Genomic DNA, 144179 nt, shown 5'->3' on the forward strand with positions numbered 1-144179 from the left:
CTCAGCAGAGGATGATTTAAAGATGTGTGTGAGATGGAGTGCTACGATTGGTCAGAAAATGTGATGAATGTTAACTTTTTATAAAGAAGGACAACACATTTAGTCTTTTCATTTAAATATATAAATATTAAGTTGATTAAAAATCAAAGCTAACACTATGCCAGCTTCTAGCTTTGCTTGACAGGTGTAGAAAAAAACCTGATGACAGACACGAACCCAGAAAACTTAAAAGTCAACCAAACATCCAAACTTTGAGCCCAAAACAGCTGTAAACCTGTGTGGTTATTATAGTAAACACTGCAGTCTTTTCTCTGTATGTGTTACTTTATAAATATGTAGCCTGGGAAATGGTTAGCCACACAGGACACAATTGCTGGGGTTCTTAATGTGCAGTTTTATTGTCAATGACAATAAAATAAACAAAAAAAAAATGTCCTTTGACCTTTACTTTTGTCAAACGGCGGCCATATGGACTTGTACTGAACATCGACAGCACGAGAGGTAACGTGGCGAAGTAACAGAATAACCGATTGAACAAAAATGCGCCAATACAATACCAGGAATAAAGGAAATGAAATGAAATACAAAACACAAAAATATGGCAGTGGCCTCTGTCTGTGCAGAACAAAATACAAAGAGCTAAGTCACACAAGGCTCCTTTAGAAAATGTGGAAGTGTTACATACATTTTTATAACCACTTACATTCCACAGAAATCTCAGCTCACTTGGAATACTGGAGCACACAGACGATCTCGCAACTTCTTCCTTGCATGGAGAAAATGGCCGCTCCACGCTGCACATACAGGTCCTTTGCATCATACATTCCCGAAATACATCATCTTGTTAAAATACAGACGTTTTACCACTGCACTACAATTATACCAATATGTTTCAATGAGTTACGTGCATATTTAACAATTCCTTACCAACAATTTAACTCCTTCACAACACTCCCGTTACACATCCACAACAAAACAGTAAACAGGAAGTCCCAAGATGCATTTCTTGTTAAGTCTTTTTTTTTTTGGAAAACTGCAGTTAACCCTTAAGCACTGCCACCCCCCAGTGACCACAATATGCAACTACACCAACCTATAAAATTAACAGCTTCAAGTACACACAACATGCAGATAACAAAAGAAATAGCACAAGCAATAACATTAAATTACTCAATAACATTCTGGTCTTACCATACATGGAAACAAAGAAACAACATTTTAAGACCCCTTTTTGAACCTTAAATGGAAAATATTATTATTAATTTACCACTCGGCTACAAATAGATTTACTGTGAGCAACACGAATGTTAACAGATGGAGATCTTTGCTGAAGCACACTGATCACTACATTCACAGATTGCTGTCTTTAACAGTCTCATCATTTTTCTTTCCTTTGTTCTGTGAGACTTTCTCCAAAATAATGTGTTGATAGCAGTTATTGACGGTCTGATATAATAAGTAGCTTTGTTTTAATTGTGCACGGCTTGTCTGTGTTACTGTTTCACAGCATTATCAAGATGTGGCGATCACCAAATTGGCCAGCAGGTGTCGATGTGGAGATGGTGTCAGATTGTTTTGAAGCCTCGCTGAAGGAATTAAGATTACAAAATATTGTGATATTAAGTACAAAGTTTATTCATTATAACTCCATATATTTTGCTGAAGTGTTTGAAATTCCTGGGTGTTGACTGCCAAATATCACAGGCTACGTCCACACGTACATGGGTATTTTTGAAAACACAGATTTTTCTATGCGTTTGGGCCTTTCGTCCACACTAAACTGCGTTTTGGGTCACTGAAAAAGGAGATTTTTAAAAAGTCCTGCCAGAGTGGAGATTTTCAAAAACTCAGTTTTAGTGTTTAGGTGTGGACGAGAAAAACTGAGAAAACGCAACGTTAAAGGTGTGCACCTTTTTTTGACATCTGTTAGGTTAAGGCTGTGTGCAGGCAGGAGTGGTGGTAAGGAGGACCCAAAGTGCAGACGCTCGGAGGCAAAAGTGTATTTCAAAAAACTCAGCTTTAATGCTGGATGGCAAAAAGTAACAAAAACCGCGAAAATACAAAATAAACTTACATGAAACAGGCAGACGGAACACACAGCAAAATGAACGGTAGATCACGACACGGACACAGAGAAACACAGGGCTTAAATACACAGAGGGAGCAATCAGGGAATGGGCAACAGGAGGGAAACACAGCTGGGGCAAATCAGGCCTAACGAGACAAGGAAGCAAAACCAGATATATTAACATAAGACATGGACCTTCAAAATAAAACAGGAAACATAACACAGACTGAACTTACAGACACAGACTCACAGGCAGGCACTACAACAGAGGGGACAGAGACATGGGACCAGGGCAGACACAGACACTGACTGGACACGGGGATATAGCAACTAAGGATACACAGAAACGCGAACTAGACAAGGGGATACAGCTGACAGGGGAGACAGAGCAACTAGAGAAGACAGAGACATAAACCATAAGACAGAACTCAAAGAAACCAAAGACTAGAAATTATAAATAATATAATAAACCCAAAAACCCTGGGTCAACGACCCAGGCATCCTAACAATATCACGCTGTGCGCCATGTTATTGTTTCGGGAAGATGAATTTGTACAATGGCGGACTTGGACAAAAGTTACTGATAATTTTACTTTCTGAAGTTTTAACAGGCTTACATATACACACAGTTACTGTCCCTCCATTTGAAAAGACAGTTGTCACACTGAACTTTGGACGTGGCTTCTAAACTCTACACAGACGCTCTCACAACCTAAATCCCGACGCCAACCACGTCGTCGGATTTTGTCTCACTGGCTCTCGCCCAAATACTGTCTTTAGTTATTAACATTTTCAAAGAAGAAGCCACTTGAAAACAAAAGTAGCTGCCTTTCAAAAAAGAAACAAACTTCTCAGAAGGAGGATAAAAGAAGGTTTTGTGAGGGCACAAGGACGGCCTCTTACACTTAAGTGCTGTTTTGAACAGAAAAAAAACAAAACATATTTTCAACGTTTTAACAGAGCATAATGAAAATAAATTTAAATGATAAATAAAACATACAGATGCGGCCCAAACAGCCTCCAACATAAGTTATTTATTGCTCAGCATAAGTAATGATGCAGATTGTTTCAAATATCATCCTGCTCGTGCTCATGTGAAGGAAAACTGCCCTGTTTCCTGCAAAGGTAAGGTTGGGCTAGGTGTGCTGCTTGGCCGCTCAGTTATGGTAGTGTTGGGTGGAAATGTGCCAGGTACAGCGTGTACACCACATGTGCCCATCATGGTATGCTGGCAGGTTGAAAGGCTGTGGTGGTGGATGACTCGTCTTAGCATTAAAAATCCATCTGCAATTGAACTTGTAAGTCTATCAAGAGTGACTGATAATTTACTGTAATGTTCAGAAGCCTCTCAGATGTCTCCATTATATCCTGAATTCTTTTCTTCATCTGTGTGTCCACCTCTGAACTGGTGGACAGTTACAAGTATTTGGGGGTTGTTCTTGATAAGACTCTGTCTTTTGGGCCACATCTTGCTGCTACAGTGAAAAAGGTTCAACAAAGACTGTACTTTTTAAGGAGGTTGAGAGGTTTTAATGTTTCATCTGAAGTGATGACTCTTTTTTATAAAAGTTTCATTGAATCTGTTTTAACTTTCTGTATCATTGCTTGGTTACAGTAATATGTCCCTGAATAATAAGACCAGACTTAACAACCTGGTTAAAGTGGCTGGTAAGATTTCAGGGAGGTCTCAGGTCCAGCTTGTGGACTTTTATAACAGGGAGGTGCTGAGGAAGGCGACCTCTGTCCTGTTGTGTTCAGATCATCCTCTCTTTAATGATTTTCAACTGCTTCCATCAGGTCGTCGTTATAAAGTGCCTGCAGTGAAGACAAATAGACATTAGATTAGAATCTAGAAGACTAGATTGTCTTAGTGCTAGTGCTATTATCATAGTTAATAACACTAAACCATAAGTGTTGTTGCCATTGCACATTGTACTTTTTTTGATGGAAAATCTAGGTTGTTTTCTCAGGCTTATATTATATTATATTATATTATATTATATTATGTTATTTTGGTGTGTGTATGTGATGTGTTGGTTGTCTGTTTGTTTGTTTGTACCGACATACTGCAAATCAATTTCCCGTTATGGACAATAAAGTTATCATTGACCATACCATTGACCATTGTCTGAGTCTTGTCCTGTGGAGGTGGCTCAGCAGACTCAGCAGTCCATCTGCATCTAAAGGACAAAGGTCACTGTGATGCCAATGTTCACATTTTGGACAGAGAGGACAGATGGTTTGAAAGAGGAGTGAAAGAAGCCGTCTATGTCACTATGAGCGACGATCTTTGAACAGAGGCGGTGGTTTACGACACCAACTGTCTGCCATCTAAAATAGAGATGGACCGATCCGATATTACGTATCGGTATCGGTCTGATACTGACGTAAATTACTGGATCGGATATCGGAGAGAAATAAAAAATGTAATCCGATCCATTAAATATCAAAAAAGCACCTCACAAAACTTGCGACGTCTTAACTCGCCTCATAACCGTAGCACATCGGAGCAGTGTGCTCATGTGATAGAGCGGCTGTGTGTATTTGTAGCCTCCCTACCAATCCAGCATTTCATCTCGGAGGAAGTTATCCCACAGAGAAGTAAAGCAAGTGTGTAAGTTTATCTCTGAATGTTTGTAAAGCGTACCCACGTTAAGCTTAACAACCGATATATGGAGCGACTGCCTCTCCCTCTCCTGTTGCTACTTCAATCGTGAAACTGCTTAATGATCAGCTGATCGGCTTTTCTGTCGGGAGTCCGTCTCTCTTGTTTGTTTTTGGCCCACTTTGCACCAGAAAGAGGAAACCAGCGGCTGAACAACAGCAGCACGTTTAACCTTGATAAGCTGTTGTTAGAATTTATTTAATATTACTTTCTAGACCAGGATCATTTTCTACGTAGCTGACAGCTGGTAACTGTGCAGGGGCGGATCTAGCACAGTTTAGCCAGGGGGGCCGATAGGGCATTAACAGGAAAAGGGGGGCACAAAGACATACTTTTCTTTCTTATTCTCATTTAAAATGTCTAGCTTTTAATAAATAATTATCTGAATCTTACACCCAAAGTTTTAATCTGATATAAAATGTATAGAAGTCCATTACTGTATATAGTAACTGTTAAGTCTAATATACCCTAGTAAGCTATAGTACTTTTTCCTTTGGGAAGGTACCATCTGTGCAGTCTGCAATTCTGTTGAAGAAAGATGTTGAATCTATTTAATTATTCTTGAAAAATAATTTATTTCTGTGCATTTTTTTTTCACACTGCATCAAATTAAAGTTGATTACGTCGATTACGTCGGGGGGTGGTTCCCTATTTTTTTTTGCTGGGAGTTTGCAACCCTATTAGTTAGGTTGCTTAATATTTCTGCTAAGTACTCTTTAAAATACCAGAATAGGAAGGATGGAGCAGGTTTAAGTTTATTAGATTGATCAGTATTGCTGAACTATGAAATATTTTGGGTGCAGTGTATTTTCTACATACAGGTATAACAGAATAGCTTTAGTGTTGTTGTTTATTTAAACTTGAGTATGAACTTATACAAAATTCAGCAAAATATTATAAAACAGTTTTATTGATTAAAAAACACACTATATCGGATTCATATCGGTATCGGCAGATATCCAAATTTATGATATCGGTATCGGTATCGGACATAAAAAAGTGGTATCGTGCCATCTCTAATCTATAATCCAGTTTTGAGTTCCCTTCCCAGACGCCTTAACGCCCACTCACATCCTGGGCCATCTGACCTCAGGAAATCGCATGATAAGGTGGGGCCAGGTTTCACAGTGAGCTCACCCGAAACCCTGGCTGATTGGGACCCACACCTGCTTTCAAACCTTGGCTCAGGTGATTAGAGGATCATCAGGGGGTCCTTTTGTCCCTCTTTGGGGTGATACTCCCACTGGGTTTAAATCGGGGACTCTCTGCCATTTGACCTTAGAACTGAAGAAGCTTCTCACATGAGAGGTGAAACATCTTCAAGCAACTTAAAGAAGTCCAGACGCTTTTCTTTCCAAGCTCCTTAGACTACAGAACAAATGACTCTGACCTGTCATATAACATATAACTTATACAAAACATGCCTCAGAAATACCCGTGAGACAGAATACGTACTATTAGACACTTGCATGGAGAAACCTTATGAATACCAGCGCTCACGCTCACGTGTGCATGCAGTTACTTACAGACTCACACTATCTTGGGTGGCTGCTGCCTCTAAACATATCAAGCATTATCGATTTTGTGTACTGCTTAAAAAGATTCAGCATTTATTATTTACTGTTACCTATGCATATGTTGGATGTTGCTCTAATTTTGCTACGGTGTTGTTTTCTTTTTGTTTGTTCTTTTTGTTTTTCTTTCCTTCAGCAGGTGATGAAGCAGATTTTCATTGTCTTTTCTCTCCATCTCTTTTTTCCTTTTCCTTTCCCTCTCCTTCTGTTAACTTTCTTCCGAACTTTGCTTCTTGTTTTCTTTCCCGTCCCCGAGTCCAGTCTGGTCTGATTACAATAATTTAGAATAAAAATAACTAATAAAGATCAAATAAACTATGACAATCAAGTGGACCAGTATAGCAAAAGGCCCACCTGGGAAAGTAAATCTGTTGGGCATTTTTCTTGGCCTTCAGACAATAATTCTCAAAAAAAAGTATTGATCATTTTGTGTTAACGTGAACCCAGATGCAGACACAATGTGAAGCACTCTCTTGAATGTCACAAACTTTATTTGCAAACAGGAAATACTTGGTCTGTGGCAAACAGGTAATCAACAATGAGACAGACTTGGGGAACGAGGGAGTTGCAGGGCGAAGGCGCTGTGACACTGTAACCCTCTACAAAATGCCATGTTTAGATAAGTTAGTGAAACAAACTGATCAGCCGTCTTATCCTGTGTTGTGATACAAAATACATCCTCTTTAATCCACAAGGGTGTAACCATTGTTATCCTTGCATCTGTGCATTGTCAGTCATTTCATTTTTTAAAATCCGGAAAACTCTTCCAAGATTGTTTTTTTTTTTCCTTTTGACCAGATGCAACTGGTTCCCTGTGCCAACAACGTGTGGTGCTGTGGTAAAGAATAGAGAAGGCACACAGATTGAGCTGCTGTTATCTTCACAGGAAGGTTTGTTCTTCACAATAGTGTCTTTGAACAGCTTTAGGAATCATGACATTCAATGCAAAGGAATGACCTTCTGCTTCAGTCCCATTTACAATACATGGCCACAGTTTCCTTTGCTAGAGTCTATATAAATCTCTCAGCACAACTCTGACAAAACATGCTGCTTGAGTCCATTGAAAATATTACAACTACAATATCTAACATCAAACTTTATCATATATAAAAATATAGCATTCTTTATAAAGACAGACACACAAAACACACTTGTGCTCCCTGTACTTCCTTTTTAAATACATTTATAAAGCATATTAAATTAATCTGTTTTTAATCATGTTAATACTTGTTACAGGACTAAATTATTGATGTGACGTGTTTCTAATGTACTGACAATGTAACTTCTTTTTTTATGGTTTCACTTCTTACAAAAATAATGGTTTTGATATAAAACACAGTCTCTCATATGGTTTAGGTTAACTGCCACACACACACACACACACACACACTATTCCACAACGTAGCTTGCCATCACCAGTGTGTGAATGTGTGTGTGAATGGGTGAATGACTGGATATGTAAAGCGCTTTGGGGTCCTTAGGGACCAGAAAGGCGCTATATGAATACAGGCCATTTACCATTTACCATTAGCCACTAAGCTAGCATTAGCATCATTTCACCTGCAGCTTTAACTCACAATTTACACACAATTCTCATAACAACCCACTTCCTTTATCAAGTTGTGCGAATTACCAAATAAACAACATTTTTCTATTTGTGAGGGCTGCAGTGAACATTTAGTTTAATGGATATTTACTAACCTGTGGTAAAGAATAGAAAAGACACGAACGTTAAGCTAGAGTTAGCTTCACAACAGAAAGGTTTGTTCTTCCTCTGTGCCCCAAAACACTGCTCGATACCACCAGTGCGCTGTGTGCCCTCTAGTGTTCGCATGTGTAATAGCATTACCTCAAACTGCCACAATTCAACAAGAACGTTTAAATGACAGGTTAACAAATACAAACATAACGAAAAATTTCTTGAAGGTGACTGTTTTTCTCTGATTATTTTCAATATTATATTTTGAGAGATAGCTATTTTAAACTCTTTACATGTTCATCTGGCAAAACAAAACTGATTTTCTTATAACTAAAATAGATCGAGAAGTACGCTTTCATTAACTCTATACAAAGCATTTTGTTGAGGGTACAGCAGCCGTGGTAGTTTATCTTGAAAAAACAGCTGTAATCTCCATATATTTCAACTTTTTCCTGGAAAAAAACATTGAACTGTAACCTCAAAATAAGTAGTTTTATCTTAAGTAGTCTCTAAAACCTTGTAAAAACAACCCAAAACAAACCACACCCTCGCTCTTCTCACATCCAGAATATTTCTTTAGTGTCTCCCTTCACAGATCTGTCTGTGCTGAGCTCCAGAGTTTCCAGAGAGAACAGCGGGCAGAAGGACAGGCAGGTAGGAGCAGAGTTATGACTGAATCCAAAGAGACGGTTGTAGGAGGAGAATGCAAACTTTGTAGTGATGTTAGTTTAGAAGAGTTGATCAGCCGTCTTGTCCTGTTTTGTGATACAAAATACAAAATCCTCTTTAATCCAGAAGGATGTAGCCATGGTTATCCTTGCATCTTTGCATTGTCATTTCATTTTGTACAATCCGGCTAATTCTTCCAAGTTTGCGTGATTTTCTTTTTTCCTTCTGACCAGTTGCAGCTTTTTACACCATACTTTCAGGGTCCTTGTACTTATCACCAAGCAGTGTCTATGTGCTGCAAGAAAAGAAAATTCCTTATAAATAAAACCGATCGTGAAGTACGCTTTCATTAACTCGTCAATAAAGGGCATTTTGTACAAACTGAGTTACAAATTAACAAGGTTAGGTAGGTCAAAGTTTTTACTGCATACAGTAAATCAAACATAACACACCCTGGAACTGATAAAACAAGCATTTTATGACTCGTTGGTGCCTCCCTTCACAGATGTGTCTGTATCAGGATGGGTCTAAACAACATGGTGTAAATGCAGTTGCTGGTGAGCCTCATTTCCTGTAGGAGGTGAACAAGAGCAGAGATCTGTTTCCCTTCAGAGCACAGAGGTTGTTTCTGTTCAGAGGAAGTGAAACTGTCTGACAGTCACTGAGAGACGGTGAAACGGCACAGCACATGAATCAAATGGACCAAACAAAATTCTGCTGTTCAGTCTGTTTGGATCTACTGAAGGATCCGGTGACTATTCCCTGTGGACACAGCTACTGCATGAACTGTATTAAAAGCTTCTGGGATGAAGAGGAAAAGAAGAAAATCTACAGCTGCCCTCAGTGCAGACAGACTTTCACAGCGAGGCCTGTCCTGGTGAAAAACATCATAGTAGCAGATTTAGTGGAGGAGCTGAAGAAGACTGGACTCCAAGCTGCTCCTGCTGATCACTGCTATGCTGGACCTGAAGATGTGGCCTGTGATGTCTGCACTGGAAGAAAAATGAAAGCCTTCAAGTCCTGTTTAGTGTGTCTGGCATCTTACTGTGAGAAACACCTTCAGACTCATAATATTGTTGCAGCTTCTTTAAAGAAACACAAGCTAGTAGATCCCTCCAAGAAGCTCCAGGAGAACATCTGCTCTCGTCATGATGAGGTGATGAAGATGTTCTGCCGTACTGATCAGCAGAGTATCTGTTATCTCTGCTCTGTGGATGAACATAAAGGCCACGACACAGTCTCAGCTGCAGCAGAAAGGACTGAGAGGCAGAGAGAGCTGGAGGTGAGTCGACAAAACATCCAGCAGAGAATCCAGGACAGAGAGAAAGATGTGAAGCTGCTTCAACAGGAGGTGGAGGCCATCAATCAGTCTGCTGATCAAACAGTGGAGCACAGTGAGAAGATCTTCACTGAGCTGATCCATCTCATCCAGAAAAGAAGCTCTGATGTGAAGCAGCAGATCAGATCCCAGCAGGAAACTGAAGTGAGTCGAGTCAAAGAGCTTGAGGAGAAGCTGGAGCAGGAGATCACTGAGCTGAAGAGGAAAGATGCTGAGCTGAAGCAGCTCTCACACACAGAGGATCACATCCAGTTTCTACACAACTACCCCTCACTGTCAGCACTCAGTGAGTCTACAGACTCATCCAGCATCAATATCCGTCCTCTGAGCTACTTTGAGGATGTGACAGCAGCTGTGTCAGAGGTCAGAGATAAACTACAGGACATTCTGAGAGAGGAATGGACAAACATCTCACTGACAGTCACTGAAGTGGATGTTTTACTGTCAGATCCACCAGAGCCAAAGACCAGAGCTGGATTCTTAAAATATTCACGTGAAATCACACTGGATCCAAACACAGCAAACAAACATGTGTTATTATCAGAGAGGAACAGTAAGGGAAGAGTAAAATTATGGAAAAAACATGAGTTTTATTTTGATCATCCAGACAGATTCACTGATTGGTTTCAGGTCCTGAGTAGAGAGAGTCTGACTAGACGTTGTTACTGGGAGGTGGAGTGGAGAGTGGGAGGAGTTTATGTAGCAGTCGCATACAAGAGTATAGGAAGAGAAGGACAAGAATGTGAATTTGGACGTAATGACAAATCTTGGGCATTAGAGTGTTACAACAACAGTTATACATTTTGGTACAACAACATTGAAACTCCTGTCTCAGGTCCTCGTTCCTCCAGAGTAGGAGTGTACCTGGATCACAGAGCAGGTATTTTGTCCTTCTACAGCGTCTCTGAAACCATGACTCTCCTCCACAGAGTCCAGACCACATTCACTCAGCCGCTCTATGCTGGACTTTGGCTTCCCTTTTATAGAGTCCCTGCTGAGTTGATTAAAGTGAAATAGACTGAAGTCTTTCATATTGTGGGTTTAAATCTGTATTTTATTTTCATTTTATTTTCTCTCCATCATTTCTGCACAGAGATCAGCTGTCAGTCAAACATTATGGGTGGTACCTCCACATCTTCTAGTTGTTCTCTTGATGTTTCTGAGTTTTTAAAGGAGATCTTTCCTGTGACTGTTTATGGAGGCTATCACTGCTCATCATCATTTTGATTTACTAAAATATTTCTCCACATGAAAATGTAAACTTCTCTATCCTCTAAATGTTTCTGGAATATTTGTATTGAAAAATGTCGACATTTCTCTTTATGAGTATGTCAGACCATGTGTGTGTGTTTGTGTTTGTTTTTGTCAAAATCATCAAACAAATGAGGAAAAACTGTGATTTTAATGAATGAATTCATATATTGTGTTGATGTTTTATTGTGTGAATAAACTGGAAGGTTTGACTATAAATCAAATTTTGAACAAAGTCTTTTCTTCTGTCTTCATTCCAGGATCTCACTCAAATCTGATGCAGAAAATATGAAACTAATCTGAGAGAATAACTGAAGCAGTTTTCCTCCTGAAGCATCACAAAGTTCAGAGTTCATGTTTAGAGCAGAAGATTCAGCAGTCGCTCTGTGACCTTTCACCTTTCTTCACTAAAACAGCTTCATTACAGAGAAACAAGTCACATTTTCTTGATGTTCTTAAGTCCTTTAAAATGTTTTTAATGGTCCTTGAATGCAGCATCAGTGTCGCAGGTTTAAAAGGTCACTTTCTGTTGTGTTCAAAGATTTCCTTCAGATATGGTCTTTAATCAGTAAAGCCAGTGATACAGCAGTGTCATTAGCTGTGTTATTGGCACCAGGCTGTGTTTATGTATGTATTTAATTCTGTCTGAGGATGTCTTCAGCATGAAATGATCATTTGCTCAGCTGCTGTGTCTCATCTCTTATCAGACATTGGTTGTAACAGTTATGACAACTGTTCCTGCATATATGTCCCTCCTCAGTGTGAAGAAGACTGGACTCCAAGCTGCTCCTGCTGATCACTGCATGTTCCTCCTGTGTCTAAAATCTATTTCCATTATGAATCAGGAAACTGTTTGCACCAATCATAAAGGCAATAAAATACGTCACACACTAAGAAATAACAAAAAGGAATTGTGGATTTCAAGGAGATTTTTCCCTCGTTTTTTGAAATCACAAGAATACAAACTAATGCAAGACTGTCATGTTTTCATAAGTTTGTAGAGACACTGTTCTGTTGTATTCTAGGACATCAGTCACTTTTTAAATGCATTCTACTCCTCCTCTTCATCATCATCATCATCAGCACCCATGACCTCCTTTTAGTGAGATGTTTAATGGGAAAGGAAATAAAACCATTGTTCCAGACCTGCAGCTAAGATACTCGAGTATCTTCAAATATGAAGCTGAGTATTACTTCCATACTTTCCTCCACTGCTGATGACCTTGTTACCTGCTGCTCCCTGTTAATGATCAGCCTCAGTTCTGATAGTAAACTGTTGGCTCTCGTTCTGTCAGGTTGTTGCTCAGTGACGTCTTGTTTTCATTTTCCTTCTTCTTCAAATGTGTCTTCCTTTAACTCTTTGCTTTTGTTTCTGCTTCAAACACCAAATGATACACGTGCTGCACCTCTGATGGTTTGTCAGAGAGCAGAACAATTTACATTACAGAGAATATTTTACAGTTGGACAGAAACTTTCACTTTTTCCTTCTAAAGTGTGCTCACTGGTTTTTCCAGCTGCTGTGAGATGTTTATGCCTGACCGTAAAGATGGAAATAAACACAGATGGAAACACTGAGTCAGAGTGTTGCTGCTGGTTAGTCAGTATATTAACAGAACATGGTTCATAAAACTGCTCCTACAACTGTTTTTGAATCATTTTTAAAGGCACTTTATTGTTCTGTTTTTGTGTTTTGGCATTTCTGTGCTAATTTCTTGTTTTAACTCTAATTTAAACTGATTTTTCCTATTTTAATACCTAAATAAATAATCATTTATTTTTTGTGCATTTGTCTAAATTCTGGGAAAAGAAAGAAGTTTGTATTTGTTTAAGATACAATGAAATCATATTTTGACATATTGGAAGATGCTGAAAAAATACTACAGGTATAAATGGAAACTACAGTTTATTTCTGTTATTTCCTGTGATAGTGTTTGTACACTCGCTCATGATAACTGTTCATTCAGCTGCTGTTTTTGTCTGCTGGACATCTTTAGCTTTCAGTAAGGATGCATTCATAGATCATCACATCTTTTTGAACCACATTTCTTATGAGACTCAGAGTTTACATTTTGGAAATGTGGTGAGACCTGGGGTAGAAAGAGACTGAAGCCAGCTTCAACCTCGGCAGTTTTGTGTGTGTCTGAAGCAGAAAGATAAGAACTGTGTGGCCAACTCATCACACACATAATCCTGAATCAGAAAAACAGCATCAAGTGTTGTAATTGTTAAACACAGAAGTGTGATTTATATGTGGTTTTACTGATGGTTAACACAGTCGCACAAACACCTGAAACTGATCAAAATATAAAACAACATATTAAACATAAATATGTGCCAGTTACCAGAACTTATATGTGGTTTCACTGAGGTTTAATTATGCTCAGTTTATCAATACTCACTCATACAAAAGTTTATGTTTTATTGATTATTTGGCTTTAGGTTTTCCAGTTTTCCAGCTGCTGCTGTTTAATGTTTGCCTGAGAAAAGAAATTTCAGTTAGTGTGGGAAGTTTGGTTAAGCTGGTGGAAAACAATACTGTTACACTGACCTTTTGGATAAGATTGTCTTACCTGTGGTTTCTCTGATGTGCACGACAAATCAGTCTCCAGGCAGCTTGAGTGCCCATTTAAAGGTTCCTGGTGGTACCAAGTGATTGAAGAGAGGATTGAAAAGCCATATTAGTTTATTGTAGATTGTAGTCAGTTGGCAGCTTGTAATGAAAAACGGTTCATTACTCGAAGCTTTCATCACAGTCCTCTTTGGTGACATCTGGTGGACAAATATATGAAGAGCAGCTTGAGTCTGCAGCTTATAATGAACTGCTTCATTATGATTGCCCACTCTGCAGAGCTGACAGCTTGTGTTTGATGTCATGTGACAGTTCTGTGTGATATCAGGCTGATATGTTGCTTTGAACATGAATTTATGTTATCATCAATCAATCATGTGGTCAGAAGAATCTGTGCTTACCTTGCAGGAATGTTTTAAATTTACAGATTGGGAAGTTTTTATTCAGTCTTGATGCTTTGGTGGATGTTAGCTCATATGCAGTTTTTTGTAAAGACATGATTATACCCCTTAAGCGTGCTAAAGTGTACCCTAACAATAAGCCATGGGTCACCAAATGCATCAAATCCTGTTTAAGGAAAGAGAGACAGGCTTTTAAAGAGGGGGCTGTTACTGACTTTCAGGCAGTCACCAAAGACTTGAAAATCGAGCTCTTGAAAGCAAAACAGATCTACAAAAACCTTCTTGAAAGCAAATTTGCTGCAAAACATTTTGGGTCTGCCTGGACTTGTATGAAAACCATATCAGGGTTTCAAAATCCCCAGAGCAGCAGTCAGATCACTTTAGATGGTTTTTATGCTTCATGCTTGTTTTAGTTCTTCTGAACTGAAACAGAAACTGAAAGATACTCAACACTTCATCACTGAACTCAGCGATGTCCAAAAGGCCTTTCATACAGTTAATGTGAACTAGAGCCAGGGCCCTGATAACATTAGTGGCCGCCTAATTAAATCTTGTACTAAAGAACTCAGTCCTAAATTTCAGGTTATTTTTAATAAATCCTTTCAAATACAAAATGTGCCCTCGCTTTGGAAGGAAGCTGTCGTCGTTCATGTCCCTAAATCTAGTCGTCCAAACGTCCTGAATGACTTCAGGCCTGTTGCCTCACCTGAGTTGTCATGAAAGTCTTTGAAAAAATAATCAGAAATGTGATTATGGAAGAGATTGAATATCAGCTGGATCCAATGCAATTTGCGTACAGGCCCAACAGAGGAGTGCAGGACGCGCTTTTGACTCTACTAAATCTGATTCTTAAACATGTAGAGAGTAAAGGGACTTTTGCAAGACTTCTTTTCATTGATTTTTCTTCTGCTTTTAATACAATACAGCCACAGATTTTAATTAAAAGACTTTTAGAACAGTTTGAAATCAGGAAAAACCTGGTTTGCTGGATTTTAGATCTTTTAACTGACAGGTCACACAGAGTGAGAATAAACGGGGTTCTGTCTGACCCAGTGTTCTCCTCCACAGCTTCTCCTCCAGGGTGTCTCTTATCGCCCTTATTATTCAATCTCTTTACAAACACGTGTCAGAGCAGATAAACAGGGCCATCATTAAATTTACAGATGACTCTGTTATTGTCAGCTTACTGAAAGAGGGTGAAACTCACCACGGTCCAATCATTGATGACTTTGTTCAGTGGTGGGAGGAGTCTTATCTCCAATTGAACATATCTAAAACAAAAGATATGGTTATTGATTTTAGGAAACAACAAAATGGGCTCAGAGTCACTTTAATTAAAGGTCAGAAAATAGAGCAAGTGCAATCATATAAATATCTTGGGACCATAATCAATGAAAAACTGAACTTTTATTGCAAATCGGTCTGTAAAAAGGGTCACCAGTGCCTTTACTGCCTCAGGAAACTTGCTCATTTCCACATTGACCGAAAGATTTTAACTTTGTTTTATTGTTCTTTTATTGAGTCTGTTTTATCTTTTTGTTTGGTGGCATGGTTCAGTCAGACCTCTGTCACAGAGAAACATTCACTGAATCAGTTAGTGAGATGGTCCAGTCGTCTGATAGATGAGTCACAGGCCTGTTTAGACTCCCTGTACTCTAAACAGGTACCACAGATGGCTTAATTAATCCTTAAAAATGGTTCCCATCCTCTACGGGTGGATTTAGCTTCTTTCTTCAGGACGGAGGTTTCTAGTTCCAAGATGCAGGACAAAGCATTATAAAAACAGCTTTGTCCCTGCTGCTGTCACTGAACTCAATAACAATTGTTTTTGATTCATTTTGTTTAATTACTAAATATGTGTTTTGTCAGCTTTCATTAGGTGTGTGTTTGTGAAGGGAGGCCAAATGCTATCATCTTTCTGTAAAGCAAATTTACCTACGGGTATAAATAAACTTAACTTAAAGCTTATAGGAGGTTGTGAGGTCACTGCCTCCACCTGATTATGTAATTAACCAGCAGACAGGTACGTTTATATATAATATACTATAAGTTATATCATTATAATTATGTGTATATCATATTTCTCATCTACATTTTAGACCTGGGAGCAGAATTGCTGATGAACTGGTTTTTATTTAGGAACAGGCAGAGCGTCCTCTCTTCCTGGCTCCATGTCTATAATTATGTCAAACACTGATTCACTCTCACAAAATCACCAAAACACAGCACAAATCCCACCAATGGTTCAATTCCATATAAATCATTGAATCAGGTACTGAAGCAGTGACGTGCTGAATGAAGCTTCAGACGTCATTGATCACGTGACTCTGTTCAGTCAAACCAAGCCTCAGCACAGTGTTTCTGAAGCAGTGTGTTGATTTTTTTGACACACGTGCCGGAGCTTCAGCTTCAAACGGGCCGTCACCATCAGAGTTACTGGAACCATGTCCCACTACTGGGCTACTCTGTTGTATTCTGTTAAGTTTCTGAATGTGAATTTTCTGTGTTAAGAATAAGAAAGAAAATGTAATGAAGTGATTTTAAAGTTTGTGTTAAATCTTGTAAATCAGAGAGAAAGAGAGAGAGAGATGAGGTGTGGGTGGACATCAGATGATCAAATGTCAACAACCTGATTGGCCCAAGTGTGAAGATGTGACGTCCAGTGAGGGAAGGGGTGAGAAAGGGTGAGCAGGTATAAAAGTGAGGTGAAGAAGAGATTCGGGGTTCTTCCCTTTTGTCCTCTGTGAGATGAGCAGTTCAGAAGTTTGGATCTAAGAGGTTCACAGTTAAAATTCCAGCAGAGACACTAAAAGGAGAACCACAGTCCAACCTGTGAATGTTTTTAACCCTTTGTGAAACAACAAAGGCATAAATATGATCATATAAATATTATCTACTGGGTCAGACTCACAGGATCAGGGATTAGAACTCCTTTTATCAGAGAGATGAAATCTACTTCCTGTACAGGGTTTTTTTGTGGGCCCACCGATCGACAGAAACTAGAGTCAATAAAAAAACTGGACATTGGCTCAATGTGTGTGTGGCACAGGGAAACAAGGACTGAGCGCTGTGTAGTCCCACATAAAGTCAGACACCTGGTCACCCGAGGTGGACCATGGCATGGTCTATATGGAGGATACAGACACTGCTGAAAACATGACTCTGTCTGGTTTAGATGATAAAATGTCTTTACTTTAGGAGGCTGTGGCTCAGAGTACATTCACATAATGCCTTTGAATAAATGTTAAAAGCTTGTTTTTCTCCTGCTTTGATTTCTTTGTCCAGGTAGAAATTCTGCTTTTTGCCTCTAAAATCTGAAACAGTTTGAAACAAAGTTTGGCGCTCTAATCCTCTCTGTGTTTGTCCTTTGGTCAGATGGTGATATTGAATGAAATATTCCAGTATTCAGTAGCTCAGCAGCTTTGTAACATGTGGTTTTGCTCACTGTTCAAACCTCAGATGTTTGTGTAAACAAGTGTGGAGGACACAAACTCACGGGGGGAGGAAGGACATTTACTGTTGATGTGTCTGACATTTAGTCTCCATGAGTTCTCATAAGACTGAAGAACTCTGTGATCTCTAACATGCAGCTGTATGTTTTGAAATGATGTGTCTCATTCTCTGGACTTTACTAGACAACGAGTGAAGAACATATAACGAATATCATCTTTAAAGTGATGAATAATAACTCTGCCTCTGTGTCTTCATAAAAAGATCGTACTTCTGAAAGGTCAGAGGGCAGCATCTACTCTGGGTTTACACAGTTTTGCAGGTTTAGCTCTTCTGAAGTTCAGCACCTGCTTTTTCAACCAATCAGAAGCCAGTATTGTAGAGAGTTCACATTTAATTTCATGCAATTGAATAATTTTGAATGTTTAGGTGAATATTTCTATTTAGAGTATTTTCTCGATCAGTGTCTTCAGTCCTGACCCGGAGTGCGTACATTTAAAAATAAAGTGATATAACTTCTTTTATATTACTGTGAACTTCTTGTACAGTTTGACAGCTGATTGTTGTCGTGTTTGTCGTCATATGAAGATCGTTTCCTAAAGAGGACTGAACAGTCATTTAACCTCTGGCTCCATCCATGAATCTGATATTTGCTGTATAATCTGTGCTGTTAATAGTGTAATGGAACATATAATTTGTACATATAATTTCATATGTAATTATGATGATCTTTACCCATTAAGATTTTAAATCAAACGATAAACAAAGGCCAAGAAAACTGAGTTAAACTCCTGAGTCTACTATATATTTGCACCATGAATGAATGAATTGTTTGCACCAGTAATAAACAATCAAATATATCAAATTATCATCAATTATTTAAGTAAAAAGAACCATCGCACCAAACAAAACAACAATTCAACAGACAGTTCTATAAAACTGTGGATGATTCAAAGTGCTGCTATAACTGCACAACAAAACTGCAGTGAGAAAAGCTTTGGATGTTCAGTTTAGTTATAATGACAGTTAAACAACTAAAATACTCGGTTAAGTAGTGTTGGGATTTAGAGATTCTTTTATTGCTGCCATATACTCTGCCTTATGATAAATGCATTAATAACATGTTCTACAGTATTATTTTATCAGTAATATTGTTTACAGGGTTCATATTGCATTGAATATGTTTGTCATCACATTCATTTTATTCACAGGTTGAGTTCATTCTATACACAATGCATAACTGTGCTTGTTTAGAGTTGATGTTCTATCCAAGAGGGTTTTAAGCTTCACTGGTGAGAGTGTCCAGGTGATACATGTTGAGGGAAGATGAGAACATAGCAGGTTAATTGCATGCATGCTTACAATACACATAAATCTAGTAGCAGGCCTGAGCGAAGGCCCAAGTGTCTTCTGCTTCTTATTTGAGACCTGCGCCAATTCAGTCTACTTAGTGATTGAGGACGAGGGTCCATTATTAGCCCTTAGAGGCCCTGAAGCTTGAAGTTATTACCTTAAAAGGAAGGTGTTATCAAAAAGAGAAGTTATATGTCTGTTCATAGTTATTAGAGATGTACAAGATGTACCCTTGTCTGTAAACAATGACTGGACATAATGTATTTTTGACCTGTATTGACGTGTATGTGGGGGTGTCATCCTCTATGCTATAAAACCAGAACTCAGTGTATTTTGGTCAGAGCAAATAAGCCATATGCTGACGGTTGTTCTCCGTTGTCAATAAACTCATCGTTTGATTGTACTTTTCTGGGCCTCCGTCGTTTGTTGTCTGGTCTACAGTTGATCGATCTCGCTTCATTTGGTGGAGGATGCGGGCAACTGACGATCAGCAGAAAGAAGTACAGGTGTTTGTTGTCGGCGGAGGTCGAGCCCGGATTAGGTAATCGAACGGCAGAGGTCACGGTGACAGCTCGACTACTGGGCCCACATAATAAAAAGGTAAGGCACAAACCTCTTAAACAGAAATTGTGCTGTAGTGGATTATAAATTCTAAAACAGGTAGTCGAGTGGTCATCCGTTGATCTCTGTTTTGAGTTTTGTTTGCAGCGAAAGTGAAACTTAAGAGTAGTGTTGCATTCATGGTCGCCTTGGAAAAAGCAGTACTGAGCGAAAAGTAACTAGAAACGTTGTTTTTAAGGAAATAAGAGAGATTAAAAGAGATTAAAAGTGTCTAAAGTCAAGGAGTTGGAGAACTCCCTCCCTGGGAAAGACGTTTCCTAGGATTATACTAGGGGAGGGGCCCCGCTGAGAGTTGTGGCCTCAGATATAGCCCTGGTGATCGCAGAGGATCATTGTTAGGGAGACACTTAATTGTGAGAAAAAGAGTAAAATACCGGACGCAAGAGTCCGAGGAAATTGATATATGATTTAAGAGAAACTCAGGCCAGCCGTAAGCTTGAGGTTTTGCAGTAAAGCCAGCCGAGCAGTAAAGTGAAACTAAGGTCTGTTAAAGACGAGCAGCGGTGTGTATATCCGGGTTGTAGGGACCCACTCATACAGCTGGAAACCGTGACGTAAGAAACTGTCTGAAATGATTTAAGTGCCAGCCGGCTGCAGGCTGTGTGTGAGAGAGGCTGTAAAAGTCTCTTTTTCCGTTCTTTTTGCTGGGGAAAAGTGCGCAGTTAAAATTTGGGTGCGGTCACTTCCCCTTTTAATTTTAACAAAGAATAGATACATTGATTAAATGAGGGGTAGATAAAAAGGCATGCTCATTGTGCCGGTGTTTCATTATAGGTGCTTGGAAATAGACAGTGAGAGGCCCACGGGGATCCCATTAAGGCTGCTGAAGCATTTTCCTGTTTTGTGAGCGTGCCTTTGGTGATTTTGAAATACAGTATCACTGGACAGGGTGATTCTAATATAAGAGTTATTTTAATCCAACCAGAAACAGAGTAAGAATAAAGCTGTGAGCCTCCTCCTGAGTGGAGAGAATTTGCAGAATTTTTGAGTATCTCTTGTTAAAGAAAAGGGAAAAGAGATTCTGTGTACGGCAGACCGTGAAGTTTCTAGATTAAATCAGAGAGAACTAATGTGGCCGAAGGTTGGATCTGATATGAGGTGAACAGAGGACCGGTCTAAAAAGATTAAAAGGTACGCACAAACCTGTTCAATAAGCAAATTTGTGCAAATTGACTGAATTCTAAATTATCTGTTCGCTGAGTAGATGATCTTAACTACTAAATTGGCGCAGTAGGGGTAAAACTGAATTCTCGAGAATAAAGTAAAACGTCGAAGTAATGAATGAGTAACTTGGAAGTAATGAGAAGCTTTGAAGCAAGGATAATGAAACTTTGAGAAACAGACAGTACTGAGTTAAAAGGTTATATGGTATTTCATGGTAAAAAAAAAGAAAAAGAGACCAATGCATGTTTAAGAATAAGAAGAATATAAGAGTTATTGGTCAGTTTATGGTTTAATAAGTGTCAAACTCACGGGATTGGAGAATCCTGTACTTCTTTGAGACTTCAAAGAGGAGCTCCAGCGTGGGCATATGTCAGGTGGTGTTGCTGAGAGTTGTGGGCTCGGTGAATAGCTAATGATCAAGAGGATCATTTTGGGAGACGCTCATTTGCAAGTAAAAGGATTAAGTTCGGACGAGGAAGTCCGACAGAAACACCTGGTGCTGTCAGGATGTTTAAGTGACACAGAAGTTCAGAAAATCGAGTCAGAAATGGTTTTGTGGCTCTTGGTAAACTGATTTTGAAGGAAAATCAGTGTTTATTGTGCTGAAGTAACAGATCCGGCGTGGTCTGAGGAAAAGAAATAAATCGGTTAATGGCTGATATATTTATATGAATTTTGGTGGATCTGCTGAGGTCCAGAAAATAATCAATGCGGACTGTGTTGGTTCGAACGTTGATAAATGATCCAGGAAGAATTGCCCTGGGTCTGTGTCTCTGTGTGTGTGTTGTTCAGTGACAACATGCACAGTTTAAAATTGGGCGCTGTTCCTTCCTCTTTTTGGTTTCAAAACACAAAGGCTGTTGGATGAAGAATTACTGTGTGAGGAACGGCTTCACTTTTGATTAGGGAAATAATATGCTTAGTTTTGGGTTTATGAAGATCTCGTAACAATCTGGGGGAGATGCCGGGGTACAAAGAGTGAGCTCGGACGAAGGGGTCCGAGAAAAGAACACCGTGAGTTGAGCAAGGTGTTTAACTGACTCAGGATTTCAGAGAATCGAGTCAGCTGTGATCTTGAGTTTTAAGGGTAAGTTGATTTTAAAGGAAAATCAATGTTTACCATGTTGAAGTAATTCTGATGATATTACTAGATGTGTTGTGATACAAGTAAAGAATAAGTTGTGTTAAGGTGAACACACGATTGTGTTGAGATGTATGGATCGGCTGCGGTCCATCTGATAAGTGAATGCTGGGTAAACTGAGACAATAAACTGTTTTTAAATCTTCACTGGCTGTAGTGAGATACAGGTGCTGAAGATTACTGGACCCGGCGAGGTCCATATGATGAAGTTCTTGGGGAGATAAATGACAGAAACAGTTTCTGAATTTTGAGGAGAATTCTGAAGCACTGAGGTTGAATTTTCTCTGTGCTTGGTGCGCTGTGTGGACTTATATCAGAGTTATAAGTCCAAAGGTTATGACCTGGAGGTCATTCATGGTGTTTAAAGAAGAACAGGAATTAGAAAAGGATATTTAATGTCATATTTTGTGTAAATTGAGGAAAACTCACCACATGTGTTCACCTTTTTTCATTTAAAAGGACACAGACATTAACACACACACACAGTTCTTGGGTGTGAGTTACTTCCTCTTTTAATTTTAAACTGCAACACGTGTTCATTGAACTAGAATTTCAGCAGTGGATGAGACAGGATTTAGGTTAGGGCTAGTTAAAGATAAAGATGACTTTTATTAGTCCCACAGGTGGGAAATTTGTTTTGTTAAAGCAAAAGTGCAAAGTTATGCAGCAGAAATTAGAAAACACTGGAATGCAATAAAATAAAGTAGAATAGAATAAAATAGAATAAAATAGAATACCAATACTATATACAGCTGAGTAAGAAAATACAAAATACAACTTTGTCAAAGAAAGAATTGCACATATAGCAGCCTTATTGCACGTATGAGGGTTCTGGTAAAGTACTAGTTCTGGTAAAAGTAAAAACTTAGGTTTAAAGTTTTATGCCCTGGAGGCTAAGAGTCGTGTGTAGAGAAGAACATGACTTAGAAACGGACATTAAAGGTCACATTTCGTCTAAGATGGGGAGAATTGTCCCATATGTGTTTATTTCTCTTCTTTTTAAGAGGACAGACGCACTGAGTGTTGTCTACTTGCTCTTTCTGATTCTAAGCAAGCATGTTTGATGAAATACTCTTAGGAAAGCGTATTTTGAGTGCTTCTAAGTGTGTGAATGTTGTGAGTACTTGATTTGAATGATTCTGTGTGATTTGTACAAAATAATAAATAAGTAATAATAACTCATAGGAGAGGGCGTGAATAGAGGAGGCCTGAGAGAGTGTGTGTGCGTCAAACAGGAAGTCTGATTATAGCTGGGGAGAGACGTTGCAGCATGAAAACAGAGGAATTAGAGACTGAATGTCTTAAGAAAAAGTAATAAAATATATTAATTACATGTTTTAGAAAAAGAAAGACTGAGAAAATAAATACATGAACTAACAATTACATTAATGAATAGAAAACACACATACACAAATTGTTACAGGTGAAATGTTGGGAATAATCAAGAAGTGAGATAGCATAATATACTGATGAAATGAAGAAAGCAGCTTACACTCCTTTGATTTCCAGAGTCAGTGTGTCCCCTCCCCTCATAGCACCCGTGCCCACTTGGCCCCCGTATCAGGCGAAGCATGGAAGGCTGGACAGCCCATGACGGGTAAGATCCCACCTCGAAACCCTGGGACAACCTAAGGCAAGGCGCAGTCACGATTGCTTGAACCTAGGTCCCTAAGTGAGCTTGGACTCACTGGAGGAGACGGGACTTCAAGGGTAAAGCCGCTGGGGCAGAGGGGGAAATGTCATTAACAATGACGAGTGATGAGCCAAAGAGGGGAGACACTCACTGTCTTTCAGGGTGAATTGTTCCCTGAACCTGAAAATCAAGCTCTAACTTCTGGCTGAGGACAAGGAATGTTGTTATTTAAGGAGGGAGATCAAATTTGGGAAAGAGAAAAACTGACTGTTTAAGTGGAACCTTGTGAGGGAGTCTGAAAAAACCACGAAAAGAAACATATACACAATCACACACACAAATAGAAAATGCGTTAACCTTTGAATACAAAAGAGCTCATGAAGATCAGATAGCAGGTTTAGCGTAGGAGTCTGTTTATCATGTTGTCCAACTCGCTTAGTGCGTAGTAAGTTTTCAGAAGAGAAAATTTAGAATTTAGTGTTGATGGTGTGCAAGTTGTGTGGTGTTTAACGAGATTTTCTGTGTATTGAGCAGGTGAGGTGATGTTAGTTGACCTGAGAGTATCAGGACCCTGAAGAACTTGTGGCAAAATGTTCTGTGTTTAAGATTGTTGAGGTTGTTGTTGTAGTGATGGGTTACTTCTATCGGTTAGATTTGTTTCGTTTTCTTATTTTAATGGAGGGAGTTTTATCAAACATGCACATGTCTAAGGGGGTCCATCATTTTTGTAACAGTGCACTTAGAAAAACCTGTCAGGTGATTTTGTTTTGTGTTTGGATGAGCCAATAATCAGCTCTCTTTTTCTCATTTTTGTTCTAAGCAGGCCTGCAAAAGAGTGAATAACAGCGCTGACAAAAAAGTCTCGGGAGAACAAACATAAAGGTGACCTTTTCCAGATTACAATGGGCGGAGGAAAGAGCTACCTGTGGGGATCTGATCAGATTGTGAGTCCCTGTCTAAAAGGATTGCAGCGAGCCAATCCAGTCCAAAAGCATAAAGAACTAGTTTCCGAGAAAAACTTAAAAGAAAATGAATGAATTGATTTTGCTGAGAGTGGAGAATCTGATTATTTGTGCGCAATTTTCCACTATTTGCAAGACCTGATGTTAATGCATGTGAGTGAATGTGTGTAAATGGATGGTGACTGGACGGACGAGGCAGACCATAGGTTGGACCGACTGGACACTGAGATAAAGACTGGACTAAGGTTAGACACATGACTGATAACTGTTCTGTTTTAAGTTTCCTTTCTTATAACACAGGTTGGATCATAAGTGGGGAAAAACTGAGTATGAAATGTGAAGTTCTGGTTAACACACAGGTTTTTGTTTCTAGGAAGTTCCAAGGATGCAGGCTGTGGATGGAGCCAAGAAAAGATCTGACATAATGATTAATTTGATTTCATTCCTTAAACACAGGTTTGAAGGGCCGGAGCATGAATACCTAATATGATTTGGCTAACCTTTTTCTTTTAATCTCCTAAGCTTGAGTGAAGGATTTTGAGTTTGTTTGTAACACATAAGATGTGTCACAAAAAAGGGGGAGTTACAGGATTTAAGGTTTAATTTGAAATGGGTTTTAGGATTACTTGATGACGTTTGGGGTTTTTGATAATTTAGATATGGTAAAATTGAGGCAGAAATTGTTATTTTCATGTTCTTTTTGATCTGTTTTTATGCTCAGAAGGTGATGGTTTATATCTTACCCTGGGCGTGTTTAATAAAACTAAAAGTGTTGCTCACACACATGAAGGGCATGGAGATTAAGTAAAGTTAATATAAAGGACAGAGCCCAGAACATGATATGGTGAAACAACTTTGAATGATTAAAGGAACCTTAGATGAACACAGTAGATTAGTGAGGTGTAGCAGAGAGAGGCTTTTTGTTTTCTATCCTTTACAGGAGAAGATTTCAGGACCACAGCGACCACAGGGGGGGCGAGAATCCTCGAAGCCTGGGATCGAACGGAACCAACCAGAGAAAGGAGAAAAACAGAGCACAGAGACACCTAGTTGTCTATATTTTGCAGGGCACTCCGGACCACTTGTCTGAACACGGAGGCCAGTCCAGCCCAGCACTTCCTGAGACTGTACTTGCCAAAACGGGATCGGTAAAAAAGACAAAAGCGCGAGGTGTCAGGTAAAGGTGATGAGTGTCTCAGCATGAATAATGGCATAGAGTTGAATTATGTTAAAGGGTCTACCAGCTCATTCACATTTGATTTGTGTGACATCATTAAGTGTACAGGAGCTAGTAGTAGCTGGAGAGCGTATGATGTACGGGTCTGCAATGACCCCATGATATGCTTAGGGCAAATTTAGTTGATGCAAAGTCTAAGCCGCTCGCAGAAAGCTTAATCACCATTCTGACTGATCAGATGGTAACTTCGAGAACAGTAGCTCAAAAGGAACAGGAACCAAAAGAGAGATTACTTCTGACAACAGATTACTCTAGACTGAAGCCTAAGGATTTGATTGAGCAGTGCCACCGGTTTCAAGGACAGTAACCTCTGGCTTGATTGGGTGGCTCAAAATGCTAGAGAACAACATGTATCTGACTGTGTTGCCTGTGCTTCAGCTAGGCCACGTTTGTTTATAGAGCCCGCACCGTTGCATTAGAGGATGAGTGGGGCTATGATTGTATGTTACAGTTAACTAGAAGTGCAGTGACTACTGGCAACTGTACTTTGTTGTCCAGACTTTTCCCTGCCGTTTCAAAGCAGACAGCAGTGGGATCATTTATGCCAAAACAAGATAACTACACATGTTTTAAGTTTTCTACAGATAATGAAAAGTACAAGGTGGGAGAGATCGACCCAACTTGGTGTGCTGTCACACTCACGGGACGAACCACCAACAATGTAAGCGACCCCAGCATGATAATTGGAACATGGGCAAAAAGTGGGCTCTATTATTACTGTGGGGAAAATACTCGTGTTCCTATGGGAAGCGTAGGGACATGTGCGATTGGGAGCTCCGCTCATGCTTATTGGGAACCAGGTAAAGGCTATTCCACAACACAACACACGTACCTTAGCCGCCAGAGGTAAGAGACATATTTTGGCCAAAAGAGGGACCCAGGGTACACATGCATATGACCCTAGGTTAAACTCTCCGACCTGGATAGATTCTATTGGAGTGCCCAGGAGAGTTCCAGATGAGTACAAGCTGGTAAATCTGATAGTGGTAGAATTTGAAAGTATATTTCTTTGGGTGACACCTAACAAGAATGTTGATCGCATTAACTATGTTCATTGCAATCTGCTGAGACTCTCTAACCTAACCAGGGACGCCATGATGGGGTTCGCAGAACAATTGGGTCCGAGTTTGCTGATGGGAAATCGAATGGCCCTTAACATGAGAAGGGAGGCGTGTGCGCCATATTCGGAGACATGTGCTGCACTTTTATCCCTAATAATACTGCCCCAGATGGCTCAGTAACCCGAGCTCTGGAGGGCTTGAAAACTTTGTCTAAAACTATGCATGAACACTCAGGTATCGAAAATCTGCTGGCGTCCTGGATGACATCTGTGTTTGGACAATGGAAAGGTGTGGCTATGTCAGTGATGTTTTCTTTGACTGTACTTTTGGGAATACTGGTCATCGCTAGTTGTTGTATCATTCCTTGTGTCAGAGGATTGTTGGTAAAAGTAATGGCGAGGGTTCCTAACCCTGGCTGGGTTGAGGGCATCTACCAGATGAACTTAGAACCCATAGAGTGGGCCAGGGAGTGATACAACACGAAGTGTGGTGACATTCCTTGTTGGAATGTCAAAAGAGGGAATGTTGGGATTTAGAGATTCTTTTATTGCTGCCATATACTCTGCCTTATGATAAATGCATTAATAACATGTTCTACAGTATTATTTTATCAGTAATATTGTTTACAGGGTTCATATTGCATTGAATATGTTTGTCATCACATTCATTCTATTCACAGGTTTAGTTCATTCTATACACAATGCATAACTGTGCTTGTTTAGAGTTGATGTTCTATCCAAGAGGGTTTTAAGCTTCACTGGTGAGAGTGTCCAGGTGATACATGTTGAGGGAAGATGAGAACATAGCAGGTTAATTGCATGCATGTTTACAATACACATAAATCTAGTAGCAGGCCTGAGCGAAGGCCCAAGTGTCTTCTGCTTCTTATTTGAGACCTGCGCCAATTCAGTCTACTTAGTGATTGAGGACGAGGGTCCATTATTAGCCCTTAGAGGCCCTGAAGCTTGAAGTTATTACCTTAAAAGGAAGGTGTTATCAAAAAGAGAAGTTATATGTCTGTTCATAGTTATTAGAGATGTATTGACGTGTATGTGGGGGTGTGATCCTCTATGCTATAAAACCAGAACTCAGTGTATTTTTGTCAGAGCAAATAAGCCATATGCTGATGATTGTTCTCCGTTGTCAATAAACTCATCGTTTGATTGTACTTTTCTGGGCCTCCGTTGTTTGTTGTCTGGTCTACAGTTGATCGATCTCGCTTCACAGGCAAAACAGAAACTGTTAAACTGTCTGAGAGAGTTGACCACCAAAAGTGACAGACAGATTTGCCAACTTCAAGGTTAAAATAAAAGAAAAAAATCTGCAGAGCCATAGTAGCATCTGCAGTAAAGTATACACTGTACCACAGGCAAAGTTGCCTCCATTTTTGTAATTTTTTATCAATATTTTGTACATTTGTACATTTCAAAGACTCTGTTTTTGGAGTGTATTTTTATATATCTGTATTATATTATACATACACATTAAAAGTGAACCTCTGTCCAAAAAATGCACTCAGTTTACTTCTCATTTACTGTGAGCATCATTTCCCCCAGTATTTACGGTTAGGATATGTTTTTTTTTCATTCCAATTCATTCTTCATTTGCAGCCTTTAAATAACCTTTATCTGATTTGATGGTTTTGTTACATACTTTAAAAAAGCATTTGCTTTTCTTTCACAAATGTGGGGATTAAATTGTGTTAAAATGTACAAAACAGTGATGTCATGTTTTGTGACGAGGACCCAGGCACAGAGGGACTTGTTGAATTTAAGAATCTTATGATTTAATAAAGAAATTTGCAGACTTGCACAAAGATGGTAAAATTATGATGACTAATAACAGAGATGAAGACAACAGACGATGAGGACAGGGAGGAACAGGGGTTTAAATGCACCAAGGAGACACTCAGAGGGAACTCAGGACAACTGCAGACATTTAGGGATGCAGGGACTGACAGAGACAGGGAAGAAGTCTCATCGTGACGAGCAAAGTTTATGTTGCCTGGCTGGGCAGCTCTCTGGGTGCTCAGCCCCCCCAAAGCTCTGATCCTAGAATCGCCCCTGGTCTCAGGAATGGAGAACTGATTGTAGTAGGTGGAGAACCGTGCTGCAGTGGAAGAATTTAACAAATGAAATGTCTTAGCAGGGACATGCCCCCTGAATTCATTTCTAGATAAAGAGATGTCAAACAGAACCGGCATATGATCAGAGAAAACAGGATCAGAGACTTTCAGATTAAAAACAGGCAATGAGTGCGCTACAACCAGATCGAGAGTGTGGCCACACTGTTGCGTGGGTGCAGACACACATCGAACTAAATTAAAAGAATCAGTAAGATTCAAAAAGTCTTAAACCATGAGCTTATCTGGACAGCACACATGAATATTAAAATCCCCAAAAATAAGGAGTCATATTTTATCGTGACTTCAGTTAGAAATGCAGCGAATTCTTTTATAAAGTCCTTACTGTATTTTGGGGCCCTGTATATTATTGTGCACAGTACAGGTGGAGAACAGGCTATAGAGATTAAAATGTGACGTCATTCAGGGGCAAAACCGCAAAGGATTCTGGGAACGAGTGGCAAGCAGTCCTAGCGCACGCAGGCTTTCACATGAAAACAGTCACACAGCGATAAAAAGAAACACAAAAAATGGCAAAAAGCTGTTGTATTATTAACTGCAATAGCCGGTCGCATGACAGCCACGGGAAGCCGACGGGTAAAGAGATCGGTTGTTATCAGATTACGTTGTGGAAGAGAAATTGTTTAAGCCATGTTTCCGAAGTAACAAAGAGCCGACGGATGGCCTGGATTGCAGACCAAATATAACGTTTCAGAACACTCCAGCTCACATGTTAGTCTGCTCCAAGCATTTCCACAAAGGTCAGTCTTCTGTTGTAGTTATCACGTAATTTATCATAACATCATTGTTGATGTAGGTTACAAACAAGTCTTATATTGATTTGAATTGAATTCGTTGCTGCTTTGTTCGCTGTGGCTTTGCGGGCTAATGTTTGCCAGTTTTTGATGTGTTTTATAGAAAAATCAGCCTACAAAATGCTGGAATGCGATCCAGACTGGGCCCCCTCTATTAACCTGGGTCATACCGAGTGTAAAGCTGCTACCACAGCGAGATTTGATCGGTTAAGAGAGAGAGCGATGTCAAAACAGCCACGAAAAGTCCGCATATATGTGCCCAAGTGTTGTATTGAAGCAAGCAAGTGATGAATAACTGTTTTGCAGTATGTTGTTTTTTTCTCATTGTTGATTTGTTTTTCACCGAAGCAGCTAATAAAGCATGATGGAACACAATTTTGCCTCTTTTCTTGTAAGATTCTATAATAGAATGAAACAATAATGCCATTTATAAACAAAGAAAAATTGAATTAATTACAAAACTCTCTTTTTTTCTATTAGACCTGAAAATGTTCTGTAATCCTACAACCTGAAACAACAAATAGATTGTGTTTGCCTGTACAGGAGATAAAGGAAAAAAAAAATGTAACAACAGCAGTGAAATGGAATAGTCCAAATCACCAAAGTAAACTGGACCTGGGCTTGTTGCAGGGATCTGAAGTTCCTAAACATTTTGTGTATGTACTCACACTTCACTCAGGACCATATAATAATAAATATGTGCGTGATGAAAGTTGGGCAGCACGCTAACGTGCTTACTCCACGCTGTATGCTCGTATGGGTCTGACCCTTTCACTCCTTTGATTTTTTCCTTGTACTTTTTTTTGGCCTTTTCGTCACTTCTGTCTTCGTACGGACCTGCCGAGTTCTTCGTCGTTTTGTACATAACTGTTTTGGGGGTAAATAAAATGCAAGTAGGGATTAAAACAGCAAAATTAATGATTACCGGTGCTGGAAATGCTAGTGTTTGATGCAGTGTCTTGATGTTGTTGCCACTTGTACCCGGCATGCAATGCGCTAAAGTCACGTGGTCTGTCAATCTCTTTTTCGAACAGTAACAGTTCAAAACTGGAAAAATAAAATTCCTATGAAACCTGTTTACACTTGTAGCGATCTCTGAAGATAGTAGCTACTCCTCCACCTCGACCAGATCTGTGTGGGACATTAAAATAGCAGCAGTCTGAAGGCAAAAGTTCTGCAAAGACGCTGGAATCACCAGCAGTTATCCGCGTCTCAGTTAGGCAGAGAAAGTCCAAGTACTGTGACAAAAAATACTCCTTAAGGATAAAAGTCTTATTCGATACCGGTGTTTACCAGGCCATATTTGTCCGGAGTTGAATAGTCACCAGACTTAGAAGCTCGCGCAACATAACGCAGGTTTTGCAGAGTCACTCTGCGCTGCCGTGGACAGGGAGGCAGGGAGCGGCCGGGGGGGAACAGCTCAGAGCCAGCGAGCGGCACCAGATACATATAGGATGGCTTACGAAGATGCCAGGGAAAAGGGGGCGACAGGCAACGCCAGGGACAGCAAAACCAAACGCCAGACAGGCCTTCAATTTCACTAATCTCCCACTCCGTTTGCTGCGACGGCGACCTCGCTTCCGCAGAGACGGCACAGGTACACGGAGCAGGTGAGTAGGAACCAACGACTGGAGTGGAGGCGGTATTTTGTGTGCATTTCCCAGTCTACACACCGGCGTATTGGGAGATAGTCGAAGATCAAGTAAAACTTGGCGACCATAGACCAGCAGGGAGTCTACATCATAGCAGAATAAAAACATTAAAACAGAAATTTGGAGGAAAAGACGGCAAGACATACATATCGGCGCCATCTTCGATCCAGCAATCTGCGATTTTCTGTTGTTCCCATGCATCATTCTGTAAGTGTGAGAATGAACTAAGATTAGAAAATGTCAAAATATAAAGTGTCATTTATTTTTATTCATCACAGCATCCTAAACTATGCTGAACTTTTTGACTTATATAAAAAGAACTCGCTGTGTGTTGACTGTCATAACTCAAGAAAAGTTAAACTGGGCTTGCCCAGTTGAAACTAAATTTAACAGTTTAAACCAGTTAAACCAGTTTACCTGGGTCAGACTTGTTACTGCATGTTGTAATCAAACATAACACACCCTGCATCATGTGATTGGCTCTTGGTCGCTCTATAAAAATATTTCTTTGGCGCCTCCCTTCACAGATGTGTCTGTATCAGGATGGGTCTAAACAACATGGTGTAAATGCAGTTGCTGGTGAGCCTCATTTCCTGTAGGAGGTGAACAAGAGCAGAGATCTGTTTCCCTTCAGAGCACAGAGGTTGTTTCTGTTCAGAGGAAGTCAAACTGTCTGACAGTCACTGAGAGACGGTGAAACGGCACAGCACATGAATCAAATGGACCAAACAAAATTCTGCTGTTCAGTCTGTTTGGATCTACTGAAGGATCCGGTGGCTATTCCCTGTGGACACAGCTACTGCATGAACTGTATTAAAAGCTTCTGGGATGAAGAGGAAAAGAAGAAAATCTACAGCTGCCCTCAGTGCAGACAGACTTTCACACCGAGGCCTGTCCTGGTGAAAAACACCATGTTAGTAGATTTAGTGGAGGAGCTGAAGAAGACTGGACTCCAAGCTGCTCCTGCTGATCACTGCTATGCTGGACCTGAAGATGTGGCCTGTGATGTCTGCTCTGGCATGAAGCTAAAAGCCGTGAAATCCTGTCTGGTGTGTTTGGTCTCCTACTGTGAGAAACACCTTCAGCCTCATTTTAAATCCTCTGCATTTGAAACACACAAGCTGGTGGAGCCCTCCAAGAAGCTCCAGGAGAACATCTGCTCTCGTCATGATGAGGTGATGAAGATGTTCTGCCGTACTGATCAGCAGAGTATCTGTTATCTCTGCTCTGTGGATGAACATAAAGGCCACGACACAGTCTCAGCTGCAGCAGAAAGGACTGAGAGGCAGAGAGAGCTGGAGGTGAGTCGACAAAACATCCAGCAGAGAATCCAGGACAGAGAGAAAGATGTGAAGCTGCTTCAACAGGAGGTGGAGGCCATCAATCAGTCTGCTGATCAAACAGTGGAGCACAGTGAGAAGATCTTCACTGAGCTGATCCATCTCATCCAGAAAAGAAGCTCTGATGTGAAGCAGCAGATCAGATCCCAGCAGGAAACTGAAGTGAGTCGAGTCAAAGAGCTTGAGGAGAAGCTGGAGCAGGAGATCACTGAGCTGAAGAGGAAAGATGCTGAGCTGAAGCAGCTCTCACACACAGAGGATCACATCCAGTTTCTACACAACTACCCCTCACTGTCAGCACTCAGTGAGTCTACAGACTCATCCAGCATCAATATCCGTCCTCTGAGCTACTTTGAGGATGTGACAGCAGCTGTGTCAGAGGTCAGAGATAAACTACAGGACATTCTGAGAGAGGAATGGACAAACATCTCACTGACAGTCACTGAAGTGGATGTTTTACTGTCAGATCCACCAGAGCCAAAGACCAGAGCTGAATTCTTAAAATATTCATGTGAAATCACACTGGATCCAAACACAGCACACAAACAACTGTTATTATCAGAGGGGAACAGAAAAGCAACTGGAGTGAATCAACAACAGTCTTATTCTGATCATCCAGACAGATTCAATGGATGGTGGTCGGTCCTGAGTAGAGAGAGTCTGACTGGACGTTGTTACTGGGAGGTGGAGTGGAGAGGGGGAGGCGTTTATGTAGCAGTCACATACAAGAATATCAGCAGAGAAGGAGGTAATGAATCTGGATTTGGACATAACGACAAATCTTGGTCATTAGATTGTAACAACAACAGTTATACATTTCGGTACAACAACATCCAAACTCGTGTCTCAGGTCCTCGTTCCTCCAGAGTAGGAGTGTACCTGGATCACAGAGCAGGTATTTTGTCCTTCTACAGCGTCTCTGAAACCATGACTCTCCTCCACAGAGTCCAGACCACATTCACTCAGCCACTCTATGCTGGACTTTGGGTTTATGTTCATGGGGACACTGCTGAGTTGATTAAAGTGAAATAGACTGAAGTCTTTCATATTGTGGGTTTAAATCTGTATTTTAGTTTCATTTTATTTTCTCTCCATCATTTCTGCACAGAGATCAGCTGTCAGTCAAACATTATGGGTGGTACCTCCACATCTTCTAGTTGTTCTCTTGATGTTTCTGAGTTTTTAAAGGAGATCTTTCCTGTGACTGTTTATGGAGGCTATCACTGCTCATCATCATTTTGATATACTAAAATATTTCTCCCCATGAAAATGTAAACTTCTCTATCCTCTAAATGTTTCTGGAATATTTGTATTGAAAAATGTCGACATTTCTCTTTATGAGTATGGCAGACCATGTGTGTGTGTTTGTGTTTGTTTTTGTCAAAATCATCAAACAAATGAGGAAAAACTGTGATTTTAATGAATGAATTCATATATTGTGTTGATGTTTTATTGTGTGAATAAACTGGAAGGTTTGACTATAAATCAAACTTTGAACAAAGTCTTTTCTTCTGTCTTCATTCCAGGATCTCACTCAAATCTGATGCAGAAAATATGAAACTAATCTGAGAGAATAACTGAAGCAGTTTTCCTCCTGAAGCATCACAAAGTTCAGAGTTCATGTTTAGAGCAGAAGATTCAGCAGTCGCTCTGTGACCTTTCAACTTTCTTCACTAAAACAGCTTCATTACAGAGAAACAAGTCACATTTTCTTGATGTTCTTAAGTCCTTTCAGATGTTTGTAATGGTCCTTGAATGCAGCATCAGTGTTACAGGTTTAAAAGGTCACTTTCTGTTGTGTTCAAAGATTTCCTTCAGATATGGTCTTTAATCAGTAAAGCCAGTGATACAGCAGTGTCATTAGCTGTGTTATTGGCACCAGGCTGTGTTTATGTATGTATTTAATTCTGTCTGAGGATCTCTTCAGCATCAAATGATCATTTGCTCAGCTGCTGTGTCTCATCTCTTATCAGACATTGGTTGGAACAGAGTTTTGTTGCTGACCATCTGACAAGAGGGTGAAGAAAAGCTTCAGGCTTCATTTGGACACTACGTTGGACAGAAGTCTCCACAAAAATGACTCAGAAACACAAATATTATTAATGAAAGTCCAAATGTCAAAAAGGGGTCATACATGATCCTGAGAAATGTCCTTGAACATTTGAACATGAGTCAGAGGGTTGTCAGGTTTCTACACTGCATCGTGGCATCAAGCCTGAGATGTCTGTGTGAACAAGTATGGAGGACACAAATGCACAGACGGAGTCGAGCTGTTTACTGCTGATGAGGAAGGAAAATAGTCTGTTGGATATTAAAGCAGCATTTATTAGAGTAAGAACAGATACTTGTGTCCTTCATTTGATCCCCGTCAATTTACAGAAGACTTAAGGACCCTTTGACTTCTAACATACAGCTGCATGTTTACAATTTTATTATTTATTTCTAGCAAAGCGAGACTTTACTGATTAAAGACATATAATCAGACATATTACTGTTACTTTCTGAAAAAGACTCACATAAAGCAGATTTATCACAAGCAAACATCAAGACACATCCTTCATGGCTTAAAGTTGCAGTGGGACTCTTTCGCCATCTGGTGGTTGTAACAGTTATGACAACTGTTCCTGCATATATGTCCCTCCTCAGTGTGAAGAAGACTGGACTCCAAGCTGCTCCTGCTGATCACTGCGTGTTCCTCCTGTGTCTAAAATCTATTTCCATTATGAATCAGGAAACTGTTTGCACCAATCATAAAGGCAATAAAATACGTCACACACTAAGAAATAACAAAAAGGAATTGTGGATTTCAAGGAGATTTTTCCCTCGTTTTTTGAAATCATAAGAATACAAACTAATGCAAGACTGTCATGTTTTCATAAGTTTGTAGAGACACTGTTCTGTTGTATTCTAGGACATCAGTCACTTTTTAAATGCATGCTACACCTCCTCCTCATCATCATCAGCACCCATGACCTCCTTTTAGTCTTTGTTTTGTTATTCTTCAGAGTTCAGGAGACGTTCTTATGGGATTTCCACAGTGTACAAGTACTGTTTAGACCCTTTACCTAAAAGAAAAGAGTAAAGTACAAAGTAGATTTACTCACTGCAGGAAAATAATGCCTCAATCTGATATATTGTCTTATATGACAAACTGAAACTGATGCATCAAAGTGTAAGCAGCATTTTCCTGTTACAGCTGGTCTAGATGGAACTGATCTGATCTCCTTTATGTACAGGTAGATATCCAGTGGGTTTACTAAGGGTCACAGATGAGGGGTTGTGTGAGATGTTCAATGGGAAAGGAAATAAAACCATTGTTCCAGACCTGCAGCTAAGATACTCGAGTATCTTCAAATATGAAGCTGAGTATTACTTCCATACTTTCCTCCACTGCTGATGACCTTGTTACCTGCTGCTCCCTGTTAATGATCAGCCTCAGTTCTGATAGTAAACTGTTGGCTCTCGTTCTGTCAGGTTGTTGCTCAGTGACGTCTTGTTTTCATTTTCCTTCTTCTTCAAATGTGTCTTCCTTTAACTCTTTGCTTTTGTTTCTGCTTCAAACACCAAATGATACACGTGCTGCACCTCTGATGGTTTGTCAGAGAGCAGAACAATTTACATTACAGAGAATATTTTACAGTTGAACAGAAACTTTCACTTTTTTCCTCTAAAGTGTGCTCACTGGTTTTTCCAGCTGCTGTGAGATGTTTCTGCCTGACTGTAAAGATGGAAATAAACACAGATGGAAACACTGAGTCAGAGTGTTGCTCCTGGTTAGTCAGTATATTAACAGAACATGGTTCATAAAACTGCTCCTACAACTGTTTTTGAATCATTTTTAATGACACTTTATTGTTCTGTTTTTGTGTTTTGGCATTTCTGTGCTAATTTCTTGTTTTAATGGTACTTTAATTTGAACTGATTTTTCCTATTTTAATACCTAAATAAAGAATCATTTATTTTTTGTTCATTTGTCTAAATTCTGGGAAAAGAAAGAAGTTTGTATTTGTTTAAGATACAATGAAATCATATTTTTACATATTGGAAGATGCTGAAAAAATACTACAGGTATAAATGGAAACTACAGTTTATTTCTGTTATTTCCTGTGATAGTGTTTGTACACTCGCTCATGATAACTGTTCATTCAGCTGCTGTTTTTGTCTGCTGGACATCTTTAGCTTTCAGTAAGGATGCATTCATAGATCAGCACATCTTTTTGAACCACATTTCTTATGAGACTCAGAGTTTACATTTTGGAAATGTGGTGAGACCTGGGGTAGAAAGAGACTGAAGCCAGCTTCAACCTCGGCAGTTTTGTGTGTGTCTGAAGCAGAAAGATAAGAACTGTGTGGCCAACTCATCACACACATAATCCTGAATCAGAAAAACAGCATCAAGTGTTGTTAAACACAGAACTGTGATTTATATCAAAGTCAAAGTCAGCTTTATTGTCAAGGACCATATACGTACAGTCATACACAAGAATTTTAAATTGCAATCCTCCTATGGCCCCCAGTGTACACAAAAACAATATAAAGATAAAAGGGTAAAAAATAAAATAAAAGTCTTATGTACAACACAATACAATACTATACAATTATTTAAACAGCAGAGTCCAATACAATCATAGTGATTGTGGGCAAGTTCCTGTGCAAGTGGGGGTGGGGCGGTCAGTGAAAAGGCAATGGTGGTGGGTCAGGGTTTATATGTATGGGGGGTTCAGAGGAAAGAGGTTAATGCAGGTCTGGAGTTTGTGTGTGAGAGCAGGGAGTGAATTCAGCATCCTGACAGCCTGATGGATGAAGCTGTCTCTCAGTCTGCTGGTTGTGGCCCGGAGGCTGTTCAGTCTCCTTCCTGATGGCAGCAAACTGAAGAAGGTGTTGGACAGATGAGTGGAGTCACCTGTGATGCAGAGGGCTTTCCAGGTGAGGGGGGTGCAGTAGATGTCCTGGAGGGAGGGAACAGAAGTACCCATGATCCTCTCCGCTGCTCTCACTACCTGTTGTAACGTTTTCCAGCAGGACCCAGTGCAGGAGCCATACCACACAGTGATGCAGCTGGTGAGGATACTCTCAACAGTGCCTCTGTGCTCATAATGGGGGTTGAGGCTCTTGTTCTCCTCAGTTTGTGGAGGAAGTAGAGTCGCTGTTGGGCTTTAGTGAGCAGTGATGCTGTGTTTCTTGACCAGGAGAGATCTTCTGAGATGTGCACACCCAGGAACTTGGTGCAGCTGCTTACCCTCTCCATGGCAGCACCACTGATGGTTAGTGGGGTGTGCAGGGTTTGAGTTTTCTTGAAGTCTATGAAGATCTCCTTAGTCTTCTCCACATTCAGGGACAGGTTGTTGTTGCTGCACCACTCGGACAGATAGTAAACTTCACACCTGTAGTAGGGCTCATAGTTGTTGCTGATGTGACCTACCACAGTTGTGTTGTCTGCAAACTTGATGAAAAGGTTGGAGCTGTGTGATGGTGTGCAGTCGTGGTTCAGCAGAGTGAAGAGAAGGGGGGGTCAACACACATCCTTGGGGAGCCCCCGTACTCAGTGTTCTTGTGCTGGTCTTCTGTGCAGGGGTGAAGGTCTGTGCCTCAAAGTGAGCGAAGAATTTGTTTAGCTCATCCGGTAAAGACATGGAACCAACAACGGTCTGCGCAGTGGGCTTGTTGTCTGTGATGGTCTGTATTCCTCATCATAGCCTCAGAGTGACTGAAGCTTTGTGAAATCCTCCTGGAGTACTGCCTTTAGCGAGACCTCTGTCTGCTCGAAAGCATGTTAGCCGGTCGAATTGAATGGCACTGTCAGGAATGTTATTGTTATGCCAAGTTTCCACAAAGATGAAGACACAACACTCTCTCACTGACTTCAAGGTGGACAAAAGTAAGCATACATGATCCAGCTTGTTGTCCAGGGAGTGCACGTTGGACAGTACGATGGTGGGAATAGCAGGTTTGTGTGGATTAACCACTAGCCTGCTCCGGATGCCTCCACGCTTACCCCTCTTTTGTCTCCTCTCACGCCACCTGAGACGTTTCCAGATCTAGTAGCGGGGGTCACTAATGGTAGATGCCACCTAGAGCTGGGCGATAAAACGATAACGATATGTATTGCGAAATAACTTTTTCTCGATAGAAAAATTAAACTATTGCGATAGGCCTCATCTCTCTTGTCATCTTAAAAAAAAAAAAGAACAGCCAATCCAAATTAAGTAGCGCAGAGCCGAACCAATCACAGCCGCAGCGTCACATCACGTGACTTGTTAGGTACAGCACAAGCGCCAAGGCGCACATGTGTATTTGTTTTTGCAGCCGTGCAGCCCGGGTAATGAAGGAAATGAGTTTGCCGACTAGAGAAAAATCAACCGAGAGCGTGAGCGAAGGTTACCGAAGAAAAAACAGATGATGGTTCCAATGCCGGAGAGCTTGTCGAACGGAAGGGCCACAGAAGTTCTGTAGTGTGAAGGTATTTCGGCTATTTCAAGTCTGACAAAAAACAGAGTAGCGCGCACTGTAAATTGTGCCGAAAGCAAGTCTGGAAATACAATAAAGCGGTGCATGCTCAATCTCTGACTGAAAGCGCTAATTCGTCATTCGGCTTTTGTCAGACTAAAGTCACTGTTAAAACTGTTTGAAAAGCTAAGCTATACAACAAGGAGAGATTGAGAATTTCCTTTTACTAGTCACCTGGAGCACCGAGGAAGCTATGTGAGAATGCTCTTTCTGGACTTCAGCTCAGCATTCAATCATATCATCCCAGAGATCCTGGTCCAGAAACTGTCTCACCTGGGACTCTCCACCCCCATCTGCCTCTGGATTAAGGACTTCCTGACAAATAGACCACAGTCTGTCAGACTCGGCCCCCACCTGTCCAGCACCATCACGCTCAGCACCGGGTCTCCACAAGGATGTGTTCTGAGTCCCCTCCTGTTTACACTCTACACATCTGACTGCTCCCCTACCCATCTCTCAAACACCATCATAAAGTTTGCGGACGACACCACCGTGGTTGGACTCATCTCAAGGGGGGATGAGTCGGACTACAGAGATGAGGTCAACAGACTGACTGAGTGGTGTTCAGTTAATAACCTCCAACTGAACACCACGAAAACTAAAGAACTTATCTTCGACTTCAGGAAGGGCAGAGCAGACCCGGCCCCACTGTACATTCACGGGAGCTGTGTGGAGAGGGTGCACTCCATGAGGTTTCTGGGCGTGCAGATCTCTGATGATCTCTCCTGGACTGCAAATACCACGGTGGTGGTTAAAAAGGCCCAGCAGCGTCTCCACTTTCTGAGAGTGTTCAGGAGGAACAACCTGGAGGAGAGGCTGCTGGTGACATTCTACAGAGCCACCATAGAGAGCATCCTAACGTACAGCATAACAACATGGTATGCAGGGTGCTCAGCTGCAGACAGGAAAGTACTGCAGAGGGTCATCAACACAGCCCAGAAGATCACTGACTGCTCTCTGCCCAGCCTGGAGGTCACTGCAAACTCTCGGTACCTCAGCAGAGCTGGCAATATCATCAAGGACCATTCTCACCCCAGCAATCAAGTGTTTGAACTATTACCATCAGGCCGACGGTACAGGTCACATCAGGGATAGCTTCTTTCCCAGAGCTATCACCATAGTAAATAAGCACAAAAACAATTGAAACTGCTTAGCCATACCATACTGTCACTGTCATTATATTATGCTGCTATTCATACTGTCATTATATTAATGCTGCTATCCTGTATATATTGTGCTATCCTGTATATATTGTACTTACTATTGTTTGTTTTAATGTACCTTTTATATTTTACATTTATATTTATTATTGTATTTTTGCACCAAGGGAGTGGCACTCCAATTTCGTTGTACCCTGTACAATGACAATAAAGGCTATTCTATTCTATTCTATTCTATTCTTTTAGTTCTCAGTTTATTTGATATTGACAAAAGTTAGTCAATTTTGTCTGTTCTTCTGTAAAACGACCTAAGATTTATTTTTAGAATTAATATTTTGTTTCTAAGTGGAATTGACAATTTAGTAGTCTGTTTTGTTTTTTCTGTTTTGAAACTTAAACGCTTTAGCGGCTGCCTTTTGTGTAGTTTGCAATATTTGCCTTTATTTATCTGAAACTGAAGTCTCATGTTCCTTAAGTACATCTACCCTGTTGAACTTATTATAGGAAATAAATATTTTAATTAAAACAAGCTGCTAATTATTTCACATTTTACTTGTGAGCAACGGCACATTTAAATCTTACAAATGTAGTTATTTGGCTTATATCGTGATATATATCGTTATCGCCTGAAATGAAAAAAACATATCGTGATATGAAAAAATCTTATATCGCCCAGATCTACTGCCACCGAAGCAGTCCACAGTTCCTCAGTGTGATTCGTAACTCTTCCGTGATCGACAAGTTCATGGATTTGCTTCTCTTGATTTTGAGGAGCTCACGACTGTATGCGCGTTGTAAAAAGAAAAAAAGAGCAAAACAAAGACGTGAACACTGTTTTGTTGGGAGAGGAAGCAGTCGTTGCCTGTGTCCGTGCCGCCATCTTGAAAAAAAAATGGTTAAAACCGTTGCACAAACACATAAAACTGATCAAAACAACATATTAAAGATAAATATGTGCCAGTTACAAGAACTTATATGTGTTTCACTGAGGTTTAATTATGCTCAGTTTCTCAATACTGGCATGTTGAAAACAAATTAAATGAATAAAAATAAATATGTTTAAGTTAACAAGTATAACAATCAGAAAATAGAATTACAGTGATTCTAATAACAGACCTCACCAAGAGTCTGACCATGGTGTGTGTGAGTGTGTAGTGCAGGATGGGGGTGTAATAAAGGTCGTCTTTATTACTTATCCATATAATGGTTAAGTAATGAAGACATAACATGGATTATTTTAATATTTATTTTAATGGAAAGGGCCCTCATACACATCTTTGTTATGTTTTATTGATTATTTGGCTTTAAGTTTTCCTTGCGGGCAGTTTTCCAGCTGCTACTGTCTGTCTAAGTAAAGAAATTTCAGTTAGTATGGGAAGCTGGTGGAAAACAATACTTTTACACTAACCTTTTCGATAAGATTGTCTTACCTGTGGTTTCTCTTGATGGTGTGCCAGCCAAAAGAGTCCCCAGGGAGCTGGAGTGCCCTTTTAAAAGTTCCTGGTGGTACCAAGTGATTGAAGAGAGGATTGAATAATAATTCTAATTATAGTTTTTATCTCTACAGCATTGATTTGATATTAATAAAGGTTATTAGATAAGAATTGTGTGTGGTAGGGTATTATGTTATGTCTATTTAAATAATAAATCATTGTTTAAACATGGTGTGTTCTCCTGTTGCTTGTGACTTCTTGATGTTTTTTACTAATAAAAAAATGCAATATATATATATATATATATGTATATGTATATAAAAAAACACCCAGCACGCCCCTACGGGCGGTTTTATCCTTCAAGCTCGGGTCCTCTACCAGAGGCCTGGGAGCTTGAGGGTCCTGCGCAGTATCTTAGCTGTTCCCAGGACTGCGCTCTTCTGGACAGAGATCTCCGATGTTGTTCCCGGGATCTGCTGGAGCCACTCGCCTAGCTTGGGAGTCACCGCACCTAGTGCTCCGATTACCACGGGGACCACCGTTACCTTCACCCTCCACATCCTCTCGAGCTCTTCTCTGAGCCCTTGGTATTTCTCCAGCTTCTCGTGTTCCTTCTTCCTGATATTGCTGTCATTCGGAACCGCTACATCGATCACTACAGCCGTCTTCTTCTGTTTGTCTACCACCACTATGTCCGGTTGGTTAGCCACCACCATTTTGTCCGTCTGCATCTGGAAGTCCCACAGGATCTTAGCTCGGTCATTCTCCATCACCCTTGGGGGCATCTCCCATTTTGACCTCGGGACTTCCAGGTTATACTCGGCACAGATGTTCCTGTACACTATGCCGGCCACTTGGTTATGGCGTTCCATGTATGCCTTGCCTGCTAGCATCTTGCACCCTGCTGTTATGTGCTGGATTGTCTCTGGGGCATCTTTACACAGCCTGCACCTGGGGTCTTGCCTGGTGTGATAGACCCCAGCCTCTATGGATCTTGTACTCAGAGCTTGTTCTTGTGCTGCCATGATTAGTGCCTCTGTGCTGTCTTTCAGTCCAGCTTTGTCCAGCCACTGGTAGGATTTCTGTATATCAGCCACCTCCTCTATCTGCCGGTGGTACATACCGTGCAGGGGCCTGTCCTTCCATGATGGTTCCTCGCCTTCCTCCTCTTTTCTTGGGTTTCTGCTGCCTGAGGTATTCACTGAGCACACTGTCAGTTGGGGCCATCTTCGTGATGTATTCTTGGATGTTTCTTGTCTCATCCTGGACTGTGGTGCTGACACTCACCAGTCCTCGGCCCCCTTCCTTCCGCTTAGCGTACAACCTCAGGGTGCTAGACTTGGGGTGAAACCCTCCATGCATGGTAAGGAGCTTTCTTGTCTTGATGTCAGTGGCTTCTATCTCCTCCTTTGGCCAGCCTATTACCCCAGCAGGGTACCTGATCACGGGCAGGGCGTAGGTGTTGATGGCCCGGATCTTGTTCTTACCATTCAGCTGACTCCTCAGGACTTGCCTGACCCTCTGCAGGTACTTGGTGGTTGCAGCTTTCCTAGCGGCCTCTTCATGGTTCCCATTCGCCTGTGGGATCCCCAGGTACTTGTAACTGTCCTCTATGTCTGCAATGTTGCCTTCTGGTAGTTCAATCCCTTCAGTTCTGACTACCTTCCCTCTCTTTGTTACCATCCGACTACACTTCTCCAGCCCGAATGACATTCCAATGTCATTGCTGTATAGCCTGGTAGTGTGTATCAGTGAATCGATGTCTCGTTCACTCTTGGCATACAGCTTGATGTCATCCATGTACAGGAGGTGGCTGACAACCGCTCCGTTCCGTAGTCGGTATCCATAGCCAGTCTTGTTAATGATCTCACTGAGGGGGTTCAGGCCTATGCAGAACAGCAGTGGGGACAGAGCATCTCCTTGGTAGATCCCGCACTTGATGGTGACTTGTGCTATGGGCTTGGAGTTGGCCTCTAGTGTTGTGTGCCACATCCCCATTGAGTTCCTGATGAAGGCTCTTAGGGTCCTGTTGATCTTGTACAATTCTAGGCATTCCAGTATCCAGCTGTGGGGCATTGAGTCATAGGCCTTCTTGTAATCAATGCAGGCTGTGCACAGGTTGGTCAGTCTGGTCTTGCAGTCTCGGCTGACTGTTCTGTCTACCAGTAGCTGGTGTTTTGCGCCTCTGGTATTCTTGCCAATCCCTTTCTGTGCCCCGCTCATGTATTGACCCATGTGCCTGTTCATCTTAGCCGATATGATGCCTGACAGGAGCTTCCATGTAGTACTGAGGCAGGTTATTGGTCGGTAGTTGGATGGGACTGGTCCCTTCTTGGGGTCCTTGGGGATCAGGACCGTCCGACCTTCGGTTAGCCATTCCGGGTGTCTCTCGTTAACTAGCAGCTGGTTCATTTGTGCTGCCAGGCGCTCGTGGAGTGCAGTCAGCTTCTTCAGCCAGTAGGCGTGAACCATGTCGGGCCCTGGTGCTGTCCAACTCTTCATACTGGAGACCCTTTCTTGGATGTCTGCCACTGTGATGGTTACTGGACCCTGTTCAGGGAGGTCGCTATGGTCTGCCCTCAGATCCATTAGCCACTAATATATATATATATATATATATATATATATATATATATATATATATATAACAATGTGAAACACAATGTTATAATAGGTTGTGAGTATGTTTGTGCTGTGAGGTCCCTGCTTCCACCTGATTAAGTAATTAACCAGCAGTCAGGTACGTTTATATCCTCCTGAGAGCCAGCCTATTCATTTATTTCCTCTATGATAAACATTTGTTTTTGGTCTCTATTTTGACTTATTTGAGCTATCATAATAAGTCTCGATCTACTAAATAGAGGAAATCCTGTCTTTCTATTGATAGCTCATGTGTTTGGGTGGCCTCTTTTAGCTCCAAAGGGAAAGGAAATTAAAAAAAACATTCGATGGGAAGATGCAGTTATAAGTATGTTTATATCATATTCTTATGTACATATTAGACCCGTAGAATTGCTGATAAACTGGTTTTTATTTAGGAACAGGCAGAGCGTCCTCTCTTCCTGACTCCATGTCTATAATTATGTCACACACTGATTCGCTCTCACAAAATCACCAAAACACAGCACAAATCCCACCAATGATTCAATTCCTTATAAATAATTGAATCAGATACTGAAGCAGTGACGTGCTGAATGAAGCTTCAGACGTCATTGATCACATGACTCTGATCAGAAAAACCAAGCCTCAGCACAGCGTTTCTGAAGCAGTGTGTTGATTTTTTTTTTTTGACACACGTGCCGGAGCTTCAGCTTCAAACGGGCCGTCACCATCAGAGTTGCTGGAACCATGTCCCACTACTGGGCTACTCTGTTTTATTCTGTGTTAAGTTTTTGAATGTGAATTTTGAGTGATTTTAAAGTTTAAACTTTGTGTTAAATCTTGTACGTCAGATAAAAAGAGAGAGAGAGAGATGAGGTGTGGGTAAATATCGGATGATTAAATTTCAACAACCTGATTGGCCCAAGTGTGAAGATGTGACATCCACTGAGGGAAGGGGGGAGAAAGGGTGAGCAGGTATAAAAGTGAGGTGAAGAAGAGATTCGGGGTTCTTCCCTTTTGTCCTCTGTGAGATGAGCAGTTCAGAAGTTTGGATCTAAGAGGTTCACAGTTAAAATTCCAGCAGAGACGCTAAAAGGAGAACCACAGTCCAACCTGTGAATGTTTTTAACCCTTTGTGAAACAACAAAGGCATAAATATGATCATATAAATATGATCTACTGGGTCAGACTCACAGGATCAGGGATTAGAACTCCTTTTATCAGAGAGATGAAATCTACTTCCTGTACAGGGTTTTTTTGTGGGCCTACCGATCGACAGAAACTAGAGTCAATAAAAAAACTGGACATTGGCTCAATGTGTGTGTGGCACAGGGAAACAAGGACTGAGCGCTGTGTAGTCCCACATAAAGTCAGACACCTGGTCACCCGAGGTGGACCATGGCATGGTCTATATGGAGGATACAGACACTGCTGAAAACATGACTCTGTCTGGTTTAGATGATAAAATGTCTTTACTTTAGGAGGCTGTGGCTCAGAGTACATTCACATAATGCCTTTGAATAAATGTAAAAAGCTTGTTTTTCTCCTGCTTTGATTTCTTTGTCCAGGTAGAAATTCTGCTTTTTGCCTCTAAAATCTGAAACAGTTTGAAACAAAGTTTGGCGCTCTAATCCTCTCTGTGTTTGTCCTTTGGTCAGATGGTGATATTGAATGAAATATTCCAGTATTCAGTAGCTCAGCAGCTTTGTAACATGTGGTTTTGCACACTGTTCAAACCTCAGATGTTTGTGTAAACAAGTGTGGAGGACACAAACTCACGGGGGGAGGAACGACATTTACTGTTGATGTGTCTGACATTTAGTCTCCATGAGTTCTCATAAGACTGAAGAACTCTGTGACCTCTAACATGCAGCTGTATGTTTTGAAATGATGTGTCTCATTCTCTGGACTTTACTAGACAACGAGTGAAGAACATATAACGAATATCATCTTTAAAGTGATGAATAATAACTCTGCCTCTGTGTCTTCATAAAAAGATCGTACTTCTGAAAGGTCAGAGGGCAGCATCCACTCTGGTTTTACACAGTTTTGCAGGTTTAGCTCTTCGGAAGTTCACCACCTGCTTTTTCAACCAATCAGAAGCCAGTATTGTAGAGAGTTCATATTTCTTTTCATGCAATTGAATAATTTTGAATGTTTAGGTGAATATTTCTATTTAGAGTATTTTCTCGATCAGTGTCTTCAGTCCTGACCCTGAGTGCGTACATTTAAAAATAAAGTGATATAACTTCTTTTACATTACTGTGAACTTCTTGTACAGTTTGACAGCTGATTGTTGTCGTGTTTGTCGTCATATGAAGATCGTTTCCTAAAGAGGACTGAACAGTCATTTAGCCTCTGGCTCCATCCATGAATCTGATATTTGCTGTATAATCTGTGCTGTTAATAGTGTAATGGAACATATAATTTGTACATATAATTTCATATGTAATTATGATGATCTTTACCCATTAAGATTTTAAATGAACGATAAACAAAGGCCAAGAAAACTGAGTTAAACTGCTGAGTCTACTATATATTTGCACCATGAATGAATGAATTGTTTGCACCAGTAATAAACAATCAAATACATCAAATTATCATCAATTATTTAAATAAAAAGAACCATCGCACCAAACAAAACAACAATTCAACAGACAGTTCTATAAAACTGTGGATGATTCAAAGTGCTGCTATAACTGCACAACAAAACTGCAGTGAGAAAAGCTTTGGATGTTCAGTTTAGTTATAATGACAGTTAAACAACTAAAATACTCGGTTAAGTAGGTGAGACAAAGTTACATTTACTGGATCAGTTTAAGACCAAAATACATTTGAATGAATTACTGACATGGACACTTTGTGAAAAATTACTAAACAGTTCAGGTAAAGTTTTACTAAAACCTTGAATTAAACTTGAAAGTTTTCATTTCAAATCCACTGTGACTGTGTACACAGGAAAGACTACAAAATAATGTTTGTTTGTTTGTTTGTTTGTTTGTTTGTTTGTTTGTTTGTTTGTTTTTGTAAACATTGTGGACTGATCTGCATTTGTTATTGCTAAATTTAAATATTTGTTACTATTTAATGATCATAATCTCATTAACTCGTCAATAAAGGGCATTTTGTAGAAACTGAGTTACAAGTTAACAAGGTTAGGTAGGTCAAAGTTTTTACTGCATATTGTAAATCAAACATAACACACCCTGGCACTGATGAAATAAGCATTTTATGACTTGTTGGTGCCTCCCTTCACAGATGTGTCTGTATCAGGATGGGTCTAAACAACATGGTGTAAATGCAGTTGCTGGTGAGCCTCATTTCCTGTAGGAGGTGAACAAGAGCAGAGATCTGTTTCCCTTCAGAGCACAGAGGTTGTTTCTGTTCAGAGGAAGTCAAACTGTCTGACAGTCACTGAGAGACGGTGAAACGGCACAGCACATGAATCAAATGGACCAAACAAAATTCTGTTGTTCAGTCTGTTTGGATCTACTGAAGGATCCGGTGGCTATTCCCTGTGGACACAGCTACTGCATGAACTGTATTAAAAGCTTCTGGGATGAAGAGGAAAAGAAGAAAATCTACAGCTGCCCTCAGTGCAGACAGACTTTCACAGCGAGGCCTGTCCTGGTGAAAAACACCATGTTAGCAGATTTAGTGGAGGAGCTGAAGAAGACTGGACTCCAAGCTGCTCCTGCTGATCACTGCTATGCTGGACCTGAAGATGTGGCCTGTGATGTCTGCACTGGAAGAAAAATGAAAGCCTTCAAGTCCTGTTTATTCTGTCTGGCATCTTACTGTGAGGAACACCTTCAGACTCATAATGTTGTTGCAGCTCCAATAAAGAAACACAAGCTGGTGGAGCCCTCCAAGAAGCTCCAGGAGAACATCTGCTCTCGTCATGATGAGGTGATGAAGATGTTCTGCCGTACTGATCAGCAGAGTATCTGTTATCTCTGCTCTGTGGATGAACATAAAGGCCACGACACAGTCTCAGCTGCAGCAGAAAGGACTGAGAGGCAGAGAGAGCTGGAGGTGAGTCGACAAAACATCCAGCAGAGAATCCAGGACAGAGAGAAAGATGTGAAGCTGCTTCAACAGGAGGTGGAGGCCATCAATCAGTCTGCTGATCAAACAGTGGAGCACAGTGAGAAGATCTTCACTGAGCTGATCCATCTCATCCAGAAAAGAAGCTCTGATGTGAAGCAGCAGATCAGATCCCAGCAGGAAACTGAAGTGAGTCGAGTCAAAGAGCTTGAGGAGAAGCTGGAGCAGGAGATCACTGAGCTGAAGAGGAAAGATGCTGAGCTGAAGCAGCTCTCACACACAGAGGATCACATCCAGTTTCTACACAACTACCCCTCACTGTCAGCACTCAGTGAGTCTACAGACTCATCCAGCATCAATATCCGTCCTCTGAGCTACTTTGAGGATGTGACAGCAGCTGTGTCAGAGGTCAGAGATAAACTACAGGACATTCTGAGAGAGGACTGGACAAACATCTCACTGACAGTCACTGAAGTGGATGTTTTACTGTCAGATCCACCAGAGCCAAAGACCAGAGCTGGATTCTTAAAATATTCATGTGAAATCACACTGGATCCAAACAAAGCAAACACATATCTGTTATTATCAGAGGGGAACAGAAAAGTAACATTAATGAATCAACAACAGTCTTATTCTGATCATCCAGACAGATTCACTGGATGGTTTCAGGTCCTGAGTAGAGAGAGTCTGACTGGACGTTGTTACTGGGAGGTGGAGTGGAGAGGGGGAGGAGGTTATGTAGCAGTCGCATACAAGAATATCAGCAGAGCAGGGAGTGGGAATGAATCTAAATTTGGACGTAATGACAAATCTTGGTCATTATATTTTTACAACAACAGTTATACATTTTGGTACAACAACATCCAAACTCCTGTCTCAGGTCCTCGTTCCTCCAGAGTAGGAGTGTACCTGAATCACAGAGCAGGTATTTTGTCCTTCTACAGCGTCTCTGAAACCATGACTCTCCTCCACAGAGTCCAGACCACATTCACTCAGCCGCTCTATGCTGGACTGAGGCTTTACTATAATTATGGAGACACCGCTGAGTTGATTAAAGTGAAATAGACTGAAGCCTTTCATATTGTGGGTTTAAATCTGTATTTTATTTTCATTTTATTTTCTCTCCATCATTTCTGCACAGAGATCAGCTGTCAGTCAAACATTATGGGTGGTACCTCCACATCTTCTAGTTGTTCTCTTGATGTTTCTGAGTTTTTAAAGGAGATCTTTCCTGTGACTGTTTATGGAGGCTATCACTGCTCATCATCATTTTGATTTACTAAAATATTTCTCCACATGAAAATGTAAACTTCTCTATCCTCTAAATGTTTCTGGAATATTTGTATTGAAAAATGTCGACATTTCTCTTTATGAGTATGGCAGACCATGTGTGTGTGTTTGTGTTTGTTTTTGTCAAAATCATCAAACAAATGAGGAAAAACTGTGATTTTAATGAATGAATTCATATATTGTGTTGATGTTTTATTGTGTGAATAAACTGGAAGGTTTAACTATAAATCAAACTTTGAACAAAGTCTTTTCTTCTGTCTTCATTCCAGGATCTCACTCAAATCTGATGCAGAAAATATGAAACTAATCTGAGAGAATAACTGAAGCAGTTTTCCTCCTGAAGCATCACAAAGTTCAGAGTTCATGTTTAGAGCAGAAGATTCAGCAGTCGCTCTGTGACCTTTCAACTTTCTTCACTAAAACAGCTTCATTACAGAGAAACAAGTCACATTTTCTTGATGTTCTTAAGTCCTTTCAGATGTTTGTAATGGTCCTTGAATGCAGCATCAGTGTCGCAGGTTTAAAAGGTCACTTTCTGTTGTGTTCAAAGATTTCCTTCAGATATGGTCTTTAATCAGTAAAGCCAGTGATACAGCAGTGTCATTAGCTGTGTTATTGGCACCAGACTGTGTTTATGTATGTATTTAATTCTGTCTGAGGATGTCTTCAGCATGAAATGATCATTTGCTCAGCTGCTGTGTCTCATCTCTTATCAGACATTGGTTGGAACAGAGTTTTGTTGCTGACCATCTGACAAGAGGCTGAAGAAAAGCTTCAGGCTTCATTTGGACACTACGTTGGACAGAAGTCTCCACAAAAATGACTCAGAAACACAAATATTATAAATGAAAGTCCAAATTTCAAAAAGGGGTCATACATGATCCTGAGAAATGTCCTTGAACATTTGAACATGAGTCAGAGGGTTGTCAGGTTTCTACACTGCATCGTGGCATCAAGCCTGAGATGTCTGTGTGAACAAGTATGGAGGACACAAATGCACAGACGGAGTCGAGCTGTTTACTGCTGATGAGGAAGGAAAATAGTCTGTTGGATATTAAAGCAGCATTTATTAGAGTAAGAACAGATACTTGTGTCCTTCATTTGATCCCCGTCAATTTACAGAAGACTTAAGGACCCTTTGACTTCTAACATACAGCTGCATGTTTACAATTTTATTATTTATTTATTTCTATCAAAGCGAGACTTTACTGATTAAAGACATATAATCAGACATATTACTGTTACTCTCTGAAAAACACTCACATAAAGCAGATTTATCACAAGCAAACATCAAGACACATCCTTCATGGCTTAAAGTTGCAGTGGGACTCTTTCGCCATCTGGTGGTTGTAACAGTTATGACAACTGTTCCTGCATATATGTCCCTCCTCAGTGTGAAGAAGACTGGACTCCAAGCTGCTCCTGCTGATCACTGCGTGTTCCTCCTGTGTCTAAAATCTATTTCCATTATGAATCAGGAAACTGTTTGCACCAATCATAAAGGCAATAAAATACGTCACACACTAAGAAATAACAAAAAGGAATTGTGGATTTCAAGGAGATTTTTCCCTCGTTTTTTGAAACCATAAGAATACAAACTAATGCAAGACTGTCATGTTTTCATAAGTTTGTAGAGACACTGTTCTGTTGTATTCTAGGACATCAGTCACTTTTTAAATGCATGCTACTCCTCCTCCTCATCATCATCATCATCAGCACCCATGACCTCCTTTTAGTCTTTGTTTTGTTATTTTTCAGAGTTCAGGAGACGTTCTTATGGGATTTCCACAGTGTACAAGTACTGTTTAGACCCTTTACCTAAAAGAAAAGAGTAAAGTACAAAGTAGATTTACTCACTGCAGGAAAATAATGCCTCAATCTGATATATTGTCTTATATGACAAACTGAAACTGATGCATCAAAGTGTAAGCAGCATTTTCCTGTTACAGCTGGTCTAGATGGAACTGATCTGATCTCCTTTATGTACAGGTAGATATCCAGTGGGTTTGCTAAGGGTCACAGATGAGGGGCTGTGTGAGACGTTTAATGGGAAAGGAAATAAAACCATTGTTCCAGACCTGCAGCTAAGATACTCGAGTATCTTAAAGGATGAAGCTGAGTATTACTTCCATACTTTCCTCCACTGCTGATGACCTTGTTACCTGCTGCTCCCTGTTAATGATCAGCCTCAGTTCTGATAGTAAACTGTTGGCTCTCGTTCTGTCAGGTTGTTGCTCAGTGACGTCTTGTTTTCATTTTCCTTCTTCTTCAAATGTGTCTTCCTTTAACTCTTTGCTTTTGTTTCTGCTTCAAACACCAAATGATACACGTGCTGCACCTCTGATGGTTTGTCAGAGAGCAGAACAATTTACATTACAGAGAATATTTTACAGTTGAACAGAAACTTTCACTTTTTTCCTCTAAAGTGTGCTCACTGGTTTTTCCAGCTGCTGTGAGATGTTTATGCCTGACTGTAAAGATGGAAATAAACACAGATGGAAACACTGAGTCAGAGTGTTGCTGCTGGTTAGTCAGTATATAGGGAGTGCAGAATTATTAGGCAAGTTGTATTTTTGAGGAATAATTTTATTATTGAACAACAACCATGTTCTCAATGAACCCAAAAAACTCATTAATATCAAAGCTGAATGTTTTTGGAAGTAGTTTTTAGTTTGTTTTTAGTTTTAGCTATTTTAGGGGGATATCTGTGTGTGCAGGTGACTATTACTGTGCATAATTATTAGGCAACTTAACAAAAAACAAATATATACCCATTTCAATTATTTATTTTTACCAGTGAAACCAATATAACATCTCCACATTCACAAATATACATTTCTGACATTCAAAAACAAAAACAAATCAGCGACCAATATAGCCACCTTTCTTTGCAAGGACACTCAAAAGCCTGCCATCCATGGATTCTGTCAGTGTTTTGATCTGTTCACCATCAACATTGCGTGCAGCAGCAACCACAGCCTCCCAGACACTGTTCAGAGAGGTGTACTGTTTTCCCTCCTTGTAAATCTCACATTTGATGATGGACCACAGGTTCTCAATGGGGTTCAGATCAGGTGAACAAGGAGGCCATGTCATTAGTTTTTCTTCTTTTATACCCTTTCCTGCCAGCCACGCTGTGGAGTACTTGGACGCGTGTGATGGAGCATTGTCCTGCATGAAAATCATGTTTTTCTTGAAGGATGCAGACTTCTTCCTGTACCACTGCTTGAAGAAGGTGTCTTCCAGAAACTGGCAGTAGGACTGGGAGTTGAGCTGCCTTTACTCCTTATGCAGCATAAGGAGTAAATACAGAATATTAACCAAAGTTGTGATTAAAACACCTTTTACAAATGCACAAAAAAACCCAAAAAAGAAGTCTTTCTACCTTCTGCAAAGTTCATCGCCCCAGAAAAGACAAGAGCAGCAAATTCTCCGACACTGAAACCTGCAGCAGCGACACACATCTCAATGGCCTGTGTACAGCAGGAAACAAGTCAAAAAAAATAAAAATAAAAATGTAACAGCCTCCCGATTATGACCGATATATCATTTATGTCACTGATACATCCGTAACTGAAATTAACTCAGAACAATTTGTTTATTTTTTTAAATGGTCATTCAGAATCAGAAGATTATTTACGTGGTGTTTTTGGTGGGAGTGAAACAACAATCTACTGATAAAAACAATAAAAACAAGATGTGATAATAAGAAATAACCACTGTTGGAAGCCTTATTTACTCTATCGCCTTAATCAGGTGCAGTAATTAAAGTTGAAATGAGAAACTTTGCATTTGAAAGATGCTCTTCTACTGGGCACTCAAAATGCTTTCTTACAACAAGCATCATTCATCCACACCTTCATACATAATGTGCGCACATTTTAAATATAAATTAATATTACTGTAGCAGTATTTTTATTTTTTTTTTTATTAAAAAGATAAACTGGCCACATTTAAGAAGGCAGGACCTGCAGTTATTGTCCTTTTTCCAGACATTTATCTGGCACTTACTTTGGGTTTTTCTTGGTTGAGTCTCTCCACAGCAGCCAGGGAGGTGACAAACACCGCCGGCTGACAGTGAACCGTTTTCTGCAGCTCAAATTCAAATTCAAATTTTATTTGTCACGTACACAGTCATACACAGTACGATATGCAGTGAAATGCTTAGACAACTGCTCGTGACCTAAAGAAAAAAGAAAAGGCTATGAATAAGATAGGAAATAAATATGAAAATTAAAAAGGGGTAAATTTAACTGGGAAAGAATAAGATAAAATATATAAATTAAAGTTAAAAAATAAAATAACTGTACAACAAAATACACAATACACAGTATAGAACTATATAAGAATGTATGAAGAAAGCTCGTCCTCGGGGCAGTGTTGCCAACTTAGCGACTTTGTCGCTATATTTAGCGAGTTTTCAGACCCCTTAGCGACTTTATTTCTAAAAAAAAAAGTCGCTAAAAAAAGACGTGAAAGCGGGTATCGCTTTTACTCTCAACAAGCAGCGGGTGCTGTAACGCAGTCAGTTCTTCTTTTACTCTTTTACTCTTATGCTGTTTTGTGGATCACAAGGTTTAAAACTACTTATAAACACACACACACAAAGTAACTCCACCAGAGTGCCTATTTCGGGTCACTTTTGCCGATCCAAGCCCGGGTAAAGGAGCAGGGTTGGAATTGTGACATTAAAAAAAACAATAATTGCTAAAAGAAATTTAATTTGTAGTTCTAAATAAACTCTAAATGCATTTAGGACGTTTTTTACTCACTTTATGTCTCTTCCACGATGTTATTTCTCTCTCCAACAACATAGGTTACAATTAGATTAGCATGACCAATTATGCAAATTAGGCGATGACGTCATTAAGCGACTTCTAGCGACTTTTAGGACAGCCAATAGCGATTTTCCTTACTGAGGAGTTGGCAACACTGCCTCGGGGCCCTCCAGACACAGAGACTGCAGGTGTTCCAGATCTACTGGCGTTTAGATCAACTGGCGTTAGTCGAACAGATGTGTGGCAGTCTTGCGTTTCAGGAGCTGCTACCGACAAACCAGCAAAAAAACGCCAAATGTGTCACCTGTGACACTTGTGAGGTTATCTCAAACACACTCCGTCAGTCTTGATGCTGTTGAACAACAAAATGTTTAAAAATGTGGCGAGTTTACCTGGTGATATCCTCACGCGCGACGCGATCGCGAAAACAGCAAACAATTAACACCACGCCGATGTTGTTCACAGGACACCAAGAGTAAACGATCGGGAGACTCTTGTCGTCGTTATCGTTCCCCTCGCACGGTTTATTTCTCCGAATTCAGCGTTTTTGCTTCACAACTAAAGCGAGCAGTTTACTTTGTGCACTAACATGGAGTCGAGTCAACCAGCGCCACCTCTGGCCAAGTGCCACAGCCTACAGCCAGATCAACTTGTGACACACATCTGCAGCACGTTTGAATTCGTTTCATGCACAACACATTTGTACCTTTCAATTGTGTCTGTTTGTGCGTCATGCAAATAAACCTTTGAAAAGAATGAAATGATATCATATATTTATTATTGGCCTACATTTGTTCAAAATTCCAAATTATATACACAAAGTCATAGAAATCACCACTCCAATTGGTCATCATGATTTTGATATTCTCTTTTTCCATAACAATGAAATATGCCTTGGACAAATATGACAGCATATTCCAGACCCTCTGGAAGATGCTGCCATCCTGACTGCCACTGATGCCAACATGAGCTGTTCCTCATCCAACGACGTGTCTGCGGATGAAATAAGACGCACAGCCCGCCCGGACAAACTGTAATCACCGAAAGAGTCAACTTTGCTTGAACTCAACTCTGACATCTGCTCGGCATGACACCTCACAGGGAGACGCCATGTTGTTTATACGGAGTTTATTCTCGTCTTCTTCCGGTTGACGTTCAGGCTCTTTCACGCTGCAGCGCCACCTCAGGTCAAAGTGTGTCATGCTCTAATGTATCGTGTTTTTCTTTTCTGTGCTTTAATTTGTCTACAAAGTGAAAATAACTATAAGAGCTTTTAAGTATACACAGACATGCGCTTCTTAAATTTAGCTTAATTGGCTCCACAGGTAGGAAGTAAAAAAGTAAAAAAAAAACTTCCTTGCTGTACTTAATTTTTACTCCCTACATTTTTAAACAAATATCTGTAGTTTCCACTCCGTATATTTTCAAAACAAACTCGTTACTTTGGGTTTAACGCATTTGGGGGAAGTTAATATTTCACGTCACTGCAGGCCTTCAAACAATGAGATTTGAGCCTAAACAGTGACACATGAAAGGCAGTCGCGTTTTAATCAGTAGAGATGAAAGAGCAAACCATGTACCGTAGTTTTGATTTATTTATTTTTAGCACAACACCAGAACAACCCCACGTGCCCATAATTTGCGGTACTTCAGAAAAAAGGAGTGAACATAAAAGGGAGTAAAATGTTGTGGCAGGTAATTTCAAATGCAGCATTTCTATCACCTCAACAAACACTAACTGTGTCACAGTGTGTTGCTAGCTAAAGCTCCACTTGCTGTATTTCACAGGAAGAGAAAAGAATGAGAGCTAACTTCACTCAGAGATATAGAAAGAAAGAGAAAGAAACCAGGCTGTATTTAAAGGTAAGGACTGCTTAGTGATATTTGATAAAATGTAATTGTATTTTAACAGGGACATAAAGTGCTTGTCTTACTCCCTTCTTCTAGCTCGAAATTACTTGCCAAGTGGTAAGGACCGTTCATGGTCACACGGTGAGAACATTGGTGTTGACTATGAAGAGATATGGTCAGACAGGGGAGGGGCCAGTCAGATTTATCAACTCAACCTCCTTAAAGCATGGAGAGAGGCTGAAACCAATCTCTAGTGAGCCCGGTTAAGGAAAGAGATGAGTTGGTGCCTGAGATGCCAAATTCCAACATCCTCATTCCCGCCATTGAGATAACACTCTCACACAGGCCCAGAGAGCAGATGTTGCTGCATTGCAGATGTGTTATACCCCCTGCCCAGCCGAATGACTCTCAAAAAGAAAATTTTGCAGAAAATCAATGTGATCGCTTGGATCACTGGAATTATCATCTCGATATCTCTTGTCCTTCTTTCATTTCAGACGTCTTGAAAACAAGTTTTAACAAAGTCCTGGAGAAGTGCCCAATGCTGGAGGACCTCCTGCTTTACCCCTGGCTCAGATAAACTCCTCTCTGACACAAACACACACGCATACTGAATTCACATCTTGCCATACAAATGTGATACAGTAACCAACTTTCTTTCTTTCAGAAAAAAAGAAAATTGGGAGATTCAAAATTTTCCTCACAGTAATGTTTGCATCAGTCTATCAGATGAATCCCCTCCAAGTCCAATATTTACATCAGTTACAGTGATAATGCTTGGTGTCTACTTTCAGCCACCGCAGTAGAATGCCAGGAATGAATCTCATTGAAATTGTAGTTGCATTTGCTATTTAATTTAATTGTCATGGATGATACACAGACAACCCAACAGCAAACAGAGGAAAACAATGGGCTTAAATACACAGAGGGATAAATGAGGGAATAAGACACAGGATGAGAGCACAGCTGCGAGAAATCACAAACAGCAAGACCATGGGGAAGGAAAACTGAAAACACTAACATAGTCTAAGGAGCTTAGAAAGAAAACGTCTGGACTTCTTTAAGTTGCTTGAAGACGTTCAAGCAAAGTTTAAGTTCTTTTCATCCGAGAAGGTGAAACATCTTCAAGCAACTTCAAGTCCAGACGCTTTCTTTCCAAACTCCTTAGACTACGATGACCTAGATGACTGAGAACCTTCACAGACATGAAAACACTAACATAGCACACAAGACTATCAAAGTAAAACAGCAAACAAGAGACTTTTACAAAGACACAGAGTTGACACAGAGACATGACTGACTGGGGAGAAATTGGGGAACATGGAAAGAAGAATGACTAGACATGACACGTGGGACACAGGGGCAAGGCAAAGTAACAGAAACCTAAAGCCTAAGAATATAACACAAGAAGAAAACAATAAAGAGAACCAAAAACATACATAAGAATAATCAATGAATATAAATGAACAAACACAAAACACTGGGTCACAGACTCAGTACCATGACAGTTAAATGTACAATAATAAATACTTTAAATCAGATGACAATGTAGCTGACACTGTGTTTATTAGTGTGTGGTCAACCACAAATCTTCATACTGTCATCCATACATGAGGTCTTTATACAAACGATGAAAGATAATGAAAGAAACTGTTTAATTGATATGAAATGATTGAATTATATGAAATATTATGGCTTTGTCTGCCAGAGTGTTTTTCTGTAAACTACTTTGAACTACTGGCAGTCAGTGAAGTCACTGAAAGGCAAGATTCTATGTTGTGTTGCCGTAGTTTCCAGAGTTTACTTATAAAGCTCACTTACAGAATTCAGTTAGAAAAGTCAAGCATTTGAAGGGCGCACATTTGAAGGAATATTAACTCAATATTAACTCATTACGGTTTACATTTTCGAGTTTAAAAGTTCTCCGAAATTACAATGAAAAAGGAAACAAGAAAAATTACCACTCCAGCCGATAAGAAAGATCCAGGAGATCAAGGTAAGTAAAATAATAAAATCAAATCCTGGTAAAATCCAAATCCTAGAAATGTTGACACTGTGTGAATCATTTTTAGAGCAATTGAATCATATGTTTGATTGAAAATAGCTTTAATACAAGATGTCTAATCAAAGAAAGGTTACCGGTCTTTTGGTAAAATAATGTAATAAGTTTATTCTTGGACTCAACAGTAAAAACAGACCAACAAGTGTCATCAAGATCTAAGACTTAGTAAACCTAGTATCAATTCGCACTGGTCAGTTTTTTTATCCCAAGAATAAACTTGTGATAATTTAAGCAAAAGCAATTTCAAATTCTTTGCCAAACTGCTTCCAGTCCTGATGTCGGGGACTCTTTTTCACCACTGTGTTGTTGTCGTTTATAGATTGTAAGAGCAGGACTGCTAAAAGAAAGGCCAGTCCTGAAAAGAAGACCCCAATAAAAAGGAGGAGGGTCGCTGAGCAGGCTGGTCCTTCCACCAGCTCAGATGTGGTCAAAGGAGTGAAGCGCAAGGTTGTGCAAGATGAAGAGGGCACAACAAAGAAAGCAAAGAAGGCTAAACTTCTCGACCATATGAGCGGTGACAAGGAGCAAGCATCCTCCTTGTTGGACTCTGGTAAAGGTAGGCTAATTAGTTGAATAAGGGGGTAGATTAAGTGTGGTTGCTAGGTTTAAGATATTAGTGTTTAGTGTTTGTGTCTATCATCCAGTGAGCTGATGTGCTTTTGGTGTTTTCCACATCTCCAGACTTGAATAACAAACAGGTGTGCGCAAAAAATGGCAAAAGAAAGGCCGCGGGAGACAACAGAGAGTCACCCAAGAAAAAAAAAGGAATGTGGACCAGGACAAAAAATCAGTGGCAGACCAAAAACGTAAGTAGCAAGCAGCTTGGGTTTTATATTCAGGGGAAGGGCAAAAGGAACATTTAGGCTACAGAGGAGAGTAATTTGTGTCACAGCTGTAATAAAACAAGATTTGTTGTTTTGTCTGTTCAGGTGAATTCCAAGCCAGATATGTGGAGGAGCACCAGCTCGGAGAAGGAGGCTGCGGAGCAGTGTTTGCTGGCTACCGGATAGAAGATCGTTTTCCAGTAAGTGTTCAGATGATGGTAGTAAGACAGGCAGTAACGCAGATAATGGATAATATCGTAAACTGAGACGTCTGCTGTGTTTCCACCTTTCATTATGTCATACTGAGGAAATGCTCACCAATGCTCTGTGTCTTCTAGGTTGCCATCAAACACATTCCCAAAAATAAAGTCTACTGCAAAGTGGCGGTAAGCGTCCAACACTTGAATCAGTTTTACATTACTGGATTGAATGCGGCGTTCCTCATCATCCACTTTGTTGTAATATTTCAGGATGAAAGCGGGAAGAAGCTCTCAGTGGAAGTGGCCATTATGGTTAAACTTGCAGGTGAAGCAGAAGGGTCAGTGGGAATATCTGCACCTGTGTCCTTGCTGGAGTGGTTCGACCTTGGCAAAGAGCTGATCCTGGTGCTGGAGAGACCTGTCCCCGCTGTGGACCTGCAAAAATACAAAGCAGAAAATGGAAGAACTTTAACAGAGGACAAGGCCAAGGTAGGTTGACTGGAAGAACCTTAGACTGTACAGCATTCAATCAAGGCAGAAAAGCATGAACTCATTATTGTGTTTTTCATCTTTTCCAGGTCATTCTGAAGCAACTTGATGCTGTAAAGGAACTTGAGGATAAACACATCTTTCATCGGGACATCAAGGGACAAAACATTCTGATTGAGACCGGCTCAGATGTGCCTCGTGTTCGCATCATTGACTTTGGACTGAGCTGCTTTGTTAAACAGCGATCTCTGTATCGCATCTTCTATGGTAACATATTCTGCTCCTGCTTTTCACAGATGTAACAATTTGTGTCTTTTGTTTTAGAAGAAATTGCAATTGTGTCTGTTTGTTAGGCACTCCTCTTCACATCCCTCCCGAGTGGTACATTAGGAGCTGCTACAGGTGTGGACCCACCACGGTGTGGCAAATGGGAGTGGTGTTGTATGAAGCGCTTCATGCACGATACTTTAGTACCGCGAGGTTCCTCACAAAGAAACTGAGCATCAAAAAGCGTCTGTCCACAGGTAAGAAAACTTCACACTTCCAGATTCACTGATGCCTTGGATCACTAGAACTATCATCTTCATCTTTTTCATCTTTTCTTTCTTTCAAGAATGCCGGAATTTCTTGGACGCATGTTTAGCTATAGTCCCGGAGAAGCGCCCAACACTGGAGGAGCTCCAGCTTCACCCCTGGCTAAGATAACACACACAAACACACAATTCACACCTTATCATATAAGTATGATACATTGTAGTAACTTCCTTTCTTTTTTCTGTTGGACAGGAATAGATAGAATGGGTCAATCTTAAAAAATAAATAAATAAAAATTTAGCTTTTTTGGAGTTCCTGTAACCCCCCAGCCATCCCAGGAAAGGGGATCTCTCTTTGAATGGGCTTTCCCGAGGTTTCTTCCCATCGATCTGGCCCCCTGGGGAGTTTTTCCTCGTCTTCATAGAGAGCTTGGGCTGGGTCAGGAGCTCCATCAAAACCGTCTTTATGTGATGACTTTAAAATAAAGATGTGTTTTACTTAAAGTAAAATTTGATCAAAATAAAACTTGTTTAATTCATCTTTGCTGAGGATTCTCCTTCATTACTATTTTGTTTTGTTTTTTTGTTTTTTTGTTTTTTACCCATGGTGCATTTTGACAAATAAGAAAACTGAATCAGGTTAAAGTGTGCACAAAGACAGTCACACTGCAAATGATCTGAAGACTTGCATCTGTTGCTCTAACCCCCAACTAGTTTAGACAGATTTCCTGGTTCTACCAGAGGTTTTTTCCTTCAAGAAGGGAGTTTTTCCTTCCCACTGTTGCTGAGTGTTTGCTCATAGTGGGTTGTAAAAGCATAAAAGTTAATAAGAGGCATTCATAGCAGAGTTATCACAGCGGGAACTATATAGCTTAAATGTACAATTTCTACAGGACGAATTATAACTTCATTATGTATAAAAGCTCCTGTGGATAATTACTCCTATTTGTAACTTTACACAAGAGAAAGTTTGCTGTCACACTATTTATAACAGGTTGGATTTTGTCCTCTGAGTTGAGCCTTTGGTTGCAGTTTATTGAAGAATTTCCTCTAAAGTAGCTGTTGATAAAGATTTAAAGTCCTGTTTATATACAGAAATATGCTTTAGTTCATGTTTTTTTACATGTCTGCCTCAGTGGATCAGTAGATCTGGCACAGGAAACTAGATGATGAAAAAAGGGTACGAATACACATATATATCTATATAGATACAGATATATATACACACACACACAGGTTGCAATGTAGTATTTTCATTTTTTCTTAGCATTTCTTTAACGTCTTGGTGCAAAAGAATACCTGCATTTGTGTGTAAAGAAATGTTACATATATACTAAAAACAGCTGGAAAAAAGAACTACAAATTTGGAAAGGAATTTATTCATGTTCTTACTCATAGATGGAGTACATGGTTTAAAAAACACTGAGGAAACAGATATGAGGCGGCTGTATCAACATAAAAACATTAATACAGTTAAAAATGAATAAAAAGTTGCACGCTTAAACTTATTTCTCTACAGTTTGTACAATTAATCCATGTAACAATAGGTTCGCTCTTAATATAGTAGTTAATTAAAATATCTTTACATAAAAATACATTTTTAAGTACTCTCCAGTGGAAGTCTGTTGTGGCTTATGTTTCTAAATGACACAACCATAAAGCAGCCCACAGAATATACAAATATGTCCTTGATAAGTGAATGTTGGCTCCCACAATGGCCTGTTAAGTTATTGCAAAAATAATTTACTGCATAATATGTCAGATTAGAACATGTTATAAGCACAAAACTGAAGGGGAAACAATAAAAACAAAAATTAAAAAACAAATACTAAATTAAGTTAAAGGATATTTCTTACTATACTATATAATTGTATAATGTTGCGTTTGATTGCAAATGAAAACCCACCAAGAAAAAAAGAAAGAAAGAAAAAGAGAGAATAGAGTTTAATTTATTCAAAACACATTCTTTTCTTTTATTTAAGCTGTAGCGAGATTCAAATGGACAAAAGAGAAAGAAAAATATTACAGATTTGTTTTATTAATCATGAATAAACTTTATTATACACAACTCTAAATTTCAGTTGGTCTTAGTCAGATGTGTTTTTAATTAAATCCTGCAACACTGTGCTCGCTGCCATCACTTTATATCTTAGTGTGCAATTCAAATATATACTTATTACAATATTTTTCCCCTTTAACTCTCAACTCGCGTTTTTAAAATGTCTGTGATCATATTTGTCCGTTGACTTCTGTCTGGGCCTCGAACGATTCATCAGACAGGTCGGCAGCCTCCAACTGATGCTCCAGACTTTCATCATCGCCTCTATTCTGATCAACTCTTATCTTAAACTTAGTGATGAACTCATTACTGGCCAGCGCGCCCTCCTTTTTAGGGCATGTGGGCTTTGATAACAGCCGGCTTTCCAGTCGCTCTGCAAAGAAAATTCACAAAACATTTCTTATTTGGTAAGCTTGTTAACAAATTTTAGTTCAGTTTTGCTGAAAGTTATAGCATGCATCAGGTAAGAAGCAATTGGTTTTTAAAAAGCATATACATTCCCAAAACATTTTTATTATGTGCATTTTGGAGAATAAAAGATTGTACACAATTTCCCTTTTTAAAGTAAAAAGATTATTAAGTCTAATTCTTACTTATTCAGTAGATTAAAGTATTGAAACATCATTATTCATAAAATATGCACATTACAAAATTAAAGTTATTCAAAAATTACTCAAGTATTTACTCCAATACTCACATTATTCAAGTAAATTTAATTTTTGCCAATGTAATGTCACATAAAATCTTAATCTGAATAAGGGATTTGAACCCCACTGTCACGGCCAGGGGATCAGCAGGCCGCTGACTAGTAGTGTTGTCTCTCTCTCTCTCTCTCTCTCTCTCTCCTCATGGTGGGTTCACGCCCTCGGCCCACGCCCCTCTGAAGAGGAAACACCTGGGCCTCATCAGTGCAGCCAGCATTTAAGCCAGGGAGTGGCTTCTACTCATCGCTGGATCGTTGTGTGTGACTCGCGTCAGTGCTCTGAGCAAGTTCTCTTTTGCTTCCCTGTGCAAAACCTCTAACGTGTGTTTCCTTCTGTACATAGATCCCCTGGACCCGACTCTGCATTCCCCGAGCGGATTCCCTTTTTGTGTGAGTGTTTGGAGAGAGAGTCAGAAGAGGAGCAAGTGTCTTTCCCCTACCTGGATTTCCCCGGAGCCTTTTCCCTGTCACCGCTTTGTATATAGCACTATCCCCTGCACTGTTTGTATATACACCTGGTGGAACTGTAATAAATACTGACTGTGCCTCTGAGTCCTGCGTGTGAGTCCTCAAGCGAACCGTGACACCCACACAGATGAGAGCTTAGCAGTGAAGCTCTCTCTTAAAATTTGAGTTAGAGTTGAGAATATTTGCTGAAATTGACATTAATCCAAGCCCTTAAAACGCCATTTTGGATTAAGCATTTCCTTTTAGAAAAGTCTTCAATGAGCAGGAAGCTCCAATACTGAAAAAGAAGCCAACATCAACTGCTAAACGTGCTAAAAGTAAGTAAGTCCCCGTAGACTCCTATGATCAAAACACATACAGTATAAAAGTTATAGGTTACAGATCTGAAAAGTAAAACAAATGTCAAAGTGCAAAAAGACTTATGGTCCCATAGAAGTCTATTCCATTTGCCTGGAATTAGGTGAACACCTTTGTGACAAATTTAATGGCTCAGTCATTTGTTTCATATCATATTTCATAAAAGACTGACATGGTGGCATGTTGAATTGTCCATTTTGCACATATTTGGTCATTCTAAGCGTCAGAAGGGGAAAGATCATTCTGGGAATGCCTACTGGCGAAGGATGTGTGACTGACAAGTCCAGTGTGTGAAGTTTAACTACAGTCTAAGGAGCTTGGAAAGAAAAGCATCTGGACTTCTTTAAGTTTCTTGAAGATGTTTCACCTCTCATCTGAGAAGCTTCTTCAGTTCAGAATTTCTTCAGAGAACTGAAGAAGCTTCTTGAATGAGAGGTGAAACGCTCTTCAAGAAACTTAAAGATGTCCAGATGGTTTTCTTTCCAAGCTCCTTAGACTACGATGACCTGAACGACTGAGAACCTTAACAGACAGTTCTTCCCTTCATTCATCATGCCTGATTTCAAAACACCAAGATGGCAGTCGTGAAAACACTCATCTTGAGTCTTCATGGGACTACGGTGAGATCAGTTATGTCTCTTATGATGCTGTCCCAGACTTCAAAGCAGTATAAAACATGTTTGCAGCCTGTAACAACTGTGCATGTGGTTATTTTTCGTTTTAAGATTTCCGTGTTTAAATCATAATAAGATTTAGTTTTAATTTAGGGCCATAATAAGAGTTAGAAATCCATTTTTACCGCTCAAGCTCCAGTCTGGCCCTCTCCTCCTCCAGCCGAGCCTGGATCTCCATATTAAGGGCAACTTCCAGCTGCTGCTGTGTCAGCTCCAGCTCCCTGATCCTCTTCTTCTGTTGTTCAGCCTCCTTTTCCTTCACCTGCATCTCAGCCTGGTGCGAGCGGAGACTATGCAGAAGGCCTCAGAACTGGTTCCCAGTGGGATGCTGTCAGTCATTGGTAGACCTCAGGATCAGTATAATTATGCCTGTCTGCAGGCAAAAGAGCACTGCAAGAGTCTGGGGATGGAGAATCCTGTGTGCTCTGTGGCCAACTACCTGTTTCCAGATGGCAGGGTTATTGCAGGGCACCAGCAGGTAATGCATTCATATATTCTTGCTGCTTTAATATACCGTGAATCTATTGTGTTCTCTTTTCTGTCTTCTCTCAACCATCAAAAAGTTGTTAGAGCTGCTCTTGTCATTTCTGCTGTCTTCTTTGACTTCTCAGGCTCTGGATTTCCTCCAGGAAAACTCTCGGCGCCTAAAGTTCATGCGGACCAAAACTCTCCCAGTCAGTGGTGCGTTCCATACTGAGCTGATGGCATCGGCTACTGAACCCCTCAGAGAGGTGCTCCGGCAGGTGGAGGTCAGTCAGCCACTTTATCCAAAAGGGATTAACATATTTTCTGAAACATGCATTCAATTACTCTGTAAAGCTACACCAGTCCTCATTTTTTTAAGATAACCCATCCTATTCAGTCTGACTCAGAAAGTTAAATGGAAAGTACACCCAAGATTTTACATCTGGTATTCAGCCATTCAAACTGCCCTCCGTCTTCAGAGTGAGGGAAAGTCTTCCCTTCACCATGAACTCAAACTGAAGAGACGGATCCAGCGGGAAAACAGTCAGCGGGAACGCAGCGGGAGCGCCCGCAGCAGCTGCAGCAGCAGGGGCAGCCAATCTGATGACTTGACTATCCATGAGATGGAGAAAACAGAAAAAGAGAAAGACAAACAGGACTTAGAGATTGAAAACATTATCAAGGTAAGTGAGGGCTATAAGAATCTTTTTTTGTAATATTTATTTAATTACATCATGCACCAAACTATCCATGGTAGTGATTATTTAACTAATTCATAGTGGCACTGGGCAGCTGCCAGTGCAGTTCATTTTGTCCATTTAAAAAGTACCATGTACACTCACTGGCCACATTTTTGTTAGATACACCTGTTGTGCATCCTCAACCCGAAAAGGCCCCACAAGCTCATCTTTGATGATACCAGCCCAAACCAGTACTCCACCTCCACCTTGCTGGCGTCTGAGTGGGACTGGAGCTCTCTGCCCTTTACCAATCCAGCCACGGGCCCATCCATCTGGCCCATCAAGACTCACTCTCATTTCATCAGTCCATAAAACCTTAGAAAAATCAGTCTTGAGATATTTCTTGGCCCAGTCTTGACGTTTCAGCTTGTGTGTCTTGTTCAGTGGTGGTCGTCTTTCAGCCTTTCTTACCTTGGCCATGTCTCTGAGTATTGCACACCTTGTGCTTTTGGGCACTCCAGTGATGTTGCAGCTCTGAAATATGGCCAAACTGGTGGCAAGTGGCATCTTGGCAGCTGCACGCTTGACTTTTCTCAGTTCATGGGCAGTTATTTTGCGCCTTGGTTTTTCCACACGCTTCTTGCGACCCTGTTGACTATTTTGAATGAAACGCTTGATTGTTCGATGATCACGCTTCAGAAGCTTTGCAATTTTAAGACTGCTGCATCCCTCTGCAAGATATCTCACTATTTTTGACTTTTCTGAGCCTGTCAAGTCCTTCTTTTGACCCATTTTGCCAAAGGAAAGGAAGTTGCCTAATAATTATGCACACCTGATATAGGGTGTTGATGTCATTAGACAACACCCCTTCTCATTACAGAGATGCACATCACCTAATATGCTTAATTGGTAGTAGGCTTTCGAGCCTATACAGCTTGGAGTAAGACAACATGCATGAAGAGGATGATGTGGACAAAATACTCATTTGCCTAATAATTCTGCACTCCCTGTATTAACAGAACATGGTTTATAAAACTGCTCCTACAACTGTTTTTGAATCATTTTTAATGACACTTTATTGTTCTGTTTTTGTCTTTTGGCATTTCTGTGCTAATTTCTTGTTTTAATGGTTCTCTAATTTAAACTGATTTTTCCTATTTTAATACCTAAATAAATAATCATTTATTTTTTGTTCATTTGTCTAAATTCTGGGAAAAGAAAGAAGTTTGTATTTGTTTAAGATACAATGAAATCATATTTTGACATATTGGAAGATGCTGAAAAAACACTACAGGTATAAATGGAAACTACAGTTTATTTCTGTTATTTCCTGTGATAGTGTTTGTACACTCGCTCATGATAACTGTTCATTCAGCTGCTGTTTTTGTCTGCTGGACATCTTTAGCTTTCAGTAAGGATGCATTCATAGATCAGCACATCTTTTTGAACCACATTTCTTATGAGACTCAGAGTTTACATTTTGGAAATGTGGTGAGACCTGGGGTAGAAAGAGACTGAAGCCAGCTTCAACCTCGGCAGTTTTGTGTGTGTGTGAAGCAGAAAGATAAGAACTGTGTGGCCAACTCATCACACACATAATCCTGAATCAGAAAAACAGCATCAAGTGTTGTAATTGTTAAACACAGAAGTGTGATTTATATGTGGTTTTACTGATGGTTAACACAGTCGCACAAACACCTGAAACTGATCCAAATATAAAACAACATATTAAACATAAATATGTGCCAGTTACCAGAACTTATATGTGGTTTCACTGAGGTTTAATTATGCTCAGTTTATCAATACTCACTCATACAAAAGTTTGTTATGTTTTATTGATTATTTGGCTTTAGGTTTTCCAGTTTTCCAGCTGCTGCTGTTTAATGTTTGCCTGAGAAAAGAAATTTCAGTTAGTGTGGGAAGTTTGGTTAAGCTGGTGGAAAACAATACTGTTACACTGACCTTTTGGATAAGATTGTCTTACCTGTGGTTTCTCTGATGTGCACGACAAATCAGTCTCCAGGCAGCTTGAGTGCCCATTTAAAGGTTCCTGGTGGTACCAAGTGATTGAAGAGAGGATTGAAAAGCCATATTAGTTTATTGTAGATTGTAGTCAGTTGGCCAAGCTTGTAATGAAAAACGGTTCATTACTCGAAGCTTTCATCACAGTCCTCTTTGGTGACATCTGGTGGACAAATATATGAAGAGCAGCTTGAGTCTGCAGCTTATAATGAACTGCTTCATTCATTCATTCTTTTGCCATCAGAATTATTGTCTAAAGGCAAAGAAAGATGCCCAACGGATTTACTTTACCAAATTGACCATCCCAGCCTTGCCGTAATGGTCCATTTGATTCACCTTTTATTGTTTATTTTATTTCACTTGCTGAATACAGGACAGACTTGACTGGTGGAAAGAAGGGGAGAAAGAAAGAGGGAAAGAGAAACAGCTGAGAAGAGGGACGGGGGAGAAGGGCAAAAAACAAAAACCAACAGAATGGGCAGAAAAAAAAGAAAGAAAAAAATGCATATATCGATCACCTGGATCACCTGTTGAGAAAGAAAAAAGAAAACAAGCAGAAGAAAACAAGAGTAATAGAATAAACAACATCACAATGATATATGGGAATATGACAGTAAATACTAAATATTAAACATTATTGTGCAGCACGTAAGATCGACAGCGCACAGTGTGCTTTGAGGTAGGAGCCAAAAAGGGTGTAGTTTGTGGGTGTGAGCACCCGTGTGTACACCTGTGAGCATGGACGCGCTTGTTTTTTTAAAAGGTTGCTTCATGTAATGATCTGCTAGAGGGTGTGGGGGGCCACAGCCCCGTCCTCCAGGGCATGAAGCAGGTATGGAGGAGATCAAAACTCCAGACATCCAGAAGCCCTCAGAACACAAGAGACCAAGGAAGACCAACAGAGGGGCAGCCGCGCCACTGTCCCAGAAAGAGCTGAGGAGAGTCCCAGATGAGGGCTCACTCAGCAGCCGCGGAGCAGAAGCCAGGGGGGGTTGGAGTGACGCGCCCGTGAGCTCCGCCGGCAGCCAGCTGTGCCTGAGTGACCGAGCCCCAGGCCGAGAGGCCGGGGGCACCCCACCTCCGAAGTGGCCCGAGCGAGCCCCAGGCTCCAGGCCCCGATAAGCGGCCGCCAAGGAGTGAGCCGGTGTGTACCTGGATGCCCATCCCCAGACACAAAGAACCACCAACGCACCGATGTCTGAGGGAGTCCGCCACTGGCAGGGGAAGTGGTGGTGGGGGGAGATAGGCCTCCAAACCTTGGAGGGCCTGAGATGTCCCCAGAGAGGTGGCGTCTGATACCCAACCTGACATATAGACACAGACATACAGGCACACACAGATACAAACATCCATTCCCATCCTCATGCTCTCATATGCACTTACTCCACACTCAACCAACGTGGAGACAAACATAAAGAGACGCTGTACACACGATCACACTCCCCAAGTGTACTCTACGAACCGGGTCTAGGTACCCTTGCCCCTGGAGGGGGGAACTGCACCCAGACCCAGGTGGTGTTACCCTTTTCCCTGCGGTGGGGAGAGGCAGACCGCCCCGACTCCGCAGCAGCAGGGAGGCCCCACACTCCAGACCGCAGTCGGACGGCCAACTCCTTAAATTATGTTATCATCAATAAATCATGTGGTCAGAAGAATCTGTGCTTACCTTGCAGGAATGTTTTAAATTTACAGATTGGGAAGTTTTTATTCAGTCTTTATGCTTTGGTGGATGTTAGCTCATATGCAGTTTTTTGTAAAGACATGATTATACCCCTTAAGCGTGCTAAAGTGTACCCTAACAATAAGCCATGGGTCACCAAATGCATCAAATCCTGTTTAAGGAAAAAGAGACAGGCTTTTAAAGAGGGGGCTGTTACTGACTTTCAGGCAGTCACCAAAGACTTGAAAATCGAGATCTTGAAAGCAAAACAGATCCACAAAAAGCTTCTTGAAAGCAAATTTGCTGCAAAACGTTTTGGGTCTGCCTGGACTTGTATGAAAACCATATCAGGGTTTCAAAATCCCCAGAGCAGCAGTCAGATCATTGTAGACGGTTTTAAGTCAGACAGAGATTTGAATTTGCTTTATGCTCGTTTTAGTTCTTCTGAACTGAAACAGAAACTGAAAGATACTCAACACTTCATCACCGAACTCAGCGATGTCCAAAAGGCCTTTCATACAGTTAATGTGAACAAGAGCCAGGGCCCTGATAACATTAGTGGCCGCCTGATTAAACCTTGTGCTAGAGAGAGAGAGAGAGAGAGAGAGAGAGATCTCTATGGACTTTACTAGACAACGAGTGAAGAACATATAACGAATATCATCTTTAAAGTGATGAATAATAACTCTGCCTCTGTGTCTTCATAAAAAGATCGTAAAGAGGAAAGATGCTGAGCTGAAGCAGCTCTCACACACAGAGGATCACATCCAGTTTCTACACAACTACCCCTCACTGTCAGCACTCAGTGAGTCTACAGACTCATCCAGCATCAATATCCGTCCTCTGAGCTACTTTGAGGATGTGACAGCAGCTGTGTCAGAGGTCAGAGATAAACTACAGGACATTCTGAGAGAGGAACGGACAAACATCTCACTGACAGTCACTGAAGTGGATGTTTTACTGTCACAACCGGAGCCAAAGACCAGAGCTGGATTCTTAAAATATTCATGTGAAATCACACTGGATCCAAACACAGCAAACAAACATCTGTTATTATCAGAGGGGAACAGAAAAGCAACAGTAATGGAACAACAACATTATTCTGATCATCCAGACAGATTCACTGAATGGTTTCAGGTCCTGAGTAGAGAGAGTCTGACTGGACGTTGTTACTGGGAGGTGGAGTGGAGAGGGAGAGGAGCTAATGTAGCAGTCGCATACAAGACTATCAGCAGAAAAGGAGGTAATGAATGTTTATTTGGACGTAATGACAAATCTTGGTCATTAGATTGTAACAACAACAGTTATACATTTTTGTACAACAGCATCCAAACTCCTGTCTCAGGTCCTCGTTCCTCCAGAGTAGGAGTGTACCTGGATCACAGAGCAGGTATTTTGTCCTTCTACAGCGTCTCTGAAACCATGACTCTCCTCCACAGAGTCCAGACCACATTCACTCAGCCGCTCTATGCTGGAGTGAGGGTTTACAATTATGGAGCCACTGCTGAGTTGATTAAACTGAAATAGACTGAAGTCTTTCATATTGTGGGTTTAAGTCTGTATTTTAGTTTCTTTTTATTTTCTCTCCATCATTTCTGCACAGAGATCAGCTGTCAGTCAAACATTATGGGTGGTACCTCCACATCTTCTAGTTGTTCTCTTGATGTTTCTGAGTTTTTAAAGGAGATCTTTCCTGTGACTGTTTATGGAGGCTATCACTGCTCATCATCATTTTCATTTACTAAAATATTTCTCCACATGAAAATGTAAACTTCTCTATCCTCTAAATGTTTCTGGAATATTTGTATTGAAAAATGTCGACATTTCTCTTTATGAGTATGGCAGACCATGTGTGTGTGTTTGTGTTTGTTTTTGTCAAAATCATCAAACAAATGAGGAAAAACTGTGATTTTATTGAATGAATTCATATATTGTGTTGATGTTTTATTGTGTGAATAAACTGGAAGGTTTGACTATAAATCAAACTTTGAACAAAGTCTTTTCTTCTGTCTTCATTCCAGGATCTCACTCAAATCTGATGCAGAAAATATGAAACTAATCTGAGAGAATAACTGAAGCAGTTTTCCTCCTGAAGCATCACAAAGTTCAGAGTTCATGTTTAGAGCAGAAGATTCAGCAGTCGCTCTGTGACCTTTCAAATTTCTTCACTAAAACAGCTTCATTACAGAGAAACAAGTCACATTTTCTTGATGTTCTTAAGTCCTTTAAAATGTTTGTAATGGTCCTTGAATGCAGCATCAGTGTCGCAGGTTTAAAAGGTCACTTTCTGTTGTGTTCAAAGAGTTCCTTCAGATATGGTCTTTAATCAGTAAAGCCAGTGATACAGCAGTGTCATTAGCTGTGTTATTGGCACCAGGCTGTGTTTATGTATGTATTTAATTCTGTCTGAGGATGTCTTCAGCATGAAATGATCATTTGCTCAGCTGCTGTGTCTCATCTCTTATCAGACATTGGTTGGAACAGAGTTTTGTTGCTGACCATCTGACAAGAGGCTGAAGAAAAGCTTCAGGCTTCATTTGGACACTACGTTGGACAGAAGTCTCCACAAAAATGACTCAGAAACACAAATATTATTAATGAAAGTCCAAATGTCAAAAAGGGGTCATACATGATCCTGAGAAATGTCCTTGAACATTTGAACATGAGTCAGAGGGTTGTCAGGTTTCTACACTGCATCGTGGCATCAAGCCTGAGATGTCTGTGTGAACAAGTATGGAGGACACAAATGCACAGACGCAGTCGAGCTGTTTACTGCTGATGAGGAAGGAAAATAGTCTGTTGGATATTAAAGCAGCATTTATTAGAGTAAGAACAGATACTTGTGTCCTTCATTTGATCCCCGTCAATTTACAGAAGACTTAAGGACCCTTTGACTTCTAACATACAGCTGCATGTTTACAATTTTATTATTTATTTATTTCTAGCAAAGCGAGACTTTACTGATTAAAGACATATAATAAACATCACTTCAAATCTTATGAACAATAACCGCACCTCTTCCCAAACATCTTTATATATATAATACATCACAGTGCAGAGGGTAATTTCTGGGTGCTTGAATTTTGCAGGTTTAGCTTTTCTTCACTTTTGTTTTAAATATTTATTAATGATTATTTATTCTAAGGTCTTTGTTTGTGATGCAGCAGTTGCCTTATCTTATCTTTGATCTTATCTGAAGTTCAAAAGCTCTTTTTTCAAACAATCAGAAGCCAGTATTCTAAAGAGTTCATATATTTTTCATTCAGGTGAATAATTCAGAGCTTTCAGGTGAATATTTAAATTTAAACTACATACTGTCTCAACCAATGGTTTCAAACTGATCCTGAGTGAGTACATCTAAAAATAAAGAAATAAAAACTGGCTCCTTTTACATTTGTATTACTGTTACTTTCTGAAAAAGACTCACATAAAGCAGATTTATCACAAGCAAACATCAAGACACATCCTTCATGGCTTAAAGTTGCAGTGGGACTCTTTCGCCATCTGGTGGTTGTAACAGTTATGACAACTGTTCCTGCATATATGTCCCTCCTCAGTGTGAAGAAGACTGGACTCCAAGCTGCTCCTGCTGATCACTGCGTGTTCCTCCTGTGTCTAAAATCTATTTCCATTATGAATCAGGAAACTGTTTGCACCAATCATAAAGGCAATAAAATACGTCACACACTAAGAAATAACAAAAAGGAATTGTGGATTTCAAGGAGATTTTTCCCTCGTTTTTTGAAATCATAAGAATACAAACTAATGCAAGACTGTCATGTTTTCATAAGTTTGTAGAGACACTGTTCAGTTGTATTCTAGGACATCAGTCACTTTTTAAATGCATGCTACTCCTCCTCATGATCATCATCATCATCAGCACCCATGACCTCTTTTTAGTCTTTGTTTTGTTATGTTTCAGAGTTCAGGAGACGTTCTTATGGGATTTCCACAGTGTACAAGTACTGTTTAGACCCTTTACCTAAAAGAAAAGAGTAAAGTACAAAGTAGATTTACTCACTGCAGGAAAATAATGCCTCAATCTGATATATTGTCTTATATGACAAAGTGAAACTGATGCATCAAAGTGTAAGCAGCATTTTCCTGTTACAGCTGGTCTAGATGGAACTGATCTGATCTCCTTTATGTACAGGTAGATATCCAGTGGGTTTGCTAAGGGTCACAGATGAGGGGCTGTGTGAGATGTTTAATGGGAAAGGAAATAAAACCATTGTTCCAGACCTGCAGCTAAGATACTCGAGTATCTTCAAATATGAAGCTGAGTATTACTTCCATACTTTCCTCCACTGCTGATGACCTTGTTACCTGCTGCTCCCTGTTAATGATCAGCCTCAGTTCTGATAGTAAACTGTTGGCTCTCGTTCTGTCAGGTTGTTGCTCAGTGACGTCTTGTTTTCATTTTCCTTCTTCTTCAAATGTGTCTTCCTTTAACTCTTTGCTTTTGTTTCTGCTTCAAACACCAAATGATACACGTGCTGCACCTCTGATGGTTTGTCAGAGAGCAGAACAATTTACATTACAGAGAATATTTTACAGTTGAACATAAACTTTCACTTTTTTCCTCTAAAGTGTGCTCACTGGTTTTTCCAGCTGCTGTGAGATGTTTATGCCTGACTGTAAAGATGGAAATAAACACAGATGGAAACACTGAGTCAGAGTGTTGCTGCTGGTTAGTCAGTATATAGGGAGTGCAGAATTATTAGGCAAGTTGTATTTTTGAGGAATAATTTTATTATTGAACAACAACCATGTTCTCAATGAACCCAAAAAACTCATTAATATCAAAGCTGAATGTTTTTGGAAGTAGTTTTTAGTTTTAGCTATTTTAGGGGGATATCTGTGTGTGCAGGTGACTATTACTGTGCATAATTATTAGGCAACTCAACAAAAAACAAATATATACCCATTTCAATTATTTATTTTTACCAGTGAAACCAATATAACATCTCCACATTCACAAATATACATTTCTGACATTCAAAAACAAAAACAAATCAGCGACCAATATAGCCACCTTTCTTTGCAAGGACACTCAAAAGCCTGCCATCCATGGATTCTGTCAGTGTTTTGATCTGTTCACCATCAACATTGCGTGCAGCAGCAACCACAGCCTCCCAGACACTGTTCAGAGAGGTGTACTGTTTTCCCTCCTTGTAAATCTCACATTTGATGATGGACCACAGGTTCTCAATGGGGTTCAGATCAGGTGAACAAGGAGGCCATGTCATTAGTTTTTCTTCTTTTATACCCTTTCTTGCCAGCCACGCTGTGGAGTACTCGGACGCGTGTGATGGAGCATTGTCCTGCATGAAAATCAAGTTTTTCTTGAAGGATGCAGACTTCTTCCTGTACCACTGCTTGAAGAAGGTGTCGTCCAGAAACTGGCAGTAGGACTGGGAGTTGAGCTGCATTTACTCCTTATGCAGCATAAGGAGTAAATACAGAATATTAACCAAAGTTGTGATTAAAACACCTTTTACAAATGCACAAAAAACCCCAAAAAAGAAGTCTTTCTACCTTCTGCAAAGTTCATCGCCCCAGAAAAGACAAGAGCAGCAAATTCTCCGACACTGAAACCTGCAGCAGCGACACACATCTCAATGGCCTGTGTACAGCAGGAAACAAGTCAAAAAAAATACAAATAAAAATGTAACAGCCTCCCGATTATGACCGATATATCATTTATGCCACTGATACATCCGTAACTGAAATTAACTCAGAACAATTTGTTTATTTTTTTAAATGGTCATTCAGAATCAGAAGATTATTTACGTGGTGTTTTTGGTGGGAGTGAAACAACAATCTACTGATAAAAACAATAAAAACAAGATGTGATAATAAGAAATAACCACTGTTGGAAGCCTTATTTACTCTATCGCCTTAATCAGGTGCAGTAATTAAAGTTGAAATGAGAAACTTTGCATTTGAAAGATGCTCTTCTACTGGGCACTCAAAATGCTTTCTTACAACAAGCATCATTCATCCACACCTTCATACATAATGTGCGCACATTTTAAATATAAATTAATATTACTGTAGCAGTATTTTTTTTTTTTTATTAAAAAGATAAAATGGCCACATTTAAGAAGGCAGGACCTGCAGTTATTGTCCTTTTTCCAGACATTTATCTGGCACTTACTTTGGGGTTTTCTTGGTTGAGTCTCTCCACAGCAGCCAGGGAGGTGACAAACACGCCGGCTGACAGTGAACCGTTTTCTGCAGCTCAAATTCAAATTCAAATTTTATTTGTCACGTACACAGTCATACACAGTACGATATGCAGTGAAATGCTTAGACAACTGCTCGTGACCTAAAGAAAAAAGAAAAGGCTATGAATAAGATAGGAAATAAATATGAAAATTAAAAAGGGGTAAATTTAACTAGGAAGGAATAAAATAAAATATATAAATTAAAGTTAAAAATGAAATAACTGTACAACACAAATTAGAATGAAGGGTAAATTTAACTGGGAAAGAATAAGATAAAATATATAAATTAAAGTTAAAAAATAAAATAACTGTACAACAAAATACACAATACACAGTATAGAACTATATAAGAATGTATGAAGAAAGCTCGTCCTCGGGGCAGTGTTGCCAACTTAGCGACTTTGTCGCTATATTTAGCGAGTTTTCAGACCCCTTAGCGACTTTATTTCTAAAAAAAAGTCGCTAAAAAAGACGTGAAAGCGGGTATCGCTTTTACTCTCAACAAGCAGCGGGTGCTGTAACGCAGTCAGTTCTTCTTTTACTCTTTTGCTGTTTTGTGGATCACAAGGTTTAAAACTACTTATAAACACACACACACAAAGTAACTCCACCAGAGTGCCTATTTCGGGTCACTTTTGCCGGTCCAAGCCCGGGTAAAGGAGCAGGGTTGGAATTGTGACATTAAAAAAAACAATAATTGCTAAAAGAAATTTAATTTGTAGTTCTAAATAAACTCTAAATGCATTTAGGACGTTTTTTACTCACTTTATGTCTCTTCCACGATGTTATTTCCCTCTCCAACAACATAGGTTACAATTAGATTAGCGTGACCAATTATGCAAATTAGGCGATGGCGTCATTTAGCAACTTCTAGCGACTTTTAGGACAGCCAATAGCGATTTTCCTTACTGAGGAGATGGCAACACTGCCTCGGGGCCCTCCAGACACAGACTGCAGGTGTTCCAGATCTACTGGCGTTTAGATCAACTGGCGTTAGTCGAACAGATGTGTGGCAGTCTTGCGTTTCAGGAGCTGCTACCGACAAACCAGCAAAAAAACGCCAAATGTGTCACCTGTGAGGTTATCTTAAACACACTCCGTCAGTCTTGATGCTGTTGAACAACAAAATGTTTAAAAATGTGGCGAGTTTACCTGGTGATATCCTCACGCGCGACGCGATCGCGAAAACAGCAAACAATTAACACCACGCCGATGTTGTTCACAGGACACCAAGAGTAAACGATCGGGAGACTCTTGTCGTCGTTATCGTTCCCCTCGCACGGTTTATTTCTCCGAATTCAGCGTTTTTGCTTCACAACTAAAGCGAGCAGTTTACTTTGTGCACTAACATGGAGTCGAGTCAACCAGCGCCACCTCTGGCCAAGTGCCACAGCCTACAGCCAGATCAACTTGTGACACACATCTGCAGCACGTTTGAATTCGTTTCAAGCACAACACATTTGTACCTTTCAATTGTGTCTGTTTGTGCGTCATGCAAATAAATCTTTGAAAAGAATGAAATGACACTAATATTTCACTAGTGTTGTAACATCACATGTCGTTAGCGTAGTCTGTCTGTGTCTTTTCTCTGCGAACAAACATTTTAGAGTTGGTTGTTATATACAGGCTGTATAAGTGTGGTTAATCTAATAAACATCTGTAAGGAGATGGCAGTTACTGTGAATGTACAGCAGGTGATTATTAATAAACAGTCAGACAATGACCCTGACAATCTCATTCAGTCTTGCAGATTGAATGCACCTTCTGTGGAAAGTGGTACCACACAGTGTGTGTGGACTTCCCCTGTGCAGAAGGCGACTACAAATGTTGTGGGTGCTAAATAAACAGAAAAAAGTGATCCCTGTTGTCTTTGCTTACTGATTGTTTTTAGTGTTGACAATCCACATTGCTGCCATTGCATCTTTCAACATGTTTGTGGGTAGATTTGGATGTACCAGGGGTAAGTGCAGCCACTCAGCCTCTACTCAATGTGATCATAGCAGCAGGTGCAGATGTGTCACAAGTTAATCTAGTAGTAGGCTGTGGTACTTGGCCACAGGTGGCAGCAGTGGACTGACCTCCATTGGAGACTGCTCCAGCTGCTATGTGATAGTGGATCTGCTACAAATTGAAGATCATAAGCAAGTTTTGGAAATTAACCCTTGTATTATGTTGAAGAACAAACAATTGACATTGATTTTGTTGCGGGTCATTTAGATCCGTACTGTGTAAATCCACTCAGAATTATCCAAAAACTGCAATAAAACAATAGCAACGTTATTTTCCATCAGATAAACATGTAGAACACAGACATACAACAGTTAGACTTTCCATAACTATTTTAGGAACAATTTGGTTTTTCGTTCTTACAAACTAGAGCAGGGCGATATGACCAAAAATATTTATCACGATATACATTTGAAAATTTGCGATAACAATATAACTGACGATATAATTGATACTAGACAAAATACTTTACAACTCCACAACTTTATTAGTGCAAAAAACCTCATCAATGTATTTTCACTTAAACAAGCAGCTATTTTTTATGTGCATTAAAGTTATATAAAAATTTAACAGTGCAAATGCAAATTCCTTGCTGACAGTTTAACCAAAAGGCATTTCCAGTGGAAATTGGCCGACACATCCTCAGCATAACCATGTATAATATCCACAAAACTTAAAAAGAGGTTATACACACACAATACGGTAATATTATGTTGAAGCACAGTACGTATCACTCCGCGAGGCTCCTGCCTGCGATAGCCGTAATGCTCTGACAATCCATCAAGCGTTGCAGCTTCGTAGCTTAGCAAAGTCGTACTGAAACATCTGACAGATTTTCGAGCGCCGTGTACATAAAATCGTTTCGAGGTCAGTAAACACAACCAGAATTCATACATAAGGCACACGGGATTATAAGGGGCACTGTCGATTTTCAGAAAAATCAAAGGATTGATTTTAAGTGTGCCGTATTTTCCAAACAACAGGGTAATAACGACGGCCCGCTAGCATGCGCTACCAAAAACAGTGCTTTGTTGTGTATCTGACGGACGAAAGCTAAACCAGTTCCACACCACTGAAGTTGCAGCATTTTTACAAACCAGTTCTGGTTCATCCGTTTTATTTAACGATCCACTTTCGCTCTTCTCATTCTGCGTCCCCGCCATGTGCATATGTAAACAAAGGCACTGCGCATGCGCGTTTTACCCATATTCTATCGCGATATTTCATTTTCCTATCGTTGCCCAAAATTACACCGGTATTACCGTGAACGGTATGATATAGCCCAGCCCTATTACAAACACATTTCTGTTGAACTTGCCCAACGTTCTCAGTTTTTCAATGCTCAACATTTTCAATTTTGTCCACATGATGGACAGAATGTAACTGTGTGCTTTCTGCAGATGTACTTCTTGCATTTCTCACAAAAAGTGCTTGTTTTCAAACAGGAATCTTCCTAACTAAGAATTAAAACAAAAGATTTCTACGTCTCCTCCAGTCTCACAAACAGATGACAAACCAAGTGACACACCTGAGTCACTGACTTTCTTAAATCCACTCACTCTCACTGGCTCTGTTTATTACTAATCACTGTGTAACTGCTGTGAATTCACAGTAACTGCCATCTCCTTACAAATCTTCATTGGATTAACCACACTTATACAGACTGTATATAACTACCAACTCCCCAGCCATGTTGATGGATTGCCTATATTGGCTGGAAATATTAATTTCCAGAGAAAAGACACAGGCAGACCCTGCTTATAGGATGTGATGTGACAACACTAATGAAATATTGATGTGTCATATTTGTCCAAGGCGTATTTTATTGTTATGGAAAAAGAGAATATCAAAATCATGATGACCAATTGGAGTGGTGATTTCTATGACTTTGTGTATATAATTTGGAATTTTGAACAAATGTAGGCCAATAATAAATATTTGATATCATTTCATTCTTTTCAAAGGTTTATTTGCATGACGCACAAACAGACACAATTGAAAGGTACAAATGTGTTGTGCATGAAACGAATTCAAACGTGCTGCAGATGTGTGTCACAAGTTGATCTGGCTGTAGGCTGTGGCACTTGGCCAGAGGTGGCGCTGGTTGACTCGACTCCATGTTAGTGCACACAAAGTAAACTGCTCGCTTTAGTTGTGAAGCAAAAACGCTGAATTCGGAGAAATAAAACGTGCGAGGGGGACGATAATGACGACAAGAGTCTCCCGATCGTTTACTCTTGGTGTCCTGTGAACAACATCGGCGTGGTGTTAATTGTTTGCTGTTTTCGCGATCGCGTCGCGCGTGAGGATATCACCAGGTAAACTCGCCACATTTTTAAACATTTTGTTGTTCAACAGCATCAAGACTGACGGAGTGTGTTTGAGATAACCTCACAAGTGTCACAGGTGATACATTTGGCGGTTTTTTGCTGGTTTGTCGGTAGCAGCTCCTGAAACGCAAGACTGCCACACATCTGTTCGACTAACGCCAGTTGATCTAAACGCCAGTAGATCTGGAACACAGGTCGTAACCCAGGATCTTCTGGGCTACGGTGAACATTTCTTTAACGTTGGGGTATTTCAAAAGTCCTCTGCCCATGCCCACAAACTGGCTGCCCTGACCGGGGAAGAGGAGCACGGAGCAGCCGCTGGGGTCTTTTTTGGGTCTCCGCTGAGGCGCCGAGGCTGGCTCGCTGTTCGGGGGAGAAGCGGGGGCTTCAGCCGGAGGAGGGTAATCTCCAGCCGCGGAACCGGGCTTGTTGGTGGACAGCGTCCTGCTCAGAGAGACCAGCGACCTGACCTTCCCTCTGGAAGATGCTGCCATCCTGACTGCCACTGATGCCAACATGAGCTGTTCCTCATCCAACGACGTGTCTGCGGATGAAATAAGACGCACAGCCCGCCCGGACAAACTGTAATCACCGAAAGAGTCAACTTTGCTTGAACTCAACTCTGACATCTGCTCGGCATGACACCTCACAGGGAGACGCCATGTTGTTTATACGGAGTTTATTCTCGTCTTCTTCCGGTTGACGTTCAGGCTCTTTCACGCTGCAGCGCCACCTCAGGTCAAAGTATGTCATGCTCTAATGTATCGTGTTTTTCTTTTCTGTGGTTTAATTTGTCTACAAAGTGAAAATAACTATAAGAGCTTTTAAGTATACACAGACATGCGCTTCTTAAATTTAGCTTAATTGGCTCCACAGGTAGGAAGTAAAAAAGTAAAAAAAAAACTTCCTTGCTGTACTTAATTTTTACTCCCTACATTTTTAAACAAATATCTGTAGTTTCCACTCCGTATATTTTCAAAACAAACTCGTTACTTTGGGTTTAACGCATTTGGGGGAAGTTAATATTTCACGTCACTGCAGGCCTTCAAACAATGAGATTTGAGCCTAAACAGTGACACATGAAAGGCAGTCGCGTTTTAATCAGTAGAGATGAAAGAGCAAACCACGTACCGTAGTTTTGATTTATTTATTTTTAGCACAACACCAGAACAACCCCACGTGCCCATAATTTGCGGTACTTCAGAAAAAAAGGAGTGAACATAAAAGGGAGTAAAATGTTGTGGCAGGTAATTTCAAATGCAGCATTTCTATCACCTCAACAAACACTAACTGTGTCACAGTGTGTTGCTAGCTAAAGCTCCACTTGCTGTATTTCACAGGAAGAGAAAAGAATGAGAGCTAACTTCACTCAGAGATATAGAAAGAAAGAGAAAGAAACCAGGCTGTATTTAAAGGTAAGGACTGCTTAGTGATATTTGATCAAATGTAATTGTATTTTAACAGGGACATAAAGTGCTTGTCTTACTCCCTTCTTCTAGCTCGAAATTACTTGCCAAGTGGTAAGGACCGTTCATGGTCACACGGTGAGAACATTGGTGTTGACTATGAAGAGATATGGTCAGACAGGGGAGGGGCCAGTCAGATTTATTAACTCAACCTCCTTAAAGCATGGAGAGAGGCTGAAACCAATCTCTAGTGAGCCCGGTTAAGGAAAGAGATGAGTTGGTGCCTGAGATGCCAAATTCCAACATCCTCATTCCCGCCATTGAGATAACACTCTCACACAGGCCCAGAGAGCAGATGTTGCTGCATTGCAGATGTGTTATACCCCTTGCCCAGCCGAATGACTCTCAAAAAGAAAATTTTGCAGAAAATCAATGTGATCGCTTGGATCACTGGAATTATCATCTCGATATCTCTTGTCCTTCTTTCATTTCAGACGTCTTGAAAACAAGTTTTAACAAAGTCCTGGAGAAGTGCCCAATGCTGGAGGACCTCCTGCTTTACCCCTGGCTCAGATAAACTCCTCTCTGACACAAACACACACGCATACTGAATTCACATCTTGCCATACAAATGTGATACAGTAACCAACTTTCTTTCTTTCAGAAAAAAAGAAAATTGGGAGATTCAAAATTTTCCTCACAGTAATGTTTTGTGTAGCGCCTCTACTCAGGACCAGTACACTTTCACCTCAAATAGAGACCCTAGACATCTTTCTAGGTTCAGAAGGAGGTTTTGTTTTAGAGACTCACAAAAGGAGTTGGCTTGGAAGTGAATAACTGGGACTTTTATTGCCTCAGTACCATTGATAAACATGTACAACACAATAAACCAAATTGCACACTAATAGTGCGTTTTGAAGGTGAATAGATGCAAAACAGAACAAAATAAAATAACATAAAGACACTTAAATGGAAGACTTATACTGAATCGTATCAGAGCTCTTTTGAATGAATGAAACAGATTAAAGTGTTCCTCTTGTGAAGTTTGAATTGTCCAGTCTGAATTGTCCTTTAAAGTCATTGAAGCCCAAACAGGTGTACTGTAGGGGAATTGTCAGTGTGCAGACCCTATTATCCGGGTAGGAAAAATAGTGCATAGGGCTTATCTGAAATCCAGGGTTGCTTGAATCAGTTTCTCAGGCAAGATCCACAATCCGATCGCATGGCTGGCCACACCATTTCACGATCATCCAGGATCTCATTTGGGCTGTTCTCGCCGTCAGTGGTTCTCCAGAATCCTTTCTGGTAGTTCAAAAAAACCAATCTACACAAACAGTGCAGAACAATGAATTTCTTTCCCATCTTGTGTACTTAACATGAGCTCATTAACTTCTTTTCCAAATGTATTAATAACAAATGGCATTCTCTTTAGCTTGACCAAGTTACAAGGGTTACAGTAACTTGTTTGTACCAGTATCAACTATTTTATCAAAATTATATCACATTAAAGAACATCAGCAGCTTAAACAGTAACATAAACAGACATAGCAATGAAAGTGACATTGATCCTTAAGGCTTACAAGCAAATGTGACTTAATTCACAATGCAAATACTATTAAACTTGTAATATGCTCATATCTATTAAGACATAACCATTCTAATATATACAGAGCTAGTGCTTCTATCTGAATACCTCCCCGATCGGAATATGGCTTCGGGCGGTGGGGTGGCTAACAGCTATTAGCAGCTAGCATCGCCAGTAAAACATCGTTAGCTCAAAGCATTCAACACTTATAAACACACTATAAAGAACAACAAGAGAAGCAAAACAACACACCAGATTCTCATAGCTCCCGATTGGTTTTTGTTCAAAGGTTTCTGAGCTGAATCGGCTAGTGAAATACATTATCTAACTTAACAGGTAGCTAACAAAAGCACGTGACTCACCGGGATTTTCCAACACAAATAACTTGACAGATGTTATTCCCTTTGTGGTCAGAGTTCGGGGCCTAATAAAACAGTAGCTTATTAGCATTTATACATAAAACAATCTGGTCTCATTAACCGGGTTGCAGCATTGCATACCAAGATACTTTTTCCATGCGCTCCGACACGCACTTGACCGCCATCAGAGGGAAGATCTCACAGGAAGAGACAAGTAATGCTTCCTGCGCACTAGACGCAAGGTCGTCCGAACACAAGACTGCATCACAGCACCCCCTTGTGACAATAACAGGCTATAGCCTTAAATAACAAAAAGGGATTTTGCAGCCCTGTATTTCACATGGGTTACACCCTCCCCCTTTGACCTAGCATGAGCCCCTTCATGCGTCACGCTGTGGTCTACAGATGAACTCTCATAGTCACCTATTGTATAAAGTACTTGGTTAAAGCTCTCTAGGAGGCTCTGCGCAAAGGAAATTAAGGGATTTCCCAACTCAGGATAATGGAAGCGCCCTGGTGGTCGACGTGTCCTTTCTGACTTACGAAGATGATCATTTGTTTCTGCACTTTCAACAGTTTCCTTATGCTCCAGAGCTACTTCAGGAGTTTGTGGGTTCAGATCAATGGTTTCCATAGCTATAGGAGCCTCTACATCAATGGATGGTACATCAATGCTGTCTTCAGCCACAGCTGATTTTTGATTAGACATAGTTGGTAAAGTTACATCATCTTCAGTAGGGAGTTGCTCAGCCACAACATCTGGCTCCTCTCCTTCAGCTACTTCAGGAGATACCCCTACAGGCTCTGCAGGCAGCAAAGGGGAGCTGCCCCTGCAAGGCTCATCCCGAGGCTGAGGGGTTACAGAGACTGCTGGCATAGCTGGTATACAACTACCCTCCGGTACTGTTTTTCCTGTTTGCTGTTGTCTCTTCGGGATTTCAAACACCTGAACAAACCTTTCAGGAATGACAGATGACTGCCTAGGACAGACAGGTGAGTCATCTTCAGATTCTGATTGCTCCTCAAGTAACAGAGGCTGACTGCGCCTCGTTCTTGGCCTGCAACTCTTTGGCTTGACCTGGTCAACTTCCTCAGCTTCAGATAAGTCACCACAAGGGAGTAAGAGATCCCTGTGAAGAGTTCGAATAGGACCATCTCCATTCATAGGCTGTACAACATACACAGGTAGATCTACCATCTTTTCCACCACTCTGTACATGGTTGACTCCCACTTATCTGCAAGCTTGTGTTTATTCCGAAGTCGCAGGTTCCGCACTAGCACTTGATCACCCTTCTCCAAAGTTGACTCCCTGACAGTTTTGTCAAAACGGCGTTTATTCCGTTCAGCAACCTTTTGAGAGTTTTTGGCAGCGATCTGATAGCTCTCTTGAAGGCGAGCCTTCAGAGCTCTCACATACTGAGAGTGAGATGTAGGAGAGCCATCTTTAACTGGCAGGCAGAATGCAATATCCACTGGAAGCCTAGGCTGGCGACCAAACATTAACTCGTATGGGCTAAACCCGGTGGTCTCGTTCTTGGTGCAATTATAGGCGTGAGTTAGTGGTTTCACATAATCGCGCCAGTGAGTTTTCTGTTTGTCTTGTAGAGTTCCTAACATGCCAAGAAGAGTTCGGTTGAACCGTTCAACTGGGTTTCCCCTTGGATGATAAGGACTGGTGCGCACCTTCGTGATACCAGCTAGGGCACAGAGCTCTTTAATGAGTTGGGACTCAAAATCCCTGCCCTGATCACTAAGCAGGCGCTCAGGAAAACCATAATGCACCAAAAACTGCTCCCAAAGACACTTCGCAACTGTTGTAGCCTTTTGGTCTTTCGTTGGCATAGCAACAGCATATTTGGTAAAATGATCAGTTATGACCAGAATGTCTTTGGTGTTGTGACTGTCAGGCTCCAAGGATAAATAGTCCATGCATACCAGTTCCATGGGATGGGTTGTTTGAATACTCACAAGAGGTGCTGCTCTTTCAGGAAGTGTCTTCCTTCTAACACAACGTCCGCAAGACTTAATCTTTCTCTCTACATCAGTTGCCATTTTAGGCCAATAAAATCTTGACCTAACCAAGTCAAGGGTTCTCTCCAAACCCATATGCCCCATGTCGTCATGAAGGCAAGTGAGAATGGTGGACCTTAAAGAGTGAGGGACGACAAGCTGAAAGGTGACATCTTCACCTGATTTGCGGGTTCTGTAGAGGAGACCATTTTTCATTTCCAACCGTTTCCACTCTTTGAGCATTAGTTTAAGCTCTAAGGATCCAGAGTTAGGATTGGAATCAGCTTCACCTCCATTTTCTAACATGTTGACCACATACCCAATAATTGGGTCAGACCTCTGATGTTGTTGGAGCTCTACCTCACTATAGGTAGGTATGACAGAACAACCTAATGTTCCATCATCTGCATAGACGTCTGGCACTGCATCGGCGTGTAGAGCAAGGGACTCTACCAAAGTGATAGAAGGTAGGCTATTGTCAGATTCACCTAAGAGATGACGGTGGCACAAGACACTGAATGTGTCAGCTGTCACATCTTGTCGGTTGGAAGATGAAGAGAGATGATGGGAAGCGAATTGTTTCATTCGCTCTTTTTCTTCAAGAGAAGCATAGTCATCACCCACAGTATCATGTGGCCGCCTAGAGAGGCCATCTGCATCTTGATTGCTCTTACCAGCACGATACTTAATATTAAAGTCGAAGGTGGAGAGAGCGGCCAACCAGCGATAGCTGGCAGCATCAAGCTTGGCTGACTTCAAAACATAGGTCAATGGGTTGTTGTCTGTTAACACCATGAACGTGTTCCCGTAGAGATAATCTTGGAACTTCTCTACAATGGACCACTTTAATGCAAGAAATTCCAGTTTGTGAGCTGGATACCGCTTTTCACTGGGTGAAAGTCCTCTACTTGCGTAGGCAATAACCCTCACTTCACCATCCTGTTCTTGATACAAGGCTGCCCCTAGCCCAGAGGTGCTTGCATCAGTATGGAGGATGTATGGTAGTTTTGGGTTAGCATATCCAAGCACTGGAGCTGATGTCAGTTTCTCTATGATTACCTCAAAAGCTTCCTGACAAGCAGGGGTCCAACGGCTGGAAAGAGGCTCTTTAGGGTTCAAGTATCCGCTAGGACTGGGTGTTACCTTTCTGCCCTTCCTGTATGGTGGGTAGCCTTTGGTAAGATCATTCAGGGGTTTGACAATTTTTGAATAGTCCTTCACAAACCGTCGATAGTACCCTGCAAAGCCTAGAAAAGACTTGAGGTCACTGAGCATCTGGGGTCTTGGCCAGGTTTTGAGAGCTCTGACCTTCCCAGGATCAGTCTCTACACCTTTGCTAGACACAATGTGTCCCAGGTATCGCACTGAACTTTGGAAAAAGGAGCACTTTTGGGGAGAAAGCTTCAACCCATATTCTCTCAGTTGCTGAAGGACACGTAGAAGCCTGGTTTCATGTTCCTCCAAGGTGCTGGAGAACACGATGATGTCATCTAAGAACACCAGAACTTCTTTCAGATTGAGGCTGCCCATACACCGTTCCATTAAGCGCTGGAAGGTGCTGGGAGCGTTGGTGATCCCCTGGGGCATACGGTTAAACTCGTAAAATCCCAAAGGGCACACAAAAGCTGTCTTGGGCTTATCACATTCCTCCATCTCAATCTGATAATAACCAGACTTGAGATCCATTACTGAAAACCATTTGGATCCAGCAAGGGCTGAAAAAGCCTCTTCAAGGTTTGGAAGTGCGTACGCATCTCGTATTGTTAACGCATTGAGCTTGCGATAATCAATACAAAGACGGACCTCTCCATTCTTCTTTTTGACCACCACAATTGGTGAAGCATAAGGGGACTCTGATTCACGGATTACTCCTGCATCAAGAAGTGTTTGCAAGTGCTTCCTCACAGCTTCATAATCATTTGGGTGGATTGGCCTGGACTTTTGCTTAAAGGGTGCTTCGTCCTTTAAGTTTATGTGATGTTTCACTTTAGATACATGCCCAAAATCCAGATCATGCTGGGCAAAAACATCAGTATAGGCACTTAGACGCTGGGTAACCCTCTCTTTCCACTCCTGCGGGAGGGGAGAATTACCAAAGTCAAATGTCAAATCTGGGTGAGCAGGTTCATCAACTGGCTGTGCAGTAACATTACAACATTTCACAGTGTCATCATTTTTGGTTGAAATAGATGATTCGTCATATATCTTTGCAGGACTATGGAGCTCTGCAATGACACACCTAGAAGGCAGTGTTATGTCATGCTCAGTTTCATTTCTCACCCATATAGGTAACCTATGAGGATGCTGCTTGGGCAAAGTGACAAGACAGCACTCCACAAAAATTCCCCTGGTAAGGTGGATGTCATTGGCTGCTCAACGATGGCACATTCACCAGCACTGCTGGATCTGACACAGCCTTCAAGGAGGACTCTCCCTTGAGCTGGTACTACATGTTGCACCTTGCCCTTAAGAGTTACAAAGCCATCATTTCCGGCTAGGTTTATCTCTCTCCTGACCTTGAGTGTACGAAGGATCTGCCTGTAGCCATAGACCGGCGACAAATCATTGGGATCTTTACCCTGACAATATTCGTCGTACAGAACATCAAGTGCATTTGTCCCAATCAGCACAGGCAGGTCACAGTTAGAGCGTAGGTCAGGCACTACTAAAGCAAGACTAGAAACCTCAGGCTCAGTTTCAATAAAGCTTTTTGGAAACTTAAGGCTGATGGGTATGTATCCCAAGTAAGGAACATTTTGGCCACTAGCAGCCTCAACATCGAGGCCACTGATGGGCTGAATGGGATGTTCTGAAAGATTGGTGTTGTAAAATGAAGCAGATACTGTGGTCACTTGAGACCCAGTGTCAAGGAGACAACTGCAATTGACTCCCGACACGGTAACATTTGCTGTACATTTCTGTCCTACAAGTCCTTGGGTAACCTAATCTGGGGTCGTGCTGCACGAGAGAGAGAAGATGCTTTACTCTGAGGTTCCGGTTTGGGACGTTCATGATTACTTTCAGTTCCTGGTAGTCCCTCCCCAGGAACTGATTTTAGTTTAAAGCTGACATATTCTGTTCCTCCCAGACTTGTAGTTTCTGGTTGAACTCCTTACGTTTCACTTCAACTAGTTCAGGGTTTGGTTCATTGCTGCAAGAGGGAGCAATATGACCATCCTCGCCGCACCTGAAGCAGTACCATGGGCGTGGCTTCTTAGTGAGCTTAGTCTCGCTTGGGTCAGATTTCTCCTTAGGAAGAACCTTGAACTTAGGTTTGGTTTTTTTATTTGGCTTGTCAGAGTTCTGGCTTGAACTGTCAATAGCTGATGCTTTCAGCGAAGCCACTTGAGCTTGTAGCTTTGCAAGTTTCCTTTCTAACTTATGTGCATCAAAAGACACTGGCCTATCATTAACAGCTGATACGTCTGTATCATCAGTGACATACTCTCCTACTTCAAGGGAGTTTAAATGCGCCTTAGGCTTAGAAATGCCTAAGTGCTGTTTCATTCGGCTGGACTTTGCCGCTTGCCGATCCTCCTCAGTACGTAGCAAGAGGAGCAACTCTGGAAATGAAGGTGGCTTGTCCTTCTTCTGCTCAAGCTGCAAGGTTGTGATCAAGCTGTTGTTCCAGCAACCTCTACAAAACTGTTTAAGCAGTTGGCGATCTGAATCATTTGTAGTGATGCCGCCTCTTTTAATGACTTTACTCAGGGTTATCTGCAACCGCTGTAAATAGGCAGAAGGCTTTTCACCTGAGTTCTGGTTTGTGCTCAAGAATTTGGCAAAAAGCTCATCCCCATCATCAACAGTACCATACGCTGAGTCAAGAAGGCTGAGATAGTCATGGGGAGAAGCGTTAGGACCAAGGTGCTTTACAATGTTAGCAGCTGGTGGAAGAAGGCTCTCAACTATTTTCCTTACCATATGTTTGTCAGATATGGTGCTATCTGTGAGGTGGAATTCAACATTGTTGCGCCACGTATCATAATCAGCTTCGAAAGTAGAGCAGGGGGTTTTCCCCGAGAAGGGCCTGAGCTTTGCATGACCTTGAGAAGGCATTTCATTATTCTTAATGACATGCTCAACTACTACTCTCTGTACTTCAGGTGTAGTGAGCTGTTCAGGTGGTAAGTAGATAGTGGTTTTTCTGTGCGAGGGAGTCACCTCTACACTTGGAGAGGATGAGTGAGAGTCATGCTCAGGCAAGTGGGTTAAATCACTGCCCAGTTTAACAGGACTTTGATGCTCTATGATGGCTGGTTCATCTTGGTCTATGTCACTAGTGAGCTGCAGATTCTGATTAGGCACTGTTACATTTGGTCCAACTGTGGGGTTACTCTCAGTGGACTTCTTCATTCTGGCCAGCTCATCTAGCAAAACCTTCTCAAAATCTGCACCACTCAGTTTAGCAAGACCTTTCAGTTCAGTTAGGTAAGAATGGGTTAAACATGAACCCCTGTCTGCAGCATACAGTGCAGACAGAAGCTGGATATGATGGACAACACTTGGGTTACGGCTTTGTCTTTTGCAAGGCAAGCTATCCTTGAGGAACTGGACTGGTTCACCTGATTGGAACTCCACAATGGCTGTGTTTTTAAACTGTGCCTCTGTGCTAGTTACTTTGATTACTCTTCCAATAGAACCAAACTGCCCTAAGTAATCAATAACCTCATTGTCAACCTCATCACCTGTTAACCCTCCTACTAGGACAGAGTTAGGTACTTTGACACCTTCAGTTTGGATTACATCCATGTTGTCTTATTACTCCAACCCAGAATGTCATGCACAAATGTAATGATTTGACCCAAAAGGCATGAAAGCACCAGTTGCTCAACTTCCAAAAATAAAAGGAATTAAACCTCCTGGCTGGCTCGCCACGTTTTGTGTAGCGCCTCTACTCAGGACCAGTACACTTTCACCTCAAATAGAGACCCTAGACATCTTTCTAGGTTCAGAAGGAGGTTTTGTTTTAGAGACTCACAAAAGGAGTTGGCTTGGAAGTGAATAACTGGGACTTTTATTGCCTCAGTACCATTGATAAACATGTACAACACAATAAACCAAATTGCACACTAATAGTGCGTTTTGAAGGTGAATAGATGCAAAACAGAACAAAATAAAATAACATAAAGACACTTAAATGGAAGACTTATACTGAATCGTATCAGAGCTCTTTTGAATGAATGAAACAGATTAAAGTGTTCCTCTTGTGAAGTTTGAATTGTCCAGTCTGAATTGTCCTTTAAAGTCATTGAAGCCCAAACAGGTGTACTGTAGGGGAATTGTCAGTGTGCAGACCCTATTATCCGGGTAGGAAAAATAGTGCATAGGGCTTATCTGAAATCCAGGGTTGCTTGAATCAGTTTCTCAGGCAAGATCCACAATCCGATCGCATGGCTGGCCACACCATTTCACGATCATCCAGGATCTCATTTGGGCTGTTCTCGCCGTCAGTGGTTCTCCAGAATCCTTTCTGGTAGTTCAAAAAAACCAATCTACACAAACAGTGCAGAACAATGAATTTCTTTCCCATCTTGTGTACTTAACATGAGCTCATTAACTTCTTTTCCAAATGTATTAATAACAAATGGCATTCTCTTTAGCTTGACCAAGTTACAAGGGTTACAGTAACTTGTTTGTACCAGTATCAACTATTTTATCAAAATTATATCACATTAAAGAACATCAGCAGCTTAAACAGTAACATAAACAGACATAGCAATGAAAGTGACATTGATCCTTAAGGCTTACAAGCAAATGTGACTTAATTCACAATGCAAATACTATTAAACTTGTAATATGCTCATATCTATTAAGACATAACCATTCTAATATATACAGAGCTAGTGCTTCTATCTGAATACCTCCCCGATCGGAATATGGCTTCGGGCGGTGGGGTGGCTAACAGCTATTAGCAGCTAGCATCGCCAGTAAAACATCGTTAGCTCAAAGCATTCAACACTTATAAACACACTATAAAGAACAACAAGAGAAGCAAAACAACACACCAGATTCTCATAGCTCCCGATTGGTTTTTGTTCAAAGGTTTCTGAGCTGAATCGGCTAGTGAAATACATTATCTAACTTAACAGGTAGCTAACAAAAGCACGTGACTCACCGGGATTTTCCAACACAAATAACTTGACAGATGTTATTCCCTTTGTGGTCAGAGTTCGGGGCCTAATAAAACAGTAGCTTATTAGCATTTATACATAAAACAATCTGGTCTCATTAACCGGGTTGCAGCATTGCATACCAAGATACTTTTTCCATGCGCTCCGACACGCACTTGACCGCCATCAGAGGGAAGATCTCACAGGAAGAGACAAGTAATGCTTCCTGCGCACTAGACGCAAGGTCGTCCGAACACAAGACTGCATCACAGCACCCCCTTGTGACAATAACAGGCTATAGCCTTAAATAACAAAAAGGGATTTTGCAGCCCTGTATTTCACATGGGTTACACTTGCATCAGTCTATCAGATGAATCCCCTCCAAGTCCAATATTTACATCAGTTACAGTGATAATGCTTGGTGTCTACTTTCAGCCACCGCAGTAGAATGCCAGGAATGAATCTCATTGAAATTGTAGTTGCATTTGCTATTTAATTTAATTGTCATGGATGATACACAGACAACCCAACAGCAAACAGAGGAAAACAATGGGCTTAAATACACAGAGGGATAAATGAGGGAATAAGACACAGGATGAGAGCACAGCTGCAAGAAATCACAAACAACAAGACCATGGGGAAGGAAAACTGAAAACACTAACATAGTCTAAGGAGCTTAGAAAGAAAACGTCTGGACTTCTTTAAGTTGCTTGAAGACGTTCAAGCAAAGTTTAAGTTCTTTTCATCCGAGAAGGTGAAACATCTTCAAGCAACTTCAAGTCCAGACGCTTTCTTTCCAAACTCCTTAGACTACGATGACCTAGATGACTGAGAACCTTCACAGACATGAAAACACTAACATAGCACACAAGACTATCAAAGTAAAACAGCAAACAAGAGACTTTTACAAAGACACAGAGTTGACACAGAGACATGACTGACTGGGGAGAAATTGGGGAACATGGAAAGAAGAATGACTAGACATGACACGTGGGACACAGGGGCAAGGCAAAGTAACAGAAACCTAAAGCCTAAGAATATAACACAAGAAGAAAACAATAAAGAGAACCAAAAACATACATAAGAATAATCAATGAATATAAATGAACAAACACAAAACACTGGGTCACAGACTCAGTACCATGACAGTTAAATGTACAATAATAAATACTTTAAATCAGATGACAATGTAGCTGACACTGTGTTTATTAGTGTGTGGTCAACCACAAATCTTCATACTGTCATCCATACATGAGGTCTTTATACAAACGATGAAAGATAATGAAAGAAACTGTTTAATTGATATGAAATGATTGAATTATATGAAATATTATGGCTTTGTCTGCCAGAGTGTTTTTCTGTAAACTACTTTGAACTACTGGCAGTCAGTGAAGTCACTGAAAGGCAAGATTCTATGTTGTGTTGCCGTAGTTTCCAGAGTTTACTTATAAAGCTCACTTACAGAATTCAGTTAGAAAAGTCAAGCATTTGAAGGGCGCACATTTGAAGGAATATTAACTCAATATTAACTCATTACGGTTTACATTTTCGAGTTTAAAAGTTCTCCGAAATTACAATGAAAAAGGAAACAAGAAAAATTACCACTCCAGCCGATAAGAAAGATTCAGGAGATCAAGGTAAGTAAAATAATAAAATCAAATCCTGGTAAAATCCAAATCCTAGAAATGTTGACACTGTGTGAATCATTTTTAGAGCAATTGAATCATATGTTTGATTGAAAATAGCTTTAATACAAGATGTCTAATCAAAGAAAGGTTAGCGGTCTTTTGGTAAAATAATGTAATAAGTTTATTCTTGGACTCAACAGTAAAAACAGACCAACAAGTGTCATCAAGATCTAAGACTTAGTAAACCTAGTATCAATTCGCACTGGTCAGTTTTTTTATCCCAAGAATAAACTTGTGATAATTTAAGCAAAAGCAATTTCAAATTCTTTGCCAAACTGCTTCCAGTCCTGATGTCGGGGACTCTTTTTCACCACTGTGTTGTTGTCGTTTATAGATTGTAAGAGCAGGACTGCTAAAAGAAAGGCCAGTCCTGAAAAGAAGACCCCAATAAAAAGGAGGAGGGTCGCTGAGCAGGCTGGTCCTTCCACCAGCTCAGATGTGGTCAAAGGAGTGAAGCGCAAGCTTGTGCAAGATGAAGAGGGCACAACAAAGAAAGCAAAGAAGGCTAAACTTCTCGACCATATGAGCGGTGACAAGGAGCAAGCATCCTCCTTGTTGGACTCTGGTAAAGGTAGGCTAATTAGTTGAATAAGGGGGTAGATTAAGTGTGGTTGCTAGGTTTAAGATATTAGTGTTTAGTGTTTGTGTCTATCATCCAGTGAGCTGATGTGCTTTTGGTGTTTTCCACATCTCCAGACTTGAATAACAAACAGGTGTGCGCAAAAAATGGCAAAAGAAAGGCCGCGGGAGACAACAGAGAGTCACCCAAGAAAAAAAAAAGGAATGTGGACCAGGACAAAAAATCAGTGGCAGACCAAAAACGTAAGTAGCAAGCAGCTTGGGTTTTATATTCAGGGGAAGGGCAAAAGGAACATTTAGGCTACAGAGGAGAGTAATTTGTGTCACAGCTGTAATAAAACAAGATTTGTTGTTTTGTCTGTTCAGGTGAATTCCAAGCCAGATATGTGGAGGAGCACCAGCTCGGAGAAGGAGGCTGCGGAGCAGTGTTTGCTGGCTACCGGATAGAAGATCGTTTTCCAGTAAGTGTTCAGATGATGGTAGTAAGACAGGCAGTAACGCAGATAATGGATAATATCGTAAACTGAGACGTCTGCTGTGTTTCCACCTTTCATTATGTCATACTGAGGAAATGCTCACCAATGCTCTGTGTCTTCTAGGTTGCCATCAAACACATTCCCAAAAATAAAGTCTACTGCAAAGTGGCGGTAAGCGTCCAACACTTGAATCAGTTTTACATTACTGGATTGAATGCGGCGTTCCTCATCATCCACTTTGTTGTAATATTTCAGGATGAAAGCGGGAAGAAGCTCTCAGTGGAAGTGGCCATTATGGTTAAACTTGCAGGTGAAGCAGAAGGGTCAGTGGGAATATCTGCACCTGTGTCCTTGCTGGAGTGGTTCGACCTTGGCAAAGAGCTGATCCTGGTGCTGGAGAGACCTGTCCCCGCTGTGGACCTGCAAAAATACAAAGCAGAAAATGGAAGAACTTTAACAGAGGACAAGGCCAAGGTAGGCTGACTGGAAGAACCTTAGACTGTACAGCATTCAATCAAGGCAGAAAAGCATGAACTCATTATTGTGTTTTTCATCTTTTCCAGGTCATTCTGAAGCAACTAGTTGATGCTGTAAAGGAACTTGAGGATAAACACATCTTTCATCGGGACATCAAGGGACAAAACATTCTGATTGAGACCGGCTCAGATGTGCCTCGTGTTCGCATCATTGACTTTGGACTGAGCTGCTTTGTTAAACAGCGATCTCTGTATCGCATCTTCTATGGTAACATATTCTGCTCCTGCTTTTCACAGATGTAACAATTTGTGTCTTTTGTTTTAGAAGAAATTGCAATTGTGTCTGTTTGTTAGGCACTCCTCTTCACATCCCTCCCGAGTGGTACATTAGGAGCTGCTACAGGTGTGGACCCACCACGGTGTGGCAAATGGGAGTGGTGTTGTATGAAGCGCTTCATGCACGATACTTTAGTACCGCGAGGTTCCTCACAAAGAAACTGAGCATCAAAAAGCGTCTGTCCACAGGTAAGAAAACTTCACACTTCCAGATTCACTGATGCCTTGGATCACTAGAACTATCATCTTCATCTTTTTGATCTTTTCTTTCTTTCAAGAATGCCGGAATTTCTTGGACGCATGTTTAGCTATAGTCCCGGAGAAGCGCCCAACACTGGAGGAGCTCCAGCTTCACCCCTGGCTAAGATAACACACACAAACACACAATTCACACCTTATCATATAAGTATGATACATTGTAGTAACTTCCTTTCTTTTTTCTGTTGGACAGGAATAGATAGAATGGGTCAATCTTCAAAAATAAATAAATAAAAATTTAACTTTTTTGGAGTTCCTGTAACCCCCCCAGCCATCCCAGGAAAGGGGATCTCTCTTTGAATGGGCTTTCCCGAGGTTTCTTCCCATCGATCTGGCCCCCTGGGGAGTTTTTCCTCGTCTTCATAGAGAGCTTGGGCTGGGTCAGGAGCTCCATCAAAACTGTCTTTATTTGATGACTTTAAAATAAAGATGTGTTTTACTTAAAGTAAAATTTGATCAAAATAAAACTTGTTTAATTCATCTTTGCTGAGGATTCTCCTTCATTACTATTTTGTTTTGTTTTTTTGTTTTGTTTTTTTTACCCATGGTGCATTTTGACAAATAAGAAAACTGAATCAGGTTAAAGTGTGCACAAAGACAGTCACACTGCAAATGATCTGAAGACTTGCATCTGTTGCTCTAACCCCAACTAGTTTAGACAGATTTCCTGGTTCTACCAGAGGTTTTTTCCTTCAAGAAGGGAGTTTTTCCTTCCCACTGTTGCTGAGTGTTTGCTCATAGTGGGTTGTAAAAGCATAAAAGTTCATAAGAGGCATTCATAGCAGAGTTATCACAGCGGGAACTATATAGCTTAAATGTACAATTTCTACAGGACGAATTATAACTTCATTATGTATAAAAGCTCCTGTGGATAATTACTCCTATTTGTAACTTTACACAAGAGAAAGTTTGCTGTCACACTATTTATAACAGGTTGGATTTTGTCCTCTGAGTTGAGCCTTTGGTTGCAGTTTATTGAAGAATTTCCTCTAAAGTAGCTGTTGATAAAGATTTAAAGTCCTGTTTATATACAGAAATATGCTTTAGTTCATGTTTTTTTACATGTCTGCCTCAGTGGATCAGTAGAAGATCTGGCACAGGAAACTAGATGATGAAAAAAGGGTACGAATACACATATATATCTATATAGATACAGATATATATACACACACACACAGGTTGCAATGTAGTATTTTCATTTTTTCTTAGCATTTCTTTAACGTCTTGGTGCAAAAGAATACCTGCATTTGTGTGTAAAGAAATGTTACATATATACTAAAAACAGCTGGAAAAAAGAACTACAAATTTGGAAAGGAATTTATTCATGTTCTTACTCATAGATGGAGTACATGGTTTAAAAAACACTGAGGAAACAGATATGAGGCGGCTGTATCAACATAAAAACATTAATACAGTTAAAAGTGAATAAAAAGTTGCACGCTTAAACTTATTTCTCTACAGTTTGTACAATTAATCCATGTAACAATAGGTTCGCTCTTAATATAGTAGTTAATTAAAATATCTTTACATAAAAATACATTTTTAAGTACTCTCCGGTGGAAGTCTGTTGTGGCTTATGTTTCTAAATGACACAACCATAAAGCAGCCCACAGAATATACAAATATGTCCTTGATAAGTGAATGTTGGCTCCCACAATGGCCTGTTAAGTTATTGCAAAAATAATTTACTGCATAATATGTCAGATTAGAACATGTTATAAGCACAAAACTGAAGGGGAAACAATAAAAACAAAATTAAAAAACAAATACTAAATTAAGTTAAAGGATATTTCTTACTATACTATATAATTGTATAATGTTGCGTTTGATTGCAAATGAAAACCCACCAAGAAAAAAAGAAAGAAAGAAAAAGAGAGAATAGAGTTTAATTTATTCAAAACACATTCTTTTCTTTTATTTAAGCTGTAGCGAGATTCAAATGGACAAAAGAGAAAGAAAAATATTACAGATTTGTTTTATTAATCATGAATAAACTTTATTATACACAACTCTAAATTTCAGTTGGTCTTAGTCAGATGTGTTTTTAATTAAATCCTGCAACACTGTGCTCGCTGCCATCACTTTATATCTTAGTGTGCAATTCAAATATATACTTATTACAATATTTTTCCCCCTTAACTCTCAACTCGCGTTTTTAAAATGTCTGTGATCATATTTGTCCGTTGACTTCTGTCTGGGCCTCGAACGATTCATCAGACAGGTGGCAGCCTCCAACTGATGCTCCAGACTTTCATCATCGCCTCTATTCTGATCAACTCTTATCTTAAACTTAGTGATGAACTCATTACTGGCCAGCGCGCCCTCCTTTTTAGGGCATGTGGGCTTTGATAACAGCCGGCTTTCCAGTCGCTCTGCAAAGAAAATTCACAAAACATTTCTTATTTGGTAAGCTTGTTAACAAATTTTAGTTCAGTTTTGCTGAAAGTTATAGCATGCATCAGGTAAGAAGCAATTGGTTTTTAAAAAGCATATACATTCCCCAAAACATTTTTATTATGTGCATTTTGGAGAATAAAAGATTGTACACAATTTCCCTTTTTAAAGTAAAAAGATTATTAAGTCTAATTCTTACTTATTCAGTAGATTAAAGTATTGAAACATCATTATTCATAAAATATGCACATTACAAAATTAAAGTTATTCAAAAATTACTCAAGTACTTACTCCAATACTCACATTATTCAAGTAAATTTAATTTTTGCCAATGTAATGTCACATAAAATCTTAATCTGAATAAGGGTTCTGAACCCCACTGTCACGGCCAGAGGATCAGCAGGCAGTGTTTTTGTTTTTGTTTTTGTTCTCTCTCTCTCTCGCTCTCTCTCGCTCTCTCTCGCCCGCAAGGGCGGAACTCATGGTGGGTTCACGCCCTCGGCCCACGCCCCTCTGAAGAGGAAACACCTGGGCCTCATCAGTGCAGCCAGCATTTAAGCCAGGGAGTGGCTTCTACTCATCGCTGGATCGTTGTGTGTGACTCGCGTCAGTGCTCTGAGCAAGTTCTCTTTTGCTTCCCTGTGCAAAACCTCTAACGTGTGTTTCCTTCTGTACATAGATCCCCTGGACCCGACTCTGCATTCCCCGAGCGGATTCCCTTTTTGTGTGAGTGTTTGGAGAGAGAGTCAGAAGAGGAGCAAGTGTCTTTCCCCTACCTGGATTTCCCCGGAGCCTTTTCCCTGTCACCGCTTTGTATATAGCACTATCCCCTGCACTGTTTGTATATACACCTGGTGGAACTGTAATAAATACTGACTGTGCCTCTGAGTCCTGCGTGTGAGTCCTCAAGCGAACCGTGACACCCACACAGATGAGAGCTTAGCAGTGAAGCTCTCTCTTAAAATTTGAGTTATAAAGTCAGATTTTATCACTGACAGAGATCCATGTTCTTTTAACATAAGAAAGAATATTTGCTGAAATTGACATTAATCCAAGCCCTTAAAACGCCATTTTGGATTAAGCATTTCCTTTTAGAAAAGTCTTCAATGAGCAGGAAGCTCCAGTACTGAAAAAGAAGCCAACATCAACTGCTAAACATGCTAAAAGTAAGTCCCCGTAGACTCCTATGATCAAAACACATACAGTATAAAAGTTATAGGTTACAGATCTGAAAAGTAAAACAAATGTCAAAGTGCAAAAAGACTTCTGGTCCCATAGAAGTCTATTCCATTTGCCTGGAATTAGGTGAACACCTTTGTGACAAATTTAATGGCTCAGTCATTTGTTTCATGTCATATTTAATAAAAGACTGACATGGTGGCATGTTGAATTGTCCATTTTGCACATATTTGGTCATTCTAAGCGTCAGAAGGGGAAAGATCATTCTGGGAATGCCTACTGGCGAAGGATGTGTGACTGACAAGTCCAGTGTGTGAAGTTTAACTACAGTCTAAGGAGCTTGGAAAGAAAAGCATCTGGACTTCTTTAAGTTTCTTGAAGATGTTTCACCTCTCATCTGAGAAGCTTCTTCAGTTCAGAATTTCTTCAGAGAACTGAAGAAGCTTCTTGAGGGAGAATAACTGAAACAGTTTTCCTCCTGAAGCATCACAAAGTTCAGAGTTCATGTTTAGAGCAGAAGATTCAGCAGTCGCTCTGTGACCTTTCAATATTCTTCACTAAAACAGCTTCATTACAGAGAAACAAGTCACATTTTCTTCATGTTCTTAAGTCCTTTCAGATGTTTTTAATGGTCCTTGAATGCAGCATCAGTGTCGCAGGTTTAAAAGGTCACTTTCTGTTGTGTTCAAAGATTTCCTTCAGATATGCTCTTTAATCAGTAAAGCCAGTGATACAGCAGTGTCATTAGCTGTGTTATTGGCACCAGGCTGTGGTTATGTATGTATTTAATTCTGTCTGAGGATGTCTTCAGCATGAAATGATCATTTGCTCAGCTGCTGTGTCTCATCTCTTATCAGACATTGGTTGGAACAGAGTTTTGTTGCTGACCATCTGACAAGAGGCTGAAGAAAAGCTTCAGGCTTCATTTGGACACTACGTTGGACAGAAGTCTCCACAAAAATGACTCAGAAACACAAATATTATTAATGAAAGTCCAAATTTCAAAAAGGGTCATACATGATCCTGAGAAATGTCCTTGAACATTTGAACATGAGTCAGAGGGTTGTCAGGTTTCTACACTGCATCGTGGCATCAAGCCTGAGATGTCTGTGTGAACAAGTATGGAGGACACAAATGCACAGACGGAGTCGAGCTGTTTACTGCTGATGAGGAAGGAAAATAGTCTGTTGGATATTAAAGCAGCATTTATTAGAGTAAGAACAGATACTTGTGTCCTTCATTTGATCCCCGTCAATTTACAGGAGACTTAAGGACCCTTTGACTTCTAACATACAGCTGCATGTTTACAATTTTATTATTTATTTATTTCTAGCAAAGCGAGACTTTACTGATTAAAGACATATAATCAGACATATTACTGTTACTTTCTGAAAAAGACTCACATAAAGCAGATTTATCACAAGCAAACATCAAGACACATCCTTCATGGCTTAAAGTTGCAGTGGGACTCTTTCGCCATCTGGTGGTTGTAACAGTTATGACAACTGTTCCTGCATATATGTCCCTCCTCAGTGTGAAGAAGACTGGACTCCAAGCTGCTCCTGCTGATCACTGCGTGTTCCTCCTGTGTCTAAAATCTATTTCCATTATGAATCAGGAAACTGTTTGCACCAATCATAAAGGCAATAAAATACGTCACACTAAGAAATAACAAAAAGGAATTGTGGATTTCAAGGAGATTTTTCCCTCGTTTTTGAAATCATAAGAATACAAACTAATGCAAGACTGTCATGTTTTCATAAGTTTCTAGAGACACTGTTCTGTTGTCTTCTAGGACATCAGTCACTTTTTAAATGCATGCTACTCCTCGTCATCAGCACCCATGACCTCCTTTTAGTCTTTGTTTTGTTATTTTTCAGAGTTCAGGAGACGTTCTTATGGGATTTCCACAGTGTACAAGTACTGTTTAGACCCTTTACCTAAAAGAAAAGAGTAAAGTACAAAGAAGATTTACTCACTGCAGGAAAATAATGCCTCAATCTGATATATTGTCTTATATGACAAAGTGAAACTGATGCATCAAAGTGTAAGCAGCATTTTCCTGTTACAGCTGGTCTAGATGGAACTGATCTGATCTCCTTTATGTACAGGTAGATATCCAGTGGGTTTGCTAAGGGTCACAGATGAGGGGCTGTGTGAGGCGTTTAATGGGAAAGGAAATAAAACCATTGTTCCAGACCTGCAGCTAAGATACTCGAGTATCTTCAAATATGAAGCTGAGTATTACTTCCATACTTTCCTCCACTGCTGATGACCTTGTTACCTGCTGCTCCCTGTTAATGATCAGCCTCAGTTCTGATAGTAAACTGTTGGCTCTCGTTCTGTCAGGTTGTTGCTCAGTGACGTCTTGTTTTCATTTTCCTTCTTCTTCAAATGTGTCTTCCTTTAACTCTTTGCTTTTGTTTCTGCTTCAAGCACCAAATGATACACGTGCTGCACCTCTGATGGTTTGTCAGAGAGCAGAACAATTTACATTACAGACAATATTTTACAGTTGAACATAAACTTTAAATGCATCATGTGTTTCTCAATACTGGCTGACTTGTCTGTGTTTGACAATAAAACTTAATCTGAAGGTTTTGCCACAGTTTCAGCTACAAGAAGTGCAGTACAGCACATGAGCAGAAATAATAATTTTGGAGTAAAGTCCCTGAAAGTTTAAAGGACATTTTTAATTGTACTTGAATACTTTCATCTATTGTGCATGACTGCTTTTCTCTGTTAATGAAACAATTTCTGAGTTTCGGATTGAAACTGTATGTTGTATATTCATCACAAATGCACTTAGAGGGTTTAGAATCTGAACTCTTCAAATATACATAAACAACAAAGTTGTTTAAACACATGCACACACACACCTCATGAAGAGATATTTGTTGGGAAATGATGGGAATAATGTCAAAGTCCAAGAAAATTCTCAGTTAAAAATGTTTTTAGTCAAATAAATTCTACAAAGTATACAGTTTGAAATTAGTATCTGACCTAACCAATACTGTTAAGATCTACATTTCTGTGCAAACACTTTCCCTCTGTCTGTTTTCTGTACTGTTTCCTTCAGCTTGGCACAGAGTTAGACGAAACAGGTGCAACAGAGGAGTGAGATGAGGATCAATCTACTGTGTAACTGAAGCAGATGTCCTTAGTTCTTCAAACACCACTAGCCCAGTTTCAGTGAGCCAGGAAAAGGAAAACAATCCATCGGCCACACAGTCCACAGGTCGGCCTGTTAAAAGACCTAGAGTGCAAAAACCTACACCAAAATCAGCAGCGCACAGCATTGAGATGGCCAAACTGCTTCAGCAGGTCCAGAACACACTTTCAGGATCTAATGCAGATTCTGAGGAGCTGTTTGGCCAACAAGTAGCCTCAGAGTTGAGAAACATAAAGGACAGAGCTCTACGGTTGCGGCTCAGGAGAAACATAATGAACACGATTTATGACACACAGGAGGCAGAGCAGGGCAGCCATTCTCAGTTTGCAGGTTTGCAGGTTAAGCTACCTTGGTATCCCATCACCCTCATCAGGTCCAGCCACCCCCAGGACTGCCAGCTCCATCAACCCAGCCAATGTCCTAAAAATGTTTTACTTCTGGGTTCTTCTTACAGTTCTGGAAACAAGAACACGACGTGTTGTGTATGTGCGCACAGTGTGAGCACTCAGGTGGCATCAGAGCATCAGAATAGACAAACACTCCCGCATCAGACACCCTACCCTGTGTCCCTGCGCTTGCATATACGAACTTGTAATTGGTGTCAACTACAACCATAAGGATGATGGAAAACCTGGACTTCTAGTTAACATACATGCTGCCACTCTTGGGAGGGGGTTGGATGAAGATGCATTTCCCATTTATAGCCGCCTGGCAGTGTGGAAACTGCCACTTATTTGCAAAGTCTCTGGCAATGGCCTTCCACTCAGACTCAGTTGATGGTGTCTGTCAAACACAAGCAGAAAATCAAATCACTTTTATTGTCACATCACATGTGCAGGTACACTGGTACAGAACATGTGAGTGAAATTCTTGTGTGCGAGCTTCACAAGCAACAGAGGTGTGCAAAGTACAATAACATAAGAACAAGCAAATATAAGAATGGCTAAATCTGAGAATTATATGAATAAATATATGTACAATATAAGAGTGTATGCATATTACTGAATGTGTATACTAAATATGTATGTCTACGTGTGTGTGTGTGTGTGTGTGTGTATACATGTTTTACAAATTAAATAGAGTCAAAATAAAATAAAGATATAAAATATACAGAGGTTGGTAGTTGGATATTGTGCAAAACAAGTGGCATTTATATACAGATTTTATATAAATGATGCTTCATATGAATCTCTTTCTTAACCATATATTCAAATCACTGTTAGACTCAGAGTTCACTTTGCTTCTTAAATACACATTTAACAAAGACTGAACAAATACAAATTAAAATTGCCCCCACAAGTCCTCATATGTACAGCCTATCAAATTACCAAACCCCATGAATTGTGTCCTATAAATACGCTCACCTTGCCTTGTCTGCCAGTCACTGAATTGTTGTGTTCAGCTAAATAAATGTTCATGTGTGTTGCACAGGGAGTGTTGCGGGTGCAGCACACTGTGTGGATTCGTCCCTCTGTTGATGGAGAGGTGATCCAAATGACTCACTGTGGTAAATAGCTGTGAATAATTCATGGATCCTGAGCACTTACTGCACATGCAGCTGAACTCTTTCTCTAACATCTGTTTCAGTTCCACTGACACAAGGACAGAAAATCTTTATCTCATCATCACAATACTTGGGTTTATTTTAGACTTCAGCTCCTTGTTGTATCATATTAAGTTTTGATATTTCAACTCTTCAGTTTTTTGTAGTTTCTGTATGGTGAGTCTATGCTGGCATTCAGAACTGTTCCACTGTTCAAAAGATAATTTGCCATTACCTTCATTGTTCATTTATCTTCATAATCATGTCAAAATATAGTTTAAGCTACAGTAATTTAACTGAAAGGATGAGACCACAGATACAATTGGCAGCAGTGAGTTTCTTCTTGTTGTCTGGGTGAAGCGTTCAACCAGCGCGTCAGTCTGGCCCATTAATCACTTCCACCTGTGTCGACCCTGCAAAAGATCAGAAACTACAGAAAAAGGTCAAAACAAAAACCAAAAGTGAAACAAACCACCCGCCCCAGGATGACGGATCACTTTGTTCTGTTCTTCAGAGTCACTCTACACCGAGCTCACCGAGGTTGCAGAGCACAACAAGGACTGCCAGCTGTAGCTCACAATGTTGGTGTCCACAGGATGAGAGACAGCTGATTATTGTTGTCATTTATTGTTGAAAAGTATGTGAAGCATGATGCATTATTGACACCTTTTTGTGTACACGCTCGCATGAACGTGTGGTCCCTGACCCTGCTGTTGCCACTGATACAGTTTAATCCTGTGTGAAATACGACCATTGTTGTTAGGAAGAAGTTATAAAGAGTCTGTTAATGACTATGTGAATGTAAAACTTATATTTTAAATAACTGTTAACATTTTTAAAGAAATGGCTTTGAACAGCACAGAAACTTTAAAATGTTTCCTTTAGAAAATCACTTACTAGATATGATGAATATCAAGTGTTTTTCTTCCAAATATTGCAGTTCCATTAAATAAATTACTGTATAAATACAACGTTATTGTACAAGTTACTGTGAAACTTACAGCATCACTGAGTATATGCTGTTGAAATTACACTTCTTTAAAAAACTGTTAAAAGTACAGAAAATTAATGAATTATAAAGTTAAGTGTGTAAGCAGAGATCCAAATTTACAGCCAATCAGGTGCCTGTGTTGATTTCAAAGGTTGTATGTAGCATGTAAGGCCGTAATGCAAAAGTACATAAATCAGGTGTATTACTGTATAAAACATGTGTACCTATTATTATTATTAGAACTTGACTGCATATGCATGAAATCTCAGCTTGGTCAGTTTCACCACTGTAATGAAGAAAGGTGTTGTTCTTCAGTTACTGTAAACATATGTTTGGATCATGACAGGAAAAATGATCTCCACAGTTTCAACCAGTGAATTCATGTCAGTTAAACACACTGTAGGAAAATCAAGGGCGTAGATTTGGTTTTGGCATTGGTGGGGACGGATGATTCAACCACTGAACCCCGCCCTGTTTCTTTTTTTTCCTTTTAGACTTTGCTCCTTGATACAAAAAGGAGAAATATATTTGCCTACATATGTTATTCTACCTGCTTTTAAACCATTAAAAATTACAATTCATAGTTTTACATGTGAATTATATAATGTTAAATTACTATTAAACAAATGACTGACTAAAGTATTTTAGACTTTAGTTTACTTCAGCCATTTTCCATTTAAATCAGGTATCATACAATAATACAAATAGAGTCATGACAATAAAAGAATATGACTTTAAGGACTTAACAACATTACTTCAGTTATAGTACACCAGCATCTCTTATATACATGAGCACTAAGGAAACACTGGATGACCTGGTGGTTTTTGTCTATAAAACTGACTCATCAGCTGTTTGCAGGGTGAGTGTATTTTTTTTTAAATGTGCAAACTGCACTACAAGGTGGAATACTTGCAAAAATCATGACTACCTCATAATATATTGTCTCAAAAATGAACCCTATGAATATGTCAGTACCATTAGGATGAAATTATTGTGTCACCAACATTTTAACGTTAGACGTATAATTTTAACAGCCTCTGTAAACTAATATCCTGGCTGCTCGAGGCTCCGTTTTCTCTGACAGTTTCAATCAAAATTAGAAATGTTGCTCTGAGACTGAGAGAACTAATAGTGCTGCCTGCTGTGCAGTTAGTTTCCAAAACACGTTATTCATGGTTACATACAATTTTAGACTGATGTGGGCCAAAGCCTAGCATAGCTTGTAACGTTATTATGACGGACACATTTCATGAGTGAACTTGACTTTAAGTGACTTACAGGTTTCTTTGAAACGCTTTCTTATATCCAGGTTCTTCCTTTTTGCTGCCATCCTCCTCGCCTCCTCGCAGCGCAGGTTTGCCGCTGCTAAAACTAAACAGAGCTCCCTGAAAGGCACAGCCAGACACATTGGCCATATTTGTCACATGAGGTAGGACTCCAGTAGAGAACGTCTTTCTGCACCGCTGGGTGACTGAGACGTTGAAAGATCGTTTTTCTTTTCTTTCTATCAGTTTTGTTCTTCTTTACTCGAAGAGATCAAATTATTTGTGGGGACAATTCAATAATCACTGGATATTGGTGGGGACATGTCCCTTCCGTCCATGCCAAATCTACGCCCTTGAGGAAAATTATGATATATAGAACAAATATGAAAAGATTTCAAGAGTCGAGAGTAGTTTTTAATCATCATGATGTTAGGATATAATTTATGAAATTACATTAAGTACCAAAGTCACAACAACAAAGACGTGTTGGAATCTCAGAGTGGTTAGAAACCTTTAAAAAAGAATTTTAAGAAAAGATTTAAGAAGTTGTTTCGGAATTTCATCAAAATCTGTAAAGCGTATACAGGTCTAATTGTGTGAATTTTTTTTGGACAGATTTTCAGTGAATTGTTTTAGTTTCACTATTTCATGGAGGTTGGAGTTCAGACTGGCTCGTGATGTCGTCAGAAAGCGCAAAAGTGAAAAGAAAGAAAAAAAACTGTGTGTGATGAGAGAGTGTCGGTTCTTGAGGGTTTGCTGTGCTGCATGTAAACTCCAAAGCTGAACTGAGGAAAATAAAGTTGCCAAAAGGAGAATGGAGTCATGTCTCTCTGAAGGTGCAACACATGCAAAAGCCTCGTGACACAATCAACAGCTAAGTTGAGTTTCAGCTGCTGACAGCTTCTGTCTGTAGGTGACATCATGGGCAGTGTGACGCAGTCAAAGTACATTAATCGTACATATCAGTAAGAAACACACTCATCTCTACTGACATCACAGTGAGTGACACCAAATCTAATTACCAACACAACCTCAAATAACTGCAAACTGATGTGAGGTGTAAGTTTAAAGAATAACTGAGACTCTTCAACGGTTGAAAGTCTGGTGAAATATTATTAGTGCAGTGAAGCTGCATTCCTATCTTCAGTGCAGCTGAATAAACATGCTGATTTTCTGTTTATGACACAGAATCTGTCACCATGTTTGATTCTTATGGGCAGAGGTGGGAAGTAACAAAGTACAAATACTTTGTTAGTGTACTTAAGTACAGTTTTAGGTGTCTGTACTTTACTTGGGTATTTTTTATGAAAACGTTTTACTTTTACTTCCTACAGATGAGATGTGTAACAGTCATTAGAATAAGAATTTAGATTTAATTAATATTTGTATTCTCATATTCTAATATTGTTTATTATTATAACACAATGTTCAGTTCCCTTTGAGTAAAAATAGATGATAGAATTGAATTTTTACTTTTTAACTTCATTGTTAGTTAAATAGTTGACATGTTTTTCCCTGTAAAAAAGTAATAACTATCCAAGTGATCATGAGTGACCTCAGATGTAGACACGATGCAAAGCACTTTCTTGAAATGCAGGAAAGTGCAAACTTTGTAGCTGCGTCCTGAGAGAGAGGTGACTGAGAACTTTGGAGTGAGCAGAGCGTTAAACCCTCTACAAAATGCCTCGTTTAGAAGAGTCAGTGAAAAAAAACGATTACCCGTCTTATCCTGTCTTGTGATACAAAATGCATCCTCTTTAATACAAACGGATGTAACTATTGTTATCTTCTCACCTATTTCATTTTGTAAAATCTGGCTAAAGCTTCCAAGTTTGTGTGTTTATTTTTTTTTCCTTCTGACTAGATGAAGCTTTATACACCATCCTTTCAGCATCCTTATACTTATCACCACCTGTGTTTATGTGCTGAAAGAAGAACGATTTCCTTATAGCTAAAACAAATTCTGAAATACAATTTCATTAAATCAAATAAACAAGACATTTTGTAGTAGATAAGTTACAAGTTACCAAAGTTAACTAGGTCACAGTTTTTACTACATACTGTAAATCAAACATAACACACCCTGGCACTCATAAAATAAGCATTTTATGACTCGTTGGTGCCTCCCTTCACAGATGTGTCTGTATCAGGATGGGTCTAAACAACATGGTGTAAATGCAGTTGCTGGTGAGCCTCATTTCCTGTAGGAGGTGAACAAGAGCAGAGATCTGTTTCCCTTCAGAGCACAGAGGTTGTTTCTGTTCAGAGAAAGTCAGACTGTCTGACAGTCACTGAGAGACGGTGAAACGGCACAGCACATGAATCAAATGGATCAAATAAAATTCTGCTGTTCAGTCTGTTTGGATCTACTGAAGGATCCGGTGACTATTCCCTGTGGACACAGCTACTGCATGAACTGTATTAAAAGCTTCTGGGATGAAGAGGAAAAGAAGAAAATCTACAGCTGCCCTCAGTGCAGACAGACTTTCACAGCGAGGCCTGTCCTGGTGAAAAACACCATGTTAGCATATTTAGTGGAGGAGCTGAAGAAGACTGGACTCCAAGCTGCTCCTGCTGATCACTGCTATGCTGGACCTGAAGATGTGGCCTGTGATTTCTGCACTGGAAGAAAAATGAAAGCATTCAAGTCCTGTTTATTCTGTCTGGCATCTTACTGTGAGAAACACCTTCAGCCTCATTATGATGTGGCTCCATTAAAGAAACACAAGCTGGTGGAGCCCTCCAAGAAGCTCCAGGAGAACATCTGCTCTCGTCATGATGAGGTGATGAAGGTGTTCTGCCGTACTGATCAGCAGAGTATCTGTTATCTCTGCTCTGTGGATGAACATAAAGGCCACGACACAGTCTCAGCTGCAGCAGAAAGGACTGAGAGGCAGAGAGAGCTGGAGGTGAGTCGACAAAACATCCAGCAGAGAATCCAGGACAGAGAGAAAGATGGGAAGCTGCTTCAACAGGAGGTGGAGGCCATCAATCAGTCTGCTGATCAAACAGTGGAGCACAGTGAGAAGATCTTCACTGAGCTGATCCATCTCATCCAGAAAAGAAGCTCTGATGTGAAGCAGCAGATCAGATCCCAGCAGGAAACTGAAGTGAGTCGAGTCAAAGAGCTTGAGGAGAAGCTGGAGCAGGAGATCACTGAGCTGAAGAGGAAAGATGCTGAGCTGAAGCAGCTCTCACACACAGAGGATCACATCCAGTTTCTACACAACTACCCCTCACTGTCAGCACTCAGTGAGTCTACAGACTCATCCAGCATCAATATCCGTCCTCTGAGCTACTTTGAGGATGTGACAGCAGCTGTGTCAGAGGTCAGAGATAAACTACAGGACATTCTGAGAGAGGAATGGACAAACATCTCACTGACAGTCACTGAAGTGGATGTTTTACTGTCAGATCCACCAGAGCCAAAGACCAGAGCTGAATTCTTAAAATATTCATGTGAAATCACACTGGATCCAAACACAGCAAACTCGTGGTTGTTATTATCAGAGGGGAACAGAAAAATAACCGTAATGAATCAACAACAGTCTTATTCTGATCATCCAGACAGATTCACTGACAAGTTTCAGGTCCTGAGTAGAGAGAGTCTGACTGGACGTTGTTACTGGGAGGTGGAGTGGAGAGGGGGAGGAGTTTGTGTAGCAGTCGCATACAAGAGTATCAGCAGAAAAGAATATGAATGTGGATTTGGATATAATGACAAATCTTGGTCATTATATTGTAACAACAACAGTTATACATTTTTGTACAACAAGTTCCAAACTCCTGTCTCAGGTCCTCGTTCCTCCAGAGTAGGAGTGTACCTGGATCACAGAGCAGGTATTTTGTCCTTCTACAGCGTCTCTGAAACCATGACTCTCCTCCACAGAGTCCAGACCACATTCACTCAGCCGCTCTATGCTGGACTTTGGCTTTGGAGAATTGGAAACACTACTGAGTTTATTAAAGTGAAATAGACTGAAGTCTTTCATATTGTGGGTTTAAATCTGTATTTTACTTTCATTTTATTTTCTCTCCATCATTTCTGCACAGAGATCAGCTGTCAGTCAAACATTATGGGTGGTACCTCCACATCTTCTAGTTGTTCTCTTGATGTTTCTGAGTTTTTAAAGGAGATCTTTCCTGTGACTGTTTATGGAGGCTATCACTGCTCATCATCATTTTGATTTACTAAAATATTTCTCCACATGAAAATGTAAACTTCTCTATCCTCTAAATGTTTCTGGAATATTTGTATTGAAAAGTGTCGACATTTCTCTTTATGAGTATGGCAGACCATGTGTGTGTGTTTGTGTTTGGTTTGTCAAAATCATCAAACAAATGAGGAAAAACCGTGATTTTAATGAATGAATTCATATATTGTGTTGATGTTTTATTGTGTGAATAAACTGGAAGGTTTAACTATAAATCAAACTTTGAACAAAGTCTTTTCTTCTGTCTTCATTCCAGGATCTCACTCAAATCTGATGCAGAAAATATGAAACTAATCTGAGAGAATAACTGAAGCAGTTTTCCTCCTGAAGCATCACAAAGTTCAGAGTTCATGTTTAGAGCAGAAGATTCAGCAGTCGCTCTGTGACCTTTCAACTTTCTTCACTAAAACAGCTTCATTACAGAGAAACAAGTCACATTTTCTTGATGTTCTTAAGTCCTTTCAGATGTTTGTAATGGTCCTTGAATGCAGCATCAGTGTTACAGGTTGTGACTCCTGTGAACAAACTGACACAGTGTGATATTACACATATTTAAATCTGTCTTTACTGATGATGTTGAAGCTGCTGAAGGCTCAGTGAAGTTTTGTCTTCCTGCAGGTTAACAAGTGAAATCTGAAAGTGATGCACAACACAAGAGGGCGCCTTCATCCTGCTAACAGGGATGTAGAGGAGGTTAAAGCACCTCAGCTCAGTTTGTCCACATGTTTTACATTCTGTCATGTTTTTAGGCTGAATAAAGCCTTTATCATAAAGTGCATTGTGTCATAGATCCTGGTAAACTGCATCAAAGCATCATTAGTTAGTCACTTATTTAGTTTGGACTGAAATTACCACTCAAATATTTCATCAGCAGCTCATCAGCTTTGTATAATGTAGTGTTTATGGGCTACATTTAAACTACACTATTACACTTGCTCACAACAAATTTTTTCAAATGAAGTCTATTACAGTTTAACAACTAGTTAATGAGTACAGTGAAACAGTCATGGTGACCACAGAACAGCTGAAGACTGAACTGAGGTGAGGTGAGGCTGTATTTATGTATGTATTTAATTCTGTCTGAGGATGTCTTCAGCATGAAATGATCATTTGGTCAGCTGCTGTGTCTCATCTCTTATCAGACATTGGTTGGAATGTCGTTGGTCATAGCAGATGGCCCCGCCCCTCCCTGAGCCTAGTTCTGCCGGAGGTTTCTTCGTATTAAAAGGGAATTTTTCCTTCCCACTGTTCCCAAAGTGCTTGCTCATAGGAGGTCATATGATTGTTGGGTTTTTCGCTGTATGTATTATTGTAGGGTTTATCTTACAATATAAAGCACCTTGAGGCGACTGTTGTTGTGATTTGATGCTATATAAATAAAGTTTAATTGAATGGACACAGTCAAACTGCACGATGCAAATAAAATGACTAAAATCATCTTTCTTGTGGTTTACTGACTTCAGACCAGCAGACAAAGCCGACAGATTCCAAAGTCTAGATTGTGTACTAAAAAGTTTTTCTTGTTATCAATAGACATTTGGAATGACAGTGTTATGACGTCGACCGAAAACGCAGACAAAGGAGAAAATCAAAGTTTAAAAAAAAAAAATGTAAAAAAAGGTGAACCGTTTCTTTTGGGCTGAAGTCAAAAATGGAAAACTATTAGGGCAAAACATCCTGGGACAAACTAAACTACAAACTAAACTGGGAGCAGCTAAATTACTATGATGACTGAAACATGAAACTGAACAGGAACATGAAGAAAAAAAAACATGAGCATGAACCTGAGAAGTAGAAATAAAACACTGTGACCAGACGTGACTTGACATGGAGAAAACACACAACCTGACAAAGAACAGGGGAAGGAAGGACATAAATACACAGAAAGGTAATGAGGGAAGTGGAAACACAGCTGACACAAATGTACCTGAACGCCACAGGAAAAGTACAACTAAACACACTGAGCATGGAACAGAATCCACAATAAAACAGGAACCATTGAGACATGAACTGGGACACGCAAGCTTGACACGCAACAGAGAGGGAACCTACAGACGAGGAGATAAAAAACAGAAAAAGACTCAAACAAGGAGACGAAGGAGAAACATAAACTAGGTTAAATCTCAACTAAACCCTAACTAATAATACACACCAGAAACTAACATATTTACACTGTAACATAAAGCAAACTCAACTCAGTTGTTCTAAAGTAAAACTCACAGTCTTAAGTGTTGATATTCAACACAAAGAAAAGCTCACGTGTTTGAATTTACTTACAATTAGTTTTTATAAATTCTGACCGTAAACAATTTTTACAGGTTTGATATTCTTGGACACTCGATATCAGGTGATGCAATTTAATATAAATTTTAACATTTTTAATTTTCTCCCACTGAGTCATTCACACTAAACAGTGACATTATAACAGATTTGTCATTTAGATCCCAAATTTCTGAGAGAAATAACTGAATTTTAAATATGACAGACCTCAAACCAGATTTAATTGATAGAGATATATGCAAATGTGGTGGCATGAAGGTGGAAAACAGGTAAAGGCAACTAGATGGTGTTGACAGCGCCACCTGGGGAGGAAGTTACACCCCAGGAGAGGGTACAATAGCCAGTGCAAATGTAACAGTTACAAAAGGCACACGGGCTCGTTATTAACCCTTTCATGAATGATGGGGGCGATCGTGGCTCAAGAGTTGGGAGTTCGCCTTGTAATTGGAAGGTTGCCGGTTCGAACCCCGGCTTGGAAAGTCTCGGTCGTTGTGTCCTTGGGCAAGACACTTCACCCATTGCCTACTGGTGGTGGTCAGAGGGCCCGGTGGCACCAGTGTCCGGCAGCCTCGCCTCTGTCAGTGCGCCCCAGGGTGGCTGTGGCTACAATGTAGCTTACCATCACCAGTGTGAATGTGTGTGTGAATGGGTGGATGACTGGATGTGTAAAGTGCTTTAGGGTCCTTAGGGACTAGTAAAGCGCTATACAAATACAGGCCATTTACCATGGATGAATTATGACAACCTCAATCAGGATTGTTTTCTTAAGTATTTCTATTCATCTTTAGTCATGAAAAAAAGATTTTTGAACTTGAGTTTTTTAAACGTAGTTTTCAAAGAGTTTTTTACATGTCCTCTTAGGTGGACAACATATGTTTCAACTTATGAATTTGACACTGTGTGTTGTGTTTATGTGCAAGTATACCATCAACACTGACACAAATACAAGAAAACAGCCTTTGAATAGCTGTCAACTGTAGTGACCACTATGTGTGAAAGGATTAACAAGCAGAGGTGAGGAAGGTCAATTTCATAAAACAAAGTTTAGACAAAATAACTGCAAATGTAGAGCTGCAGAAAAGAAACTCCTTAGATAGCAGGGCTTGCTGTAGGCAACCTACAGCTAGTGAGAGCAGCTAAACAGATTCCACACAAAGATGTAAACACAAAGCATGGATCGTTCAGGCGATGGCACGTACACAGACACGCTGTCGGGGCTGAATGCCGACATCTCACATTTTCTGAAGCTGCAGGTTTTGTCACTCTCTGACCAAAATTCACTGAACCAGCAGCAAAAGAAGATCAAAACTATGCTTCACATTTGATAAACATCATCATAAAATCCCTCCTACCTTTGCTGTTTTGGTTCCACCAGGGTAAAATCTCACTTCCTGCACAGCTGTCTCTCTCTCAGTGTACTTCAAGAACAGTTTCCCATCTCAAATCTGTTTTCTGCATTATTCACTTGCTTATTATGCACCAGTCTACAGGTGTTGTTTTTATAAAATAACCTCTGACAAAAAAGCCTCATTTCGGCTGTTCAATACTGAAGAAATCTAAACTTTTTAAAATGATGCCAAATTGCAAAACCCTTAGCTGTGTCTCTAGTAAAACCTCTGTAACTTTGCTCTGCTTCACTTCAGCAGCATCACGTAATGGTCATATGCTGAGTCAAAATTGGATCGAAATGGTGATCGAATCGAATCGGGACCTTGTGAATTGGAATCAAAATGATTGTGGAAATCAAAATCGATACCCAGCCCGAGATATAACCCCACATACAGCTGAGCCACAAAGTGAACCAACTCATTTAGTTACAACAACAGAGGACCAAATGCACCTAACCAGCCTGCACCAACCTGACATTTCTTCCCCCTAAGTTAAATGAATAGATGGAAGTTAAATGACTGCAGACATAAAAGCCACTAGTTCCCACACAAGAGTTCCCTGACACAGTGTTAATTTGTTTAGTTTTTATCAACAGTTGTAGCAGACTAAGCTACCTGAGACATTACATTGAATTATTGTTTATATCTTAATTATTTCACCTGACTGATTTCACCTCAGATATCTTGTTTTTTCCTTTTGGTAGCTCAAAGCAGCTCGTGCTGTTTCTGCTTTCTTTTTGATGCCAAAAAGAAGAAGAATGCTTCAAAGAAGTGGCGTTCATGGTCTCAGTGGATTGTTGTTTGGAGATGTGTAATATTAGTGCATGTTACAGTTTGTTATTCAAAATTGTTCACTTGTTATCTGTTTTGCCGACAAAGCATTCAAACTGAGCAGAATACAGAAAGAGCAGAGATTACAAAAAAAACAAAACAGGAAATGACTTCAAACTTACTGAGAACAAGGCCTCTGTTACTAATCTGTCTCATACAAAAACATGCTGTACAGGTACAATATGGTAAGTGTTCACGGGAATCCAACAGCTGGCTCTACCTGAACCACTTAAATATTTTATAAAGTCACTGAGTCAACAGTTTCTAACGTTTGTTTTCTTAGTTGCAGTTAGAGTGTGGCTGGGAAAGATGGAAACACATACAGAATGTAAACTGTCTGAGTTTGTGAACTTTGTTAGTAACAAATGACACAAAAATAAAGACAAAACATACAAACAGGCTCTTAATATTCATTAATAATTAGAAAACATCTAAACATCCTGGTCGTGGATTTTTACAGTCTTAGTTGCGCTCGCTGTCATCTTCATAATCATCATGATCAACACATGACAGGGGGAGGTCCTGAGGTGGGCGGGGCTGTCTCTGGTGATGTCACCTTGAATGGCAGGAACAGCGTTTGCTACATGTTGGTGAAACATCACAGTACACTGGTGTAGTTTCATTTCCTGCTGCTTGACATTTGACACTTCAACACTGAGGCGAACAAGAAGAAACAGTGTTGGGTCTAAAATAACTGACAGAAAGTAACCAGTAACCAGTAGTTAGAAAGTGGATGGCATGTGTTTAGAGTGACTCCAGCAGGGCGATGGAAAACGCTGACTGGGTGGATGCTGGATTTTGCTGGTCACACACATTAGCTGAGTGCTTCTTGTTCGCACTGACCCATGTGGACAGTGACTGTGGAGAGCTGCCCTGGCAAACTGAAAAAGGGAAATAAAATTTAAAAAACCAAACAGGATTTCCATAAAGACCATCTTGGAATCAGTAATCAAAGATGGATCACAAATTTATAGAAAATCATTGGTTCATCAAATAAATATGAACAGGTTCCTTAACTGTAAGCAGTTAAGATGTGATTTGATTCCCATCCTTCATGTAAACAGCACATTTGTCAGGGCCTTCAGGTAAATACAGGAATAATCTCAGGTAACATGGCTTATTGTGGGAATTCTGTGAGGAAGGTTGCTCTAATATTAATACCACAAAATCCAAGGACACAGCAACAGCTCAGATTTCTAGAACAATTTTAAAAAACGTCAGCCTATCGATCCATTTTCTTCTTTATATTTAATTCAGGGTCACAGTGGGAGGGTTGGTGGGTGGGTGGGGGGCTAGGGCCTGTCCCAGTAATTATAGGTAGAGTACACCTGGACAGGTCACCAGTCTGTGGCAGCAATAACAGAGAGACAGACGTTAGAGTAACAAGTCTGTTTAAAATGACTGCAAACTTGCTACAGCTGCATGTATGACCATGTGTTTCTGTGCATACAGTCCACTGCAGGAAGCTGCAGTCAGTTTTTTTTAGTCCACTTTAAACAGACCTCACAAAAGGCTGATGGAGCTCGTCCAGTAGTTTCAATTAAGAATGATACCTTTGGCCAGGGATCAATCCAGCACATCTCCTCACCACCTTCATTTTAACGGTGCTGGAGTGTGTACTCTTAAGTATTTTACCCACACCTGAATAAAAAATACTGACATTTAACAAAATATTTTGTAAGTAAGGAAAAGTTACATTTACTGGATCAGTTTAAGACCAAAATACATTTGAATGAAATACTGACGCTAAACAGTTCATGCAAGATTTTACTAAAACCTTGAATTAAACTTGAAAGTTTGCATTTCAAGCACATCTTGATGTTTTAATTTAAAATCTACTGTGACTGTGTACACAGGAAAAACTACAAAATAATGTTTGTTTTAATTTTCTTTGATTTTTTTTTTTAAACATTGTGGACCACGACCGTCATCATCTAAATAGCTCTTGGTGGAATATTTCTTTAGTGCCTCCCTTCACAGATGTGTCTGTATCAGGATGGGTCTAAACAACATGGTGTAAATGCAGTTGCTGGTGAGCCTCATTTCCTGTAGGAGGTGAACAAGAGCAGAGATCTGTTTCCCTTCAGAGCACAGAGGTTGTTTCTGTTCAGAGGAAGTCAGACTGTCTGACAGTCACTGAGAGACGGTGAAACGGCACAGCACATGAATCAAATGGACCAAACAAAATTCTGCTGTTCAGTCTGTTTGGATCTACTGAAGGATCCGGTGACTATTCCCTGTGGACACAGCTACTGCATGAACTGTATTAAAAGCTTCTGGGATGAAGAGGAAAAGAAGAAAATCTACAGCTGCCCTCAGTGCAGACAGACTTTCACAGCGAGGCCTGTCCTGGTGAAAAACACCATGTTAGCAGATTTAGTGGAGGAGCTGAAGAAGACTGGACTCCAAGCTGCTCCTGCTGATCACTGCTATGCTGGACCTGAAGATGTGGTCTGTGATGTCTGCACTGGAAGAAAAATGAAAGCCTTCAAGTCCTGTTTATTCTGTCTGGCATCTTACTGTGAGAAACACCTTCAGACTCATAATATTGTTGCAGCTTCATTAAAGAAACACAAGCTGGTGGAGCCCTCCAAGAAGCTCCAGGAGAACATCTGCTCTCGTCATGATGAGGTGATGAAGATGTTCTGCCGTACTGATCAGCAGAGTATCTGTTATCTCTGCTCTGTGGATGAACATAAAGGCCACGACACAGTCTCAGCTGCAGCAGAAAGGACTGAGAGGCAGAGAGAGCTGGAGGTGAGTCGACAAAACATCCAGCAGAGAATCCAGGACAGAGAGAAAGATGGGAAGCTGCTTCAACAGGAGGTGGAGGCCATCAATCAGTCTGCTGATCAAACAGTGGAGCACAGTGAGAAGATCTTCACTGAGCTGATCCATCTCATCCAGAAAAGAAGCTCTGATGTGAAGCAGCAGATCAGATCCCAGCAGGAAACTGAAGTGAGTCGAGTCAAAGAGCTTGAGGAGAAGCTGGAGCAGGAGATCACTGAGCTGAAGAGGAAAGATGCTGAGCTGAAGCAGCTCTCACACACAGAGGATCACATCCAGTTTCTACACAACTACCCCTCACTGTCAGCACTCAGTGAGTCTACAGACTCATCCAGCATCAATATCCGTCCTCTGAGCTACTTTGAGGATGTGACAGCAGCTGTGTCAGAGGTCAGAGATAAACTACAGGACATTCTGAGAGAGGAATGGACAAACATCTCACTGACAGTCACTGAAGTGGATGTTTTACTGTCAGATCCACCAGAGCCAAAGACCAGAGCTGGATTCTTAAAATATTCATGTGAAATCACACTGGATCCAAACACAGCAAACACATGGATGTTATTATCAGAGGGGAACAGAAAAGTAACATTAATGAATAAACAACAGTCTTATTCTGATCATCCAGACAGATTCACTGAATGGTTTCAGGTCCTGAGTAGAGAGAGTCTGACTGGACGTTGTTACTGGGAGGTGGAGTGGAGAGGGAGAGGAGTTTATGTAGCAGTCGCATACAAGAATATCAGCAGAGCAGGGATTGGGGATGAATCTAAATTTGGACGTAATGACAAATCTTGGTCATTAGATTGTAACAACAACAGTTATACATTTTGGTACAACAACTTCCAAACTCCTGTCTCAGGTCCTCGTTCCTCCAGAGTAGGAGTGTACCTGGATCACAGAGCAGGTATTTTGTCCTTCTACGTCTCTGAAACCATGACTCTCCTCCACAGAGTCCAGACCACATTCACTCAGCCGCTCTATGCTGGACTCAGGGTTTACAATTATGGAGACTCTGCTGAGTTGATTAAAGTGAAATAGACTGAAGTCTTTCATATTGTGGGTTTAAATCTGTATTTTCGTTTCATTTTATTTTCTCTCCATCATTTCTGCACAGAGATCAGCTGTCAGTCAAACATTATGGGTGGTACCTCCACATCTTCTAGTTGTTCTCTTGATGTTTCTGAGTTTTTAAAGGAGATCTTTCCTGTGACTGTTTATGGAGGCTATCACTGCTCATCATCATTTTGATTTACTAAAATATTTCTCCACATGAAAATGTAAACTTCTCTATCCTGTAAATGTTTCTGGAATATTTGGATTGAAAATGTCGACATTTCTCTTTATGAGTATGGCAGACCATGTGTGTGTGTTTGTGTTTGTTTTTGTCAAAATCATCAAACAAATGAGGAAAAACTGTGATTTTAATGAATGAATTCATATATTGTGTTGATGTTTTATTGTGTGAATAAACTGGAAGGTTTGACTATAAATCAAACTTTGAACAAAGTCTTTTCTTCTGTCTTCATTCCAGGATCTCACTCAAATCTGATGCAGAAAATATGAAACTAATCTGAGAGAATAACTGAAGCAGTTTTCCTCCTGAAGCATCACAAAGTTCAGAGTTCATGTTTAGAGCAGAAGATTCAGCAGTCGCTCTGTGACCTTTCAACTTTCTTCACTAAAACAGCTTCATTACAGAGAAACAAGTCACATTTTCTTGATGTTCTTAAGTCCTTTCAGATGTTTGTAATGGTCCTTGAATGCAGCATCAGTGTTACAGGTTTAAAAGGTCACTTTCTGTTGTGTTCAAAGATTTCCTTCAGATATGGTCTTTAATCAGTAAAGCCAGTGATACAGCAGTGTCATTAGCTGTGTTATTGGCACCAGGCTGTGTTTATGTATGTATTTAATTCTGTCTGAGGATGTCTTCAGCATGAAATGATCATTTGCTCAGCTGCTGTGTCTCATCTCTTATCAGACATTGGTTGGAACAGAGTTTTGTTGCTGACCATCTGACAAGAGGCTGAAGAAAAGCTTCAGGCTTCATTTGGACACTACGTTGGACAGAAGTCTCCACAAAAATGACTCAGAAACACAAATATTATCAATGAAAGTCCAAATGTCAAAAAGGGGTCATACATGATCCTGAGAAATGTCCTTGAACATTTGAACATGAGTCAGAGGGTTGTCAGGTTTCTACACTGCATCGTGGCATCAAGCCTGAGATGTCTGTGTGAACAAGTATGGAGGACACAAATGCACAGACGGAGTCGAGCTGTTTACTGCTGATGAGGAAGGAAAATAGTCTGTTGGATATTAAAGCAGCATTTATTAGAGTAAGAACAGATACTTGTGTCCTTCATTTGATCCCCGTCAATTTACAGAAGACTTAAGGACCCTTTGACTTCTAACATACAGCTGCATGTTTACAATTTTATTATTTATTGATTTCTAGCAAAGCGAGACTTTACTGATTAAAGACATATAATCAGACATATTACTGTTACTTTCTGAAAAAGACTCACATAAAGCAGATTTATCACAAGCAAACATCAAGACACATCCTTCATGGCTTAAAGTTGCAGTGGGACTCTTTCGCCATCTGGTGGTTGTAACAGTTATGACAACTGTTCCTGCATATATGTCCCTCCTCAGTGTGAAGAAGACTGGACTCCAAGCTGCTCCTGCTGATCACTGCGTGTTCCTCCTGTGTCTAAAATCTATTTCCATTATGAATCAGGAAACTGTTTGCACCAATCATAAAGGCAATAAAATACGTCACACACTAAGAAATAACAAAAAGGAATTGTGGATTTCAAGGAGATTTTTCCCTCGTTTTTGAAATCATAAGAATACAAACTAATGCAAGACTGTCATGTTTTCATAAGTTTCTAGAGACACTGTTCTGTTGTCTTCTAGGACATCAGTCACTTTTTAAATGCATGCTACTCCTCGTCATCAGCACCCATGACCTCCTTTTAGTCTTTGTTTTGTTATTTTTCAGAGTTCAGGAGACGTTCTTATGGGATTTCCACAGTGTACAAGTACTGTTTAGACCCTTTACCTAAAAGAAAAGAGTAAAGTACAAAGTAGATTCACTCACTGCAGGAAAATAATGCCTCAATCTGATATATTGTCTTATATGACAAACTGAAACTGATGCATCAAAGTGTAAGCAGCATTTTCCTGTCACAGCTGGTCTAGATGGAACTGATCTGATCTCCTTTATGTACAGGTAGATATCCAGTGGGTTTGCTAAGGGTCACAGATGAGGGGCTGTGTGAGATGTTTAATGGGAAAGAAAATAAAACCATTGTTCCAGACCTGCAGCTAAGATACTCGAGTATCTTCAAATATGAAGCTGAGTATTACTTCCATACTTTCCTCCACTGCTGATGACCTTGTTACCTGCTGCTCCCTGTTAATGATCAGCCTCAGTTCTGATAGTAAACTGTTGGCTCTCGTTCTGTCAGGTTGTTGCTCAGTGACGTCTTGTTTTCATTTTCCTTCTTCTTCAAATGTGTCTTCCTTTAACTCTTTGCTTTTGTTTCTGCTTCAAACACCAAATGATACACGTGCTGCACCTCTGATGGTTTGTCAGAGAGCAGAACAATTTACATTACAGAGAATATTTTACAGTTGAACAGAAACTTTAAATGCATCATGTGTTTCCCATTACTGGCTGACTTGTCTGTGTTTGACAATAAAACTTAATCTGAAGGTTTTGCCACAGTTTCAGCTACAAGAAGTGCAGTACAGCACATGAGCAGAAATAATAATTTTGGAGTAAAGTCCCTGAAAGTTTAAAGGACAGTTTTAATTGTACTTGAATACTTTCATCTATTGTGCATGACTGCTTTTCTCTGTTAATGAAACAATTTCTGAGTTTCGGATTGAAAGTGTATGTTGTATATTCATCACAAATGCACTTAGAGGGTTTAGAATCTGAACTCTTCAAATATACATAAACAACAAAGTTGTTTAAGCACATGCACACACACACCTCATGAAGAGATATTTGTTGGGAAATGATGGGAATAATGTCAAAGTCCAAGAAAATTCTCAGTTAAAAATGTTTTTAGTCAAATAAATTCTACAAAGTATACAGTTTGAAATTAGTATCTGACCTAACCAATACTGTTAAGATCTACATTTCTGTGCAAACACTTTCCCTCTGTCTGCTTTCTGTACTGTTTCCTACAGCTTGGCACAGAGTTAGACGAAACAGGTGCAACAGAGGAGTGAGATCAGGATCAGTCTACTGTGTAATTGAAGCAGATGTCCTTAGTTCTTCAAACACCACTAGCCCAGTTTCAGTGAGCCAGGAAAAGGAAAACAATCCACTGGCCACAGAGTCCACAGGTCGGCCTGTTAAAAGACCTAGAGTGCAAAAACCTACACCAAAATCAGCAGAGCACAGCATTGAGATGGCCAAACTGCTTCAGCAGGTCCAGAACACACTTTCAGGATCTAATGCAGATTCTGAGGAGCTGTTTGGCCAACAAGTAGCCTCAGAGTTGAGAAACATAAAGGACAGAGCTCTACAGTTGCGGCTCAGGAGAAACATAATGAACACGATTTATGACACACAGGAGGCAGAGCAGGGCAGCCATTCTCAGTTTGCAGGTTTGCAGGTTAAGCTACCTTGGTATCCCATCACCCTCATCAGGTCCAGCCACCCCCCAGGACTGCCAGCTCCATCAACCCAGCCAATGTCCTAAAAATGTTTTACTTCTGGGTTCTTCTTACAGCTCCGGGAACAAGAACACGACGTGTTGTGTATGTGCGCACAGTGTGAGCACTCAGGTGGCATCAGAGCATCAGAATAGACAAACAGTCCCGCATCAGACACCCTACCCTGTGTCCCTGCGCTTGCATATACGAACTTGTAATTGGTGTCAACTACAACCATAAGGATGATGGAAAACCTGGACTTCTAGTTAACATACATGCTGCCACTCTTGGGAGGGGGTTGGATGAAGATGCATTTCCCATTTATAGCCGCCTGGCAGGAAACTGCCACTTATTTGCAAAGTCTCTGGCAATGGCCTTCCACTCAGACTCAGTTGATGGTGTCTGTCAAACACAAGCAGAAAATCAAATCACTTTTATTGTCACATCACATGTGCAGGTACACTGGTACAGAACATGTGAGTGAAATTCTTGTGTGCGAGCTTCACAAGCAACAGAGGTGTGCAAAGTACAATAACATAAGAACAAGCAAATATAAGAATGGCTAAATCTGAGAATTATATGAATAAATATATGTACAATATAAGAGTGTATGCATATTACTGAATGTGTATACTAAATATGTATGTCTACGTGTGTGTGTGTGTGTGTGTGTGTGTATACATGTTTTACAAATTAAATAGAGTCAAAATAAAATAAAGATATAAAATATACAGAGGTTGGTAGTTGGATATTGTGCAAAACAAGTGGCATTTATATACAGATTTTATATAAATGATGCTTCATATGAATCTCTTTCTTAACCATTGTTACGTGCCAAGAGATGTGGCTTGGCTGTTGTGTTCTGTTTATCGTTCAGGTGTCAAGCCTCCTCCTATTGGCCAATTCGAAGATAATTGGCATGTGTCTATTGGCTGATCTGGGGCCAGTTGGCCAATCACACGCCGAGGATCACTATAAATGAGCAGCTCCCCGGCCAGCTGGCTGCTGGCTTCTGCTTTGTAACAAACATTTGTGAGAAGGCATCTTTGTATTGTGTGTGTGGTGGGAGGCTGGACAGGTAAGCTGGGGTACCCTATACACTGGTTGCAGGTTTTAAACTGTTAGACACACCAGGTTATACGGTTGATGCCACTTTTGTATGTTTTCACTGACTTTTTGTCGAGCAGCTAGGTAGGCCTTTTGTTTTCCCTTTTTGTTTTAGTTAGGCCCTGGAAGCTATCGACCTCTTTTTGTTTTATTACTTTCTTTGATTTGGCTCAACCGCCCAGTCCTCCTCCCCCCACCTTTTTCTGTTAAGTTGACTATCAAGGCAAGCAAGCAATAAAATCCTGCCTGAGTCTTAACTGTCCTGTTGTCCTCCTCCTTCATTGATTGTGGTTGTCCGGTGTTGCTGTCTCCTTCCTATCTTTGCCTCCACCATGGTGGGGGGGGATGTAACACAAGTGGGGGCTCGTCCGGGATCTGTTTATGCTGTGGACAACCTAAATTGATGAAAGTGTGTTGTGGTTTTAGGGTGGCTGTGTTTCATGGTTGCGGGTAAAGATGAGTTTTGACCTGCTTGATTTTGTTAATCAACCCAGCGTTGAAAAAATTGACTTGTGTCGCAAAGACGACTTGTTAAGTATTGCTGCCCAGTATAAACTTTCCGTACCAAAATATGGAGTGAAGGAGGATATTAAGCAGGCTTTGTTGGAGGGGTTAGTCGAGTTGGGTATCTTAAGTAGCCCTGCTATAACTGAGGTACCTTCTCAGGACCCCTTAGCTTCCCCTGGAGCCTCTGCTAATCCAGCTTCTCCAGAGAGAACTGAAGAGCAAGCTCTACTTGCTACACCTCCGGGTGCCCAAGTTAAGTCAGATGCGGCTCCCCAAACTTTGCCTCGCTTTAAGCCTTTCTCTCCAGAATCCCAGACATCTAGCAGTGATGCAAAGCTTAAGGTTCGTTTATTACGTTTACAGTTGGAGGCACAGGAGAAGGACAAGGTGCGTAAAGCAGATTATGATCTCCGGCTCACTAGTGTTACATCCCCCCCTCACCATGGTGGAGGCAAAGATAGGAAGGAGACAGCAACACCGGACAACCACAATCAATGAAGGAGGAGGACAACAGGACAGTTAAGACTCAGGCAGGATTTTATTGCTTGCTTGCCTTGATAGTCAACTTAACAGAAAAAGGTGGGGGGGGGAGGACTGGGCGGTTGAGCCAAATCAAAGAAGGTAATAAAACAAAAAGGTCGATAGCTTCCAGGGCCTAACTAAAACAAAAAGGCAAAACAAAAGGCCTACCTAGCTGCTCGACAAAAAGTCAGTGAAAACATACAAAAGTGGCATCAACCGTATAACCTGGTGTGTCTAACAGTTTAAAACCTGCAACCAGTGTATAGGGTACCCCAGCTTACCTGTCCAGCCTCCCACCACACACACAATACAAAGATGCCTTCTCACAAATGCTTGTTACAAAGCAGCAGCCAGCAGCTGGCCAGGGAGCTGCTCATTTATAGTGATCCTCGGCGTGTGATTGGCCAACTGGCCCCAGATCAGCCAATAGACACATGCCAATTATCTTCGAATTGGCCAATAGTAGGAGGCTTGACACCTGAAACATAAACAGAACACAACAGCCAAGCCACATCTCTTGGCACGTAACACCATATATTCAAATCACTGTTAGACTCAGAGTTCACTTTGCTTCTTAAATACACATTTAACAAAGACTGAACAAATACAAATTAAAATTGTCCCCACAAGTCCTCATATGTACAGCCTATCAAATTACCAAACCCCATGAATTGTGTCCTATAAATACGCTCACCTTGCCTTGTCTGCCAGTCACTGAATTGTTGTGTTCAGCTTAAAAAAATGTTCATGTGTGTTGCACAGGGAGTGTTGCGGGTGCAGCACACTGTGTGGATTCGTCCCTCTGTTGATGGAGAGGTGATCCAAATGACTCACTGTGGTAAATAGCTGTGAATAATTCATGGATCCTGAGCACTTACTGCACATGCAGCTGAACTCTTTCTCTAACATCTGTTTCAGTTCCACTGACACAAGGACAGAAAATCTTTATCTCATCGTCACAATACTTGCGTTTATTTTAGACTTCAGCTCCTTGTTGTATCATATTAAGTTTTGATATTTCAACTCTTCAGTTTTTTGTAGTTTCTGTATGGTGAGTCTATGCTGGCATTCAGAACTGTTCCACTGTTCAAAAGATAATTTGCCATTACCTTCATTGTTCATTTATCTTCATAATCATGTCAAAATATAGTTTAAGCTACAGTAATTTAACTGAAAGGATGAGACCACAGATACAATTGGCAGCAGTGAGTTTCTTCTTGTTGTCTGGGTGAAGCGTCCAACCAGCGCGTCAGTCTGGCCCATTAATCACTTCATCCTGTGTCGACCCTGCAAAAGATCAGAAACTACAGAAAAAGGTCAAAACAAAAACCAAAAGTGAAACAAACCACCCGCCCCAGGATGACGGATCACTTTGTTCTGTTCTTCAGAGTCACTCTACACCGAGCTCACCGAGGCTGCAGAGCACAACAAGGACTGGCAGCTGTAGCTCACAATGTTGGTGTCCACAGGATGAGAGACGGCTGATTGTTGTTGTCATTTATTGTTGAAAAGTATGTGTAGCATGATGCATTATTGACACCTTTTTGTGTACACGCTCGCATGAACGTGTGGTCCCTGACCCTGCTGTTGCCACTGATACAGTTTAATCCTGTGTGAAATACGACCATTGTTGTTAGGAAGAAGTTATAAAGAGTCTGTTAATGACTATGTGAATGTAAAACTTATATTTTAAATAACTGTTAACATTTTTAAAGAAATGGCTTTGAACAACACAGAAACTTTAAAATGTTTCCTTTAGAAAATCACTTACTAGATATGATGAATATCAAGTGTTTTTCTTCCAAATGTTGCAGTTTCATTAAATAAATTACTGTATAAATACAACGTTATTGTACAAGTTACTGTGAAACTTACAGCATCACTGAGTATATGCTGTTGAAATTACACTTCTTTAAAAAACTGTTAAAAGTACAGAAAATTAATGAATTATAAAGTTAAGTGTGTAAGCAGAGATCCAAATTTACAGCCAATCAGGTGCCTGTGTTGATTTCAAAGGTTGTATGTAGCATGTAAGGCCGTAATGCAAAAGTACATAAATCAGGTGTATTACTGTATAAAACATGTGTACCTATTATTATTAGAACTTGACTGCATATGCATGAAATCTCAGCTTGGTCAGTTTCACCACTGTAATGAAGAAAGGTGTTGTTCTTCAGTTACTGTAAACATATGTTTGGATCATGACAGGAAAAATGATCTCCACAGTTTCAACCAGTGAATTCATGTCAGTTAAACACACTGTAGGAAAATCAAGGGCGTAGATTTGGTTTTGGCACTGGTGGGGACGGATGATTCAACCACTGAACCCCGCCCTGTTTCTTTTTTTTCCTTTTTGACTTTGCTCCTTGATACAAAAAGGAGAAATATATTTGCCTACATATGTTATTCTACCTGCTTTTAAACCAACATTTTAACGTTATACATATAATTTTAACAGCCTCTGTAAACTAATATCCTGGCTGCTCGAGGCTCCGTTTTCTCTGACAGTTTCAGTCAAAATTAGAAATGTTGCTCTGAGACTGAGAGAACTAATAGTGCTGCCTGCTGTGCAGTTAGTTTCCAAAACACGTTATTCATGGTTGCATACAATTTTAGACTGATGTGGGCCAAAGCCTAGCATAGCCTGTAACGTTATTGTGACGGACACATTTCATGAATGAACTTGACTTTAAGTGACTTACAGGTTTCTTTGAAACGCTTTCTTATATCCAGGTTCTTCCTTTTTGCTGCCATCCTCCTCGCCTTGCTGTGGTTTGCTGTGCTGCATGTAAACTCCAAAGCCGAACTGAGGAAAATAAAGTTGCCAAAAGGAGAATGGAGTCATGTCTCTCTGAAGGTCCAACACATGCAAAAGCCTCGTGACACAATCAACAGCTAAGTTGAGTTTCAGCTGCTGACAGCTTCTGTCTGTAGGTGACATCATGGGCAGTGTGACGCAGTCAAAGTACATTAATCGTACATATCAGTAAGAAACACACTCGTCTCTACTGACATCACAGTGAGTGACACCAAATCTAATTACCAACACAACCTCAAATAACTGCAAACTGATGTGAGGTGTAAGTTTAAAGAATAACTGAGACTCTTCAAAGGTTGTCAGTCTGGTGAATTATTATTAGTCCAGTGAAGCTGCATTCCTATCTTCAGTGCAGCTGAATAAACATGCTGATTTTCTGTTTATGACACAGAATCTGTCACCATGTTTGATTCTTATGGGCAGAGGTGGGAAGTAACAAAGTACAAATACTTTGTTAGTGTACTTAAGTACAGTTTTAGGTGTCTGTACTTTACTTGGGTATTTTTTATGAAAACGTTTTACTTTTACTTCCTACAGATGAGATGTGTAACAGTCATTAGAATAAGAATTTAGATTTAATTAATATTTGTGTTCTCATGTAATAATATTGTTTATTATTATAACACAATGTTCAGTTCCCTTTGAGTAAAAATAGATGATAGAATTGAATTTTTACTTTTTAACTTCATTGTTAGTTAAATAGTTGACATGTTTTTCCCTGTAAAAAAGTAATAACTCTCCAAGTGATCACGAGTGAACTCAGATGCAGACACGATGCAAAGCACTTTCTTGAAAATGCAGGAAAGTGCAAACTTTGTAGCTGCGTCCAGAGAGAGAGGTGACTGAGAACTTTGGAGTGAGCAGAGCGTTAAACCCTCTACAAAATGCCTCGTTTAGAAGAGTCAGTGAAAAAAAACGATTACCCGTCTTATCCTGTCTTGTGATACAAAATGCATCCTCTTTAATACAAACGGATGTAACTACTGTTATCTTGTCACCTATTTCATTTTGTAAAATCTGGCTAAAGCTTCCAAGTTTGTGTGTTTAGTTTTTTTTTCCTTCTGACTAGATGAAGCTTTATACACCATCCTTTCAGCATCCTTATACTTATCACCACCTGTGTTTATGTGATGAAAGAAGAACGATTTCGTTATAGCTAAAACAAATTCTGAAATACAATTTCATTAAATCAAATAAACAAGACATTTTGTAGTAGATAATTTACAAGTTACCAAAGGGTCACAGTTTTTACTACATACTGTAAATCAAACATAACACACCCTGGAGCATTTTATGACTTGTTGTTGCCTCCCTTCACAGATGTCTCTGTATCAGGATGGGTCTAAACAACATGGTGTAAATGCAGTTGCTGGTGAGCCTCATTTCCTGTAGGAGGTGAACAAGAGCAGAGATCTGTTTCCCTTCAGAGCACAGAGGTTGTTTCTGTTCAGAGGAAGTCAAACTGTCTGACAGTCACTGAGAGACGGTGAAACGGCACAGCACATGAATCAAATGGATCAAACAAAATTCTGCTGTTCAGTCTGTTTGGATCTACTGAAGGATCCGGTGACTATTCCCTGTGGACACAGCTACTGCATGAACTGTATTAAAAGCTTCTGGGATGAAGAGGAAAAGAAGAAAATCTACAGCTGCCCTCAGTGCAGACAGACTTTCACACTGAGGCCTGTCCTGGAGAAAAACATCATAGCAGCAGATTTAGTGGAGGAGCTGAAGAAGACTGGACTCCAAGCTGCTCCTGCTGATCACTGCTATGCTGGACCTGAAGATGTGGCCTGTGATGTCTGCACTGGAAGAAAAATAAAAGCATTCAAGTCCTGTTTATTCTGTCTGACATCTTACTGTGAGAAACACCTTCAGCCTCATTATGTAGCAGCTCCATTAAAGAAACACAAGCTGGTGGAGCCCTCCAAGAAGCTCCAGGAGAACATCTGCTCTCATCACAATGAGGTGATGAAGATGTTCTGCCGTACTGATCAGCAGAGTATCTGTTATCTCTGCTCTGTGGATGAACATAAAGGCCACGACACAGTCTCAGCTGCAGCAGAAAGGACTGAGAGGCAGAGAGAGCTGGAGGTGAGTCGACAAAACATCCAGCAGAGAATCCAGGACAGAGAGAAAGATGTGAAGCTGCTTCAACAGGAGGTGGAGGCCATCAATCAGTCTGCTGATCAAACAGTGGAGCACAGTGAGAAGATCTTCACTGAGCTGATCCATCTCATCCAGAAAAGAAGCTCTGATGTGAAGCAGCAGATCAGATCCCAGCAGGAAACTGAAGTGAGTCGAGTCAAAGAGCTTCAGGAGAAGCTGGAGCAGGAGATCACTGAGCTGAAGAGGAAAGATGCTGAGCTGAAGCAGCTCTCACACACAGAGGATCACATCCAGTTTCTACACAACTACCCCTCACTGTCAGCACTCAGTGAGTCTACAGACTCATCCAGCATCAATATCCGTCCTCTGAGCTACTTTGAGGATGTGACAGCAGCTGTGTCAGAGGTCAGAGATAAACTACAGGACATTCTGAGAGAGGAATGGACAAACATCTCACTGACAGTCACTGAAGTGGATGTTTTACTGTCAGATCCACCAGAGCCAAAGACCAGAGCTGAATTCTTAAAATATTCACGTGAAATCACACTGGATCCAAACACAGCACACAAACATATGTTATTATCAGAGAGGAACAGAAAAGCAACTGGAGTGAAACAACAACAGTCTTATTCTAAACATCCAGACAGATTCTCTGGCAGGATGCAGGTCCTGAGTAGAGAGAGTCTGACTGGACGTTGTTACTGGGAGGTGGAGTGGAGAGGGAGAGTTGATGTAGCAGTCGCATACAAGAATATCAGCAGAGCAGGGAGGGAATCTTTACTTGGACATAATGACAAATCTTGGTCATTAGATTGTGACAACAACAGTTACACATTTCGGTACAACAACATCCAAACTCCTGTCTCAGGTCCTCGTTCCTCCAGAGTAGGAGTGTACCTGGATCACAGAGCAGGTATTTTGTCCTTCTACAGCGTCTCTGAAACCATGACTCTCCTCCACAGAGTCCAGACCACATTCACTCAGCCGCTCTATGCTGCACTTAGGTTTTACTTGCTTGGAGACACTGCTGAGTTGATTAAAGTGAAATAGACTGAAGTCTTTCATATTGTGGTTTTAAATCTGTATTTTAGTTTCATTTTATTTTCTCTCCATCATTTCTGCACAGAGATCAGCTGTCAGTCAAACATTATGGGTGGTACCTCCACATCTTCTAGTTGTTCTCTTGATGTTTCTGAGTTTTTAAAGGAGATCTTTCCTGTGACTGTTTATGGAGGCTATCACTGCTCATCATCATTTTGATTTACTAAAATATTTCTCCACATGAAAATGTAAACTTCTCTATCCTCTAAATGTTTCTGGAATATTTGTATTGAAAAATGTCGACATTTCTCTTTATGAGTATGGCAGACCATGTGTGTGTGTTTGTGTTTGTTTTTGTCAAAATCATCAAACAAATGAGGAAAAACTGTGATTTTAATGAATGAATTCATATATTGTGTTGATGTTTTATTGTGTGAATAAACTGGAAGGTTTGACTATAAATCAAACTTTGAACAAAGTCTTTTCTTCTGTCTTCATTCCAGGATCTCACTCAAATCTGATGCAGAAAATATGAAACTAATCTGAGAGAATAACTGAAGCAGTTTTCCTCCTGAAGCATCACAAAGTTCAGAGTTCATGTTTAGAGCAGAAGATTCAGCAGTCGCTCTGTGACCTCTCAACTTTCTTTACTACAGTATTAGTCAATGTCAAGTCAAAAGAAACTTTATTGTAATCTCTACTATATCTAGTGCAGCATACAGAGAGACAAGACTATGGGGCTCCAGTTAGATCCTTGCGAAAAAAGGCAATAAATAGATAAAGAAAGGAGAAGAAAATAAATAAACGATTAAGTCTAAGGTGATCAAGAGACATTTCAATTAGAATTTACAGTTTGGAGCTTAAAGTGACAAGTGTAGCAGCTTGTAAACCTGGAGTAAATAAATGTCCATAGAGCAGCATGTCTTACAGAGGCAGTGGTGTGTAAAGTGCAAAAGAGTCGGTTAGCAGTTTGTGTGGGTGTGTGTGGTGGGGGAGAGAGGGAGTCTGAGGGCTTGTGGGAAAAAGCTGTTTCGCAGTCTGGGGGATCGGGCCCCGATGCTGCAGTAGCATCTGCAGAATGGAAGGAGAGAAAAGAGTATATGTGAGGGGTGAGAGGGGTCAAGCACAATGCTGGAGGCCTTACTGATGCAGCGGGAGAGATGTTCCGGTGATCTTGGCAGCTGCTTTAACAATGTATTGTAGTTTGCTGACATCACCAACATTGCAGTTGCCAAACCACACGGAGATGCAGCTGGTCAGAACACTCTCAATGATGCCCTGTAGAACGTGGTGAGGATGAGAAGAGTGAGGTTGGCCCGCTTCAGGTGTCTCAGGAAGTGGAGGCGCTGCTGGGCCTTTTTTTGGTGATGGGGGTGGTGTTGGTGATCCATGTGAGGTTGTCTGAGATGTGAACTCCCAGGAACTTGATGCTGGTAACACTCTCTACCATGGAACCACAGATGCTGAGTGGTGTGTGAGTGGAGTCTTCCTGAAGTCGACAATCATCTCCTTACACTTGTTCACAACAAATCATTTCAAATGAAGTCTATTACAGTTTAACAACTAGTTGATGAGTACAGTGAAACAGTCATGGTGACCACAGAACAGCTGAAGACTGAACTGAGGTGAGGATGACACTCAGTGTTTAAAAGGTCACTTTCTGTCGTGTTCAAAGATTTCCTTCAGATATGGTCTTTAACTAGTGTAGAGGCTAAGCCTACGCTTGAAGCCACTGAGGTGGTTGTTAACGGGGGTGACGCGATGTCACTGGTATGCATTAATTAATTAAACAGTCCAATAACTCCAGCAGTTCTTATCTTGTCCTTTTTGGTCTTTATTCCAATGCCATCTTAACATAACAGTGCAGCAGTCACAAACTGTTTGCCTTCGTACAATTAACGACACACCTGACGCCGATTACGTGCGTCTACCTTAAATACCTTTACATGAACAAACCATACCAAAACAGAAAAAGGTGACCTCTAGCGGCCACACAAGGTATTAACCCAAAAATGGCTCTTACAACAAGTAAAGCCAGTGATACAGTTATTTATTTATTTATTTATTTTAATAGCAAAGCGAGACTTTACTGATTAAAGAAATAATGACAGATATTACTGTTACTTTCTGAAAAAGACTCACATAAAGCAGTCTTCTGTGCGGGGGTAAAGGTCTGTTCCTCAAATCGAGCAAAGAATTTGTTTAGCTTGTTGTCTGTGATGGTCTGTATTCCTCGTCACAGCCTCCAAGTGTCTCAGCCAACGCCGAAGCTTTGTGAAATCCTCCTGGAGTACTACCTTTAGCGAGACCTCTGTCTGCTCGAAAACATGTTAGCCGGTCGAGTTGAATGGCACTGGCAGGAATGTTATTGTTAAGCCAAGTTTCCACAAAGATGAAGACACAACACTCTCTCACTGACTTCAAGGTGGACCGAAGTAAGCGTACATGATCCAGCTTGTTGTCTAGGGAGTGCACGTTGGACAGTACGATGGTGGGAATAGCAGGTTTGTGTGGATTAACCACTAGCCTGCCTCCACGCTTACCCCTCCTTTGTCTCCTGAGACGTTTCCACTGTGGGCGAGATCTAGTAGCCGGGGTCCCTGGTGGTAGATGCCACCGAAGCAGTCCGCAGTTCCTCAGTGTGATTGGTAACTCTTCCGTGATTGAAAAGTTTGTGGATTTGCTTCTCTTGATTTTGACACTCACGACTGTATGAGCGTTGTAAAAAGAAAACAAAAGAAAGACGTGAACACTGTTTTGTTGGGAGAGGAAGCAGACGATGCCTGTGTCCGTGCCGCCATCTTGAAAAAAAAAATGCTTAAACCAGTCGCACAAACACCCAAAACTGATCAAATTATAAAACAACATATTAAACATAAATATGTGCCAGTTACCAGAACTTGTGGTTTCACTGGGGTTTAATTATGCTCAGTTTCTCAATACTGGTATGTTGAAAATAAATAAAAATAAATATTTTTAAGTTAATGAATCAGAAAATAGAGTAACAGTGGTTCTAATAACAGACCTCACCAAGAGTCTGACCGTGGTGGGTGTGTGTGTGTGTGTGTGTGTGTGTGTGTGTGTGTGTGTGTGTGTGTGTGTGTGTGTGTGTGTGTTGCAGGATGGGGGTGTAATGAAGGTCATCATCATTGTTTATTTATATAGCACTTTAAAAAATGCACCAGGCAGCCCAAAGTGCTGAACATTACAGAAACAAAGAAAAAAAAAACATAGTATAAAATAATAGGAGGGATGTCAGTTTCCTGCAGAGTTAAAAGCCCGGGAATAAAAATAGGTTTTCAATCTGGACTTAGGGACCTGCACTGAAAACGCTTGTCTAATATGAAGGGGAAGGTTGTTCCAAAGCATCAGAGCCGCAATTGAGAAAGCTTAATCTCTGAGTTTCAGCTGCGACTTAGGGACAGGCAACAGCAATTGATCAGCTGAACAGAGCGAAGGAGTAGGAACACGAGGCTTCAACAAATCTGATAAATAAGCAGGGGCCAGACCGTTTAAAGATTTAAAAACCAATAAAAGGACTTTAAAACGGATCCTAAAAACAATAGGAAGCCAATGTAGTGAAGCCAGAACCAGAGCCTTCAGGGTAAATTAGCAGCAGTCTTCAAAGGGCTGCCAGTTACACAAGGAAGGTCTTCATTACTTAACCATATAATCGTTAAGTAATGAAGATATAACATGGTTGATTTTAATATTTATATTAAAGGAAAGGGCACTCATACAAAAGTTTCTTATGTTTTATAGATTATTTGGCTTTAGGTAGTGATGGGTCCAGCAACACTGACGCACCGACGCATGTATCAAACTCACAGAGCTAAGCCTGTATCGGTGCGTGCGTCGCTTTAAGAAAAAGTCACGTGATCGATACTGCTGCTGTATCGCTCATTGCCAACGCGCCAAACTGTGTTTAAAAGGTACCGCATCCAGATCTGCCAACGGAAATAACACACACACAAAAAAATACACATCTCTCCATAACAAAATGGAGCCCGAAAGAAAAAGAAATGTTTCTGCTGTGTGGGATCATTTTGATCTTTTAACTGGAAATAAGGTAATAGTTTGTCTGTCTTTGTTTCAGTGTAATCTATCAGAATAGGAAAAACAGCAATGTGACTTGCAGTGTAAATTATTTATTTCATTTTATGCAGGTTAAATGTCGCATCTGTTCTGCGGAGCTTCTTACACAAACAAAAGCACCTCCTCAGTGTTTAAGCATTACAGAGTCAAACATGAAAATGAGGAGACAAACACACCGAGAATGAACACAGGTAGGACTATATTGACACTGAACAGCTTTATCATCATTTATTTTATTAATAAGTGTTTTATTATTTTGATATCAAGCATCTAGGAAGACTGTTCTGGGCCAGGCAGCCCTGAATTTTATTATAAAGGACTGCCAACCCCTTAGTATTGTGGAGCGTGTCAGAAAGAAACATTCCAAGATCAGAGGATCCTTTAACATACTGAGGGAATAGAAAGACATCTTATCCTAACCTGGCTTAACAGTTTTTGTGTACACCAGCTTCATCTGTGCCCTGTGAGCGTGTGTTTTCCAAAGCTGGTTAAATGGTGTCAAATAAATGCAATAGACTGAATGCAAAAACATTGGATAAAGCTATTTTTCTGAATAGAAATTTATAATAAACTCTGAGTCAATTACATTTAAATGGATAAGATTACATTCACATTACTTTCATTTTAATTTTCACTTAATGTCATTCACAATATATTTTAATATGTCTATAATATTTGAAATGTAAAAGATATAAAATGATTCCATGGAAAGTACATTACCTTACAGTGTATACACGTATATGACTAGGTCATTGAATCAGTGTCTGTTGTGAATCTCAAGTAAGTTGCCTGCAATGATATTTAAGGTCCAGCAGGTGTCAGTATGGAGCAAAACAGCAACACTGTGTCGACACAGTATCGATACAGTTTGGGGAATGTGCTGAAACGCTTCACGAGGCCTCATCTACCCATCACTAGCTTTAGGTTTTCCTTGTGGGCAGGTTTCCAGCTGCTACTGTCTGTCTAAGGAAAAGAAATTTCAATTAGTATGGGAAGCTTTTACTTTCACACTTACCTTTTGGATAAGATTGCGTTAGCTGTGGTTTCTCTTGATGGTGTGCCAGCCAAAAGAGTCCCCAGACAGCTGGGGTGCCCTTATAAAGGTTCCTGGTGGTACCAAGTTATTAAAGACAGGATTGAATAAACATATTAGTTTATTGTAGATTGTAGTCAGTTGGCTACAGAAGCATAGAGCTGCCACCCAGGCAAAAGAAAAATAGAACTATATCACATTATAACATGAAAACTTTATTGTTCTAACAATATACTTTTCATCTTTGTACAATATATTATCATGGAAGTACTTTTCACTTTTGAACAACATAATATAACATTATTACAAACTGTCATGTTATAACAAAATCTCTGTTTAGCTCTGTTTTTCTTTTGCCTGAGGGGCAGCTGAACGCTTCCGTAGTTGGCCAAGTGAGAAATACTTTATTTAATAAGTGTAATTATGGTTTGAATCTCAAGTAAGTTGCCTGCAATGATATTTAATGACAGGGGATTTCTTTAAATCTCCCTGCCGTTCTTTCTTTAGCCAAGACTCCTGAGTTTAGAAAACACACAAACACTGCAGTTCTTCTTTTACTTGCGAGGGCAGCCATGTACACAGGATCTGCAACCCACGACTGTCCGCGACCTTTATTTATACAAGATTGTTGTGCGTGTGTGTGTGTTACATAGATAACATCATCACTCCAGTAGCGGGACTTTCCCTTTTCTACGTCTGTATGTTCTTGTAATAGAGCTGAGCTTGGTCTTGTTCTACATCTAAATGTTCAGAACAACAGGATGCGGTTAGTATCTGCAGAGGTTCAGCACACACGTTACTAGGTGAAAAGTCATGTAGAAATGTGCTTAATGATAATACATTTCATGTAGCTGATCACATATATACCATATTCTCTTAACATTCCGCCCTGTTTATCAGAGAAATGAAATGTACAATAAGCAACTCAGTTACTACATCATAAGTTACACTTCATCTTCATCTGACAAACAGGAAAAGAAGTCTTCACTGGTTTTGGTACATCTGCGTATGCTGTGAATGATAAACTTATCATCTGTGAGATTACAGCTTTAAACAGGGAATAACATAAGTAAAGAAAAGCAAAATAAAACCAAGAAAAATTCAATGACGATCAACAGTCTCTTTAAAACTTGTTAAAGTTGAGGGCTTCTTCCTGGATCAGGATGACGATGTTGTTGTTGTTGTTGTTGTGCACTTTACAAAAGTCACTCTGAAGGTGGTCGGAAATCAGAATTAGTGCACCTGTCCCAGGGTGTTTCCCATATATGGTTGTGTCAATATGCTCGGCATGTGCGAGCAAACATAACAGTCTTTCTCTGTGGTCTTGTTAAACACATATCTGTATCAGTCACTTTTCATCCAAGGATGGATGTGATCTTGTGTCACGTCCATTAGGTGTAAGTTGTCGTACGTCCATCTTCTCTGTCTGCCTTGTGGCTCGGCTGCTGTTGGCATCAGCTGGGATCCTGTAAGGGTGAGCTTTGTAGTCAAGGTAACCATCAGGGTTCCCCTTCACACCTACACCTGGCTGCCTAAAGTTGATCGGATAGAGATTGGAGTGCGGGCTTACCCTACGGGGGCCCCAAGAACGCACTTACCACCCTCACCCCCGAAACAACCAAGCGTAGGCGCTTCCTCCTCGGTGTCGGGGCTTCTCGGGACCTCAACCTTTTGCAGTGGCTCTGATGTATCCAAGATGGTCTCTCTGCAATTTTACAGGCTGTGGGTGTTGTCAATAACACTTGGTTTCAACCTGCAAGAGACTGAAGAGCCTTACGGCAGTTTATTGTTCAAAACAATATCCTTATTTTCTAGTAGTTTTGCCATCCATTCTGCCAGGGTTGTTTCTCTGATGGATTTTTCTAAAGGTTTCTGACATCCTGTGCGTCTCTCTGTCTGCTTCTTATATGGGCATGTAGTTCCTGTTCTAATTCAAAGGTTGTGGGTTCACACGATTTCCTGTTTTTGCATTAGTTAGTTTTTGGAGACTAATCGAACTCTCTTCCTAACTTTCCATATAGCAACAATAAGTGTCCAGCATTTGAGAGTTGTCTCACATGTGTGAGATAAGACAAAGTTGCTTATTATTCTTTTCTTTAAATTGAAGTCACTGCGTGAGGTACTTAGATGATCAGAGTGTGCCCTAAAACAACGTCAGCTGACTTTTTTTACTGCCTCTGCTGCAGCTGCACAGGCCTACAAACAACAGAGTCTAATTTGCAGGAGTGAATGCAAGCGGACGTTGTTTTTCACCAAATGCCTGTGTTAAAACTGCACCTCATGTAACCTGCACCTCCATCTACATGTAAGTAGAAAGGCTATTTTCAAGTTACTGAATGCTTCTTCTGATTTCTTTTCTATGTAGATGCAAGACTTCATTTTGACTTAAAGCATTTAGGTCATTCCTTTTTCTTTTTTTTCTTTTTTTCTTTTTTTTTTTAAAGAACTCATACATCTTACATATTTCAAACTTTTAAGTTAAGGAAAAAACTTTGCATTGCTTACAGCTCATAACTCACAGCTCTAAAACTCGTCATTGTTAAATCATGTGCCTAATCATTATGTGTCACTGTGATCCACAAGTATGATCACAAATTTGTTTTCCAAACTTACAAAACAAACAAACAAAAACAAAAACAAATTGCCTATGGCACCAAGGCTTTCTGTTCATATTAATTGAGTGTGAGCTGCTTTCTTCATTGCAAGTGTTTGTTTCAATAAGGTTTAATTCATGCATCTTATCACTGAGTTCTAAATTCAAACTATCTCACTTCTGATTCATTTCAAAACGAATTTCACATGTAACAATTTGTATGTGTGTTTTCTGTTCATTAAGGTAATGACAATTATTTTCTTTCATTATTCTTACCTTTTCTAACGTTTACCTCTTTGTTATGCTGTGGTGGACATGCCTAAACAATTCATGAGTTCAGGCTTCAACTTTCAATCCAATTATATCCTATATTCTCACAGTCAAACTCGTCCAGCTTCATCTCTCACTGGTCCTCTCTGCACAATGTCCTGTTCGGGCTTCAAAGCTCCAGCAAACACAGTTTGTTCCTTCTCTTTTTCTTCTCCAGTCTTCTCTTCCAAAATTACTCCAAGCATGGCAAATATGACACTCAATGTCCAGTGCTCTTCCACAATTCTTTATCCCACTGTTCAACTGCCCAGCCTGTATTTTCACAGTACATGTTGCATTACTCTTACATGCTGCTGCTGGTCGTCAGTCATCATCAGTGTTAATGGATCAGTGGCACTGTCGTTTGCCTGCTGTATTCAAGTCCACGATGTTCTGTCGGTCTTCATCAGGCGATTAACTGTCCTTTGAACTTCTTCTCAGTTTAGGGACAAAGTGACAGGTGAAGCTGTAGAATTTCAGCCAAATGTGGCCTATTTTTCCCAATTGTGTTAATCTATTGTTCTGCTGCTGCACTCAAGGATCAATGTTGAAAGAAGCCCACCTGTATTGGCACACTAAAGCATACAATTAGTATTATATTCATTTCTTTTCTTAAAGGCTTCATTTGCTTTATGTGCCTAGAGGTAACTCATCTGTCTCTCTGTGTTCTTTCTTTACACACTTTTAAAGGTTCTAACCTCTTTCAGACGCCATGACTCGTCTCACACACACTGCCTTTTCTCTCAAACTCCCCCCTTTTTCAGTCTCTCAGACAAATCACGCAGAGTCACTCAAATCAAATACTGACAGCATTCACACAGTTAAAATCACTCAAAATACGCTTTCATGCGAGTATCTTGGACATGCCTTCCATAATCAGAAAGAGCAAGTCAAAAAGAAAAGAAAAAAAACTGAAACCTCTCATCATCCTCACAGCTTCTCACCACACACATATAACTAAAAATAAAACACACCAGCCTTTATGGCTCAAGATATATACATCTATCAAAATTCAGTCAATTACTATACATCCACACTAATATATTCAAACTGTATTCATACTCTCATAATGCAAAACCAGCCTCTTAATTACAGGCATTTAGCAATATTTGCAAACAATAGTTATCTCATATATCATTGTACTGAGTTTGAGCAAACCTTAAGCTTGAATCAGACTACTTTTAACAATTATCCACCTCACATCATAACTGACTGAGGTGTCTCTTATTATTAATATTATGTCATTATTAATGTTATCATTGTATTGTTTTTCCTTTATTATAACAGCAATAGTATATTACAATACACTACTTTACTACTTTACTATTAATATACAATAGTATATTAGTTTATATTTTATTATGTATCCATCACGGGTCTGTGTGAACCTGCAGCTTCACACCTTCCCAAGCTGGAGACATTTTCCTTGGCTGAACAATGACGCAGCCGTAATATGCCTTATGCATCTCTCTTTTTTTTATTTGATATATTTTGTGTGAATTATCTGCTTTCATTCATTCTATTCATTCTGGGCATGGTTGTCTACCCAATTTTGTATCATTTGGTAATACCAATTTACAGGTTGCTATGCTTCCTATTATTAGTTTGAATATAGTAGCGATAAGCTCTAATTTAATTTAAGTTAACCTTAATTTAACCTTTTGTTTATTCCACTTCATTCCTCTTTCCATGCTCTAAAATACAACTCTTGTGTACGCTTTGATTTCTTTTTAGCATCGTTTTCAGTATTTATTTCTGCTTGCAGGGTTTCTTATAATTTAGTTAAACATTATACATACAGTTATACATTTTCCCTCCCACGTGGGACATTTAGGTGTTCTTTGGATTTCTCCATCTATATGCACTAATTTGTCCGGCGCCTGGACATTTCTTTTCTAACCACTGCTCGTCAACAGTGAGTTTTGTGGGCTGATTCTCCATTATCACAGAACTGCAAAGCTTTCTCTGGTACTAAACTCAGGGGTGGTTGCTGACACGGCCTCCTACTCCGGGCTATTCCTGGAGCGGTGTCAGTTTTATGAGACAAAGCCCAACCTTTTCCCTTCGTCACCAGTACTTGAACTTTTTGCAGGATACACAAAGAAAACAATAAAAACAATGGAAGTAGTTCAGCAGCTTATTGTGCTGTAAAATCAACTTACTTCCAAAACACATACACATAAAACACATATACATACACACAGATAGACATTTGCGCGCTAATTTGTCACGAAGTAATTCCGGCTACTTCTGAAACCTGTCTAAACACAGTTCCTTGTGGCGAACTTAAACCTTATTTGTCACGAGGTATTTGACGGCTACCTCTAGAACCAGTCTAAACTTAGTTCCTTCCGGCGAACTCAACCTATTTCACGTGCTTCTTTGAAGTAATTCCGGCTACTTCCAACCTATTTTACGCGTATCCTGAAGTAATTCCGGCTACTTCTAACCTATTTTGCGCATTCTTCTAAACCCTTCCGGCGGTTTAAAACCAAAAAGTGTTTTCTCACCCTCAGTCGTCTTTTGCTGGTTGTTCAGATCATCTGGATCCCAACGTCGTGGACCAGTACTAAATCACCGGCCTGGACCCGAATTCAACGTTCCAGGACTCTCACCTCTACCTGGAGAGGGCTGTCGACAGACTTCGGTGCTGGTTTAACCACGGCGTCAGGATGCAGAAGTCAGACCTTATTGGAGTCACAGAAATGAGTCTGCTGTTTCCATCTCTAGGTTCGAAGGACCAATTTAAATGACAGGGGATTTCTTTAAATCTCCCTGCCGTTCTTTCTTTAGCCAAGACTCCTGAGTTTAGAAAACACACAAACACTGCAGTTCTTCTTTTACTCGCGAGGGCAGCCATGTACACAGGATCTGCAACCCACGACTGTCCGCGACCTTTATTTATACAAGATTGTTGTGCGTGTGTGTGTGTTACATAGATAACATCATCACTCCAGTAGCGGGACTTTCCCTTTTCTACGTCTGTATGTTCTTGTAATAGAGCTGAGCTTGGTCTTGTTCTACATCTAAATGTTCAGAACAACAGGATGCGGTTAGTATCTGCAGAGGTTCAGCACACAAGTTACTAGGTGAAAAGTCATGTAGAAATGTGCTTAATGATAATACATTTCATGTAGCTGATCACATATATACCATATTCTCTTAACATATATCTACAGCATTGATTTGATATTAATAAAGGTTATTAGATAAGAAATGTGTGTGTAGTTTAGTTTAGGATGTAACCCAAGATAGTGGTATGGCTTCAGGCAGGGGTGATTCTAGGATCAGAGCTTTGGGGGTGCTGAGCACCCAGAGAGCTGCCCAGCCAGGCAAGATAAACTTTACTCATCACGATGAGACTTCTTCCCTGTCTCTGTCAGTCCCTGCATCCTTAAATGTCTCCAGTTGTCCTGAGTTCCCTCTGAGTGTCTCCTTGGTGCATTTAAACCCCTGTTCCCCCCTGTCCTCATCGTCTGTTGTCTTCATCTCCATTATTAGTCATCATAATTTTACCATCTCTGTGCAAGTCTGAAAATTTCTTTATTAAATCATAAGGTTTTTAAATTCATCAAGTCTCTCTGTGCCTGGGTCCTCGTCACAAAACATGACTTCACTGTTTTGTACATTTTAACACAATTTAATCCCCACATTTGTGAAAGAAAGTTATTTAAATGCTGCAAATGAAGAATGGATTGGAATAAAAAAAAACATATCCTAACCGTAATTACTGGGGGAGAATGATGCTCACAGTAAATGAGAAGTAAACTGAGTGCATTTTATAGACAGAGGTTCACTTTTAATGTGTATGTATAATATAATACAGATATATAAAAATACACTCCAAAAATGGAGTCGTTGAAATGTACAAATGTACAAAATATTGATAGAAAATTACAAAAGTGGAGGCAACTTTGCCTATGGTACAGTCTATACTATGTATGAAAAAGATCTTTACTGCAGATACTACCATGGCTCTGCAGATTTTTTTATTTTATTTTAACCTATGTCGCCTCACCTTGAGGTTGGCAAATCTGTCTGTCACATTTGGTGGTCAACTCTCTCAGACAGTTTAACAGTTTCTGTTGTGCCTGTCACTGTTCCCTGTCTGTTTTCTTACCTGGTTCTTCCTGACCTTGTACTTTCTCCTCATGTTCCCCTCTTTCCTCTCTCCCTCTTTGGACTGACAATCATACACAAATAGATTGTATTCAATTAGATAAAAAAATTACATTAATATGAAAAAATATATATTATTAAGATCACTAATAAAAGTCCTCTATCAGTGTACTTTCAACGAAAAGGCAAATAACCAAACCAGTGAAAGAATGAAGATGATTTATTGATGAACAGAATGTACAAAGGTGTTTGGTGGTCTGTCTCTCTGCAGAACGGAGCTCCAGCTGTGAAACGGATTAGAGCAGGACCCCCCAGAGCCTAGATGCTGGTGATGGAGATGAAGGTGACTTGAATGAAGCTTGAGTGATGAGAGGTGGAACTGGGCAGGAGGTGCTTTGCACAAAGGCATCTATGAAGGAGAATGACAGATGCACAGTGAGATTTAAAGTACGCAGCATGAATGGTGACTGGCCTGGAGAAGGCCGGGAGAATGTGATTGGACCAGACCAGTGATGACACAAACAGCTTGACAGTGATAAAGCTTAGATTTAGCCGGCAGCACCTGGGAGCGGACAGATGTGAGACCATAGATCTTTCTTATTGAACTAACACAGAAGCTTTATTTCAGAGCCTGAACTTTTTTACTCTTAGTTGAGTAACACGAGTATTTGTACTTCTACTTAAATACAGAATGTCTGCACTTTTGCCACCTCTGCTTTTTGGCAGCTCCAGGAATGAGAACAGAAAGACAAACATTGACAAAACGTGTAGCTGATTTATGAACTTTACATTTAACAAATCTCACAAAGAAGCTCAACACAACAGTCAGCTGTTACTGTCGGGTATGGAGGATTGAAGACAGCAGGTGAGGTTGTAGCAGAAGAGAAGATTCACACTGATGGGCTTCATCCATCAGTGTGAATCTTCTGTTGTCTCTACTGTTGTTAACAGAAAATGCAAATCAAAATTACTATTCTGTTAAATATGGGAAATGTTACCAACTCTGTAGAGAATAACGGTGAGATGCAGTTGCACATCGTCATCATGAGAACTGATTCCTGAACCGCTCGTCCTGCATCATCTTCAATTATCAAGCTCTGTCAGCACGATCTCCATGATTCCTGGGATGTATTCCTCATAGACCACCCTCAGGTGTTTCTGCAGTGTGTTTAGCTTCTGACTCAATATACACCACAGACCTGAATCAGACCCTTTAGGTTACACACAGCAGAGCAGGTCAGTCAGGAATCTTTCTAATTACTTTTTAACTGGCAGCACTGCCTCAGAGAAGCTTTTAAAAACCTGAAGAATGCTGCTGAAACTAGAGGGTTTATATATCAGTAAGATTAAGATTAATAAAGATTATGGCTTCATACAGCCATCACATCAAAAGACTTATTTTTGGAGACAATGCCAACCATACCTTAAATTATCTTTAATGATTCTTAATGATAACACACTTACCTAAAACAAAGGTAATGTAAAGCATATCATCAAAGAGTAACTGCCACAGGAAAACATGACTGTCAGTGAAGACATGCATCTGTCTGCTGCTTCTACCATGGCACCATATTCAGCAGAGAAGACCACTTTGGCTTAGTCTCTCTAATTATGCGAGCTGGGACCACATCCTCACTTTAGGTTTGACAGCATTTCTAGTAGATAATGGCAGATGGCTTCAGCATGAACTGAGGCAGCGG

The 144179-nt window shown here is 40.3% G+C and overlaps 11 protein-coding genes and 3 long non-coding RNA genes across 16 annotated transcripts in view; 11 read left to right on the forward strand and 3 right to left on the reverse strand.

Annotated features, from left to right (window-relative positions):
• Positions 1-8642: 8642 nt before the first annotated feature.
• Positions 8643-10320, forward strand: LOC109195522 (E3 ubiquitin/ISG15 ligase TRIM25; the record flags this gene model as incomplete). The annotated part of the gene is made up of 2 exons (XM_025900692.1): positions 8643-8660; positions 9181-10320. A coding segment is annotated over exon 2 (957 nt), but the record flags the coding sequence as incomplete, so codon positions are not given.
• A 3367-nt stretch (positions 10321-13687) lies between these two features.
• LOC109195540 (uncharacterized) lies at positions 13688-16047 on the reverse strand. Its single transcript, XR_002057129.2, has 3 exons — positions 15444-16047; positions 14002-14035; positions 13688-13902 (listed from the first exon to the last, which is right to left on the reverse strand). It is a non-coding gene; the product is annotated as an uncharacterized LOC109195540 (long non-coding RNA).
• Positions 16048-31967: 15920 nt separating this feature from the next.
• LOC109195521 (tripartite motif-containing protein 16) lies at positions 31968-34289 on the forward strand. Its single transcript, XM_025900685.1, has one exon. The coding sequence runs from the start codon at positions 32158-32160 to the stop codon at positions 33817-33819; it is 1662 nt and encodes a 553-aa protein (XP_025756470.1). The 5' UTR covers positions 31968-32157; the 3' UTR covers positions 33820-34289.
• Positions 34290-47738: 13449 nt separating this feature from the next.
• Positions 47739-50069, forward strand: LOC112842981 (tripartite motif-containing protein 16-like). The gene has a single exon (XM_025900682.1). It carries the CDS (start codon positions 47930-47932, stop codon positions 49598-49600), a length of 1671 nt encoding a protein of 556 aa, XP_025756467.1. The 5' UTR covers positions 47739-47929; the 3' UTR covers positions 49601-50069.
• A 13057-nt stretch (positions 50070-63126) lies between these two features.
• Positions 63127-63876, forward strand: LOC109195537 (uncharacterized). The gene is made up of 2 exons (XR_002057126.2): positions 63127-63594; positions 63668-63876. It is a non-coding gene; the product is annotated as an uncharacterized LOC109195537 (long non-coding RNA).
• Positions 63877-64923: 1047 nt separating this feature from the next.
• Positions 64924-66004, forward strand: LOC109195425 (malonyl-CoA-acyl carrier protein transacylase, mitochondrial-like). Its single transcript, XM_019347463.1, has 3 exons — positions 64924-65301; positions 65435-65572; positions 65768-66004. The coding sequence occupies exons 1-3, from the start codon at positions 65116-65118 to the stop codon at positions 66002-66004; spliced, it is 561 nt and encodes a 186-aa protein (XP_019203008.1). The 5' UTR covers positions 64924-65115.
• Positions 66005-69630: 3626 nt separating this feature from the next.
• Positions 69631-71646, forward strand: LOC109195531 (tripartite motif-containing protein 16-like). Its single transcript, XM_025900665.1, has 2 exons — positions 69631-69635; positions 70571-71646. The coding sequence occupies exons 1-2, from the start codon at positions 69631-69633 to the stop codon at positions 71175-71177; spliced, it is 612 nt and encodes a 203-aa protein (XP_025756450.1). The 3' UTR covers positions 71178-71646.
• A 3404-nt stretch (positions 71647-75050) lies between these two features.
• On the reverse strand, positions 75051-80955 carry LOC109195426 (malonyl-CoA-acyl carrier protein transacylase, mitochondrial). The gene is made up of 4 exons (XM_025900666.1): positions 80391-80955; positions 79518-79521; positions 75811-75893; positions 75051-75276 (listed from the first exon to the last, which is right to left on the reverse strand). Exons 1-4 carry the CDS (start codon positions 80844-80846, stop codon positions 75148-75150), a joined length of 672 nt encoding a protein of 223 aa, XP_025756451.1. The 5' UTR covers positions 80847-80955; the 3' UTR covers positions 75051-75147.
• Positions 80956-81470: 515 nt separating this feature from the next.
• LOC112842983 (uncharacterized) lies at positions 81471-82329 on the forward strand. The gene is made up of 2 exons (XR_003215063.1): positions 81471-81632; positions 82118-82329. It is a non-coding gene; the product is annotated as an uncharacterized LOC112842983 (long non-coding RNA).
• Positions 82330-88515: 6186 nt separating this feature from the next.
• On the reverse strand, positions 88516-92038 carry LOC109195520 (zinc finger CCHC domain-containing protein 12). Of its 3 annotated transcripts, none has more exons than XM_019347672.1 (3): positions 91835-92038; positions 91697-91758; positions 88516-91073 (listed from the first exon to the last, which is right to left on the reverse strand). In XM_019347672.1, exon 3 carries the CDS (start codon positions 90328-90330, stop codon positions 88633-88635), a length of 1698 nt encoding a protein of 565 aa, XP_019203217.1. In that variant the 5' UTR covers positions 90331-91073; positions 91697-91758; positions 91835-92038; the 3' UTR covers positions 88516-88632. The 3 variants fall into 3 exon arrangements, with proteins under 3 accessions (XP_019203217.1, XP_019203218.1, XP_019203216.1); XM_019347673.2 differs by having other exon boundaries at positions 91868-91891; XM_019347671.1 differs by having other exon boundaries at positions 91697-92038.
• An 11-nt stretch (positions 92039-92049) lies between these two features.
• On the forward strand, positions 92050-95984 carry LOC109195528 (serine/threonine-protein kinase pim-2). Its single transcript, XM_019347683.2, has 9 exons — positions 92050-93328; positions 93714-93950; positions 94076-94201; positions 94325-94419; positions 94558-94605; positions 94690-94908; positions 94998-95178; positions 95265-95435; positions 95525-95984. The coding sequence occupies exons 1-9, from the start codon at positions 93268-93270 to the stop codon at positions 95614-95616; spliced, it is 1230 nt and encodes a 409-aa protein (XP_019203228.1). The 5' UTR covers positions 92050-93267; the 3' UTR covers positions 95617-95984.
• Positions 95985-108049: 12065 nt separating this feature from the next.
• On the forward strand, positions 108050-130809 carry LOC109195565 (tripartite motif-containing protein 16-like). The gene is made up of 2 exons (XM_019347791.2): positions 108050-109763; positions 130077-130809. The coding sequence occupies exons 1-2, from the start codon at positions 108368-108370 to the stop codon at positions 130337-130339; spliced, it is 1659 nt and encodes a 552-aa protein (XP_019203336.2). The 5' UTR covers positions 108050-108367; the 3' UTR covers positions 130340-130809.
• The window catches only part of LOC109195563 (tripartite motif-containing protein 16), a 1176058-nt gene continuing 1148604 nt past the window's right edge, over positions 116726-144179 (forward strand). Inside the window, exons 1-2 of the mRNA XM_019347784.2 lie at positions 116726-118456; positions 119084-119332. Of these exons, the coding sequence (XP_019203329.1) occupies positions 116926-118456; positions 119084-119115 (1563 nt within the window). The 5' untranslated portion in view covers positions 116726-116925 and the 3' untranslated portion in view covers positions 119116-119332. The remainder of the gene's footprint in view (positions 118457-119083; positions 119333-144179) is intronic.
• Positions 128512-144179, forward strand: part of LOC109194393 (tripartite motif-containing protein 16) — a 27236-nt gene continuing 11568 nt past the window's right edge. The window contains exon 1 of the mRNA XM_019347785.2: positions 128512-128692. Within this exon, the coding sequence (XP_019203330.1) occupies positions 128684-128692 (9 nt within the window). The 5' untranslated portion in view covers positions 128512-128683. The remainder of the gene's footprint in view (positions 128693-144179) is intronic.

Source organism: Oreochromis niloticus, linkage group LG18 (assembly GCF_001858045.2).
Source record: "Oreochromis niloticus isolate F11D_XX linkage group LG18, O_niloticus_UMD_NMBU, whole genome shotgun sequence".
Classification (NCBI taxonomy): domain Eukaryota; kingdom Metazoa; phylum Chordata; class Actinopteri; order Cichliformes; family Cichlidae; genus Oreochromis; species Oreochromis niloticus.

Coding starts and splice junctions, on each gene's coding strand:
- LOC109195521 (XM_025900685.1), top strand. CDS start 32,158: ATGAATCAAATGGACCAAACAAAATTCTGCTGTTCAGTCTGTTTGGAT.
- LOC112842981 (XM_025900682.1), top strand. CDS start 47,930: ATGAATCAAATGGACCAAACAAAATTCTGTTGTTCAGTCTGTTTGGAT.
- LOC109195425 (XM_019347463.1), top strand. CDS start 65,116: ATGCAGAAGGCCTCAGAACTGGTTCCCAGTGGGATGCTGTCAGTCATT. Junction 65,302..65,434: donor TTATTGCAGGGCACCAGCAG/GTAATGCATTCA, acceptor TTGACTTCTCAG/GCTCTGGATTTCCTCCAGGA. Junction 65,573..65,767: donor AGGTGCTCCGGCAGGTGGAG/GTCAGTCAGCCA, acceptor CTCCGTCTTCAG/AGTGAGGGAAAGTCTTCCCT.
- LOC109195426 (XM_025900666.1), bottom strand. CDS start 80,846: ATGTCAGAGTTGAGTTCAAGCAAAGTTGACTCTTTCGGTGATTACAGT. Junction 75,277..75,810: donor TCAACCAAGAAAACCCCAAA/GTAAGTGCCAGA, acceptor TGCTGTACACAG/GCCATTGAGATGTGTGTCGC.
- LOC109195520 (XM_019347672.1), bottom strand. CDS start 90,330: ATGGATGTAATCCAAACTGAAGGTGTCAAAGTACCTAACTCTGTCCTA.
- LOC109195528 (XM_019347683.2), top strand. CDS start 93,268: ATGAAAAAGGAAACAAGAAAAATTACCACTCCAGCCGATAAGAAAGAT. Junction 93,329..93,713: donor GAAAGATTCAGGAGATCAAG/GTAAGTAAAATA, acceptor TGTCGTTTATAG/ATTGTAAGAGCAGGACTGCT. Junction 95,179..95,264: donor TCTGTATCGCATCTTCTATG/GTAACATATTCT, acceptor TCTGTTTGTTAG/GCACTCCTCTTCACATCCCT.
- LOC109195565 (XM_019347791.2), top strand. CDS start 108,368: ATGAATCAAATGGATCAAATAAAATTCTGCTGTTCAGTCTGTTTGGAT. Junction 109,764..130,076: donor ATATGAATGTGGATTTGGAT/ATAATGACAAAT, acceptor CTTTACTTGGAC/ATAATGACAAATCTTGGTCA.